The sequence below is a fragment of the Neoarius graeffei genome, chromosome 7 (assembly GCF_027579695.1).
Source record: "Neoarius graeffei isolate fNeoGra1 chromosome 7, fNeoGra1.pri, whole genome shotgun sequence".
In the NCBI taxonomy this organism is placed as follows: domain Eukaryota; kingdom Metazoa; phylum Chordata; class Actinopteri; order Siluriformes; family Ariidae; genus Neoarius; species Neoarius graeffei.
In genome coordinates this window covers 34,775,220-34,906,385 of record NC_083575.1, presented here as the reverse complement: position 1 = coordinate 34,906,385, position 131,166 = coordinate 34,775,220, and the positions used below count along the sequence as shown (strand labels likewise).

The following is a 131,166-nucleotide window of genomic DNA, read 5'->3' as shown; positions in this document are numbered from 1 at the left end:
TCTATTGCTACCTTGCTATCCTCACTATCTTTACACATACACATGCTTACGATAACCTTGCAGAACAGAACAGTGTGACACGGCAACAACATTCCTTACCTTAGATAAATATGAAACACAGTGTTTCTGTAACATGACTTCTCTAAAAATCACTACTCTGCAATTTTCCTCTACAATGGACAACCATCACCCAAGCAAGACAGAGGTGATCTACATTCCTGCTCCATCCTTTCCACCCCTGGACTTTGCCATCTCCCTGGGGGACATCTCTATGTCACTTTCACCCAGTGTGAAGAACCTAAGGCTGGTGTTCAACGACAGACTCTCCTTTTCGGTAAATATCGCTGCAGTGATCCAGACGTGCAGATTTCTCCTTTACAACATCCGAAAGATCCTCCCCTTCATCACCACCTCCTCGACTCAGCTCCTGGTCTAAGCGCTGACCCTCTCCCACTTGGACTACTGTAATTCTCTCCTTGCTGGCCTTCCATCATCTGCCACCAGACTCCTGTAGCTCATCCAGAATGCTGCAGGCTGTCTGGTTTACAACCTCCCTCGTTCCTCCCATGTTATCCCTCTGCTTGTTGCCCTTCACTGGCTACCTGTCGCAGCTCACATCAAATTTAAGATGTAGGTGTTAGCTTACCAAGCAGTCAAGGGGCATATCTCCAGAGACTGATCCGACCCTACATGCCGGCCAGATCCCTACACTCCACTGCTACTGGTTGCCTAGCCCTTCCTCCTCTCTGCTCCTGCCCAGTCTGCTCAAGACTACTGTCTGTCCCATCTCTCCACTGGTGAAATGAACTTCCCATCGAGGTCAGAACTGTCGACTACCTGATCACCTTCAAGCACAGACTGAAGACCCATCTCTTCAGGCTGCACCCCTCCCCTGGTTCCCTGCCCACTGTGTAATTGCATAGCAGTCTTAAATAACCCAGGCTGTGTACTTGCCAGCCTGGTCATGATGACTTAGTATTAGCCATTGGAGTTTTATTTCTCTCTATTTAGTTGTACTTTGCCAGCTCATTTGTATAGTTGGCTTGTTTTCCTTGGCTGTTTGCTGATTGTTGTAATTTCAACAGAATATTAGACTAGGTGTTATTCTGTCACTTGTTAAGTTGGCAGTGGAACTTTCTTGTCTAGAAGTGCAGCACTTTTTGTACCTGACTTTTGCACTTGTATGTCATTCTGGATGAAAGCCTCTGCTAAATGCCTGTAATGTAATGTAATAATAATCCACCACAATAATAATTATGTTACATTTTACTTTATTAGTTGATACCATTATAAAATGTTGCCATACAGGTGAATATCTTCTTTTTGCTGGTAGCTCCATCTTAAGGCTCTCACAAATAACATTACTTTGGTCTATTCTATCATTACAAATGGCACTAAATATTCCATCCATCCATCCATTATCTGTAGCCACTTATTCTGTTCTACAGGGTCGCAGACAAGCTGGAGCCTATCCCAGCTGACTATGGGTGAGAGGCAGGGTACACTCTGGACAAGTCACCAGGTTATCGCAGGGCTGGCACAGAGACAAGCAACCACTCACACTCACGGTCAATTTAGAGCCACCAATTAACCTACATGTCTTTGGACTGTGGGGGAAACCGGAGCACCCGGAGGAAACCCACGGGGAGTACATGCAAACTCCACACAGAAAGGCCCATGCTGGCCGCTGGGCTCGAACCCAGGATCTTCTTGCTGTGAGGCAACAGTGCTAACCACTACACCACCGTGCCGCCTGCACTATATATTTAAATGTATAAATGAGCAAGAATATCTGTGAACAACACCCATAAAACCAATAGTATGACAATACTTATGTTTTATACAAAAAAATGAGACCAAAGTGCCCTTTAAATACAGTTTTAGGGTAGTTTGCACTTCAGCAACAGTAATACCAGAAACTACTTTGTGCATGTGTGTGTGGGTTAGGGTTAGGTATTAACATAAAATAAATCATGTTGAAACTTTTTTTGTGGTTATTTTGGTGATTTGAAGCCATTTAATGCAATTTTGTGGTTTTCTCGTCCGCTCTCCTCATATATGAACAATAGAGAGCTTGTCAAAAAATATGATGGAGTACTGTCAGTAAAGTGTAGTTGTCCCCAGTTTTATTATATTTAGTCCATCTTACATCCAGTTTTATAGTTGTAAAATAAAAAATGTCAAAGTGTCAGACTGTTCTCATCATGACAAGATCCTAAGAAAGTCCTGTCTCAAAGAGCAGCCCGATGACATTGTATGGTCTTCTGAAATGATGCATTCATTCTGTTATCTTAAACAGCTTCTCACATCAGCTTCAGCACTGGGTCTGCCTGACTACAATCTGCCATTCCACCTGTACGTCTCAGAGGCCAGAGTGGCCTTAGCGGGGGTTCTGACCCAAGACCATGGTGGAAGTTTTCATCCTGGAGCTTATTCATCCAAGACGCTTGACCCTGTGGTCCAAGGTATACCCACGTATTTGCATGCTGTTGCAGGCTCTGCTAGTGAATGACATTGAAAAACTGGTATTGTCTCAAACTCTGATTTTATATGCATCGTATCAGGTACACTCGATTTTAAACAATATTCAGAACCAACATATGAGTGCTCAGCTGTGTTCTAGTTATGAGTCTATTCTGTGTGCCAGTCAAAACTTGTCTATATCACACACCTCTCTTGCCTGTCAGCTGGTACCCCAGCTCTTTTGAACACCACATGATGTCTTCCTGCAGATCCAGCCCAGATCCAGCATGGTAACTTGGAACACGACTGTCTAGATGAAATTACCTCCACCTAATTGCATATGTCTCAGACCCCCTTTGAGCATAGTGTGCACGGCTCTTGTTCAAAACCTAATAATTCAGTTTTCTGTGTGGCTATTCTATTTCTTCTACTGATTCACATTATGCATTTGGGGTAGCTCATGATTTTGGGAAAATCTGGCACTCACTCGGCTTTAAGGCCACTGATGGTAAGCCTATATCACACGCCTCTCTTGCGGCAGATCTTTTGGAAGCATGTTCCCTGCCTAAACAACTGTCTGTCATCAAAACTCAAGATCATGACTCTGGTGACTTGTCTGAGGCCTGTGGGAACCACTTAGTAGACCAAGTCTTTAAATGGGTGGCCAAAGAGGGCAAACCTTGTCCATATGTTTCTGAATGACCCGTGTATTGCGTTCTCTCATTTTTTCCACTTCCTGGTTGTTCTTGGGGGTGTTTTGGTTTCAATTTTGGCTTCAGCAGGTGAAATTCATGTCATTTTTTATATGCAAAACCCTGCAGCCTTCATGTTGTTGATATTTGTACATGCAATTTGCTTTTGGAAAAGTAAGATTTGGAAATATAAAATGTTTTTGTCCTTAATGCAGAAGTAAACATAAAATTTGTTTTAAAAAAGGGTGCCTTAAACGTTAGCATGATACTAGATAGATACATTGGTGCTTGAAAGTTTGTGAACCCTTTAGAATTTTCTATATTTCTTCATAAATATGACCTAAAACATCATCAGATTTTCACAAAAGTCCTAAAAGTAGATAAAGAGAACCCAGTTAAACAAATGAGACAAAAATATGGTACTTGGTCATTTATTTAGTGAGGAAAATGATCCAATATTACATATCTGTGAGTGGCAAAAGTATGTGAACCTCCAGGATTAGCAGTTAATTTGAAGGTGAAATTAGAGTCAGGTGTTTTCAATCAATGGGATGACAATCAGGTGTGAGTGGACACCCTGTTTTATTTAAAGAACAGGGATCTATCAAAGTCTGATCTTCACAACACATGTTTGTGGAAGTGTATCATGGCACGAACAAAGGAGATTTCTGAGGACCTCAGAAAAAGCGTTGTTGATGCTCGTCAGGCTGGAAAAGGTTACAAAACCATCTCTAAAGAGTTTGGACTCCACCAATCCACAGTCAGACAGATTGTGTACAAATGGAGGAAATTCAAGACCGTTGTTACCCTCCCCAGGAGTGGTCAACCAACAAAGATCACTTCAAGAGCAAGGCGTGTAATAGTCAGCGAGGTCACAAAGGAGCCCAGGGTAACTTCTAAGCAACTGAAGGCCTCTCTCACCTTGACTAATGTTCATGAGTCCATCATCAGGAGAACACTGAACAACAATGGTGTGCATGGTAGGGTTGCAGGGAGAAAGCCACTGCTCTCCAAAAAGAACATTGCTGCATATCTACAGTTTGCTCAAGATCACGTGGACAAGCCAGAAGGTTATTGGAAAAATGTTTTGTAGACAGATAAAACCAAAATAGAACTTTTTGTTTGAAAAGAGAAGCATTATGTTTGGAGAAAGGAAAACACTGCATTCTAGCATAAGAACCTTATCCCATCTGTGAAACATGTTGGCAGTAGTATCATGGTCTGAGTCTGTTTTGCTGCATCTGGGCCAGGATGGCTTGCCATCATTGATGGAACAATGAATTCTGAATTATACCAGCGAATTCTAAAGGAAAATGTCAGGACATCTGTCCATGAACTGAATCTCAAGAGAAGGTGGATCATGCAGCAAGACAACGATCCTAAGCACACAAGTCGTTCTACCAAAGAATGGTTAAAGAAGAATAAAGTTAATGTTTTGGAATGGCCAAGTCAAAGTCCTGACCTTAATCCAATGGAAATGTTGTGGAAGGACCTGAAGCAAGCAGGTCATGTGAGGAAACCCACCAACATCCCAGAGTTGAAGCTGTTCTGTACGGAGGAATGGGCAAAAATTCCTCCAAGTCAGTGTGCAGGACTGATCAACAGTTACCGGAAATGTTTAGTTGCAATTATTGCTGCACAAAGGGGTCACACCAGATACTGAAAGCAAAGGTTCACATACTTTTGCCACTCACAGATATGTAATATTAGATCATTTTCCTCAATAAATAAATGACCAAGTATAATATTTTTTATCTCATTTGTTTAACTGGGTTCTCTTTATCTACATTTAGGACTTGTGTGAAAATCTGATGATGTTTTAGGTCATATTTATGCAGAAATATAGAAAATTCTAAAAGGTTCACAAACTTTCAAGCACTACTGTAGATAGTGTTTTGGCGGATACAATTTGTATTCTGCTCTTATGACTTGCACATACAATTGGATATTGCACATTGCTTATACAATATTCTATTATTACCTCTACCAATTTTGTTGGAGGTTATGTTTTCACCTCCGTTTGTTTGTTTGTCTGTCTGTTTCCAATGTAACTCAACAAGTAGTGAACGGATTTTGATGAGATGTTGTGGAAGGGTGGGCCATGGGCCAAGGAACAATTGATTAGATTTTGATGCAAATCTGAACATGTGGCTTGGTGGAGGTATGGATTCTACAGAGTGCCATTCTAGTTACATATTTCAAACCAAATTTGTGCTTGTATGATGATGACGACGACAAAGTTATTCTGTGCCATCCATACCTAATATGCTGGGTAAAGCAAATACACTGTGGGGCCAAAAGTATGTGGACACCTAGCCATCACATCCATATGTGATTCTTCCTCAAATTGTTGCTACAATGTTAGTAGCACACAACTGTATAGGATGCGTTTGTATGGTGTCACAATTTCTTTTCACTGGAACTAAGGGGCCCAAACCTTTTCCAGCATGACAATGCCCCTGTTCACCAAGCAAGGTCCATGAACACATGGTTTGCCAAAGTTGGTGTGGAAGAACACTAGTGGCCTGCACAGAGTCATGAATTCCCACTGAACACTTTTGGGATGCACTGGAACACTGAATCCCAGGCCTCCTCACCTCAGCACCTGACATCACTAATGGCTAAATGAGCATTTCACCACAGCCACACTCCAATATCTGGTGGAAAGCCTTCCCAGAAGAATAAAGTTTATTTTAACAACAAAGGGGGACTAAATTTGGAATGGGATGTTCAAAAAGCTTGAGATGTTCAGGTGTCCAAAAACTTTAGGACATATGTTTAAATTTGATGTTGCACCAGAGCAAAAAGAGAAAATCATCACTAGGGGGTGTATACATTCTATATGTGCCTGATAGGCAAGCTGTAGAGGGGATAGACTGGTACCAAAATTCAAAAAAGTGCTTATTTAAGGAGTTAAAGGCATTTTTGAGACAAAGTCGGCAAACAGTCTTATTTTGTCAATTTGGGTGTGCCGAATTCAAATCTGCAATATGCCGAGCTCTATCTGACCTCTGTTGACCTCTAGAGGTCATTGAACTTTGGGCCTGTAAACGTCTCAGCTGAACCCAGTTTCTCAGCTTTCTAAGGAATGAAATGTACTAAAATGATTAATGAAGTTAGCAAACGGCCTTGTTTGTTAAATGTTTGGGTGCTGAATTCATTTTTCATTTGTAAAATGACATATGACCTCTGATAACCTCAAGGTCATTAAACTTGGCCTATGCATTTAACGGCATTTTTAAACTGACTTTACTCCCCCAAAAAGAATATGAACAGACAAAAAACAAATAGAAAGGAACAAATACAACATTAAATGCCAGTCCATGTACATGTGACTTACTTTTCACAATGAGAATGCCTAGGCGATCACCTTACATAACATTGCATTACATTTAGCGGTTATTGTTTATACAAAGCTACTGAAAAAAGGACAGATTCAGCAGCATACAAAATGTGGGGGCATACAGGGTATACAGGTTAATCAGGGTTAGTATATATGAGTTTTTTTCTTTGTTGTTTGTTTTTTGTTTTGTTTTAAACGGGGTAAAGCCTTTACAAAAAACAAACAACAAAGAAAAAACCTCTCATATATATATACTAACCCTGATTAACCTGTATACCCTGTATGCCCCCACATTTTGTATGCTGCTGAATCTGTCCTTTTTTCAGTAGCTTTGTATAAACAATAACCGCTAAATGTAATGCAATGTTATGTAAGGTGATCGCCTAGGCATTCTCATTGTGAAAAGGAAGTCACATGTACATGGACTGGCATTTAATGTTGTATTTGTTCCTTTCTATTTGTTTTTTGTCTGTTCATATTCTTTTTGGGGGAGTAAAGTCAGTTTAAAAATGCCGTTAAATGCATAGGCCTATAGGCCAAGTTTAATGACCTTGAGGTTATCAGAGGTCATATGTCGTTTTACAAATGAAAAATGAATTCAGCAGCCAAACATTTAACAAACAAGGCCATTTGCTAACTTCATTAATCATTTTAGTACATTTCATTCCTTAGAAAGCTGAGAAACTGGGTTCAGCTGAGACGTTTACAGGCCCAAAGTTCAATGACCTCTAGAGGTCAACAGAGGTCAGATAGAGCTCAGCATATTGCAGATTTGAATTCGGCACACCCAAATTGACAAAATACGACTGTTTGCCGACTTTGTCTCAAAAATGCCTTTGGGTGTCACAATTCTGGATTTTGGTACCAGTCTAGTACTGATCAGCAGTGGCTTGTGACCATAGATTTTGGTGGTGCAGGACAACATTATTAATAACATATCCTGAAGCAAAATTAAGTCATAAGGCTACAACGTTTAATTTGTTCGAGAGGCTACTATCCAGTGAAATTTTAGAGTAACCCTGTAATAGGCAGTGTTTCAAGAACAAACAGTCATTCAGCATGGAGTCTAGCAACTTGTTTTGAGTGGAGCGCATCTAGATGTACCTTTGTTTAACTGTGTTCAGGGTAATATCATTAACCAGGGTTTACATGTTTCAGCAAAACTTCTCGCCCAACTACACGTTAGAAACCACACAAAATACTTGAAACTAGCCCCCAAAAATTGCCCATTGGAAAATGGAAACATATTTCACATATATTTATGATATATCTAGTACAGTTATTATCCATTCCATAATACCTCTTTCCCTCACCCAGGCTTTGCAATATACACTGCCTGGCCAAAACAAAAGTCACCAATTAGATTTAAATATTTAAGAGCCGTTGATTGGATAATTAATGCAGTGATATGTTTCAGCTGGCAACAATTCTTTTAACCCTAACTGATGCAGCGAGCATCTTCTCATTTATTAAACAACTATGTCAGAAAACATATCCAGTGGTCATGGAAAAGATGTTACCATGTTAAAGAAGGGTCAAATTATTAACCTGCATCAAGTAAGAAAACAACGAAGGAGATTACTGAAATTACTACAACTGGGTTCAGAACTGTCCAACACATTATTAAAACTTGGAAGGACAGTGGTGAACTGTCAATTTCACAGAAGAAATGTGGTTGGAAAAAAATCTTGACTGACCATGATCAGAGATCACTTGCACACTTGAAGTGGAATCATAAAAAAATCACCAGTACAACTCATGGCTATCGGCAGCATGGTGGTGTAGTGGTGAGCACTGTCACCTCACAGCAAGAAGATCCTGGGTTCGAACCCAGCGGCCGGTGAGGGCCTTTCTGTGTGGAGTTTGCATGTTCTCCCCGTGTCTGTGTGGGTTTCCTCCGGGTGCTCTGGTTTCCCCCACAGTCCAAAGACATGCAGGTTAGGCTAATTGGTGGCTCTAAATTGACCGTAGATGTGAATGGTTATTTGTCTCCATGTGGCTGACCTGGTGACTTGTCCAGGGTATACCCCGCCTCTTACCCATTTTCAGCTGGGATAGGCTCCAGCTTGCCTGCGACCCTGAAGAACAGGATAAGCAGCTACAAATAATGGATGGATGGCACTCATGGCTATGTTTAATACTGAAAGTAAGAGCATTTCCACATGCATAACGTGATGAGAACTCCAAGGACTGGGACTAAACAATTGTTTGTCCATAAGAAAACCACTTGTTAGTGAGGCTATTGAAAAGAAAATACTTCAGTTTGCTAGAGAGCATAAAGAAAGCATAAAGATTGGACTTTGGAATCATGGAAAAATGTTATGTGGTCAGATGAATCCAGATTTACCCTATTCCAGAGCAATGAGTTCATCAGAATAAGAAGGGAAGTGCATGAAGCAATGCACCAGTCATACATAGTGGCCACTCTCTAAGCCTTTGGAGGCAGTGTTATGATGTCGAGTTTCTTCAACTGGTCAGGTCTAGACTCAGCAACATTATGTGGCAACAAAATATAATCAGCTTTCTACCTGAATGTACTGGATGGCCAAGTTATCCCTATAAATTAGGGCTCATTTACAGGTGAAGAAAAAACTGTCAGATCCCAAACTTGCGAAAATAATATGGTCGTGGAGTTTCTTCATTTCCTCATTTTAATTATGTTTCAGCTCAATCAAAGCCAGGCACCAGTGATGTTCAGCCTTTGGCTAGACAACCTGGCCTGGAGCCTCACAGAGCCAGGAAACTGCTAACTGTGAAAGAGCATGTGCCTTCTGTCCCCCATGCTGGCACACCACCACTCTGGATGCCTTGGGAGACAAAAGTGACTTGATAGCCACTAGTTACTCTGCATTAAAAATAAATAAATCCCTGCACTTATGAAAAACCCTCTCGTGTAGAGGTCTTCAAACCAAGCCAGTTGTTCCAGTGCTGAGATTTGATGACTAGCAAAGCTCTTGTTTAAATAGGTGACTGAATAAGCATCTAACCAACCACATTGCAAATCAGTTAGCCTACCCATTTCTTAATTTTATTTGTAATTATGTCAGCAGTAGCCTAGCCTAACAAACAGGCCTTCTTAAAATTAAAGAATAATTAATCTTAAGCAAAAAAAAGTTAATTGCGAACAATGTTAGAGACTATGTCAGAGAACTATGTTAGAGAGCATGGTGGTGTACTTGAGACCAGTCTCTAGACCATTTTTTTTTGAAGGTCTCAATCTTGTTTCAGAGCCCACCTCATTTTTACTCGGTCTTTGTCTTGGTCTCAGATATAGAGAAGTCGGGATTTTAATTTCAAGACCGGTCAAGACTACAACTGTGGGGATTTCACCAAATTGCCTGTGCACTGTCTGATTTATTTGTTAACATTATTACTGTGCTTGGATATAAAATTTCCTGCTTCAAATACAGCCATTAACATTGCTAATTTGAAAATGTTCTTCCTGTTAATGGCTGTCAACCCGTCCCGACCCCCTTCACACAGACTCAGCTGGCTCTGGTCTTTACTTAGTTTTGCCCCACCTTGGTCTTGACTTGATCTCGACCCCTCAAACTCTTGATTTTGATAGACTTTGGGCTTGACAATAACACTAGTTAGAGATATGACATCTTAGATGTAGGTCTTTACAAGATGCATTTTGCCATACATGACATATTTTTAAGTGATGAATATGTGACTGTATAGTGGTGCTTGAAAGTTTGTGAACCCTTTAGAATTTTCTATATTTCTGCATAAATGACCTAAAACATCAGATTTTCACACAAGTCCTAAAAGTAGATAAAGAGAACCCAGTTGAATAAATGAGACAAAAATATTATACTTGGTCATTTATTTATTGAGGAAAATGATCCAATATTACATATCTGTGAGTGGCAAAAGTATGTGAATATTTGCTTTCAGTATCTGGGGTGACCCCCTTGTGCAGCAATAACTGCAACTAAACGTTTCCGGTAACTGTTGATCAGTCCTGCACACCGGCTTGGAGGAATTTTAGCCCATTCCTCCGTACAGAACAGCTTCAACTCTGGGATGTTGGTGGGTTTCCTCACATCAACTGCTCACGTCAGGTCCTTCCACAACATTTCGATTGGATTAAGGTCAGGACTTTGACTTGGCCATTCCAAAACATTAACTTTGTTCTTTACCCATTCTTTGGTAGAACGACTTGTGTGCTTAGGGTCGTTGTCTTGCTGCATGACCCACCTTCTCTTGAATTTCACTTCATGGACAGATGTCCTGACATTTTCCTTTAGAATTTGCTCATATAATTCAGAATTCATTGTTCCACCAATGATGGCAAGCTGTCCTGGGCCAGATGCAGCAAAATAGGCCCAAACCATGATACTACCACCACCATGTTTCACAGATGAGAAGGTTTTTATAGTGGAATGCACTGTTTTCCTTTCTCCAAACACAACACTTCTCGTTCAAACCAAAAAGTTCTATTTTGGTCTCATCCATCCACAAAACATTTTTCCAATAGCCTTCTGGCTTGTCCACGTGATCTTTAGCAAACTGCAGATGAGCAGCAATGTTCTTTTTGGAGAGCAATGGCTTTCTCCTTGCAACCCTGCCATGCACACCATTGTTGTTCAGTGATCTCCTGATGGTGGACTCATGAACATTAAAATTAGCCAATGTGAGAGAGGCCTTCAGTTGCTTAGAAATTACCCTGGGGTCCTTTGTGACCTCGCCAACTATGACATGCCTTGCTCTTGAAGTGATCTTTGTTGGTCGACCACTCCTGGGGAGGGTAACAATGGTCTTGAATTTCCTCCATTTGTACAAAATCTGTCTGACTGGAGACCAAAGAAGGAGAGAAAGACCTGTACAGACTAGCTAGGCAGAGAAACAGGGAAGCGAGGGATGTACAGCAGGTAAGAGTGATGAAAGATGTAAATGGAAATGTGCTGACAAACAAAGAGTGTGGATTAAGAAGGTGGAAAGAGTACTTTGAGGATTTATTAAATGAGGAGAATCCAAGAGAGAAAAGGTCAGATTCGTTGGAGACAGCAAATCAGGAAGTAGAGTTGGTTAGTAAGGATGAGGTGAGGACAGCCATGAAAAGAATGAAGACTGGGAAAGCAGTCGGACCAGATGGTATCCCGATTGAGGCTTGGAGATGTTTGGGTGAGACAGCTGTGGAGTTCCTAACGAGATTGTTTAATAAGATCCTAGAGAATGAGAAAATGCCAAATGAATGGAGAAAAAAAAAGTGTGCGCTAGTCCCAATATATAAAAATAAGGGAGATGTACAGAGCTGCAGTAATTACAGAGGAATAAAATTGATGAGCCACACCATGAAGCTATGGGAAAGGGTATTAGAGGCGAGATTGAGAAGAGAGGTAGCAATCTGTGAACAGCAGTACGGGTTTATGCCAAGGAAGAGCACATCAGATGCAATTTTTGCTCTAAGAATGTTAATGGAGAAGTACAGGGAAGGCCAGAGAAAGCTACATTGTGTGTTTGTAGACCTGGAGAAGGCATACGATAGAGTGCTGAGAGATGAGTTTCATTTTTCTTTCTTTTGTATGTACAAATAGTTACATACATTTTTATACATGTTCGAAAATAAATAAATTCATTCATTCATTCATGAGTTATGGTATTGCATGAGAAAGAGTGGAATGAATGAAAAGTATATCAGAGTGGTGCAAGACATGTATGAGACCAGTGAAACAGCAGTGAAGTGTGCAGTTGGAACAACTGAATGGTTCAAGGTGAAGGTGGGACTCCATCAAGGATCTGCTTTGAGTCCTTTCTTGTTTGCCATAGTGATGGATAGTTTGATGGACGAAGCGAGGCAAGAGTCACCATGGAACATGATGTTTGCGGGTGATATTGTGATGTGTGGTGAAAGTAGAAAGGAGGTTGAGTTGGGTTTGGAGAGATGGAGGTATACACTGGAACGAAGAGGAATGAAGGTGAGCAGGAGCAAAACAGAATACATGTGCATCGATGAGAATGGGGATGAGAGTGGAGTGAAGATGCGAGGAGCAGACGTAAAGAAAGTTGGTGAATTCAAGTACCTGGGGTCAACTGTGCAGGAAAATGGGGGCTGCGATGGTGAGGTGAGAAAAAGAGAGTGCAGGCAGGGTGGAGCAGTTGGAGAAGGATTTCGGGAGTCGTTTGTGATAGGAAAGTCCCAGCAAAAGTGAAAGGTAAGATGTATAAGAGAGTAGTGAGACCAGCTGTGATGTATAGATTGGAGACCGTACCCTTAACGAAGAGACAGGAGGCAAAGTTGGAGGTGGCGGAGTTGAGGATGTTAAGGTTTGCGATGGGAGTGATGAGGTTAGACATGATAAGGAACGAAAACATCAGAGGGACAGCACATGTGGAGAGCTTGGGAATGAAGCTAAGAGAGATGAGACTGAGATGGTATGGGCACATCCTGAGAAGAGATGCAGAGCATGTTGGAAGGAGAATGTTGAGGATGGAGCTGCCAGGCACACGAAAATGAGGAAGGCCAAAGAGGAGATACATGGATGTGGTGAGAGAGGACATGAAAGTGGCAGGTGTGGTAGAGAAGGATGCAGAAGACAGGGAGCAATGGAGACGAAAGATTCGCTGTGGTGACCCCGAATCGGGAGCAGCCAAAAGAAGAAGCAGCAGTACACAATCTGTCTGACTGTGGATTGGTGGAGTCCAAACTCATTAGAGATGGTTTTGTAACCTTTTCCAGCCTGATGAGCATCAACAATGCTTTTTCTGAGGTCCTCAGAAATCTCCTTTGTTCGTGCCATGATACACTTCCACAAACATGTGTTGTGAAGATCAGACTTTGATAGATCCCTGTTCTTTAAATAAAACAGGGTGCCCACTCACACCTGATTGTCATCCCATTGATTGAAAACACCTGACTCTAATTTCACCTTCAAATTAACTGCTAATCCTAGAGGTTCGCATACTTTTGCCACTCACAGATATGTAATATTGGATCATTTTCCTCAATAAATAAATGACCAAGTAGAATATTTTTGTCTTATTTGTTTAACTGGGTTCTCTTTATCTACTTGTAGGACTTGTGTGAAAACCTGTTGTTGTTTTAGGTCATATTTATGCAGCAATATAGAAAATTCTAAAGGGTTCACAAACTTTCAAGCACCACTGTATATGCTTAGATGCCAGTCAGAATATTTGGTTTAATAACAATTCTCCACTCAGCCAGATTTACTGTGCTGCACCACACATCCACGCTGACTCAAACTTGGGTACATGAGGCGAGACTTGATATGAGATTTGATCGTAGCCTATGCTATACCGATCTTTGCAGGGAAATGTCTGCACACCCATTTTTCTGTTGTACCCTAGTTTCATAAATGAAGGCAACTGCCTGCACGTTATCAGATTTCGTTCTGATGATTTGCTATAAAACAAGATCTTAGCATCCATGAAGGTGTCCCCCCCATGAGCTCACTCACACATTCACTTTCACACATTCTAGTCAACTGTCCGTCCAAATGCCCCCCCCAAGCATGTAGCAGCATGGTTCTACATATTGTTTGGCATCCTTTTGGTGTTTGTTGCGATATAAAACCTTTCAGCTTTGATTAATTTTAGTGCATGAAGATTAATTTAAAAAAAAAAAGCACAGTAAAACAGCTCTCTCCAAGCTCATGTGCACGCATGTGTACAAAGAAATGAATCCTAATAAAATGGCTTAATGATCCCATAATAAACCTCACTGTGATGACATGGATGAAAATGAAATGCAACGCAACAGGGAATTCCATTCATTTCACACAAATTCAGCATTTAATTCCTCAAGATCCACTGCTGATACCGTTTATGTATTTTCCATCAATTGCTTATCAATTGTAGCACAGAATGTTCTCGATAGAGAACACAGAAATAGAAAGCTAGAGATTCAGAGAGAAGAATCAGGTATGGGTCACATGTCCAGGCATGATGTGATCATTTTACATTTCCTAACAGTGCATTTGTGGTCCTCATTTGTACAAACCCAATTCCAAAAAAGTTGGGACAAAGTACAAATTGTAAATAAAAACGGAATGCAATGATGTGGAAGTTTCAAAATTCCATATTTTATTCAGAATAGAACATAGATGACATATCAAATGTTTAAACTGAGAAAATGTATCATTTAAAGAGAAAAATTAGGTGATTTTAAATTTCATGACAACAACACATCTCAAAAAAGTTGGGACAAGGCCATGTTTACCACTGTGAGACATCCCCTTTTCTCTTTACAACAGTCTGTAAACGTCTGGGGACTGAGGAGACAAGTTGCTCAAGTTTAGGGATAGGAATGTTAACCCATTCTTGTCTAATGTAGGATTCTAGTTGCTCAACTGTCTTAGGTCTTTTTTGTCGTATCTTCTGTTTTATGATGCGCCAAATGTTTTCTATGGGTGAAAGATCTGGACTGCAGGCTGGCCAGTTCAGTACCCGGACCCTTCTTCTACGCAGCCATGATGCTGTAATTGATGCAGTATGTGGTTTGGCATTGTCATGTTGAAAAATGCAAGGTCTTCCCTGAAAGAGACGTCGTCTGGATGGGAGCATATGTTGCTCTAGAACCTGGATATACCTTTCAGCATCGATGGTGTCTTTCCAGATGTGTAAGCTGCCCATGCCACACGCACTAATGCAACCCCATACCATCAGAGATGCAGGCTTCTGAACTGAGCGCTGCTGATAACTTGGGTCGTCCTTCTCCTCTTTAGTCCGAATGACACGGCGTCCCTGATTTCCATAAAGAACTTCAAATTTTGATTCGTCTGACCACAGAACAGTTTTCCACTTTGCCACAGTCCATTTTAAATGAGCCTTGGCCCAGAGAAGACGTCTGCGCTTCTGGATCATGTTTAGATACGGCTTCTTCTTTGAACTACAGAGTTTTAGCTGGCGACGGCGGATGGCACGGTGAATTGTGTTCACAGATAATGTTCTCTGGAAATATTCCTGAGCCCATTTTGTGATTTCCAATACAGAAGCATGCTTGTATGTGATGCAGTGGCGTCTAAGGGCCCGAAGATCACGGGCACCCAGTATGGTTTTCCGGCCTTGACCCTTACGCACAGAGATTCTTCCAGATTCTCTGAATCTTTTGATGATATTATGCACTGTAGATGATGATATGTTCAAACTCTTTGCAATTTTACACTGTCGAACTCCTTTCTGATATTGCTCCACTATTTGTCGGCGCAGAATTAGGGGGATTGGTGATCCTCTTCCCATCTTTACTTCTGAGAGCCACTGCCACTCCAAGATGCTCTTTTTATACCCAGTCATGTTAATGACCTATTGCCAATTGACCTACTGAGTTGCAATTTGGTCCTCCAGCTGTTCCTTTTTTGTACCTTTAACTTTTCCAGCCTCTTATTGCCCCTGTCCCAACTTTTTTTGAGATGTGTTGCTGTCATGAAATTTCAAATGAGCCAATATTTGGCATGAAATTTCAAAATGTTTCACTTTCAACATTTGATATGTTGTCCATGTTGTATTGTGAATACAATATCAGTTTTTGAGATTTGTAAATTATTGCATTCCATTTTTATTTACAATTTGTACTTTGTCCCAACTTTTTTGGAATCGGGGTTGTACATGCCCTCAATGCAACCTTTGGCAAAGACGACATTAAAAGTATAATTAATAGCAAGAATAATTTGACAACCAGAACAAGCAATCGAAGAAAAAGTATTTTATTTACTTAGCAGAAGTTGCACAAGTCTAAGAGAGAACATTAAATGAGCAGAATACTACTGTATAAAGAAAGCCGCCTACAACAGATTGTGTGTCACTGCAAGATATTTATCTCTGTATTTTTAATACAACATAAACATTCTTAAAAGGTCAGTTCTCTTATTCTGAGGGAGGAAAAAAACCCCAGCAAAATAAAGTTTGCTCAGCAAATAATATGACCATTCGTAATGATACGTTCAGTTATTTATTGCCATAACAGATTCTTCAACCAGGCTATCTAATGTTTGTACGTAAAGAAACCATATTGTAGACCGATATTCAGATACCTTTTCAAACACCGACTTTCTTTTTGAACGTTTCGACTTAAACTTTCTTCAAATAATACTGGACTCGACAAAGATCTTCCATATTTACCCAGCATTGCGATGGTGAACTGAGAACAGTTTAGAAATACAGTATATTAAAGCATTCAAACGCATTCATAAAATAAATCAAGGCAAACATTGTGTATTTAAAGATCATTAATACATACTGCTTTTTGATACTTGGAGATATTATATCAAATAGGACTTCCGTCCAGCAATGTGTGTATTTGCCTATGCTTTGGCATATCCTGTTGGTAACCTTATCTGTTTTTAAGATGTCAGGAAAAGAAAACAATTAGCATAAACACAAGCTCTTGAATTTTTTTTTCCTACATAATAATGAGCCAACATAAGTACAACAAAAGAGCTTGATACAGAGGCCTAGCTAGCTAAGAAGCCAGAAAGAAAAAAAGATTAAATAAAAAAAAAATGTTGTATTTTAAGTGCTTTTTTCATCCACCAACATATGATGTTGCTAGTGATTGCTTATTATTTTTAGACCAGTGTTTTTAGTCGTAAGGTTCCTGCTGCACTGTACACTTTCCTGCTTTCTCCACTGTTGCACATCTCTGTTGAATTACTGAATATGTATGTTACATGAGGAAAAACACCAATCTCTACAGCACAGGGAGACCTCCAAAACCGAAGCGGATGCATCAATCCACGCACTTTATCACTTTCTCCCTTCCTAGGCACAGTGACTGGTCATTACGTTTTAATTCAGTCATAAGGAACAAAGTCCCTCTCTAGGTTCTCGGATTCATCATCATCATCAGAGAAAAAATCGTCCTCGTCGATTTCCTCCTCATCGTAGTCTTCGTGCCATTCCGGGACGTACTCCTCGTCATACTCATCATCCTCCTCAGCCTCATCACCCCCATCTTCATTGTAGTTATTGTTGTTGTCAGAGTCTCCAGTCTCAGAGCCTCTATCTGATTTGGTCCTGAAAACAGGTCAACTGTTTTACTCTTTAAAATTTCTTACTGATTAGCTAAGCGCATTTCATCTCACCGAAAGTCATATTCTGCACAGAATATTCAAGGTTATTTACTCTACCATTAAATATAGCGTACACTCTGGCCCAGATTTACTCAAGGTTTGTGTGTGTAAGAAATGTGCAAACTTTGTAGCACCTAATACAAAAAAAACAAAAAAACCCAAAACAAAAACCCCAAAAAACAAACAAAAAAACCCCACTACAACTTGCAAATTGATTTACTAACAGGGTCCACATTTGGCTGAATCATTATCGTCATCAACAGTAACCGCTTTATTCCAGTCAGGCATTTGGTTTAATTAATATGCAGTCTGGGGAATTTTTCCGAAATGCAAGGCAGTGTTTTTGCAATTAATAATCCCATAAATCCCTCTGAAAACAGCGATTGCATGCTCAAATTAATGCACTGGGAGAACATACATTTTCATACATGTACATTTGCGTTACTAATGTTTCCACAATTTGAACACGAAATTCCGCAATTTATCAAATTTTAATAACGAGAAGGTTGATCTAAATTATGCCTTCAGATTACAGGAAAATGAGAAACAAAAATAGGTGGTAAACTTCTGTTCATATCTGATATCCATCATCAATTTGCATCTCTGATGCCATCGGCACTGTTGCCAACAGACATTTTTCTTTGTTAAGCAACATGTTTGTTATCCTGACAGTGTTTCTTCTGAGTTTACTGGCTCGGTGTGCGCGTGTTGCTCGATGAGGATGGGTCACCTGCAGGACCCCTCCCCGCAGCTCCTATTACAGAGCATTTGGACCTGAACGAACAAAGTTCAAGAAGTCGTATTTAAGTCTTCACATTTATTTTCGAACAATAATTAGAACAATTTTTACAACAGAACTCTTTTTTTTTTTTTCAATCCAAGTTGGATCAAAGCCACTGATCCTGTGGTGAGGGGACGCAGTTTGAGCAGGAACGCTGGTAGTGTTCTGTTTCGGCACAATTTTGATTTCAAAGGTGGTGGGGAAAAAAGTCGAGGCACAAATACTCAAAAGGGCTCAAGTTTTTCAGATCCCCCTACCTGAGGTCTATCTACTGTACTCCGGTCTCTCTAACAAAATAAATCTTCATCTCAATTAAATTACCTGATTAAATAAAGGTTGTACATAAATGAGGGAACATCTTGGAGGAAAGTTCGTCCCTCCAATACAGTTCCACAGACTTGGCAAGTAGCACTGAAGATATTCTGGAGACTCATGGTGGCCTCATGACTAAGACGCTTCATTTTGGTTTTAATTGGTCATCCATCTGTACCACAGCCTCTTATACCTTATTGTTTGATTTTACAATTTGTAACTGGCTCATCTCTCCACTTTCTACATGCTGTTCCTGCTCCCTGTCTATCCATCACCTGGGCTAGCTGTCCCTGTTAAGTTACAGACAAGAAATTACTTCCAAATAAAAATAGTTTCACGAATGAACGTGTTATACCGTAGTGATTTAGAGATGAAAATGGCATATTTATAGCTTGAACTGATTTATAATTCTAATTAGAAAGTCAGATAGCTCATTTCTTCTTTCTGCTATTTGTTTTCACTCACCTCTCCATTGCCCATCACTACTTGGATTTGTGTTGAGTGAAGTACAGTAGTAGACTGTGCTCATTTGAAATAACGTGTAAAAAAAAAAAAAAAGTCGTTTTCTATGGCTAGCTAACTTGATGTTTACAAAGTGATACCAGATTCCAACATGATTCCAACTATTCCAACATGATCTTACTATGAATATTCGTAACATACAGTGGTGCTTGAAAGTTTGTGAACTCTCTAGAATTTTCTATATTTCTGCATAAATATGACCTAAAACATCAGATTTTCACACAAGTCCTAAAAGTAGACAAATGCCGCTTTTCCACTACAAACGCGGCTGAGTCGGGCTGAGCCGTGCCGTGCTGAGTCGGGCTGAGTCGAGCTGAGCGGGGCTGTTGGAGTTGCATTTCGACTACAACCGCGCTGAACCGTGCTGGCTGGAAGTGGGTGGACACATTGGGTGGAGTTAGCGAAAGTGGGTGGACGTCAGGTGATGTCGTTAAGCAGCGCAAACAGTGACATCAGTGAGCTTTTAAGCGGTAGTCTCACGATCCGAATAGTAAACAATAAACATGGAGTCGTTAGTGTTGCTGGTCTTGGTGCTGTGGCTTGTTGTCACCGACAACGCGGACAGATACTGGCAAGAGCGTATAGATGAGGTGAGGCGCATAAGGCTTCAGAAATTCTCGTAATTCTTCTCCTTCCGGGTTTGCGGTGTTTACAGATCCCAGCGGGCTCGCGGAGCGTGTGTGGGCATGTGAGGACACTCCTCCTCACCAATCAGTGCACAGGGGAGTGTCTGCTCACGCCCCCAGCCTCACTCGGCTCGGTTTGGCTCGCTTCAGCCCCACTCCAAAACGGTGCGAGTTTTAGGGGCTAAGCAGGGCTGAAGCGAGCTGAGTCGTGCTGGTTTTTGGTAGTCGAAACGCGAGCTGTGTCGGGCTGAAGTGAGCTGAAGTGAGCTGAAAAAGGGTAGTGGAAAAGGGCCAAAAGAGAACCCAGTTACACAAACGAGACAAAAATATTATACTTGGTCATTTATTTATTGAGGAAAATGATCCAATATTACATATCTATGAGTGGCAAAAGTACGTGAACCTCTAGGATTAGCAGTTAATTTGAAGGTGAAATTAGAGTCAGGTGTTTTCGGTCAATGGGATGACAATCAGGTGTGAGTGGGCACCGTTTTATTTAAAGCACAGGGATCTATCAAAGTCTGATTTTCACAACACATGTTTGTGGAAGTGTATCATGGCACGAACAAAGGAGATTTCTGAGGACCTCAGAAAAAGCATTGTTGATGCTCATCAGGCTGGAAAAGGTTACAAAACCATCTCTAAAGAGTTTGGACTCCACCAATCCACAGTCAGACAGATTGTGTACAAATGGAGGAAATCCAAGACCATTGTTACCCTCCCCAGGAGTGGTCGACCAACAAAGATCACTCCAAGAACAAGGCGTGTAATAGTCAGCAAGGTCACAAAGAACCCCAGGGTAACTTCTAAGCAACTGAAGGCCTCTCTCACACTGGCTAATGTTCATGAGTCCACCATCAGAACACTGAACAACTATGGTGTGCATGGCAGGGTTGCAGGGAGAAAGCCACTGCTCTACAAAAAGAACATTGCTGTTCGTCTGCAGTTTGCTCAAGATCACGTGGACAAGCCAGAAGGCTATTGGAAAAATATGTTTTGTGGACGGATGAGACCAAAATAGAACTTTTTGGTTTAAATGAGAAAAGTTATGTTTGGAGAAAGGAAAACACTGCATAAGAACCTTATCCCATCTGTGAAACATGGTGGCGGTAGTATCACAGTTTGGGCCTGTTTTGCTGCATCTGGGCCAGGACAGCTTGCCATCATTGATGGAACAATTAATTCTGAATTATAGCAGTGAATCCTAAAGGAAAATAATCAGGACATCTGTCCATGAAATGAATCTCAAGAGAAGGTGGGTCATGCAGCAAGACAATGACCCTAAACACACAAGTTGTTCTCCCAAAGAATGGTTAAAGAAGAATAAAGTTAATGTTTTGGAATGGCCAAGTCAAAGTCCTGACCTTAATCCAATCGAAATGTTGTGGAAGGACCTGAAGCGAGCAGTTGATGTGAGGAAACCCACCAACATCCCAGAGTTGAAGCTGTTCTGTACGGAGGAACGGGCTAAAATTCCTCCAAGCCGGTGTGCAGGACTGATCAACAGTTCCCGGAAACGTTTAGTTGCAGTTATTGCTGCACAAGGGGGTCACACCAGATACTGAAAGCAAAGGTTCACATACTTTTGACACTCACAGATATGTAACACTGGATCATTTTCCTCGATAAATAAATGACCAAGTATAATATTTTTTGTCTCATTTGTTTAATTGGGTTCTATTTATCTACTTTTAGGACTTGTGTGAAAATTTGATGATGTTTTAGGTCATGTTTATGCAGAAATACAGAATGTTCTAAAGGGTTCACAAACTTTCAAACACCACTGTAATGTGAGATAACTTAATATAGAGTGTGTCTGAAGACACCATTCACATTCCCCCCCCCTCCAAAAAAAGTCATATGTTCTCTGTCTTTTGCTGCTTGCAATGTCTTACATTGCAAACTATAGTTTGAATAAAATAATTTTTGAACACACGAGAGGAGGGCGAAACAGATGGAAAACTGACAGCTTGAGCAGAAGATGTTTCTGCATGGTCCTACCGCCTGCACACTTTCCTGTTTTCGAGCAGGTACTCTTTCCGTGTGGTCCTCGCGCCTACACCCATTTTTTTCGGACCTTAAAACGTTCGCATGCGTGTGTGTGTGGGATAGGACACCCCCACAATTATAATGGTAGGGGAAACACTGCCTTAGATTATATAAAGCATTAGAATTGATTTGAATTTGAGTTACTGATGGCACTATGATCACAGCTGTGCTTTACTAGAAAATTAAATCAATCAATCAAATCAATACCTTCTGAATAGCACGTGCAAAAACAATTTAAATATTGTCCCTGCAGTGCCGATTATTTTGGACCTTAGTAAATCAGAGCCTGCAAGTTTGTGACAATTGAGATTACTTTTTTTTGTGCAACTCACTCTTTGCTCTTTTCTGTGTTGTTAGCAACATTTAAGGCTTGTGCAGCCTCGTGATCTGGCCCAGTCTTGGACTGGTATCCTACACGGAAGTCCTACAAAAAAAAAAAAATTTAAACAAGTTTGTCAACATAAAACTGGATATATATTCCAACAGGTGACGCCTACAAACAAAATAGGGCTAGAAAGGGATTAAAAAAAAAAAAGCTGCAAATTGTAGCCCCTTGGTCATATTCTAACAGGTTATATGCAGATGCACTATCAGCTGCACAATCTGATTTGTGGTTTATTTTGCTTACGGCTGTTTCTAATTTATTTTGTTGGTGGTGTATTTGTCTGCTTTATGAAAGCATTTGAATGAGCGCATACCTGGGTAGAGTGCTGCAGGATTGCCACCAGACGCTCCTGGATGCGTCGAATAAGCTCCAACCCAGTGTTAATGTGCTCTGGCTTCAACAGTCGCACACAAGATGCCAAATCTGTGCACTGTAACAGCGTCTCCTCTGCAGAGTGCAAGAACATGACTCAGTTTAAATATTACACTATGGACAAATCAAATATTTGCAATGCTTAGACTGACTAAATTGAAACTTTTTTTTTTTAAATTATAATAAAACACAAACCAAGCAAGATCTGCAGGGCATTCGTGTGAAGGTCCAGGGCTTCAGTCTGTTGCTCCATGACATCCATTTTCTCTGTGTCTTGATTGTAATAGCTGTACACACATGAGTAGGCCAACACCTGCGCAGCAAAAAGTATGAATCACTAACAGAGAATAAAGAACTGCTTTTAAAGCCCGAGACTCCAGCTTGTTCATGCATACAAAATTCAGCGCACTCCTCCATGTGATTTCAGTTAACTTTTGACCCTTTTCAGACCGAGCTACTATAGGTCACATTCGTCTCAGGGGACTGGATCATGAATGGACAGAAGAGAACAAAATCAAAAACACATTGTGATACATCACTCAGACCAGTTGGGAAGGTGGTCTGGAAGGTGATTGTATTGCACTGGTGGTGTGAATGGCAGTGTGTCCTTGACAGCATCAAAGACTGAGAAGCTAGGTTTGTAGTTTTCACACTGAATCAAGACACCTTTGTTTTTTTTTTTTTTTTTATTGCTGTACATGCATTTCGCACGAATCTCTCAATATCAAGCACAATATATTTTCAGAGCTTTATGCAAAAAAATACATAAGGATGTTAATTACTACTTGCTATGGTAGCATTACTGTAGACTCTGGCTATCAAGCCTTGTCCACTGTGATCAGGTTTGTCACAGCCGTGTTTCTGACAACGTGCTCCTGTGCGCTCACTATAGGCAGCAATTGTGTGTCTGCAACTCATTTGACTGCAGCCTTTACTTCCCTCTTTATAATGCGGGGGGTATAGCTATCGCTCCGTCCGTCCGTCTGTAAACATTTTAGCTTCCGGAGCATAACTAACTATAAGGAATTTTTTTCATGAACCTGACAGTTATGTTAAGTGACTAGAGGAGTTGTGCCTTTTGACATTTTGGGATTTCTGTGACTTATTTTTTCCGTATTTCCTTGGCCGGGGGGGGGTTAGGGAACAACACATCTCCTGATGACTCTTGTTCAATTCTGCGGTTGAGGAAAATACAAGAATGTTTAGCTTAGAACAAGATGCATACAATATTGCACTGCCATCGACAGTGGGAGTAATATGGAAAGGCACCAAGCAGCGAAATACAAACATTTTGTTCAAGTTTTGTCAGATTACACATAAGCAGTTCTCTTTCTTGTCTATTGATAGAGATATCTGTTTGGCATGGCTTACAACTGGTTTTGGTCAGTTGGCTAGTTCTTGCGAAATCCTTGAAAAACTTATATTTGCATGCACGTCTGCTCTCCGTTTTCAGAAGGTTATCCTGATGAGCGATGTAATGGTTCATCACCCACATTGACATTACCCTGTCTCATACATATAACTGTTTCTTAAATCACATCTTCCAATCATATAGCTACAACATGCTCTTGAATGTGGATATACAGTGGTGTGAAAAAGTGTTAGCCCCCTTCCTGATTTCTTTTTTTTTGCATGTTTGTCACACTTAAATGTTTCAGATCATCAAACAAATTTAAATATTAGACAAAGATAAACACAAAATGCAGTTTTTAAAGGAAGGTTTTTATTATTAAGGGGAAAAAATCCAAACCTACATGACCCTGTGTGAAAAAGTAATTGCCCCCCCGTTAAAACATAAATTAACTGTGGTTTATCACATCTTTGGAAAGCTGAGTTCAATTTCTCTAGCCACACCCAGGCCTGATTACTGCCACACCTGTTCTCAATCAAGAAATCACTTAAATAGGACCTGCCTGACAAAGTGAAGTAGGCCAAAAGATCCTCGAAAGCTAGACGTAATTGAGATCTATCAGTCTGGGAAAGATTATAAAGCCATTTCTAAAGCTTTGGGACTCCAGCGAACCACAGTGAGAGCCATTATCCACAAATGGTGACAACATGGAACAGTGGTGAACCTTCCCAGGAGTGGCTGGCCAACCAAAATTACCCCAAGAGCGCAGCGACGACTCATCCAAGGGGTCACAAAAGACCCCACAACAACATCCAAAGAACTGCAGGCCTCACTTAAGGTCAGTGTTCATGACTCCACCATAAGAAAGAGACTGGGCAAAAATGGCCTGCATGGCAGAGTTCCAAGACGAAAACCACTGCTGAGCAGGGCCGCGTTAACCCTTGCCGAGGCCCTGGGCAGACACACCCCCGAGGCCCTGGGCAGACACACCCCCGAGGCCCCACCCCCGCCTGTTGTCAACCGCGCTCAGCAAATTCACCCCCTCAGACGTGCCTGTCTAACCAGACACAGAAACTTAATGACAGTGGCACAATTAGAAATACTATTGAACGATAAAACTTTATATCCATCAACACCTATTTAATCGAGAAAAAGCAATGGTGAAATAGGCAATTGCATGGTGAAGAAAATCCATCAGACATCACGGTTAACAAGTCTGGTTAACTAAAGTTTAGCCTCAAGAAGCCTTTGAATGAGTGAGTCAATGAACAACATGTCAAGAACATAACCGAGGCCTACAACAGTTTCTTTAGTATTCAGAACAAGAACATTCATTTGGTATATAACCGTTCATTTTCATTTTGGAATCCAGGCGACTTAACTTGTGAAAACAGAGCGATAACAAAGAAAGAAAAATATCTTGCTTCTCAGAAATAAATATCAAAATGTTAGGCTATGTGAAACATTTCATCCTTTCACACACGTACTGTCCCAAACAGCAGTGGCACACAGCTTTGCGCATTCAGTTTGACAGCCATGGGTCAACTTACAAGGGCACTTTCCTACTTTTCTGGAAAGCAAAGTCATTAATTAAATCATTGAACTCAAGCTGGCGTAGCATGTGAAGACATGGTGGACAGTGATCATATTGACAATGACGGGTGATTTATGCGACGGGACAAGGTGGGCTTCCTTACAGGTAGCGAAATGCATCAAAAAATGTTATCAATATGATCAAAACTTCTGAAAATATCGTTTCATATTTTCCGATCTCACCTCCGAGGCCCCCTAGTGGCCGAGGCCCTGGGCAGCTGCCCATGAAGCCCATTAGGATAACGCGTCCTTGCTGCTGAGCAAAAAGAACATAAAGGCTTGTCTCAGTTTTGCCAGAAAACATCTTGATGATCCCCAGGACTTTTGGGAAAAAACTCTGTGGACTGACGAGACAAAAGTTGAACTTTTTGGAAGGTATATGTCCCATTACATCTGGCGTAAAAGTAACACAGCATTTCAGAAAAGAATCATCATACTGTACCAACAGTAAAATATGGTGGTGGTAGTGTGATTGTCTGAGGCTGTTTTGCTGATTCAGGACCTGGAAGACTTGCTGTGGTAAACAGAACCATGAATTCTGCTGTCTACCAAAAAATCCTGAAGGAGAATGTCTGGCCATCTGTTCGTGACCTCAAGCTGAAGCACACTTGGGTTCTGCAGCAGGACAATGATCCAAAACACACCAGCAAGTCCACCTCTGAATGGCTTAAGAAAAACAAAATGAAGACTTTGGAGCGGCTTCGTCAAAGTCCTGACCTGAATCTGATTGAGATGCCGTGGCATGACCTTAAAAAGGCAGTTCATGCTCGAAAACCCTCCAATGTGGCTGAATTACAACAATTCTGCAAAGATGAGTGGGCCAAAATTCTTCCACAGCGCTGTAAAAGACTCATTGCCAGTTATCGCAAATGCTTGATTGCAGTTATTGCTGCTAAGGGTGGCCCAACCAGTTATTAGGTTTAAGGGGCAATCAGTTTTTCACACAGGGTCATGTAGGGTTGGATTTTTTCCCCCTTAATAATAAAAACCTTCATTTAAAAACTGCATTTTGTGTTTGTGTTATCTTTGTCTTATATTTAAATCTGTTTGATGATCTGAAACATTTAAGTGTGACAAACATGCAAAAAAAAAAAAAAAGAAAATCAGGAAGGGGGCAAACACTTTCACACCACTGTATTTGTCTTTCAGTAAACTGACAAACGTCTCTGATCAGCTGTGTCTGCATCAGTGAATGTTGCTCCCAGATGAATCCATGAGGTCGAATCACTTTGGCAGCAGAGGTCTACATTCCTAGATTATACTGTGTCAATTCAACTTTCTTCAGGACAGACAGCTCAAAGCCCATCAGCGGTCCACTTGTGACAGATCAAAGTCTGAACAAGGCCTGTGATGTTAAACGAAGTTGTCATCTTTATTTAAAAAAAAAAAAAAAGTCCCCAAGCTATGTGATTTGTGTTTTGGAGAAACTAAGTGTTGTGCAATGGGAGAATGGATTTATAGTACCAGTCAGAAGTTTGGACACAATTACTCATTCGTATCAATGAGCGAGTGTGTCCAAACTTTTGACTGGTACTGTCGATACACACACGTGTGCGTGCATATTATACACACACACACACACACACACACACACACACACACACACACACACACCCGTTCAAAAGTTTGGGGTCACTTTGAAATGTCCTTATTTGTGAAAGAAAAGCACTGTTCTTTTCAATGAAGATCACTTTAAACTAATCAGAAACACACTCTATACATTGCTAATGTGGTAAATGACTATTCTAGCTGCAAATGTCTGGTTTTTGGTGCAATATCTCCATAGGTGTATGGAGCACTTGCATGTGACGTCACAGCCGATCCAGATTGTGACAGACACCATCTTGTCGGTCAAACGCCATATTCCGCCTTCTACTTCTGGTTCTACTTCTGCTTTTACTTCTACCTTTTCTTCTGGAAAACCCTACTATATACAATTCTACTACAATGGCTGCGGCTACAAGCTCTCCCTACCTGTGCACGTTTATGTTTTTTGTGTGTATTTTTGCGTGTTGTTCGTCTGTACCGGACTTCAATATCCACTACAACCGTATGGACTTACTGGACATTGGTTTCCAGCAGAAAATGACGGTTTGTAGCGATTTCCATTGCATGCACAGCATTCCGGATGAGAAAAAAAAAAAAACATTCCGGACAAGATAGCGAGACCAGCGGGGTCTCCATGGATTGTTATCGGAAGCAAAGCGGAGGAGGCGGTGCCGGGAGTGGAAGCAAAAGCGAGGCTGCAGGCAGAGCCGGCCTGTTGACTAAGCTCAGAAAACAGCCACTCAAATCTCCACTGCTAAGCCTCTACCTCTCCAACGCCAGATCCATGTAAACAAGACGGACGATTTGGAATTACCTTATTCTATTCTATAATCAGCTGGTCAGCGCTATACTCAATACTTAAGTGACTTACCCATCCAATGAGGATTCTTGTTTACAAGATGCCACATCTGAGTCGCTGACAAATCCTGAATTTCTATAGAGATAACTGTCCAGAGATTTATAGGCACGCAGTGCTTCACCACTGAACAGCGAGGGAAAGTTAATGAGGTAATTATACACGTCCGGGTATTCTGCTGGCAGTTCAAAATCCGGTCGTGAAAACTCCGTCCGGTAAGCCATAAGGGTCACAAATCTGTAGATCGTTTATTTTAGACATATATCTAGTTATCTGTTCATTAGAAAAATGAGCCGTGTAGTCCATCGGTTGAAATTGATCCATTCTGTACACGAGTGCAGCAGTATTCAGCGGTGTTTTTTACTGACAAGATGGCGGTTGTGTACTTTCCGGTCACGTGACTGCAAGATCTCTATAGAGGCCCATTTCCAGCAACTCTCACTCCAGTGTTCTAATGGTACAATGTGTTTGCTCATTGCCTCAGAAGGCTAATGGATGATTAGAAAACCCTTGTACAATCATGTTAGCACAGCTGAAAACAGTTGAGCTCTTTAGAGAAGCTATAAAACTGACCTTCCTTTGAGCAGATTGAGTTTCTGGAGCATCACATTTGTGGGGTCGATTAAATGCTCAAAATGGCCAGAAAAATGTCTTGACTATATTTTCTATTCATTTTACAACTTATGGTGGGAAATAAAAGTGTGACTTTTCATGGAAAACACAAAATTGTCTGGGTGACCCCAAACTTTTGAACGGTAGTGTATATATATTTTAAAAGAGCTCACCTTTCGACCTTGGGCGAGAATCTTGCAAGCATCAATAACAAACGTCAAAGATTTCATCTGCAGGGCTTCATTGATGGAAGACACCTTGTTTTCCAAATTGATCGCAAACTCCTAAACAGGGTCATTAATGCAGCAAAATTCAGCCACTATTAGTATTTAAAGCAGATTACAAAACAAGACATTCTTGTGATCCACAAATCCCAACCTTGGCCTGGTTATGGAAAGTACACCTCTCATTATAGTCCTGGAACTTTTTCTCTTGCCTTGCAGCTTTGCTCACCTGTAATGACAGATTATGATCATTATTAATAATATTTAACAATTATTCGCTGAAGGCGAGGTGAATATCTGAAGAATAAGCAAGATGAAGTCGAGGTTATTATTCGCCGATATTCACAGACCCTGAGGCGGATAATTTTAGTATAAATATACAGGTGATTATTTAAAAAAATTTCAAACTTCAAAAGCAGTATGCAAATGTAATAATGGCGTGACGCAGACTTGTCACTTATCTACGCCGACTCACATAAAATACTTTTTGAAACAGATAAAATAAATCACAATTCCACCTTCCCTTTGAATAGTTTATCAAACTTTGTAGCATCTTTAGTGCTTTTAGAAACAGCATTTTCTTTCCTAATTTGTAATTCTTTCCTCACTTACGGTGACAAAGTGCCATTTGGCCGAGTCGCTCGAGGTGATTATTGAGAAATAGTCCGAATTTCTTGACCAATGAGCGTGCGCGATTTTTTATTTAAAAAAAAAAAAAAATCACCTGCATATTTATACTAAAACTTAATACTAAACAATCAAACAAGCAATGATTAAGCACACAACCAAGCCAGATGTGTAGAGTTTATCTTGAGTGCAATGTGAAAAATCATGACAGGTTTAGTACTCACCATAGCTGAACAGTTGTAATAATCTTTATGAGTAGGTTTCCAAGGCTTAAGACACCTCCAGCAAAATCCATGGTTACATTTGGCACAAGTCATACTAACAAAACAAAATCAGACGTGTCTTGTTTTACGTACATACATAGTCCACTTTAATAGAAACATCTGCACCCCTGCTCATTCACGATTCAGGAGACACGTCAATAATGTGGCAAGAGCGCAACACTCAAAACCATGCAGATACAGGTCAAGAGCTTCAGTTAATGTTCACATCAAACTAGGGCTGGGAGATTGATCAAATTTTATTTTTCAATTATAATTTTGGCTTTCAACAATTATGAAAACAACATAATCGAGATAAAATGATTACTGTACCGCGTTCTGCTTCACGATGATGCTCCCAAAAGCCCACCACCACCCCAGAAAGCCCAAACTGACTCTTAGCTTGACTGGTGTTATTTTTGAGCCTCGTTCAATTATCGGTACTGTCGCAAGCACAAATTATATTTTGATAGAAAGTATTAATTTTGTATTCTCACTCAATGTCTGCTACCGTGAAAACAGCGTGCTTCAGAGAAAGCATGTCCTGCACTTTCCTGAATCAAGATAAAGAGGAAGCTACATATTCAGAATATGAGGCAGAATATGGCCTTAAGTTTAAAACGCTATTTTATTACAAAGTTGTTTATGTTTAGTAGTTTTCAGTAGGCTGTGGAAGTGCACCAACATCACAACATAGTTGATATTATTTTGCTGTAATTCATTACTTTAATATTATTTACTTAAATATAGATACTTTTACATATTTTTATTCAACTGAATTATACTTACAGTTCAAGAAAATACACTGTTAAAAAGACAAGTTTTTTTTTTTTTTAATTTCAATAAAATACATGAGGTTTCCAAAGGCAATGAGTAATTGTGTTAAATAATCATGATCTAGGGTGGCACAGTGGTGTAGTGGTTAGCGCTGTCGCCTCACAGCAAGAAGGTCCGGGTTCGAGCCCCGTGGCCGGCGAGGGCCTTTCTGCGCGGAGTTTGCATGTTCTCCCCGTGTCCGCGTGGGTTTCCTCCGGGTGCTCCGGTTTCCCCCACAGTCCAAAGACATGCAGGTTAGGTTAACTGGTGACTCTAAATTGAGCGTAGGTGTGAATGCGAGTGTGAATGGTTGTCTGTGTCTATGTGTCAGCCCTGTGATGACCTGGCGACTTGTCCAGGGTGTACCCCGCCTTTCGCCCGTAGTCAGCTGGGATAGGCTCCAGCTTGCCTGCGACCCTGTAGAACAGGATAAAAGCGGCTAGAGATAATGAGATGAGAATCATGATCTAAACATTAACCAAAATAACCATGAGATTTTTGCCATAATCGAGCAGGCCTACATCAAACATCAGAATTTACACAGAATAAGCAGAAACACCTTTACAGCAGTGGTGAGTAGAAAAGCATTTCAGAAAGTACAATATATTGAGATTTTTATAGGATGGGCCACAACAGCAGACCACTACTTCAGCTTCTACTTTTGTGAGCCCAAAACAGGAATCTCAGGCTACAGTGGGCACAGGTTCACTAAAACTAGGCAGTATTGCCTGGTCTTTTGTTCAGTCTTTAGCTGTCCAGTTTCTGAGAGACCGTTCCCACTGTAGCCTCCATTTCCTGTTCTTGGCTGACAGGAGTGGAGCCTGATGTAGTCTCCTGCCGTTGTAACCGATCTTACTCAAAGCGTGACGTGCATTTTGAGATGCTTTTCTGCTCGCCCCAGTTGTAAAGAGTAGTTATTTCAGTTACGATAGCCTTCCTGTCAGCTCAAACCAGTCTGGCCATTCGGCTCTGACTAAGCAGTAACTATAGGTAATTATAATACATACAGGACACACTTTTTATGGAATAAAAACACGCATCCTATCCCCTTCTAGCAGGTTCCATTCATTTGGTTTGATAGCATGCAATATTATCCTGTGTATTACGTCAGCCTACCCAATGGACAACGAGCGTTGAATACGGTTTACGATATTGCATAGTTGTCAAGACAACATGACGTCACACGTCGGAGATGTAAAACTTCTGCTCTAGCGAGTGACTGACAATTTGTAAACAAACATGGCTGCCAGGTTTGCTTCGTAAAGAGAAAAACGCATTAAACACCTGAAAGGAATGTATTATAATAATAGCTTTTTTTTGTGGAATATCAGATATATTCCATTCAGCTAACATAACACCAGCCAATATTATTTAAATGTTACATTTCTTTTACGTTGTGTGGTCATTATTTATATTTATGCGTGTGCGCATGGGTATACTCACTGCAGGCAGCCTTCATTTTTCTCAATCTGTGCCTGGCAGCTTGGGCAGCGCTTGGAGATGAGTTTGGCCAAATGCTTACTTTGGGCCTCCATGCTCATTCCCTCATAGTAGCCACCATCATCCATCCACTGGGACATATGACTGCAGCTGGCTGGATAGTGAGCCTTGCAAAAGAAGACTGGTGATTATACTCAAGACAATGTAATTAGATTCAGTCCTTGACAGGGCTTGTAAGTCAACTTAAAATAATGAGACTGGCATAATGAGTGGGCTGGTGACATGAAAACTTCAGCTTACACAAAGAACAAAGAATTATCCTAGCCACATTCACTGGATATGAGCAATCACGTGCTCTGATTGGCTACTCTACTACGAGGCTATCAGCTCATATACTGTGAGTAGAGAAAACAAAATTGCGGCGCACGTTGCTGAACCAACCGAGGATAAAATAAAAACTCTACTCGAAATCAACACCCCAAAAAATACAAAAAGCAACAAAATCTCCCCCCCCCTCCAAGAACTATTATAGCATTTTTCACAAATTGCTACCATCACTTCACTGGTTTGTTTACACTCTAAATGGAAATGATTTTGTTGGATGTTTTGTACATAGTTTTTATTTATCAAATTTGCAATAGAAATACTCTCAAAATCCAGTGAATGTGGATAGAACAGTTATTCCAGTCAGTCAATCTCATCGTACATGGCTTATAGCCTACTTGGCGCTACGTGCCTCGTCGGCCATCAGCTCACGTACGACTTGATCAGGGATGAGAGTGGGTGGGCACCAAAAAAGCAGAAAACAAGATGGCGCCCGAAGCCGGGGGTCTGGGAGGGATACCCCCCCCCAGGAAAATTTTGAAAAATAAGGCCTTACAAACCACTTTTCCTGCAATCTGAGCTGTAGTAGATAAAAAAAAACTGTCGTCTTTATATATTTACATGAAAATGTGTTTCAAATCAATAGGAGTATTGTTTGAATTCAAAATAAAATCACATTCTACATTCAGGGGTATAGTTATAATTTATGATCAATAAAAATGACAAACTAAATTCACATTAAACCTAAGTTTTATTAATTATCAAAATGTTCATATATTAAATAAAATTTCTTAGGGAGAAAAGGTCAGTCACCCTATGTCCTCATTAGTTGCATATGATTTCAAAGTCTTTTGAAATATTTAAGTTTTCAAAACTGTCAGCATTAATTCAGATTTACTGACTATCATATACATGTTCAATGTTTTAAATCAAACGAATGCTAAGTTTATGGGATAATGTTTATGTACACTTTATACAATTATTTATAGTTCACAGTCACTTCTCATTTTCATTTAATAATTTCGACGACTTCTTCAGCCTTTTGGCCAAAGACAAAAGCTTGTCAGTCCTCTCTCTGTTTTTTATACCAGCATCGATTTCATGTGCCTTCGCTTCGTCTCGCTTGTCAATTGTATTCGGCATTTTGAGTAAAAAAGCCGATACGAAAGAGAAACGTATTTTTGAAGCGCAGCGACGATGAACATGTGCAAGTTTCGATAAAATAGAACGATGCGGGTACTTTTGTAAGAACTGTTATGATTGGCTTTTGTTCTCTCCCACACTCTTGTAAGAACTGTTATGATTGGCCATCATGCTCTCGCCAGAGATGTTTTGGCCAATTACATTGTAGATAACACGTATTCTACTGCGAGACTTAAAGTGCCATTCCACCATTGGATGTATTCTTTGGCATAAAATACAATACATTTTATGACAACATGACTAGACAGAGAAATCTTTTAGCTTCAAAATGATATATCAAACGGCCTTTCTCCAAGAAACACATTTACGTCAATGTGATCATAGTAAACTAAGAGGCACCTGGATAGGTCAACTCTATCATTCCAATTTCAACAGTAAGTCAAGAGGCACAGCTATTTTGATAAATAAGAATGTTCCATTTGTAATGTCAAAAGTGGAGGCAGATAACTATGGAAGGTATGTTATAGTTACAGGAAGATTATATGAAACCCCAGTTGTCCTAGCTAATATATACGCCCCCAACTGGGATGACGAGTCATTTTTTTCATCCTTTTTTTCTCGCTTGCCAGATATAAACTCTCACTACCTTATTTTGGCAGGTGATCTGAACTGTGCCTTCTCCCATTTAGACCGTAGCTCAACTAGAATGGTCCCTCAAACTAGAGCAAGCCAAACCATTGATTTATTTCTTCAGACTTATGGGATTACAGATGTATGGCGCTTTCAGAATCCTAACTCTAGATGTTACTCTTTTTTCTCCCATGTTCATAAAACCTTTTCCCGCATAGATTATTTCCTAATGGACAACCGCCTTCTCCCCATAGTGAGTAAGTGTGAATATCAAGCAATTATTATATCTGATCATGCCCCATTATTGATGACATTGGATATACCAACCTCACAAGATGTTTATAGACCATGGCGATTAAATAATTTATGGCTCAGTGATCAATGCTTTGTTGACTTTATCTCATCTGAAATATCATCATTTATGGAAAATAATAAAACACCAGGTATGTCATCATCAACAATATGGGAGTCTATGAAGGCATATCTAAGGGGACAAATTATATCTTATTGTGCCCAAAAGAAAAAGGGTGAAACAGCATATCTTAAGAAATTAACTGAGGATATTTTGCATGTCGATAGGTTACTTGCTCAGGCGCCATCCCCAGACTTATATAAACACAGGCTCATGTTACAGACAGAATTCAATCTTTTATCATCTAAATATATTACCAACCTTCTCAATAAATCACATCATAAAATTTATGAACACGGTGAAAAAATAGGTACAATTCTTGCACACCAGCTGCGCCAAAGGTCTGCAGCCCAAAGTATAACTGAAATAAGTGATGAGACAGGCAATAAGCATATCAACCACCTTGAAATTAACCAGACTTTCCATAGGTTCTATTCTAGGCTGTACAGTTCTGAATCACATCAGGATAAAAATCTGTTTCAATCCTTTTTTCACAATTTAGATATTCCTTCAGTACAGAAGCAAGTTGCCTCTGAACTTGATGAGCCATTCACTGAAGAAGAATTTTGCTTTGCTGTGAAAACTATGCAAAATAGCAAATGCCCGGGGCCAGATGGATTTCCTAGTGAATTTTTTAAAAAGTTTTCTAAAGAGCTAGCACCTCTTCTACTCTCTGTGTTTGAAGAGTCATTCACAGCTGGGTCACTGCCCCCAACAATGCGTCAAGCTGTTATATCACTTATTCCTAAGAAGGACAAAGATCCCTTAATATGTGGCTCTTACCGCCCAATTTCTCTTTTAAATGTTGACAATAAAATACTTGCCAAAATGTTAGCCTTGCGATTGGAAAGAATACTTCCATCACTGATATCAGAGGATCAGACAGGATTCATTAAAAATAGACAATTATCATCTAATGTACGTAGATTGCTTAATATTCTTTACAACTCCTCACCATCCAAAAGCAAAGAAGTTTTGATATCACTAGACGCCGAAAAGGCCTTTGATCGAGTAGAGATGGACTATCTTTTCTTTATTTTAGAACGTTTCGGGTTTGGACCACAATTTATACAGTGGATTAAGGTATTGTATTTCCTACCTATGGCAGCTGTTCGAACTAATAATAACCTCTCACCTTTCTTCAATTTACAACGTGGCACTAGACAAGGCTGCCCCTTGTCGCCCCTACTATTTGCTTTAACTATTGAGCCACTGGCAATTGCACTGCGTAGCAATACTGACATCAAAGGAGTGTTGAGAGGCGGATTAGAGCACAAGGTTTCACTATATGCCGATGATATGCTCATATATATGTCAGATCCTGAGGAAAGTCTACCTAAGATGCTGGAGGTGCTACATTCATTTGGTAGGATTTCAGGATACAAGGTTAACATGCAAAAAAGTGAACTTATGCCTATTGACCCCTCCTATCAGCTTACTACAAACCAATCATTTTCTATCAAGATATGCACACACAAATTTAGGTATTTAGGAATTTGGATAACACGTAGGTTTAAAGATTTATATGAAGCTAATTTTGCCCCACTTTTAAAAAGTCTAAAGACAGACTTAAGCCGCTGGAACCTCCTCCCGCTATCCCTAGGGGGAAGAATCAACGTTGTCAAAATGAATATCATGCCTCGTTTTTTGTTTGTCTTCCAATGCCTCCCCATTTTCTTAACTAAATCTTTTTTTGGAAATATAAACAAACTTATATCTGGCTTTATTTGGAATGGGAAAAATCCACGTATACGTAAAGAAGTACTGCAACGACACAAACAACATGGTGGGTTCTCCTTGCCCAACTTTCAATATTACTATTGGGCAACTAATATTAAAAACATACTTTTTTGGATCCACTCTGCTACTTATGAAAACTGCCCCAGCTGGTTGCAGCTAGAAATAGCATCTTGCAAACAGGTCTCATTACATGCAATAGCCTGCTCCAAAATTCCCCTTGCAGAGCCCATGTCCAAATTCTGCAGCAATCCCATTGTGAAACACTCTTTTAAAATATGGGCACAATTTAGACGGGCCTTCTCTTTATTTGACATGTCTAAGAATGCCCCTTTGGTTGGAAACAATATGTTTACCCCATCTATAAATGATAATGCCTTTAAGGTCTGGTCTGAGAGGGGACTGAAGACAATCAAAGATCTCTATGTTGGTGGGGTGTTTGGATCCTTTGAATATTTCCAAACACAAAACCGCATTCCTAGCACACACTTCTACAGGTATCTGCAGCTCCGTAGCTTTGTTTCTACACACTTTCCATCTTTCCCATCACCACAGACAGATTCTCTTTTAGATACATTAATCAAAATCCTTCCTCAATTTAAAGAAACAATAGGAATAGTTTATGGTGTACTTAATACAAGCAACTTAGGACAATTAACAGTGTTAAAAAGCAAATGGGAGGAGGAACTGGATACAAATATATCTGACACACAATGGCAATCCGCTCTCAAAAATATACATTCATCGTCAATTTGCCTCAAGCATGCTGTTATTCAATTTAAAGTCTTCCACCGGTTACATTGGTCCAAGACAAGGTTGGCTAGGATTATGCCTAATATTGATCCAACATGTGACAGATGTAAAGTTGAACCTGCTACACTCGTACACTGGAGTTGTCCAAAATTATTTGAGTTTTGGAATTCAATCTTTGTGTTTTTGTCTAAAGCTCTGAATGTGGATATTGAACCCTCTCCATTGGTTAGTATTTTTGGAGTAGCACCTGAAGAACTAAGCGGCATAGGCGACTATGGTAAAATTGTTATAGCATTTACAACACTAATTGCCAGACGTATTATATTAATGAAGTGGAAAGACAAATCGCCCCCTACATTTAAGCATTGGATTAATGATGTAATGCAATATCTGACACTTGAAGATATCCGATTTCATATCCAGGGTAACAGTCTCAAATTCTGCTATATTTGGCAGCCTGTCCTCACTTTAGTGGGAAAGCTTGATTCTAATGACATTGTTATGTAGTAAATTCTATGGAAGTCCTCCTCCTCCTTCCTTCTTTATTTGTGTATTTTATTCATTTATTTATTTATTTATTTATTTTTCATTATTGTTTTTTTTTTTTTTTAATTTTATCTATTATTATTATTTATGTCATATTGTTTTTTCTTCTTGTTGTTGTTAATTACTTTGAATTGGGGTGCGACGGGGTTGGGAGGGTTGAATGTTAATGTTTGTTCTGTACTTAACACAAAAATAAAAAAGACTTGAGATTAAAAAAAAAAATGATATATCAAACAATTTTTTGACAACGACAAGTATATTAATTTTGCGACCAAAGTCACCTACCCTTTTAATTTCCGCGCGGTAATGAAACGTGATGTCATCGGCAGGTTCCCCTTCTTGTGTACCACGTCACGTGTGACGTGGCACAGATTATCAGCAATGGCGGATAGAACGCGATTGTCAGCTTCGGAAAAGAAGCGAAGGAAAATAGCGAGTGATGCCCAAAGGAGACGGTCGATGGTGAATATCGGCACAGCAATCAACAAGTGGAAATCGCGTTCTATCCGCCATTGCTGATAATCTGTGCCACGTCACACGTGACGTGGTACACAAGAAGGGGAACCTGCCGATGACATCACGTTTCACTACCGCGCGGAAATTAAAAGGGTAGGTGACTTTGGTCACAAAATTAATATACTTGTCGTTGTCAAAAAATTATGTTTGATATATCATTTTGAAGCTAAAAGATTTCTCTGTCTAGTCATGCTGTCATAAAATATATTGTATTTTATGCCAAAGAATACATCCAATGGTGGAATGGCACTTTAAGATGGCGAAAATGTAAACATCATCGTACGCTTGAGTATCACGAAGGAACATACCCCAACCCCCCTCAATGAAAAAAAAAAAAAATCTCAACGGATTTGGCATAAATATCGATTTTTGCTCAGAAAAAGCGGAAATCCGACGAAAAGCAGAAAACTCTCATCCCTGCTTGATTTCGTGGAACAACTGCTGTCATGAAATCATTTGCATTAGTACCTCAGGAAAGTTACAGCTGAAGCAGGAAGACCAGCAGCACTTGGAACAGGTGCCCATGCTGCCAATGTTCTCCTTGCACAGGATCTGGTCACAGCCCTGAGGGTTGGTGCACCAGGTCAGGTTGGAGCAGCACTCCACATAGCCCCGCAGGAGTGCATTCTCATACTACAAGAAATAGATACAACAAATATTTCAGATTCCTTAACACTGGAACTGAAATAAAATCATTAAAAAGTAAGAAAACAATATCCCCTTTAAGGCTAGACAATATTCCAGTGAACCGGGGGGGGATTTTAGACCTTTGCAATGGTATCCTTGTCAGTCAGAATGCTGTAGAAAAACTTCGAAGTCGGCTGAGCACGACAGTCTGTGATAGGACAGTTGCAGTTCATCACTAGGTTCTGTTCAATCCGAGCAGTCAGGTACTCCTGCCAGCAAGACTGAGTGGGACACGGACATCCATTACAATGTGCTAATTGAGAACTCGATATGTTACTTCAACTAAAAGTCAGTTACGTATTTATAAACACACAATTATTTGCCATTTCAGCACAGAGAGCAGCATAAACACAAACAAACCAACATACATCCTGAAAAGATGCCCTACGGACCAAGTGATGACTTCATAGTTGGTTGGTTATTTGTTACCTCAACTGTCCTCCTTCGTTTTCAAATTATCAAACTTGAAATAGAAATGTTAATATTCTGGACCGAGTATTTATTAGACCCATGTTTCTACTCTAAACAGAGATCAGTTTACACCCACAGATATGATAATTACCCTGCAGCAGTAGTGCATGCAGCTGAGCATCATGGGGTCAGAGTCACTGTCTACACGGGACACAAGACATACAGGGCAGACGCTCATGGGACTAGGGGGCGGTTGAGGGTTGCGGATCTTGAGGCCAGCAGCCAGCACCAGTGCCTCTGGATCATCCGTGTAACGCTGGATCAACATGTCGATGTTCCATTTGCAGTGCATGAGCAGATGCTCAGCTGGTTCCTCTTCCAAGCTGAGCGTGTCAGCCAGCTGCTGGACAGTACGCCGCATCAGATACTTCACCTCCTCCTGAGTCATAGTGCGACCCATGGAGAAGAGCACATTCTCCAACGCCCCATCCTCCGCCCGCTGAGGAGCCATAATAGGGCCTCCCAGGCTGCAGGGGGAGACATACACAAAGCAAGTCACAATGTGTGTTAAGGGGTTCAAATTGACTTGGTACGATTCTGCCATGAAAAGGCAAACTGCAGTATCTGAAGAATCACTGAATTCTCAATAAACTGCAGTTTGCCTTGGTTTGACATGGCAAATTTGCAGTTAGTGCAAATTTTAGACACTCGGAACTCAAAGCTGGAGCAAGGTAGAACCACAGAACCTTCACATAGAATAGAACACTGCCGTATCTGTATGATACGTCACCCACTCGCTATTGGACCGTCTTTTGCCACCGATACAATATGCAGATACTGCAGTTTGCCTTGGCACATATTTTTACTTAAAAGTACCCCATATCAAAAGTCAACGTTTCTTATCAGAACTCTACATCATGTGGCATTAATAATTGTGTAAGTTATAATGCATTTTTCTTTTATATGAGCCAACTGCAAAGTGATTAAAACAAACAAACAAAAAAAACCCTTTCTGGATACGTTTACCCTGGCCATCACACCAATGATCATTATTTAAGGGATCTATGGAAATGATTAAATTTAAGTGTTAAAAGAATTAAAAAAAAAAAAAAAAAAAAGTGCAAACAAACATGGAGAGAGTATGAATTTTATTTTCTTTTTTAATTAATAAAAACAGACTCGTAGGTTTGTCAGCTTCCAAACATCTCCATTTATAAATCTGGTGGTTGGTTTAAGCACCAGACACAAAAGATTCATTGCATAACTTTAATTACAGTAGTCCAGAAAGGCCATACATTTTTTTTTTTAAACTTGTGATCTCAAGATAACAAAAGTTGTTTTCAGATATATCTTGTGTATCAAAATGCATTATTTGACATACATGCCACTCATCAGGGAGCACCTTAACAGAAACTGGTTGGTATAGTGGTAGAATTACAGCCCAAAGGTTAAACCCTACTTTATTCATCCCAAGTCGGAAATTTGGCCGAAGTGCCATCAAACGCCACACGGTCAACATGGATTCAGATTTGAACCCACGACCTTAAAGGAACAGTCCACTGTACTTCCATAATGAAATATGCTCTTATCTGAATTGAGACGAGCTGCTCCGTACCTCTCCGAGCTTTGCGCGACCTCCCAGTCAGTCAGACGCGCGGTCACTCCTGTTAGCAATGTAGCTAGGCTCAGTATGGCCAATGGTATTTTTTGGGGCTGTAGTTAGATGCGACCAAACTCTTCCACGTTTTTCCTGTTTACATAGGTTTATATGACCAGTGACATGAAACAAGTTCAGTTACACAAATTGAAACGTAGCGATTTTCTATGCTATGGAAAGTCCGCACTATAATGACAGGCGTACTAACACCTTCTGCGCGCTTCGACAGCGCGTTGATACGGAGCTCAGATATCAATGCGCTGCCGAAGCGCGCAGAAGGTGTTAGTACGCCTGTCATTATAGTGCGGACTTTCCATAGCATAGAAAATCGCTACGTTTCAATTTGTGTAACTGAACTTGTTTCATGTCACTGGTCATATAAACCTATGTAAACAGGAAAAACGCGGAAGAGTTTGGTCGCATCTAACTCCAGCCCCAAAAAATACCATTGGCCATACTGAGCCTAGCTACATTGCTAACAGGAGTGACAGCGCGTCTGACTGACTGGGAGGTCGCGCAAAGCTCGGACAGGTACGGAGCAGCTCGTCTCAATTCAGATAAGAGCATATTTCATTATGGAAGTACGGTGGACTGTTCCTTTAAGGCTGCAATTCTACTACTATTCCCTGCTTAGATGCCCCCAAAAGGTACTGTATATACAACCAATAACACATTTCAATGTGTGAAAAATAAATTGGCTTTTGTTTTTTTGTATTTAACTGTAATATGCTACAGAGCTATAAAGCATTCATAGTTCCACCAACCACAACTTCCTCAGTAAAATTTGAAGAAACAAAAGTTATTAGATTGACAACACTGCAACAGCAAATAAATATACCTGACTGTCAGCATGTCCGTGTTCAACACATTTTCATCGAGTTCCCTCTATTTATAACAGATCCTATGAAATAAATCTAAGGCACACTTGGCTTTATTCTGGTAAAATGAAATAAGGACATTCCTATATTTCTCAAACTGTTATCCAAGTTTGGTCACTTCAACAAAAGCATTCTGACTAACATGGAGTTGACTCCATTTCAGTGGCACTGAGCAAATCACCAGGAATTAAGTCTACATCTACAAAACTGTTGAGCATTAAAAACACTCAGCCATCATTCAGATAAAGATCAAGCTTTCTTTAATCACGAAATGCAATAAGTCTCTCACATTCAGAAAGTGCCAGTCAAAAGTTTGGACACACCTTGTAATTCAATGTTTTGTCTTTATTTTTATGATTTAAAAGGCACTTCACGTCTTAAAGTACATGATGGATGTCGTTTCTCTTTACTTTAGTTGAGTGATTCCTGACATAATATTACTAGAGTTGTGGAATAGGGCTATTGACTATTATTTACTGTTCGATCTCAAACGCATTAAGGCGGTGCAAAAAAAAAAAAGAGCCTAATTAACTTTTGACAAAATCACACCTGTTAATTGAAAATCATTCCAGGCGACTGACACATACATAAATAAGTTACAGGCATTTAGCAGACACTTCTCCAGAGTGATGTACAACATACCCGGAGCAGCCTGGGGAGCAGTTGTAGGTTAGATGCCTTGCTCAAGGGCACCTCAGCCATTCCTGCCGGTCCAGGGAATCAAACCGTTGACCTTTTAGTCTCAAAGCTGCTTCTCTAACCATTAGGCCATGGCTTCCCCTACCTCATGAAGCTGGGTAAGATAATGCCAAGTGTGCAAAGCATCATTAAGGTAAAAGGTGTCTACTCTGAAGAAAAACAAAATATGAAATGTTTTGGTTTTTAACACTTTTTTTTTTTTTTTTTTGTTTACCACATAACACATGGAACATGTATGGAATTATTTTATAGTTATGATGTCTTCAGTATTGTTCTACAATGTAGAAAATAATTAAATTACAAAAAAACCTATGTACGGTATAAGCAGGTGTGTCCAAACTTTTGATTGGTACTGTGCAACCCCAATTCCATAGTAGTTGGGATGCCATGTAAAACAAAAACATAGAATGCCATAATTTGCAAAAATCATGGAAACCCTATATTTCACTGAAAAAAAAAAAACAGTACAAAGACAACATATCAAATGTAGAAACAAAATTTTATTTTTATTTATGAAAATTTTTGAATTTACTACCAGCAACACATTTCAGAAAAGTTGGGACAGGGTCATGTTTACCACTGAATTGCATCACCTCTACTTTTCACACTAAACGTTTGGGAACCGAGGAGACCAATTACTGTACTTTTGAAACATAAACGTTGTCCCATTCTTGCCTGACATACAATTTCAGTTGCTCAACAGTTCAGGGTCTTCTTCGTCCCTTTATAATGCACAAAATGTTTTTCAATGGGAGACAGGTCTGGACTGCAGGCAGGCCAGTTTAGCACCTGGACTCTTACTACAGAGCCATGCAGTTATATTACATGCAGAAAGCGGTTTGGCATCGTCTTGCCGAAAGGAGGAAGGCCTTTCCTGAAAAAGACGTCATCTGGATGGCAGCATGTTGCTCCGAAACCTGTAGATCATTCAGGACTAATGATGCCTTCTTAGATATGCCAGCTATCCATGTCATGTGCACTAATGCCCCCTCATACCATCACGGATGCTGGCTTTTGAACTGTGCGCTGATAAGCTGGATGATCCCTCTCCTCTTTAGCCTGGAGGACGTGGTGTCTCGGATTTCTAAAAAGAATTTCTACTTTTGATTCGTCAGACCTCAGGACAATTTTCCACTTCGGCTCAGGCTCAGAGAATGCAGTGGTGTTTCTAGATATTGTTTATGGTTTTAACTTGCATTTGTGTATGTAGTAATGAACTGTGTTCACAGAGGATGGTTTTCAGAAGTGTTCCTGAGCCCATACAGTGAATGCAGTGTCACATGAGGGCCTGAACATCACAGGCATCCAATGTTGGTTTTCAGCCTTAACCCTTGTATAAAAAGATTTCATTTTAAATGATCTATACTGGACATGATGTGATCGCCAAATTATTTGCAATTTTACATTGAAGAATGTTAAATTGTTGCACTGTTTACAGAGCGGTGAACCCCTCCCATCTTTACTCAGAAACTCAGCCTCTCTGGGATGCTCTTTTTATACCCAATCATGTTATTGACCTGTTAATTAATTAATTAAAAAAACAAACTAACAAAAAAAAACCACATTACACAAGTTTTCCTGTCTGTTATTGCCCCGTCCCAACTTCTTTTGAAAGATGTTGCTGGCACCAAGTTCAAAATGTGCATATATTAAAAACAAAACAAACCAAAACAAAAACCACCCGTTTCAACATTTGATATGTTGTCTTCGTGCCATTTTCCATAAAATATAGGATTCCCATGATTTTTAAAATCACCACATTCTGCTTTTATTTACGTTTTACACAGCATCCCAAATTTTCTGGAATTAGGGTTTGGTGTGTGCATAAATATGACGAAACAAATTATGTCATCCTTCAGAGAAACAAACAGAAAACACAAGGTGAAGCCAGCTTGCCCTGGAAGGACCACCCATTGGGAAGAATCGTTCCTCTGTTAAGACTGAGAAATGACAAACTAGCCCTGAAACACAACGAATATGCTTCCAATGGGCAGAGCAATAACACCCCAGTCATTGCGTGTCTTCACCCTCCCCATGCTCAAGAGGTCAAGGGTCATCAGCACACCTGGTGTCAGCCTTGCTGCTGCCCATGCTGTTGTTCAGGTCCAGCTTGCTGAAGAAGTGCGCCTGGCTCTTCTGGGGAGTGGACGGGTCTTCTACCAGAAATTCCACAATATGCGGGTTGTCCTCATTGCGGCGGATGTAACCCTTGTTAATGATGTGCATGATGCACGATAGTACGTCTGTAGTGCTGCAGCTAAAGCGCACAGTGCTGGGAGAGCGAGCAGCCTCCTGCTTTTGACAAGCGTCCAACACCTGTAGCGTTAACAGACACAGAATTAGAACACATCAACAAGTACCTGCTGTGAGCAATTTGTTCTGCCAACGGTTTCAGTAGGGCTGGAACGATGCATCGGCGTAATCAATTACATAAATATATTTATCATATGATCTGTACGCACTCTTAATAAAACTATTGGGAAAGTCACATGACCGGGCAGATACAGGTTTTTGAATCTGGTCCGGAAAAAGCCGTACGCGGCCCCAGGCTCGCTTCCCTCGCTTCCGCTGTTTTCATTTTGCTCCGAATTATTTTGAAAAATGAGCGACACAACTGAGCACAGTGAAAGTGAATTTTAATATCCAGATGATTTATCAGACACAGACCTAACTGAACAAGCTGAAACTGTCGAAGAAAATAAAAGGGACCGTCGAGCGAAGAAATTCACTTGTTTATACAAGGACAGCAACAAGAAAACACTATTTATATAAAAAAAAAAAAGAAAAAAAGGAGCTAGACAGCTTGCTATGTAGTTTCCATATACAAGCAAAGATAAAGGGAAATTAGACTACAAATCTGACACCTGTCTTCCTTTTCGCGAAGTATTGAACGAAGTCTTCACTGTTTTTCACTGTGTATGTTAGTTTTTTTTTTTTTTAAAGGGGCCTTAGGATAAAATATTTACTGAATGAGTCAGGTCGGGCCGGACAGGAAAATATTTGGCTCTTGGGCATTTGTGGCAAGACCTTGAGCCAAATATTTTCCCGTCCGGCCTTCCCACTCAGTCAACAAGTACACAGTATCTGCAGAGAATGTGTCAATGTGTCGCACTGTATACGTTCATTCCCAATTATGGTGGCTCCCCACTCCTGGGCATAATGAGAATGAGACCATCATCCAAAGTATGGGAATTCTTTAACCAAAGACCTAATAAAATCGTGCTCTGCTTGCTTTGTAAAACCAAAACGACCTTACACGTCAGCACAACTGCTATGCACGGCCATTTCAGTTTCGCGACGCAATCCGTACAAACAGATGCATTTATGCAATCGATGTAATCGATTATGTCGACGTGTCGTTCCAGGTTCAGAGGAGCAGATTAGCAAGCACACTGTACAGTTATGACTCTGAAAGCTTCACAACTAATAGTCCTAATGAAATCAGACTTGACCTTGAACACCAAGTTGTCTATATGCATCTCCTTCTCGTTCTTCATGATCTGTACAATAAGGCAGTACATATTGTTCCGTTTCCTCTCCAGAGCAAGGGCTGCATCTTCATCCACATTTAGGTAGGTCTGTTTTGGCAGTAGATAGCAATACCTTTGCTTCTCTGAGCTTTGTGCCAAGGACATCTTATTCAACCTGAGAACCCCTAAAGAATTATGGGCAAATTAGTTAACACATCCATCTTTAAAAAGGACCACTACTGGAAACAAGTTCCCCATTTGATAGAGACTTTAATATGCAGTTGCGGTTAGAAGTTTACATACACAGACATGAATGTCATCATTGACACTGTCATGGCATTATTGGACTTTCACTCATTTCATTCTGTTCTTTTTTTGGAGCAGAATGTTTACACAATCATCTAGCTTAAATAATAATGATGATCAGCAGCAGCAGCACAGATTTTAATTTATTCTGGGGTTTCTGAAATCAACAGGTTCAAAATTATACATACAGCACACCTAATATTTGGTTCAACATGCCTCAGCAAGTTTCACCTTGACTAGATACTTCTGGTAGCAGTCAACAAGCTCCTGCCAGAATTCTGGTTGGCTATTTGATATCTTTTCTTCACAGAATGGGCAGAGTTCAATTAAATGTGCGTGTCCTGGCACAGACCACACATTTTAAGCACAGTCCACATATTTCCAATAGGGTTGAGGTCAGGACTTGTTTTAAGCTGAAATGTTTGTCAGCTTTATCCATTCCACAACCAGCTTTGATGTGTATTTGCGGTCACTATCCTGTTGGAACACCCAATTATGTCCAAGTTTCTGATGGTTTGAAGTTATGCTGAAGAATTCTGAGGTAGTCCTTCATCTTCATTATTCCATCCACTTTGTGCTATGCACCCAGTTCCACTGGTAGCAAAAAAGCTACCCACCACCAGGCTTAACAGTTGGCACAGTGTTACTCTGTACCTCTGGTCATTGTGATCAAACAACCATCTTTGTCTCATCTGACCATAAAACTTTCCTCCAGAAGGCTCTCTTTTTTTTTTTTTGTCCATGTGATCAGCTGCAAACTTTAGGTCAAGCTTGAAGGTGTCAATTCTGGAGCAGAGGCTTCTTTCTTGGATGGCAGCCTCTCAGTCCATGGTGACGTAAAACTTGTTTGATTGTAGATAGTGTTCCAGCATCTTCATAGCAGGCCTGTGCCTTGGTGGTTCCTGACCATCCAAACCCGTTTCCACTCAGCTGAGGGTGACGGTTTGGGTTTTCTTTCAGCAAAGTGGCTACACCTTCCAATAACTTGTATACAATTCTTTACACTGATCTTTGAATTTGCAGTTGTTGAGAAATGGCTCCAAGAGACAATCCTGAGTTATGCAAATCTATGATCCTTTTTCTCAGACTTGCACTGAGCTCCTTGGACTTTCCCATTGTACTGTGTCTTGGTCAGTCCAATGAGTGCTGTCAAACAAACCCTTTTTATGTTGGCACAGAGTAGTTCCCAGCTGTAGTCATTCCTGGTCACTAACAGGATTTTAAGAGGCCTTAGCAAGTTAAGACATTTTGGAACTTTCAGCACCACTGAATTAATAATCCAAGTGGGTGTATGTATATTTTTTTACCTTGACCATACAATTTTGAGCCTGTGCTGATTTCAGAAAATCCTCAATAAAGTAAAACATGGGCACCAAATTCTGGGTCTGTTTTCTATTAAAAATGCATGTTGTACAATCATTCTGCCACAGAAAAAGAACAGTTCAACGAAATCCCAATATTGCCGTGACATCCATGTCTGTATATGTAAACATCTGAATGCAATTGCGGTTTATTTCAAACTCCTAAAGAGTCACAATAAAACACTGAATAGTAATCCTTATTAAAACATTTTAAAACACACAAAACAGAGACTAAACAAATAAAAGTACTGGAAACACAGCGGTAAGCTCACCCTTCTGAAGGTCCTGATTCAAGCCTTCATGAGTCAGAATGCCCTTCTCGGAGATCAAAGGTGTGAGAGCCTGGACCAGTACAGGTGGGCACAGGCCAGTGGCCTGCTGCAGAGCCTCCACACTTACTTCCTGAGGAAGAAAAGATCACCAGGAAGGATGCAAAAGATAGTGAGACAGAAATCATATACGGGAATAAGTCAGGTTTTATAGTTGAAATACCAGGTCATAAAACACCACAACATTATGTGTCTTAAAAACTGGGGCTGGCCAGTTACTCTAAATTAGTACCTCTTGGTTATTGAACTGAAGAAGGATGTACATCTGCAGCGTGGAGACGTATAGTGTGCAGGAGCCATAACACAGTTCCGCATGGCCAAGCCAAGTCCACTGCAATCGTCGTGGCTTACTGTTGCTAAGTTGGTACATGCACTGACCTGTAGAGAGACACCAAAAAAAAAAAAAATCAAAAATATTCTATAAACTACTACAAAAAAGCAATACAAAGAATATTAGGGCTGCAACAACTGATGGACAAAACCGAATTTTGGCAATAAAATCTTATTAACTGAACTGCTATTCGTAATGAAGCATGCTGCAGCATGACATGACTTCACTTGGACTAAAAACACATTTGATGGAAATGGTGGACCATGTTACAACAAACAAAATCCAAAATATGGGAAATTTTACTTTACACTGTTGACCTCATGACGCGTTTTCATGCGAGTAATATTTCAATTCACAGTGGGAATGTGAGAAAAGAGGAAGCCTGGTACAGCTCAATGAATAATGCTTATTCATCACTATATATCGAGTTGTCCTAAAATCATCCGGTTTTCTAGCTTTAAAGCACATTCCTTTTCGTATTTACCCATCTTTCCTGCCTTACCAGAAAACGTTACCTAGTAACATGGTCTAAAATTGAATAATCAGTCTAAGAAATGAACATTTTTGTGTAAATGACAAACAATTCACTTGGCATGTGCATATGGCAAGCAAAAATTAATTTAGTATCGGTGTGTTCCAATCATCATCGCTTAATGACGATAAGACATACAACTTTAAAAAGTGTGCAGAACTAGTAACACAGAATTTAGAGTTCTGCAGTAGTTTTAGCTGATTGGAATGCTGCAAAGAAATATTTTTTGGGAAAAAAAACCCCCTCTTAATTAATAAATAAATCATTAGTTACTTAAAAAAAAAAAAAAAAAGGGGGGTGCTGAACTGACTATAAAATAATTGCTACTGGCCAAAACAATAACACCACTCAATAAGTTTGGAGAACACAGCATGTATGTGTCAACTAACTCCTGGAATAGAAGTCCGTGAACTCATCCAGGTAGTTGCAGAGTTTCTGGGGGAAATGTTTGATGGGTTTCTCCAGGTAGCAAGGAGCAGAGACAGCCCAACAACGTGGAGATAAAACCAGCACCTTCACCTCGCACTCGTCTTCCGGCTCCGACATCTGCTCATCCATCATCTGATCAACACAGTCCACAATTACTCACGAACCAATCAGTATTCACTGAGACAAACCTCGTCTCAAATTACAAAGAAAAGCCAAGAGCATACAAATCTACCCAAAATCGAATGAATTTATAAGCTTCGTTCCTTCTGTACTAATATCAGAATAGGAGAGTGGTACAGTGTGATCTCATGTTTCCATTTCCCACCTCCTCATCCATATCCTGCAGACTCTTGTCCAGCTGCTGCAGCCGATACAGGTGAAATTCCTGCTGCAGTTCATCCGATTCACTCAGGTTGCTCAGCATCTGCTGGGGGAAACGTTCAGGAAAACAGGTACCAATCTGCTCAATCACCGCACTCTCTAGCCAGACCTTCCCCTGGCTCAACAGACGATCCCCCAGGTAGTACCTATTTAAAAAAAAAAAAAAATGCATGCAGTTAAAGACATGCGGTTAGGTTAATATGGGGCGGCCTTGGGCTGACGTGCCCTTGAGCAAGGTACCTAACCCCTAACTGCTTCCCAGGCGCTGTAGTATGGCTGCCCACTGCTCTGTGTGCGCACGCATGCATACGTTCACTGCTTCAGATGGGTTAAATGCAGAGGATGAATTTCACTGTGCATGTGACAAAGGCTTCTTCTTAAAGGAAGTAAATAGAAAGCTTTACCATTTTCCTCAACTTATAAAAAATTAAAAGATTTGACTAGCATATTATCTTACATTAAAGATTACATAGAAATCAACATTTAGGAAACCTTAAGCTGGCATGTAAATGTTCGCGGAAGATAAAGGTTTACAAAAAAACCTAGACTAAAGACATTTAAACTCACATTTTCACAACACCACACATTTAAGGTGCTGCATCAAGCAGGGTCTCATTTATTTTAATAAGAGGTCATTTCAAAAGGATTGTGAAGAGAAAAATTTATTTCAGCTTTTATTTACTACATCAGATTTTCACTGGGTTTACATACACTGTTAGTATTTGGTGGCATTGTCCTTTATTTGCTTAACAAGACTCAAACGCTTCGGCTTACCTTCCCCAAGCTTCTCGCAATAACTTGTACAATTTCTGCTCATTTCTCCCGTCAGGACTGGCACAACTCTACCAGATTTGTAAGCCTTCATGCTCAGGACACACTTTTTCGGTTCCGTCCACAAGTTTCCTTTGGGATTTGCGGTGGCTATTCCAATCCTTTTATTTTCATGTCTTTCAGCCATTTAGATGCAACTTCGGAGGGAGATGCAACTTTGGATCCACGTCCTTCTGGAAAACCCAGTTGTGGCCCAAGTTTTAACTTCCTGTCTTCACCATTTCCAGATAATCCTCCTTTCTCTGGCTATCATTTATTTTCTGAAAGGAACCAGCCCCTTTTACAGTAAAACACCACCACATCACAATGCTGCCAGGCCCATGCTTCACAGCTGGAGCAGTGCTCTTCGGATTAAAAGCCTCTCCCTTTTCCCCCTTCCATACACAGCACTGATTATTATGGTCAAACAGTTAAATTTCTATTCCACCTGAACAGAGAACACTGCACCATAAGGCTGGGTCTTTATCCTGCTCAATTAGATTCAGGTCAGGTGATTGACTCAATCGTGCTGTATTTGCGTCATTAACAGGAATAGAGAACCAGTTCTATTGCCAGCCAGATATTCCCATGCCATAATATGAAGTGGTATGCTTCGGATCATGAGCAGTTCCTTCCTTTCCCATAATTCTTGTACAACATTTGTCTCACCTGCCCATAGGATGTTATTTCAGAACAGTAGTGTCAAGTTTTCTCTTGAGTGATGTCTGTAAGACACAGATACGCCTACCTCCCTGGAAGGTGTTCTTCATCTGGCCAACTTTTGTGAAAGGGCTTTTCCTTTAAAGGAACAGTCCACCGTACTTCCATAATGAAATATGCTCTTATCTGAATTGAGACGAGCTGATCCGTACCTCTCCGAGCTTTGCGCGACCTCCCAGTCAGTCAGACGCGCTGTCACTCCTGTTAGCAATGTAGCTAGGCTCAGTATGGCCAATGGTATTTTTTGGGGCTGTAGTTAGATGCGACCAAACTCTTCCGCGTTTTTCCTGTTTACATAGGTTTATATGACCAGTGATGTGAAACAAGTTCAGTTACATAAATTGAAACGTAGCGATTTTCTATGCTATGGAAAGTCCGCACTATAATGACAGACGTACTAACACCTTCTGCGCGCTTCGGCAGCGCATTGATATCTGAGCTCCGTATCAATGCGCTGCCGAAGCGTGCAGAAGGTGTTAGTACGCCTGTCATTATAGTGCGGACTTTCCATAGCATAGAAAATCGCTACGTTTCAATTTGTGTAACTGAACTTGTTTCATGTCACTGGTCATATAAACCTATGTAAACAGGAAAAACGCGGAAGAGTTTGGTCGCATCTAACTACAGCCCCAAAAAATACCATTGGCCATACTGAGCCTAGCTACATTGCTAACAGGAGTGACAGCGCGTCTGACTGACTGGGAGGTCGCGCAAAGCTCGGAGAGGTACGGAGCAGCTCGTCTCAATTCAGATAAGAGCATATTTCATTATGGAAGTACGGTGGACTGTTCCTTTAACAGAGAAAGAATTCTTCGGTCATAGTTGTTTTCTGGTGGTCTTCTGGGCCTTTTGGTGTTCCTGAGCTCACTAATACATTCTTTCTTTTTAAGAATGTACCAAATAGCTGATTTGGCCACACTTGGTGTTTTTTTTTTTCTCCCCCTCTCTGATGGGCTCGTTTTGATTTCTCAGCCTAATGATGGCTTGCTTCACTCAGTGCGTTTACATGCACATAGAGAAAATCGAATTTCTGCCGTAGCTCGACTGAAATCGAAGTTCTAAATGCCAGGGAAACACCTTAGCTCGGCTGAAATCGAACCGAACTGGATTTCTCGTAATCGAGCTACGCGACCTAGATTATGCGATTGTAGCCGAGCTACTTAGTGCATGTAAACCCTATCAAGCTACTTACTTCAGCACTGCCCCTTCCGGAAGTGACAAGACCACAAGCGGGAAACACAACAGCCTCGGTCGGCATGACAACAGTAGTAGAAACGTGCACTTCTGGAGCAATGAAGAGATACAGTTCATGCTCATTCAGCTTAAGGAGTTGAAAAAAAAAAATGTATATGTATATATATATATCTATCTATCTATCTCGATGTTGCTGTCCTCGTCGTCGTTCTTCTTGTGAACACGGAACTGATAACTTTGTTTATACTCTTGAATAGCTCTTCTTCATGACGACAACCGGAAGTGTACCAACACGATGGGGCGTGTAGCGCCACCTGTGGCTTGGGTGCACAGTGTACCTCACATAATAGCTCGATTTCCTTGTGTGCATGTAGGATTGGATTTCTCTGGCACCCCTGCTGGGACCCTTAGCTCCATTACCGACAGTAGCTCGATTTGGATGTGCATGTAAACGCACTGACTGACAGTGACTGCTTTCTGGACTTCATATATAGACTCAACGACCGATTCAAAATGCAAATGCCACACTTAAAAAAAAAAAAAAAAAAAATCAGTTCCAGACCTTTAACTGCTTGCCTGTGAAATAATAAGGAAATTTCACACAGCTAGCCATGGAACAGCAGAGCAGCCAACTGTTCAATTACTTTTGGTCCCTTAAAACTTTTGACCTACTTTTTGATATTTAACTTGATTAATTAATGTAAACGTTATATGGAAAAGGAAATGCAAAGTGTCAAAATACAGAAGTTAAACTTAACCAATAGCCAATCCATGCTTTGCATTCACTATCCTGTAAGATAGAGACCAAGATCCTAAGACTTGCACCCATAATGAGTGGTTTACAAGTAGTTATTAGCTACAAGATGATTCAGTTCAGCCCTCTAACGTAACCCTACATGTCTATGTATGGGTGAATGTTTTTTGTATTTATATGTATTAAAATGTGTTTTTTGATTTTATATGTATTCATGTCAGACTCTCGTTTGCCCAAGATGAATTTCTCCACTTTGGAGACAAAGGCTTATCTTAGCTTACAAAGGTTCTCTGTTAAACCCTAAAACACACCTGTAAAAGTGCTCAAAAGTGTTGGCCAACTCCAGTCCTGAGAGGAACAGCATGGGCTCCAGGAACTGTTGCAGCTTGTTTAAGGTCTCCACATTCCCGGTATCCACTCCGCTCTCCTGGATCATGTGGTCTATGTATTGAGCAAACCGTTCGCTCACCTAGTAAGCAGGTACATATGAGAACCGCAGCTTAGATTAAGAGATTACTGTTGTGGAACACTGCTAAAACAAGCTAATTCCAGTTATGTGATAGCAGTTATAAATAGTTGTCACCGGCATCTCTTTTTACATCTCTCAATGTTAAAGTGCATATCACGGGTAAATTCAGGAGCAAGATCAATGTGATTCTCCTATTTTATATTCAACTTTGGTCATGTGTGTCACATTTTGCGCAATTTTTTTTATCTTGCGCAATAGACCCCTTTCACTGACGTCACCCGAAACCGGAAGTAAACAGACCCTGTGCCATTTTGGAAGACCAACAAACTCATGATAACGGCAGCGGTATGTGAACCCACGAGAATAAAGTGGAGTGGCAAACGACTTAAACAAACAAATCTGAGCTGTTTTATTTATGATTTATTGGCCCAACAGTAGACTTGAAAGAAACCTGTGTGAGACTTGGCAAAAAACTGTGGATATAATGGATAAGTCTGTGCATGATCTGCGGACACTTTGAGGTAAGCAAACGCAAGAAATTCAGATTTAAAACATGCTAAAGTGGCCTCAAGTTGATAACTGTATGAGGAGCAAGCCTCCCAGACTTGTACAATTTAATAATAATAACTATGTGTAGGTTATTCTTAATAACAGCTGTAATATCACGAACCAAGCCACTAACAACATAATTGTAAGCCTGTAGCCCTTTGTAGGCTTTCAAGTCATCAGCAGTGTAGGCACTGGGTGTAAACAACAAATAGTTTACAATGTCTGGGTAGCAAACAGATGGCAGAATTGGTGTCCGGTCCTCCTTATGTATCTGACACGGAGAAATAATATAAATCGTGCTGCCTACCAGATTACAGTGGTCTGTTTTATTGTATCAGTACTAGTATCACTTACTATACTCATCAGTCATAGATTAGTCTAGTACAACATGACCAGCTTGCTTTTTTTCCATTTGACTGTCGCAAGTTTTTTCAGGCTGGTACAGTCAAAAATTGAAAAAAAGTTTTGGCCTCCAAAACTAGTCATCGATTCTACTAGTGTATTAATTGGAGTCGACATGAAAACGTTAGGTAAAAACTTTAAACCAGTATAATCTCTTCTTCAAAGTTTCACCAAATGGTTTTATTTATGCAATTTAAAGCTCATAATACTGTATAACTTTGGTCGAGTAAAAGCACGGAGCAAAAACATGGCTGAATCCTGAATGACTCCTATTTGTTTAAATAGGGGACTACATAGGCGGCAAAATGTAGTTTCTTTTTCCCTGCCATGGAAGCGCACTTGTATACCGAGGAGGAAAGCAATTTGCATTATAGCTGTGAGGCGGCTCGGCTCGGTTTTCCCTTTTGGGCGCTCTCGTTTTCTGTTAGAATTTGGTAAAGAAAAAAAATATATATATTATTTACCAGCTTACCGGGTCCATTAACATAAATCTGACAGCTGACAAGGTCGGGATATAAACGAACTTTTGCGTTAAACTGTGTGCTTGGATTCACATAATTTTTTCTGAGTCTTATCATACGGGTCAAACCCATCAATCACAGCCAGTTTCTCCACATACCGTGCCCTTTCTGCAACTGGTAATGTACTCACATAACCCGAATTATCATCCATCGTGTCACTTTACTCTCGCTCGTACTTTGTTTTATATTGTGAGTGCATGTACTTGGTCTTCCAATATGGCGCCTAACAAAATCTCGCGGCGCGGTGACGTCATGTGAAAGGGGTCTATACCAGAAAAATTCAGTTGAAATCAAGCCATTTGAGGCGAATTGGTCCACCTCTGAAAAAACTTGGCATTTGGATTTCCCAGGAAACATTGATTTTCGTGACGTCGCGTGCAGGACGCCTCCCTCTGAATCCTACGTCAGCGCTGGTTTGTTTATGAGAAAACGACCTGGTGGTTTTCTGCAAATTTCTTCAACGTTATCACGTAATTATTAAAATGGTGAACAGATGTATCGTAGGAGGGTGTAGCAACACCAATCTTGATGGGATTAGTACTCATCGTTTCCCAAAAGACCGGACAATGAGAGAGAAATGGGAGCGCTTGGTCTACACAGGCTGTGCACTGAAACCGTGCAAAGCTCTCGCAGCCTGCTGGCGCTTCCGCAGGTGACGTCACGAATCTGGCTCCAGACTCCCTTGGGATTTTTCCAGATGCATTTTGTTATTTTATTTTTTTCTGCTGTCGACAGATGGCCTTGTGCAAAATTACCCTTCTGGATGAGTGTGTAAAGGGACATACTTTCATATAAAAACAAAATTGGTCCAGAATATGCACTTTAAGACAAAAAGCTGTTACAAAACACCGACCACGAAAATTCTAAAACCGTTAAAATAAATGTGTCCTCTCAGAAAAGTTCACCATATCAATGATTACACATTGTTTTAATCAGTTTTGTAGAGCATCCTTCACACAAGTCCTTGTGTTAGTTATTACTACTGAAATTCTAATACTTTCGAACAAGGGCGTTAATGTAAACCTGACAGCCAAATCCACTGCCAGAGCTGCTATTATGAAAAAATAGTAAATACGGAGGTGATTATAGGAAATCATGCGCGCAGACTGGTCAAGGGATTCGGACTGTTTCTCAATAATCACCTCGAGCGATTCGACAAAAATGGCGGCCAGTCGCTTTGTCACCGTAAGTGAGGAAGAATTACAAGTTATGAAAGAAAATACTGTTCTTAAAAGCACCAAGTTTGGTCTAAAACTATTCAAAGTTAAGCTGGAATTGCGATTTATTTTATCCATTTCAAAACATTTTAGGTGACTCAACGTAGATAAGTGACAAGTCTGCGTACATTACATTTGTATGCCGCGTTTGAAGATTGTAATAAATTTAAAAAAAAAAATGACTCATTTATTTGAAATAATCTGTATTTATACTAAAACAATTATCTGCTTCAGACATGGTGAATAAAAACCTCGACGACTTCTTGCTCATTATTCACCGATATTCACCTCGCCTTTGGTGAATAAATCAACACCTTCTGACCAATCAGAACTGAGGTCAAGATGTTTAAGAAGAATGTTTGCTATAAACATTTACTCATCGTCATACCAAATGGGCACTTTCAGGAAAAATCACAAATTTGCAACCAAATGTGAGAGAAATTCCTGTAGCGCAGTGGGACTCACATGCATGGCAATAAGGATGGAGAGTTGCAGCAGTGCTGCAGAAAACCCCTGGCGCAGTGCCAGCACAAAGGCTGTTTGCTGGCCAAAAAGCTCCTCCATGGCATTCTTCAGACGCAAGTACATATTCTTGTAGCGCTCTACAAAGTCTGGGAGATTGTATGTTAAATCCAAAAACTTCTTCACCTATAAAGCACACAAAGCAAAGTGAATACAAACTCTCTCATCACTTTGAAAAAAACAAACAATTGAATTAAACATTTATTTAAAGTTTACATTATTTGTCGGCAAAACACACAAATTAGGCATTAATACTTTATAAACTTGATCATCAGTCAACATGTAAATAGGTTGGCGCATTACCTGTTGTTGGACGACACCCTGCCAGCAAAGTGCAATGCCAGCAATGCTGCTAGTGTTCTTTACTTTAGGCTTAGCAGCAGATGATGAGGAGGAAGAGGCCACTCCAGATGCTTCCTTGTTCTTTCCTTCTTTGCCATCTGAATTCCAAGAATAACAAAAAAAAAAGTAGTCATCAGAATTCACAAGAAGTGCTCAGACTGGCTGATATGGAAGCAAAAAAAGGAAGATGGAAATCAAAAGCTCAGCTGACAATAATGAAATCTTTCAGACCTGGAAAAGCTGTGCAATTTTAAATAATCTTTATTTAAAAAAAAAAAATAATAATAAAAAAGTATGAAGGTTTCTGTGCTTTATCATCATGGAATAAATGGGTGCATGGAAATACTGCGTTGATGAAAAACCCAATTACAAACAAACAGTGCAACAAAATGCACAAAAGAAAAAGAAATTGCTGATTATTCTCCAAGCTGTTACTTACTCTTTACATCTTTGCTTCTGTTGATACCTTCTGGAAACAAAAGAAAAGTTTGAAATACAGACGCCTGACTGCTTTGAAACAGTGTCTGAAAAACCTGTCTGAGATTATAGTATCTGCTGACCAAAAAAAACCAAACAAAAACCTACAAAATTGTCAGATCAGGCACCAATATATTTGCTCTTTACTATACAAATAGTATTGTTAATCCTGTGCTATTACACAGTACCAGTAAAAAGTTTGGATACACCTTCAAATTCAATTTCTTTATTTTTTATTAATTAAAGACCCTTCACGTCTTAAAGTAATGATGAACTGTCATTTGTCTTCACTTGACTGAGTGGCTCTTGATAACATGGATTACTACAGTTATGGAATTGGGCTATTTACTGTATTATTTATTGTTTTTGTCTTAAAAGATCATCGACAACGGTTTTCAATTTATGCACATTTGAAACTTGTGTTAAAAAAAAACCCTCTGTAATTTTCTTCTAGTCCCAAGAAGTATTGTTAATAAGTAATAATTAAAATAGAGTGCGGATGGCGGCAAATTTCTGTTAGGCAATTTTCGTGACCACTTGGCGCGTGACGTCATTCAAGACAAACAAATCGCTTGAGTTGAGTCCACTTCCGTTTACTTGCATTGCTGTTTGGCTCGAGTGCAGACGTGTGTTCAGGAATTTCCAAAGAAAAACCATGCCTTATTGTTGTGCAGTGACTGTAACAGGACCGGTTCAGGAAGAAGTTTTTACCTTTTTCCGAGAGAGGAGAAGAGGCGGAGCGAGTGGGTTGGCTTTTTCTGAAAGAGGCGGAGAGAGTGGATTGTGCGTGGGAAACAAAATCAAGCAGTCAAAGAAGAAACGGAGCAGCAACGCTCAAGCAAAAAGGAGAAGACGGTCACTGGAGGTAAAACATTTTTACCTTTGCTTGCAATTGACAAGTCAAGAATCCTGTACAATCATTGTGGAAATGAGACAGAGGGATATTTCCTCGCTTAGAGTCGGCTATAAATAGTATAATGCTGGGATGGCAGGCTAATGTGGCCTACTGGCGTGCTGTCCAGTAATCGTTACCCATATCCACTAGGGAGGGCGGTTTAATTATTCTTCAAAAGGGCTCTTATTTAGTATTATGACGAAAGTAGGAATTTATCATAACTACCAAGATAAATCGTTTGGGCGCGAGTCTTGTTGAGGTCCGGGGTCACCGCGATCAGAGTCGGCCGAGTCGCTGTTCGATTCCGAGGCCGCACGGTCAAACCAGTGAGCCGCATTCACCGATTGCTTCACAATGGCCATATATGGTTCCACCTCTCGATATTCGATTTGGAGGAGTTCTCATTCTCATCTCATTATCTCTAGCCGCTTTATCCTTCTACAGGGTCGCAGGCAAGCTGGAGCCTATCCCAGCTGACTACGGGCGAAAGGCGGGGTACACCCTGGACAAGTCGCCAGGTCATCACAGGGCTGACACATAGACACAGACAACCATTCACACGCACATTCACACCTACGGTCAATTTAGAGTCACCAGTTAACCTAACCTGCATGTCTTTGGACTGTGGGGGAAACCGGAGCACCCGGAGGAAACCCACGCGGACACGGGGAGAACATGCAAACTCCGCACAGAAAGGCCCTCGCCGGCCACGGGGCTCGAACCCAGACCTTCTTGCTGTGAGGCGACAGCGCTAACCACTACACCACCGTGCTGCCGATTTGGAGGAGTTCCAACTTCAAAATCGCTATCGCTTTCAGACATTTTACACAACCTCTTGCAACCAAAGTCCATACACGTGTGCTCGGTTCGCAGGTAAACACAGAGCTGCTCCCAGTCTGTTTGGCTTGAATGACGTCATGACGACGCCCCCTGGCGGTGAAAGTGCGCATAAGTGAGATGTAAACAAACCTTCGGAAATTGAGCAAAACAGTATATTTTAACCGTTTTATTCAATTTTAGGGTGCAAATTAGACACTAAGATGATTGAATTTGCTTTTTGGGTCGTTCTTCGAGACAAAGTCGATAGTCTACGTTTCACCTCCGACCATTGCCTAGGACCTTTGAACACATTAAGGCGGAAAGAAATTGCACTAATTAACTTTTAACGACACACCTGTTAATTGAAAAGCATTCCAGGTGACTACCTCATGAAGCTGGTTAAGATAATGCCAAGAGTGTGTAAAGTGTCAAGGTAAACACTGGCTACTTTGAAGAAACTAAAATATGAAACATTTAACACTTTTGTTTACCACGTAATTCCATACACGTTATTCCACAGTTCTGATTTCTTCAGTATTTGTTAAACGATGTAGAAAATAGTCACAATACTGAAAAACCTATAATCAGTAGGTGTGTCCAAACTTTTGATTGGTATTGTACATCACCATTTTTCTTTTTTGTTGCTGTAGAATACCCAGTAATTTATTACTAGGTGATAAACAGTGACTAGCCAATCATGTGCACTTTCACTTCAGAACATAGTTGTATGTTGTCAGGAACTCAAAGGAAATGGTAAAATTTACTAGACAGTCATCTGGATTTGATTTACCATTTCATGACTACATTTAACTGAAAGGAGAGAAAAAAAAATCAATCAATCAGGATTTTTTTGGTATGTTGTCCTCCCACCAGTCTAATGGCTTTAAGTAACACACTACCAAATTAAAAACAGCTGCCTCACATGCTGATGTGCGCTTGTATGAACATAGGATTAGAAGATACTCACTCCCATTTAAAAAATAAATAAATAAATAAAATTTATTAATTTCCTCCCCCCCAAAAGTGTTGCTAAAGTAAAAGCTAATCGACAGGCTTTTTTGTATAAAGACAGAGGATGAGAGAGATTTTTCAGAATTGGGTGTTGCTTCACTCACTGGATTTGACAGGAGGTTTGAGTTCTTCTATATCCACTCGGCTGGTGTCCACATGAACCAATAAGTGGGTGAGGCGACGCACACGGGAGTTAAAGATAGCAGCTCTGCTCTTATAGCATTTTGAAGAGTCTGAATTCTCCAAGTACTCACTGAGCAACCAGGCCAATGGGCTCAGAACTTGGCTGTCTATTTAAAAAAAAAAAACCCACAAGGAGAACATTTGAGTACATGGAAAAATACCACAGATGGAGAAAACATACAAAAAACACACTCACAAAATGAGTAACAAGAAGACGACCACCACTGATGGGGGTGCTCCGCCTACCAACAAGTCTAGTCTTTGTTAGTAAATTTGTACGCCCCAAACACAAAGCTTCATTTCATCTGCAGGTTACAATGGAGATACCAGAAAGATCCTACAAACATTCAACCACTCACTCCTGAGATATCGTATTAACCAGGCTTGTACTACTGGAGTACAGGACTCGGACTCAAGTCTGACTCATGCCCTAAATTTTAAGGCCTCATGACTTGACTTGGACTTGAGCACTGATGACTGGGGAAAAAAAAAAAAAAAAAAGCCTTCACTACATAGTAACACGTATAAAAATGCATTATTCTACATTATGGTTAAGGCAAGCTGACAAATATTACTTTTTGCACTGAGGGATTGTCACAAGACAGCTCACATTTAACCATGATTAATTAAGCCAGAAATTACAAACCATGGGGACCTGAGTATCTACTTTAGTTCTATTTTTGAAAACATTGCGTCAGTCTCATTTTCACTGGGGGGGGGGGGGGGGGGGGGGGGGAGCCCTTAAATCTAGACTGCGAGAGCATTTTGAATGTACAAAAAAAAGGCCAAGTTGACTCTGCTTTAGTATCACATTGATTATCACATTCATTATTCCAAATAAATTAAGATAATTAAGAAAAAAATTACTTGCATTATTAAGTATACAACCCCAATTCAAAAAAAAAAGGAAAAAACTGGAACAGAGACCCCCAAACTGTTTAGCAAATAAAGTCGTATACAAAGCAAGAATAGTAAAGAATTAAATTTTCAAAACTTCAGCGATTATTGTCCTCAGTTCCCAAAACAATGTTGTTAAAAGAAAAGGTGATGGAAAACAGTGGTAAACATACCCCGTCCCAACATTTTTGGAACATGTTGCAGGCATCAAATTCGGAATGAATGTATATTTACAAAAACAAAATGTATATCATTCTGAACATAAAATTTCGTGTCTTTGTATTCAATTGAATATAGGTCAAAAAGGATTCGCAAATAACTGCAGTCTGTTTTTATTTACACTTTATACAGCATCCCAACTTTTTTGAAATTGGGGCTGTTGAATATTAGGGTTTTAAAAAATTATTAGCTTTTAATTTTTTTCAAAATCAATCAGTGTAGCGCTTCCTGAGGGCCTCTTTATTCTCACATATTTTGAGTACCAGGGAGAGAACAGAACGTGGCTGGCTAAGGGTTGCTAGGCAGTTTATCTATAGGTTGACCTTGGGGTACCCGGCACAAAGGGTTTTAAGGAAGATGGTGAAAAGTTAAAGGCAAGATGGACCCGAACACTGAAGGAATGACCTCTGTCTGTACACTGCCTGGTTTAAAAAAAAAAAAAAGTTTGGATTTAAAAAACAAATACATAATCACTGCAGTGATGCATACGTTTTAGCTGGCAACAGTGTTGTAGGGGTTGTTTTACAATCAGGGTACGCAAGCTAAAAATCACATTTAACACTTATCTTCAATATCAAAAGGCTTGACTAAATAAACTTGGTTGTTTATTGTAGCCCTGTGATCGCTCTATTTACCATGCAAAACAAAAAATTTGGTGATAACGTTATTTTTGGTGAATGTATGGCAATGTGTGTCATATTTAGCAAAATTACTCGTGTCATTTAGAAAAAGTGCTTTTTTGACCACAGGTAGCTCCAAAAGGGATGCACTTAAATCATTCTTTATACCATAAAACAAATATTTGGTTCCATATCATTGGAAACATAGTTAAGTTTTAATGTTGAATGCCAGTAAGTTTTCAGACTATTTTGATCAAATTAGTATGTGATTGTGTCAAAAAAAAAAAGTCCTCTCCGAGACAGCTAATTTTTCAATATAAAATAACATATCTAAAATGATTATTTTCATCCTAAAATGTGGTCAAGATATTGGGACATAAATATTAGAGACAACTAACACAAAGCTTACAGCCTTATATTTAACCTCCTAGGGCTTAGCGGTCACATGCGTGAACAGCACTTTATGGAAATTCGGAACAAGAATCCACATATGTGGACATGTACTTTTTCTCTAAAAGTACATCTTATCAAAAGATGATGCTTAGTTTTTATTCTAATCAGGTTCTAATAAGCCCAAATAGCAAAGAGAAATAAAAAAATGCATGTAAAAAAACAGCTTGGGCCTTAGGAGATTAAAAGCACTATGGAAGTAGTGGACTCTTAATTGTCAAAAAAAAAAAATGTTGTCTCCGAGAATCACTTCATTTGTTTCTCCCAGCCCTGCTTAAAGCTACACTTAATCTTCTTTATCTTATAGCAGATTACACAAAACTACCATACACATGTCAAAAAATTACCTGAAATCTGCTCTTTAACTTGTCCTTCACTTAAAAACTGGTACAAGAACCAGTTTGAATCCATTTGAATTTTGGACCCCTGTGACACAAACTTTGGCCCCTGATTGTAAAACAACCCGTAGTCGAGTCACTAGACCTCTGGGCAGTTTATTTAGAGAGGGTTTTTTTTTTTTTGCAGGCTACAATGACCCTATTCCAGAGCAATGGTTGCATCAGGGTAAAAAGGGAAGAGCATGAAGCGATGCACCCATCATGCAAAGTGGCCACTGTACAAACCTCAGTCTGGATAATCTGGAGTCGCTTCAATCGGTCAGGTCGAGGCTCAGCAGCATTACGTGACAATAAAATGAAGTCAGCTGATGACCTGAATGTACTACAAATCCAGGTTATCACATCAATGGATTTTTTCTTCCCTGATGGCACGGGCATATTCCAGGACAACAATGTCAGGATTCAAGGGGCTCAAATAGTGAAAGAGTAGTTCAGGAAGCATCTTCACACATGAATTGGCCACCACAGAGTTCTGACATTAACCCCATTTGAAAGTCTTTGAGATGTGCTGGAGGAGACTTCACAGAGTGGTTTAACTCTCCCATCAAGACAAGATCTTGGCAAAAAATTAATGCAGGAGAAGTGCTGCGACTTTGCATAAGCTTGTCAAAATAAATACCATGATGAACATGCGCCATAATGAAAATTAAAGGCTGTCCAATGAAATAGTGTGCGCAACTTTTTTTGGCCAGGTAGTGCATATTCAAGATTCAATTAAACCCCCGCCAACACCATCTCCAACTCCAGATTTCTGCCTGTCTGAACCTTTTCCAAGAAGATTAAAAGGAAAGGAGTCTAACTGGTTATTGGAGAGTTCAAATTTTGTCTCAGAATAAATTACATGGGGAGGGAGCGAGAAAAGCAACACACCGATTACTCCTCACAATATAATCGTACCATCAAAAAAAAACATTACCTCTCCACTTCTTACTGAGTATGTTGTCTGGAAGGATTTAAATATTCATACTAGACTATACACAGAGATGGTTTACCAGAAAGAGTGATGCTCTGTACAATAGGAGTGATCAGAGCCTCCCAGCAAGTTCGGCCAAGAGCCTCTGCAGCCTCAGCATCAGGCAGGAAACGGTCAGCAAACATTTGTTCATGACGCAGAGCACTGTTCAACCTTTCAAGAAAAGGAGGAGAAAAAAAAAAAGCCCACAGCAAAATCAATGAATCGGTATATAAAAACAGCACAGAAAAATACTTGCATAGGACTGCAAGATAAAGCTTGGATCACAAATTCAAACACTTAAAAAAAAAAAAATGCTCTGAATTAAATCGCAACCTGCAGCATGCGTTTATTCTCAGCTTTTCCTGCTCCTACTACACTCAGTCTGAAACAAAAGTAAACTTCAGGCACTAAACCTGTCCTGGCTGAATGACTCCACTTGGCGTAGGGGAAATTGTGTAAATTTTATTTTTTGTCCAAGAAACCCTTTTACTCTCCTCCTTATGCGTTTTTCAAGGTGTCTCGACCATAGGACCAAAACAGACAGATTAATAAATGCAAGGAATTTTCCCTGCTGTTTTGTAAAACTGACTGAAGAATCTTAAATGAGTGTTCAAAATACACAAATTACAAGTTATCCTGACTTATTTTCTCTCAGCAAGTTACTTGAATGACTAAAACCAAACATTCACAGACAATGATCTGGTTTTACCAGTAATTTAACACTTCCAATAGTTAGCTGTATAAATCAAATCACTTTTTTTTTTAAACAGTTTTAGCTGCATACTTGTGTTTTATGGAATCAATTTTGTGCCAAAGTGTTCATACAATACTTTCGAAATATCAAACAAACAACAAATCAAAATACAAAAAAAAAAAAAAAAAAAGTCAATTTTTTTAGACTGGCAAACAAATTATTCTTGTAATCGTGCAAAATAGTCTATTACTCTTCAGAAACCTTTTATTTTTGTTCCGGGTCTTTCTCAGTTTTGTTTGACGTAATTTATTTTGGTTGCGATTCCAGCTTTCTCGTTTGCGCTCCCTGACTTTTTGCTTGCAGTTTTGGCACAAACCTCACGTGTGGGCGGGCTGTCCAGGAATGCATTCCCATTGGCTAACTTGTGTTTGACTGACAGCTACGCTCAGCCATTCCCTACTCGGATTCTGGCGGACTGTTTGACGAGCGACCGATCCATTGGCGGTAAACAAGGATCGAGTGGACTTCAGTGGCGACTATGATATTGAATTAATTCAACAAAGTGTAAATTCAATATCATAGTCGCCACTGAAGTCCACTCGATCCTTGTTTACCATCAATGGATCGGTCACTCGTCAAACAGTCCGCCAGAATCCGAGGAGGGAATGGCTGAGCGTAGCTGTCAGTCAAACACAAGTTAGCCAATGGGAATGCATTCCTGGACAGCCCACCCACACGTGAGGTTTGTGCCAAAACTGCAAGCAAAAAGTCAGGGAGCGCAAACGAGAAAGCTGGAATCGCAACCAAAATAAATTACGTCAAACAAAACTGAGAAAGACGCGGAACAAAAATAAAAGGTTTCTGAAGAGTAATAGACTGATATTTTGCACGATTACACGAATAATTTGTTTGCCAGTCTAAAAAAATTGACTTTTTTTTTGTATTTTGATTTGTCGTTTTTGTTTGACATTTCAAAAGTATTGTTTGAACATTTTGGCACAAAATTGATTCCATAGTGTTTTGGTTTATGAAAAAATACATTTTTAAAACGATCCGTTTATACTGTTCTCAGACCCTTCTCACAGTTTGACAAGAAAGCATTCAGCCTTCTTTGTTGATTAAAAAGCTTGAAACTGCGTGGTAATTAACAATTATTCACTAAAGACCAAATAAATATCGGTTAATAATAAGCGAGACGAAGATGAGGTTATTATTCAATGATATTCACTGAACCGGAGGTGGATAATTGTTTTAGTATAAATCCACAGGTGAAGATTTTCAAAATTGTATTTTTAATTATTATTTTTTTAATTTCAGTCTTCAAGAGCAGCATGCAAATGTAATAGGTGCACTTGTCACTTATCCATGCGAGTCACAAAAAATACTTTGTTTTGAAAATCACAGTTCCCCCTTCCCTTTGAATAGTTCTAGACCAAACTTCGAACAGTCTTGCTGCTTTTAGGAACGGCATTTCCTTTCATAACTTGTAATTCTTCCTCACTTATGATGACGAGGTGATCGGCAACCATTTTGTCGAGTGGCTCAAGGTGATTATCCAGAAATGGTCAGAATTTCTCAACCAATCAGCGTGCGCAATTTTCTATAATCACTTGTGTATTTATACTAATCTTGGCGTGTACATTTTGTGTCTTCATTCTTTGTTGCTGTTTTGGTTAGTGCTGCCATGCAAATTAGATTTTTAAAGCTAGACGGCCTTTCGATTTCATAAAATCAGCTAAATTTAGTTCCCTCTGAAATTGGGTCATTGTGATACATTTATTTCAGTAATATCTCAAAAAAAACAAAAAAACAAAAAAAACCAGGCCGTTCTGTGGGAAGCGATTAAATGTGAGGGAACTCCTGAGCAAATGTGCATGAAAATTGCCCGCTTTGCGCAGTCAAGCAGACAGAAGAAGTCCATCTGCACATGCACATGTTTTACCTGCTGCTGCTTCTTCAGGGTTTTATGGCAGCTGGCATCCAACGTTGCATTACTGCCATCTACAGGTTTACCTTTACTGTGCACTGACCGTTACAGTGGTGCTTGAAAGTTTGTGAAACCTTCAAAATTTTCTATATTTCTGCATAAATATGACCTAAAACATCAGATTTTCGCACAAGTCCTAAAAGTAGATAAAGAGAACTCAGTTAAGCAAATGAGACAAAAATATTATACTTGGCCATTTATTTATTGAGGAAAATGATCCAATATTACATATCTGAGAGTGGCAAAAGTATGGGAACCTTTGCTTTCAGTATCTGGTGTGACCCCCCTTGTGCAGCAATAACTGCAACTAAACATTTGCGGTAACTGTTAATCAGTCCTGCACACCAGCTTGGAGGAATTTTAGCCCGTTCCTCCGTACAGAACAGCTTCAACTCTGGGATGTTGGTGGGTTTCCTCACATGAACTGCTCGCTTCAGGTCCTTCCACAACATTTCCATTGGATTAAGGTCAGGACTTTGACTTGGCCATTCCAAAACATTAACTTTATTCTTCTTTAACCATTCTTTGGTAGAACGACTTGTGTGCTTAGGGTTGTTGTCTTGCTGCATGACCCACCTTCTCTTGAGATTCAGTTCATGGACAGATGTCCTGACATTTTCCTTTAGAATTCACTGGTATAATTCAGAATTCATTGTTCCATCAATGATGGCAAGCCGTCCTGGCCCAGATGCAGCAAAACAGGCCCAAACCATGATACTACCACCACCATGTTTCACAGATGGGATAAGGTTCTTATGCTGGAATGCAGGGTTTTCCTTTCTCCAAACACAACGCTGCTCATTTAAACCAAAAAAGTTCTATTTTGGTCTCATCCGTCCACAAAACATGTTTCCAATAGCCTTCTAGCTTGTCCACGTGATCTTTAGCAAACTGCAGACGTGCAGCAATGTTCTTTTTGGAGAGCAGTGGCTTTCTCCTTGCAACCCTACCATGCACACCATTGTTGTTCAGTGTTCTCCTGATGGTGGACTCATGAACATTAGCCAATGTGAGAGAGGCCTTCAGTTGCTTAGAAGTTACCCTGGGGTCCTTTGTGACCTCACCGACTATTACACGCCTTGCTCTTGCAGTGATCTTTGTTGGTCGATCACTCCTGGGGAGGGTAACAATGGTCTTGAATTTCCTCCATTTGTACACAATCTGTCTGACTGTGGATTGGTGGAGTCCAAACTCTTTAGAGATGGTTTTGTAACCTTTTCCAGCCTGATGAGCATCAACAACGCTTTTTCTGAGGTCATCAGAAATCTCCTTTGTTCGTGCCATGATACACTTCCACAAACATGTGTTGTGAAAATCAGACTTTGATAGATCCCTGTTCTTTAAATAAAACAGGGTGCCCACTCACACCTGATTGTCATCCCATTGACTGAAAACACCTGACTAATTTCACCTTCAAATTAACTGCTAATCCGAGAGGTTCACATACTTTTGTCACTCACAGATATGTAATATTGGATCATTTTCATCAATAAATAAATGACCAAGTATAATTTTTGTCTCTCATTTGTTTAACTGGGTTCTCTTTATCTACTTTTAGGACTTGTGTGAAAATCTGATGTTTTAAGTCACATTTATGCAGAAAAATAGAAAATTCTTAAAGGTTTACAAACTTTCAAGTACCGCTGTACATCATTCTGTCACTAAATGAACAGCTGATCACACCGAGGTGCTCGCTGACCGCCGATATTTATTAGTGTGGTCCTGCGTTTCCTTTCCTTCGCAACATAACGTCTTTTCTTCTCGCATTCCGTTACTGTAGTTGGTCTTTCACATTGCATTCTCACGCTCATGTCCGCCATCGTTCTCTCCGGTTTCAAATTTGCATCCCGCAGCAATGCCTTGCATGAACGGGGAAAGCCCACCATGTGATGCATGACACAGTATCTTGAGTTGAGCATGGTGAAGCAAGAAAAAATAAAGATAAAATGGCAGCGGAGAATTTACAGCCACATGGCCTTAAAAATTCATTAATTATTCTATTTAAAAAGACACCCTAATAAATTGGAAGTCTGGGATTCGAATTCATTTCGGTCCACTAAACAAAAATAACTGGGTGTCAGGGAAAATTCTTTTTATGATTTTAAAATTATTTTTTTGACAAACCTGAAAGGCAGTATAGCTTTCATCTCAGTCGGACTCACCTGTATAAATAAAAAGCCCTTCCATGCAGTGTATGCTTACCTATTGAAAAGCTGCAGCAGTTGGTTCCTGTCCCCTAGGATCTCCTGGCACCACGTGTGAGCCTTGGTTGTGTAAAAGAGATAAGTACGGCAGCACAGCTGCTCCTTGAACACTGGCCAGAATGTTGGCTTTGGCCCCAGAATTTCAAAGCCATGCACTCGAGTATCAATACCACCCTGATGGGAAAATGAACATGTGGATTAATCCAGCATGATCCCTTTTCAGTGTATTTATAAAACATTAAAAGTATGGGGATTTAGATTTGTTACTAAACATGATACAAGAAGTACAAAAATGTTCCGGCCTGACCTGCTGACACCTCTTTATCCTGATCTGAATTATGGACCAGAAGCGGGTCATGTTCTCCAGCAGAACAACACGGCTAGCAGATGGTGGCACATTTACCTGTTGAACATCATATACAGCTTTCAGAGTGAATGAGACACTGCATTAACACCGTTACTGTAGCAAGGGAGAGTATGCTTTCTTACAGTATTGAGCTCAGTATTGATGTTTGTTGGATCATCTCCTCCCAGTACTACTATACGTGCTGGCATATAACTTGAGTCTTCACTGGCTACCAAGACTGCCAGCTGCCTGCAGGAGGAAAAAAAAACCCCAAACATATAGAAACATGCATTTGTTTAGAAGATTACTTGGCCTTTCTTTATTTCTGTCAACCGAAGGAAAAAAAAATTAAGGTTTTGATGAATTCAACTGGTGAATCAAACAGGCTAATAACTATAAGAATAAATGATAAATATAAATTCTATCTTGTGATTTTTACCACTATAACATAAGTAAAAATAAATAAAATCAATCAATTATCCAAAAAAAAAAATCCAATCATGGATGCCTGGCTATGCATCACCTAACCATCCATCCAGTCTCTGAGAATCACTGCTCTACACACATTGACCATTTTCATGCATAAAAATGTCTCATCTCATTATCTGTAGCCGCTTTATCCTGTTCTACAGGGTCGCAGGCAAGCTGGAGCCTATCCCAACTGACTATGGGCGAAAGGCGGGGTACACCCTGGACAAGTCGCCAGGTCATCACAGGGCTGACACATAGACACAGACAACCATTCACACTCACATTCACACCTACGCTCAATTTAGAGTCACCAGTTAACCTAACCTGCATGTCTTTGGACTGTGGGGGAAACCGGAGCACCCGGAGGAAACCCACGCGGACACGGGGAGAACATGCAAACTCCACACAGAAAGGCCCTCACCGGCCACGGGGCTCGAACCCGGACCTTCTTGCTGTGAGGCGACAGCGCTAACCACTACACCAACGTGCCGCCCCATACATACACACACATACACACACTAATATACATATATATACACATACACACACATATATAAAATAAATAAACACAAACACACACCTAATGACCACTCCCTTGTGCATGAAAATATTGATAAAATGAGAGCCCGTGCATCCATTGGATTCCCAAAACGTCTTGGGATTCTTGTCGGTTAGCTTGTTAGCTCTGTGATGGTTAGAGGAGACTTCTACCTTCTCCCAGCATTTATCTTCCTTCAGCTCCACACTGGAACCTAGGAAACACAAATTAACTCAACTGAACCAAGAATCAAAACACATGTACGACATTGACATTTCATTCCATTCCAAATTGGGAACTTGAAAATAATGTGATACAGATATGCACACAAACATTTTGTTGTTGCTTCAGGTCCCTGAACACAGCCCAGTCTGTCTTAGGTTCAATACTTAACTCAACAGCATACATCTTTACTGTACAATTAAAGCAATTATCACTTCAAAAACATCATCTCTATTGTAAACAAATTCAAAAAGAAACTGCACTTAGCATAATGCAATATATAATCTGTCATGTTCAAGTCAGTATGGTATATTGTGTTGTCAAAAACCTTGGCACAAGTTGCGCAAGAAAACATCAAAGAAAGGGATGTTAATGGGTTGATGGTTGCGTCGATGCTCCTCAATCTGGCCCAAGACCATCTAATGGAAAACAAAAATTATATTAGATTTTGCTTTTTTGGCAAATATTTCTGATCATTATGATGAATTTTGCTTACTCAACCTCCATCGGTATATATTAGGGCTGTCACAATTAATGTGATAATGCACACAATTTTAAAATCATAATGGGTTAAACACTTATTTTTCCGTTTTAAAATCAGTCTACTGTGACTGCACTCAGGTTGTTAAGCCCCTGTCTACTTTTTTACAGTTAAATATGTGGAGAAGAAACTTAACAGCATTCTTTTCATTTTAAAACACTGCCAGATAGTTAAATGGACAACTATGTAGTTTGCAGCCTTTGTCTTGGTGAATTTGAGCATCACAGAAGCATGACATCTTTAACCTACCTTTAATATATTTAAAAAAACAAAAACCCACACCAGTGCACCAGACTACTGAACTTTGTAATACCGACGTAGATTTGGGAGCTAAACAAACAGTGGACAGTTACGTTCATGCATTATTTGAACATAAATTTTTATTTGAATCAAATAGCACAAGTCGTGACCCAAGTATTATACAAGTTCTATGTCAGTTCAGATTGAATGACAGCTACCACCTTAGAATACTACGGTCATGAAGTGTGAACCTGTATAACTGTAGATGGGTATTCCATCTGTCGAAACACGTGTATTTAATTCCTTCATGTTATTTATTGCACTAATGAACACTCAGCACGTCAGGCTGAATTGCAGAACAATGGTCTGCTAGTGTAGTTATAGATTATGTTCTACCAGTGGAAATACATGTGTAGAGTACATGTTATTGCACTGAAAATATATAGTATTTATGCATTTTATCTCCATCACGATTATGTAAGTTGACAGCCTTAGTATATATCAAAAATTTACTTAATTATTTCCAGTACTCTTAAAGTGCCATTCCACCATTGGATGTATTTTTTTGGCATAAAATACAATATATTTTATGACAACATGACTAGACAGAGAAATCTTTTAGCTTCAAAATGATATATCAAACATTAATTTTTTGACAACGACAAGTATATTAATTTTGCGACCAAAGTCACCTACCCTTTTAATTTCCACGCGGTAGTGAAACGTGACGTCATCGGTCGGCAGGTTCCCCTTCTTGTGTACCACGTCACGTGTGACGTGGCACAGATTATCAGCAATGGCGGATAGAACGCGATTGTCAGCTTCGGAAAAGAAGCGAAGGAAAATAGCGAGTGATGCCCAAAGGAGACGGTCGATGGTGAATATCGGCACAGCAATCGACAAGTGGAAATCGCGTTCTATCCGCCATTGCTGATAACCTGTGCCACGTCACACGTGACGTGGTACACAAGAAGGGGAACCTGCCGATGACATCACGTTTCACTACCGCGCGGAAATTAAAAGGGTCGGTGACTTTGGTCACAAAATTAATATACTTGTCGTTGTCAAAAAATTATGTTTGATATATCATTTTGAAGCAAAAAGATTTCTCTGTCTAGTCATGTTGTCATAAAATATATTATATTTTATGCCAAAGAATACATCCAATGGTGGAATGGCACTTTAATAATGACGGCCCCGGTAGGCCTCAAACTCAAAAAAAAAAAAATTGAATAACCTGTATGCATCCAGCCAACACACTGGTGGTCATCTTCTTATAAAGGCTGGCATATTTTTCACAATCGGTAATGAGGTCACGTAGCTCTGTGACCAGTAACAGGTTGGTGCTATGCTTGTCCAAAGCTTTGACAAGTGCTTCCCTAGTGCCCAGACGACACATAACTACAGCATAGTCTTTGTTCAGAGAAGCCAGTCGATATAGGAAACGGATGAACTGCTGCACAGCCTAGACATTGAAAGAAAGATGTAAAAACATTAAAAAAGGAAACACCAAGCTGGCTTAAGAGAGAACCTTTAGCACACATGTACACTACTGTTCAAAAGTTTGGGGTCACCCAGACAATTTTGTGTTTTCCATGAAAAGTCACACTTTTATTTACCACCATAAGTTGTAAAATGAATAGAAAATATAGTCAAGACATTTTTCTGGCCATTTTGAGCATTTAATCGACCCCACAAATGTGATGCTCCAGAAACTCAATCTGCTCAAAGGAAGGTCAGTTTTATAGCTTCTCTAAAGAGCTCAACTGTTTTCAGCTGTGCTAACATGATTGTACAAGGGTTTTCTAATCCTCCATTAGCCTTCTGAGGCAATGAGCAAACACATTGTACCATTAGAACACTGGAGTGAGAGTTGCTGGAAATGGGCCTCTATACACCTATGGAGATATTGCACCAAAAACCAGACATTTGCAGCTAGAATTGACCCATCCCACGTGACGTCACGACAAATGCGCCTGCCATTTTGGACATGAACTACCACTAGTCTACCACAGCTAACAACGAGGAACGACGGCGAAGCATCGAAAGGAATGTAGCCATCAAAGAAAGTTTTTACTTTCAGCAAGACTTCCATCATGCCATTATATTGTTGTGCACCTGGATGTAGTAACCATCAACACACAAGGCAAGATTTATCATTTTATCGGATCCCGACAGATGCTGACCGACGGAGAAGATGGATGGTCTCTAAAATATTGGAAAAATGATTATTGACATAGCAATCGTGTGTAACGGGAAGCATTTGCATATCCGAAGTGTTGTGTTTACATCAAAGATAAAATAAACCGATATGACAACGACTGCTGCTGCCAGGTTGGGGGGACAAACTAGTAGAAAGGAAGTGTGCCAACAGACTTCCTTTGTGGTCGATTCTGCTTTAAGGTAAGATGCATTTAATTATTCGTCTGCTGTGGGTTTGGAATCGGTAGCCTGACCGATTCGTTCATGTTTGTGGTGCCATTTGTTTGTTGACGCGTGTTGAAATGGAAGATTGGTTGTTGACATGATTTCCAGTGATGCTTTGGCGCTGCTGTGGATCAGATGTGTTGAGTAGCCTGACTGCTTTTTTTTTTTTTTTTCTTGCGTGTGGTATCATTGTTGACGCGAGGTTGTTTTTTGAACATGCCAATGCGGACACGATTTCCCCGATGAGTTATGACTTCAGACGCGATGCGTGTGTGGAGTCCACGTGATATGTGCGCAAGATAGGCTTCTCATGTGTTTGGAGATCCACGCTCTGAGACAAGCGCAAGCACCACCACCCCCCAGGGAAAAAAAGGGACCCCCCAAAAATATCGGCATAGTTCGAACACTGGGTTGGAGAAGGTAAAGGCAAATAGTGAGTGCACAAACCATAGAAGGTAAACTGTACACAGTGCCAGGGCACCGTGATGGTATGTCTACTTTTAGATTGTGTTAGCTTATCAATGAACACACTCGTCACTCAACGAGTTTCACGTCTTTACGACGGATACTTAAATGTGTGTTAGGTATTATTGTTGCAGTCTAAGCAGTCATTGTAGCAGCTAGATGAGCGAGAACCGAAAGGGTCTGTGCCATAAACCGTCATTTCTTCATGTCCAAAATGGCGGTCGCGTTTACGAAGGTCACGTGAGTGGGAAGGGTCAATAGTCATTTACCAATGTATAGAGTGGATTTCTGATTAGTTTAAAGTGATCTTCATTGAAAAGAACAGTGCTTTTCTTTCAAAAATAAGGACATTTCAAAGTGACCCCAAACTTCTGAACGGTAGTGTATGTATGTGACGACAAATAGCTACCTCTCGGTCACTAATACAGGCGGTCATAGAGGAGAGGGAAGGTTCGATGCTCTCATGCCAAGGTAGCAAATCTTCCTGATAATGATCCAAGAACTTGTTCAGGATTCTGTTACAAACGCATCAATAAAAAGTGTGTCAGTTCCATTATGCTCCTTTTACCTTCTGAAAACAATCTTGGTGCAAGTGAAGCCATGCCAAAGACTTTTTTGTGCTTTCACATTGCTGACAACCATCTTCCTGTCACGCTGCATTGTCGGATTGAGCAAGTCTATTTAAATACTGAATGCAAACAGTGTGATTTGGCTCGGTTAGAGAAATGCTGCACAACATGAAAATCTGCATATTCATGAGGAACAGTAAATATTTACACCAAGTACAACTCCTTGCCTGAGAATGGACAGCTGCACTGTGCGCTCCACTCTGTGCTGGTCCATGAGGCGCACCAGGTCCTGAAAAGTGTCTCTGCTATGCATCACCTCATTCCTCTCATCCTCCAACTGAGAAGTTTCATCACACAGCAGTTGCTCCAGGGTCTGGATCACTTCCTTGGTGGTGGTCACCTCCTTTAGGCCTACAACCAACATCTTCAGCTCCGTGTCCTTGAAGTTAAGTTCCTCAGAGTCTACAGGGAACCAAACCAATAAATTACTCAACAGATTTTGTTCAAAAGTAAAATATATAACTGCACTTTCAAAGTCACTGAACAAGCACAAGTCCTTCTTTCTCTATACTACCTTTCTTTTCCAGTTTGTGAATGTTGGAGATGTGAGTGAGGGCAATTATAGCCAGCATGCTTTCAGAGCTGTGACCAGAAAGACACCTTCTGAGTACAGGAGTGAGGTCACAGGCCACCAGTTGCTCTGCAAGGCTCTTGTGACTGGAGATCAGCATGATTACCACCAACAGGCCATTTCGTACAGACAGACCACCACTGAATCAAGCAGAGAAAGAAACATCATTAGAAGATCAATACTAAGAAGTACGTCATGTCTCCATTTTCAGTGGGTTATTTGGCAGCTTGATTAAGAAAAGTGTAAAAGCTAAGTGATCTAAAACAATGGCAGAATAAATGGAAAATCATATTATCCCATTCATTTTGGAAGCATATGCACCTTTCTGAACAGCATTCTCAAGTTTCACACCAACATACTGTGGTGGACATCTAAAATAACTTTCAATGTCAAAATATTTAATGGATCTGACTAGAGCGATTTCTAGGGGGGCAAGGATAATGCCACATTACTGTGTTCTGAAATATTTGAGAGTAAAATTATGAATTGCATCATGAATTTATATCAGTGCTGTCAAAAATGTCGCATTATTATCGCGTTAACTTGACTCAATTTTAACGGCGATCATTTTTTTATCGCGAGATTAACGCTCTGTGACATGATGTAGGTTTTTCATAAGCTTTTGAAACTGCCAGGAACTTGGAACATAACAGAGACTTTGCTTAGAAAAACGATAGCAGCTAGACTGTAATGCCACGCCCCGCACAGCCAGAGTCCTCTGCCCTCCCCCCAAAGAACCAGAGCGGGCAGCTCACGCTGCCGCGCCTCGGGACAAAGAGCCACGGTGCTCAGCTTAGGTTTCGTTTTCCCATCGGCGACTCCAGCCCGACTTTGCAGTGGCTGTGACAAGACGTGTTATACGGAGCCGTAGTAACTCGTCCCCTCACTTTTAATTACCCAAGTGCACGCCTTAACGCAAAGCGTGCGTACGGGTTATAACTCGTGCGTGCGCATTAATATCTCGTGCACACGCCTTATAAGTCGTTCCCACCCTTTATTTTTTTTATTCACCATGTCCCCTCTACGGCTCCGTAGTGTTATGCTCTGCAATAAAAAAAAACAAAAAAAGAAACCTTGGTACAAAGCAAGCCCATTCACTTTTTTATGCTGATAAGAGAATTACAATGGTTTTTCATGTGACAAAAATGTGCGATTAAATTGCGATTAATCGCGAGTTAACCATGACAGTCGCGACATTAATCGCGATTAAATATTTGAATCGCTTGACAGCACTAATTTATATATTTTAGAGGCTTGTAGGATAAGACTAGTCATGGCAATGTCAAAGCAATCAAATCTAGTGGCTGTGCACTTTACGAAGAATCTCCAAGGCGATCCATGTTACACACTACCTTTTCAATCATATTAAGTCAGCTAAAGACAATTTCAGGCAGAAATAGGATTTGGTTTACTTTGCTTTTGAAGGATAGAACCAAGTTTGCTTATAGTTGTCCATCACCTACCCAGGGGTGTTGAGCATGAGATCAATAGCAGATGGAATTGCTCCAAGAAGCCCCTTTGATCCTTCAGGTGTTGCTGAGCCAATGCTTGCAAAGATCTCCAACATCATCTGAGTACCAGATTCAGAGAGGGGCAGGCAGCTTCCCACACTGCGCAGGTCATGCTTACTGGCACCAGTGATTACCTTTAAGGTCTGGAGGGAGAAAAACAGATATTTGTGTTCATCCTGTTCTCTTAGCTGCAGACCTCCCGTTGACAAACACACCAACTTCAGGCTGGAAAATTCTTTAAATCAGTAGAAATGAGATTAGGTGAGTAGTTTAGCTGGACTGTGAAGACATTGATGACTAAAATCAGTGAGATGTAGGGCAACATTCAGACTTTGGAAATAGCCCATGTATTGATAGTAAATGTACAATAAAAGAAGCATTGTTTGGACTGCTCTACACATATACAGTGTCTTGCAGAAGTATTCCTCCCCCTTGGCGTTTGTCCCGTTTTGTCGCATTACAAGCTAGAATTAAAATGGATTTTTGGAGGGTTAGCACCATTTGATTTACACAACATGCCTACCACTCTAAAGGTGCAAATTGTTTTGAGACGAACAATAAGATTAAAAAAAACCAGAAATCCAGAGTGTACATAGGTATTCACCCGCTTTCGTATAAAACCCCTAAATAAGAGCTGGTCCAACCAATTCACTTCATAAGTCACAATTATTGGATTAAAATCCACTTGTGTGCAATCAAAGTGTCACGTGATCTGTCACAAGATGTCTGTATAAATCAACCTGTTCTGGAAGGACCCTGACTCTGCAACACTAAGCAAGCAACATGAAAACCAAGGAGCCTCCAAACAAGCCAGAGAAAAAAAAAAGTTGTGAAGTATGGATCAGGGTTATAAAAAAAAAAATCCCAAACTTTGAATATCCCACAGAGCAAATCCATTCCAGTAAAATGCAAAGAATATGGCACCACTACAAACCTGACGAGAAGGCCGCCCACCAAAATTCACAGACCAGGCAAGGAGAGCGTTAATCAAAGATGCAACAAAGACACCAAAGATAACACTGAAGGAGCTGCGAGTATCTGTCCATAGGACCACTTTAAGCCATACACTCCACAGAGTAGAGCTTTATGGAAGAGTGGCCAGGAGAGGGGGAAGAGAGAGAAAAAAAGTAATTGCTTTAGAAAACACGTTTGGAGTTGGCCTACCAGCATGTGGCAGACTCCCCAAACACATGGAAGATGATTCTCTGGACAAATGAAACTAAAATTGATCTTTTTGGCCATCATGGGAAACACCATGTGTGGTGCAAACCCAACACCTGTAGAACACCATCCCTACGGTGAAGCATGGTGGTGGCAGCATCATGCCGTGGGGCTGCTTTTCATCTGCAGGGACAGGAAAGTTGGTCAAGACTGAAGGAAAGATGGATGGCACTAAATACAGGGCAATTCTAGAGGAAAACCTGTTTGAGTCAGCCAGTGGTTTGAGACCAGGACGAAGGTTTACGTTCCAGCAGGACAATGACCCTAAACTGCTAAACATACTGCCAGACCTCAATCCAATTGAGAATCTGTGGATAACTTGAAGATTGCTGTACACCAACGCAACCCATCTAACTTGAAGGAAACGGAGCAGTTTTGCCTTGAGGAATGGGCAAAAATCCCAGTGGCTAGATGTACTAAGCTAATAGAAACATACCCCAAGAGACTTGCAGTTGTAATTGCAGCAAAAGGTGGCTCTACAAAAGTACTGACTTTGAGGGGTGAATACCTATGCACACTCCAGATTTCTGTTTTTTCATCTTATTGTTTGTCACAATAAAACAATTTTCACCTTTAACGTGGTAGGCATGTTGAGTAAATCAAATGGTGCCAACTCCTCCCAAAATCCATTTTAATTCCAGCTTGTAATGCAACAAAACAGGACAAACACAAAGGGTAGGCTTGGCACGGTTATGGGAAAAAACCGAACCGTACGATACGCCTGTTGCGGTGCAATACGCGTATAAACCGCGGTACCCCTATTTAAGACGTTCGCCAAAAAAAAAAAAGCCGAATGCCCGTATGAAACCACGTGGTTCTCTTTCGCGCGAACAGGGGTGATAGCATTCCGGCGCCGCGCCGGATTTCCGGCGTACCGCGGCGCCGGAAAAAAAAAATCTAGTTCGCCCATTATCCTGTGTCATTCTGAGATGCGCAGATAGACAGTAAAGGGAATTCGGAATTCCCTTTACTGTCTATCTGCGCATCTCAGAATGACACAGGATAATGGGCGAACTAGATTTTTTTTTTTTTTCCGGCGAGGGGAGGGGAGGTTTGTTTTAAACAGTGCAGTGATTGGTTTTATTGCAATATTTTATATTGGCTGTGTGTGTATTTTGTTATAAATCGTTCTAAGAATACAGTGGCACTTTAAGATTAGATAAGAAATCCAGCCATACGTTTCAAAACACTGCACTTTAATTTCAAGTGAAAAAATACATCCTCACTCTCAGGGATTAGAAGAGTTTTTGATTCGGTTTTTGTATATAGGTGGTTGGTTGGTCGCCACATAAAAGTTTAAGTTTTAACACACACATCTGTTCAAAAGTAAGCTTTAAGAACTCATTTTTATTTCTTCCAATTATGAAAACTCTGTATGTGACAAAAGACACCTGGTTCCTCTAGATGCCACAACATGGCAGCAAACACTCCTGACACTTTGTATAAATACTGTAGTAAATAAAAAAGCTGTTGAAATCATCCATGTCTTCCCTCTTGCTGTTTCAAAATACTACCTGGCTTTTCATCAGAGATTGTTCATAAAATGTGCTTATGTCAACTCAAACTCAGTTTGTGCATGATTATTTCATTGTAACTATAATTTTAACCTCTCTTAAATGCTGTATCCTAAACTATGTTTACTTAAGGTAAATAGTAGGCTATATGCCCAAATACAGAGTACTTAAGATTTAAAAACAAAAAAAACAAAACAAAAAAAAACGCAATACGTACCGAACCGCAGACCTCAAACCGCAATACGTACCGAACCGCGACTTTTGTGAACCGTGCCACCCCTAACAAAGGGGGATGAATACTTCTGCAAGACACTGGAGTAAATTCCATGCAGTCCATTTCATTTTCTAAACACCTTTGAAGTTACTGTCTACACTGTTATATTGCTTATACATGACAATGGCGTTTGGCTCTATGTGTCACCATGGAATCAGTGCGTCAGGCACATGGACTAGCTGGCAAATGCAGAAGTGACAGGACGAGTGTATGTGACTGTCGATAAGGAACTCACTGCTAATGCAATCTGTTGCACTCGTGTGCAGGTGGGATACTCCTGCATGCAGGACAAAATGGCTTTCACTCCACCCTCTGTAGCAAAGGAAACTCGCCACTCATATTTCAGCATTAGGCTGCGGGTTAGAAGCAAGGCCATGATGGCATTTTGTTTTGGTTGGCTACCAACCATCTCGACCAGTAACTTTAAGACTTTGTCCCTAAAGAAATAAAGGATTGTGTCAGTGGTTAGCATGCAGTTCAGCATTAATTACAAATTTTAGCATCTTACAGAGATTTCAGTTGATTTGTCATATGTAAAACTAAGCAATTTAGTCATGTATAGACAAAATTTTCCTATTTTCAGTGGTGAGATAACGTACTTCAAATATTTCCACAAGCAACTCCAGTACTGGATTCCCAAGGAAAATATTTGAACACCAAAAAAAAAAAAAGTTTGTGATACTAACAATCAACTTGCATTTTTTTTAAACCTGGTCTATTGACAAAAATACATAATTTTATACATTTTACTTATTGACTTATCACAAGTTTTAGTCTAAATTTACAGCAAATTTAAAATCAAAAATCAACCAAATCCAAACTGTTTATACCTAATAATTTCATGCATTTTGTATCTGTTAAGAACTTGAACGTGTATTCTGCATCAAATGTGACTTGGAGAGACATGCAGCTAAATACAGATCAGATATCCTGAAGTGGATTTGAGTGATCAGATTTAAATCCATTTTATTTGGATACATTTACACTTTCAGGTTCATGTGGAAAAGCTCTAACCAGATATAAATCCTGATATTCAAGGCATATTAAATGTGCAAGTGAAAGCCGGGTTCATGAGCCTCACCGGATGCTCTGTGCTGAGTCTGATCTAAGAGTGCTGCGCTCTTGAGGCCCCTCTTCGTCCAGGATTTTACAGATGAACTTCATGCCAGCCAGCAGCTGTCCAGAGTCAGAGCTATTCTTTTTCATGATGTCCACAACCTCGCCGATTTTCTCCAAGGCTGTCTTCTTACCTTGCACTTTTGGGTTATTAAATACTATAAACACAGACACAAGGAAAGGAAAATTGAGTTTTTTGGGGTTTTTTTTTAAAGCGATGGCATAACCACAATAATTAGCTGGTTTGTTGAATTTACACATGAAATTTTTGGATTTGTTCTTGCATGGATAAATACACGATATGGTAAAAGGTTTGTGGACACCGGACCATACAGTGATCAGCCACAACATTAAAAATACTGACAGGTGAAGTGAAGAACATTGATTCTTTCATTACAATGGTACACGTCAAGGGATGGGATATAGGATGCAGCAAGTAAACAGTCAGTTCTTGAAGTTGATGTGTTGGAAGCAGGAAAAATTAGCAAGCATAAGAATCTGACCGGGCGGCACGATGGTGTAGTGGTGAGCACTGTTGCCTCACAGCAAGAAGGTCCTGGGATCAAGCCCAGCGGCTGACGAGGGCCTTTCTATGTGGAGTTTGCATGTTCTCCCCGTGTCCGCGTGGGTTTCCTCCGGGTGCTCCGGTTTCCCCCACAGTCCAAAGACATGCAGGTCAGGCTAACTGGTGGCTCTAAATTGACCGTAGGTGTGAATGTGTGCGCGAATGGTCGTTTGTCTCTGTGTCAGCCCTGTGATGACCTGGCGACTTGTCCAGGGTGTACCCCGCCTCTCACCCATAGTCAGCTGGGATAGGCTCCAGCTTGTCTGCAGCCCTGTAGGACAGGATAAGCGGCTGGAGATAATGGATGGAAGAATCTGACCAGCTTTGACAAAGGCCACACTGTGACTGCTAGACGACTGGGTCGGAGCATCTTCAAAATGGCAGGTCTTGTGGGGTGTTCCCAATATGCATTAGTTACTACCTACCAAAAGGAAGGTGGTCTGGTCTGATGAATCATGTTTTCTTTTACATCATGTACACAGCCAAGTGTGTGCGCGTTGCTTAGCTGGAGAAGACACAGTGCCAGGATGCACTATCGAAAGAAGGCAAGCCAGCAGTGTGATGCTCTGGGCATGGTCTTGCTGGGAAACCTCGGGCCCTGGCATTCATATGGATGTTACTTTGAGACGCATCACACTGCTGCAGACCGAGTACAGCCTTTCATGGCAAATGGTATTCCCTAATGGCAGTGGCCTCTTTCAACAGGATAATGCGCCCTGCCACACTGCAAAAATTATTCAGGAATGGTTTGAGGGACATGATGGAGTTTGAAGTGTTGACTTGGCCTCCAAATTCCCCACAACTCAATCCAATCAAGCATCTCTGGGATGTGCTGGACAAAGAAGTCCAGCCCCACCTCAAAACTTACAAGACTTAAAGCCTAGGTCACAACCGGCCGTACGTGCTCCTACGGCCGGTCTATGTGCAAAAAACGCAAGAAACGCACGGAGGGCGTGCGTGTGACGTGCTGATTTTCGAGCCGTAGACTGGCCGCAGAGGTTCTTTGTCATGTCAAACAAACTCTACGGGCGCTTATGTTTTTTTCAGGTTGCAAGACAAACTTACGGCCAACGTGCGTCTTTCTCCACGAACAACAACAACAAAAAAACGCAGCGATTTGGGAAATGCCAAAAAAATCGTACGTCCGGTTGTGACCTAGGCTTAAAGGATCTGCTGCTGACACCTTGGTGTCAGATACCACAGAACACCTTCAGAGGTCTTGTGGCATCCATGCCTTGATGAGCAAGAGTTGTTTTGGTGGCATAAGGGGGGGGGGGGGGGGATCTATACAATATTATGCAGGTGGTTTTAAAGTTAAGGCTGATGGGTGTGTATGTGTTTTTTTTTTTTTTAAACATTCCATTCCAGATTTAGTCTCTCTTTGCTATTAAAATAACCTCCACTCTTCTGGGACGGCTTTCCACTAGATTTGGGAGCGTGGCTGTGGGGATTTGCTCATTCAGCCATAAGAGCATTACTGAGGTCAGGTGGTGATATGTCAAGCGTGGAGGCCTGGGGTGCAGTCAGCACAAAGGTGTTCAGTGGGGTTGAGATTATGGCTCTTGTGCAGGCCACAGAAATTCTTCCATTCCAACCTTGGCAAACCATCCCTGTGTCCAAAATCACTCAGTCGTTCACTACTCCCTACTCACTATATAGGGAATTACTACAGTATATAGAGGACTATATAGCGAGCTCATTGATCAAATGAAAAAATGCTTTCGGACACTAGCCCGTCACGCTGGTATTTACGCCATTATTGTCGCACAATTAAAACGTGCCAGATCAGTCGGCTGGTGGGTTTCCAAAATAATAAATACATGCCTGTATTTTTGTGATAAATACATATTATACTGAGCGCATTTCCCCACATTAATCAATACAAAGTACTGTGTGTCTGCTGCATCTTTCAGCTCTTTTAAATCAAGGCTGAATGCTTCTTTGTTGCTGCCTTTTATTAAAACAAATTTGAGGCTTTTGATTTGATTTCTTTCAGCGTGACTGCAATGCATGATGGGATATATTGCTTGGTTAGTGACCATTGGTTGTACACTACTTTTCATGATGTATTGTGGGATAGTTTGAGTGCACTATATAGAGTAATAACTCACTATACATTCAGATAACACTACAAAATAGCAAGCTCACTATATAGTCCACTATATCGTGAGTAGGGAGTGATTTCAGACAGAGGCCATGTCCTCATGGGCCTCACTTTTGCCCCTTTTCCACCAAAGCAGTTCCAAGGCTGGTTCGGGGCCAGTGCTTAGTTTGGAACCGGGTTTTCTGTTTCCACTGACAAAGAACTGGCTCTGGGGCCAGAAAAACCGGTTCCAGGCTAGCACCAACTCTCTGCTGGGCCAGAGGAAAGAACCGCTTCCGTCAGCAGGGGGCGGAGTTGTTAAGACCAACAACAATAACAAGACCGCGAAAGATCGCCATTTTTAAGCGACGAGAAGCAGCAGCTGTACAAACGCCAAGTCATCCATTATTATTATTATTGTTGTTGCTGCTGCTGCTGTTGCTTCTTCAGTGTTGTTTTTGCTTCGATATTCACGCCAATGCAAACGTAGCGACGTAATTGACGTATACAGCGACGTAACTGACGTGGCTTCCCTTAGCACCGCGAGCTATGGAAAAGCAAACTGATTCTCAGCTGGCTCGCAAGTTGAACAAGTTGTGAACCAGCACCGGCCCCGAACCAGCCCTGGAACTGATTTGGTGGAAAGGGGGTATTTGTGCACAGGGGCACGATCATGCTGGAATAGGTTTGGGCCTTTTTGTTGCAGGGAAGGGAAAGTGTAATGTTACAGCATACAAAGACATCCTACATGTCAAGCGTGGAGGCCTGGGGTGCAGTCAGCACAAAGGTGTTCAGTGGGATTGAGATTATGGCTCTTGTGCAAGCCATGTGTGTGCTTCCAGCTTTGTGAAAATTTTGGAAAGGCCCACGTATGGGTGTGATGGTCAGGTCTCTAAACTTTCAGCCATATAGTGTAGTTTCAGTGCAAAAATTTTAAACAACTTAAACCATCAACTACATCTACAAATGTAACTCACTTTTCATCTTTTCTTCCAGATCTTCAGGATACTTGGTCTCATCTTCTGCTGGTAACTCACTCTCTGCGTCACTGCTACAGCTGCCATTATCGACAGGAATCTCTTTTTTGGGTTTCTTAGAAACATTCATGGAGAAGGATGAAGCAGAGTGAGAAGCTTTAGGTGCCACTGATGACGATGACGAGGCTCCTTGTCCACCATAGCCGGAGGAGTTGAGGGAGCTGTCGGAGAACATTTCTTCGTCCTCCAGACTGGCTCCACCACGGCGCAAGTAGTGCTTAGCAAAGGTATGTGAACAGAGCAGGTCACCCAGGCACGAGGCCTGCAGGGTCTGTTTCAGGTAGTGCAGGATCTTGCGGGCAACCTCGCTTGACACAGACAACTGAATTAAAGTGGCCTCATCCAGCTCCACCATCTAAAATAACAGATTTGGGGGGGAAAAAAAAAAAAGTTCTAAACAAAGAGACACAATTGAAAAGATCATCTTGTTGGCCATTGAACACACTATAATCTGAAATTCACTCTGATTTCACACACAGGAATCGGGGGGGAAAAAATATATATATATTGCCTGTTCATCAAGATTCTGTCGAAGGATGTTGTTGATCTCTTGTTGCTGCTTTTGCTCCAGCTTCTTAATGAAGAAAAGCACTTCCCACCACTCGGCACGGGTAAGGGTGTCTGCATCGTCCTGCAGGCTGTCCGTTAGATAAGGTAATGAGTACAACCCACCAGGTGGCTTCAAGAAGAACATCTGATTCACTGTCAAACAGTGAAAGGGAGATCGGTTACATGTCAAAATACACCAAAGATCAGCAAGTACATCAATTAGGGAACTCTTTTTACATTCCAGTCAGGTTACTGCTCCTTTACATCCCTCAAATACATTAAAGGCCTCGAGAAATGCATTTTTTTTGCGCTAAAACAGAATAGCAGTTAAATTCGGCGAGGTTTATTGAGTCCCTGGACAGAGGCAAATATCCTCTAAACTGCACGGTAGCAGATATATTTGCAGATAAAAGCAGAGTAAATTTAGCCCTTTTAGAACCGCCCGGAAGTTGCAGACGAGAGCCGCGTGACGTCACTCACTGGTGTGTGTCGGCCACGAACAACGTGATGAGCGAGCAGGAATTTAGTGAGGGAGAAAGTAAGTTTTAGTAGTTTTGTCAGTTCAAGTTGATGACGTACTGACAGAGGAAGAAGTGGCCAGCGATAGGGAAGAAGAGAGGGGTACCGAAGCGTACCAATTCGAGCCAGAACTGTCCGATGACAGCGGGGACAGTGATATGATGAACCCGAGGACGATCATGAAGACCGACTTGCAAATATGGAATGGTAAGCTTTTCAACACGTTCTTAGAATTAGAACAGGTTTTTAAAATAAAATGCTAGCCTAGTACAGCTACAGCCGACAGTCTTCAGGTCAACATTTCCGTGGCCGTACATAGTCTATTGCCGGCAGTACACCGCTCAGTAAACGTGTGGGGCGGGAGTTTGGATGACTGGAAGTTGAAGATGCATTCCTCAAGGTAGTAGTATTACAGTATGTTGGAAACAAAATGCTTTGCAGTTCATTGTAGCAAAGTTTTGACTAATTAGCGATTACCTTTATATTTCGGGAAAAGGAACAGGGCCACTCCCTCCACGGCATTGGTGTTGCGTCGCCTTCCGGGCTCGTTCCCTTTTTTCCCCTCTTCCCCTTCTTCTCCACAACAGTCATAGATTGCAACTTAATGATTTGTCTCTTTTTCTACGTCGTGTTGTCACAAGTTTCCATCAAAACGATAGTAAATCTAGCAGAGAGTCGGATAAAAGCTACACTGTGTGGATGCAAGTAGAAAAACCGCCAGTAAACCCACCCACACTCCTGAGGTCACACGAAAGCCAGCTAATAATGGCGACATTGGTACCGGGATTCCCTTGGCAGGAAATTTAAACTCGACAAATTCTCAATGTTCCTGACATTTACGACGTGGGTTTCAATTCTAAGTTTTCATTGTCGGGACTTGTACTATTCAGGCTTTCGTCTAAACGGGGGAACAGGGGCGCTGCGCCCTCTTACTCTCGGCGTGCGCCCCCTTACCGACTCCGTGAAAACATCCCAGCAACACTACGTGACAATGTGTCTGATCATTAAATACGTTATAATTGCTCCAAAAATATTCCAATCATAGCAGATACACCGCCAGACGGTGCAAAAACAATCCGAATTGGCGTTTTCCAGACTGAGGCGCCATGTTGTTTAGTTGTCGCGGCTGCTCTCGCGAGATTTGACATGGGTTACATACGAGGTCAGCTGACTTGTAGAGCGAGATTTCTCAAGACTGAATGACCTTTCACCCACCGGCGCGGGAGCTTTTGACAGAAGTAGTTCGCGAGCTGTTTTTGTTGACACTTGGGCATTTAAAGATGTCATCCCGCAGCACGAAACGGAAGAAAGCCAAAGACTGTCTGGGGCAGAAGATGATTACTTCTTTCTTTTTCAATGTTGACAGACAATTTGTTACAATTTCCCTCTCAGATAGCCTCAGAATGTCCCATTGGAGCATTTTTCAAAGGCTTTGCACGGCGGGGGGGGGAAGGACGACAACCGGCACCATCTCCCCCCCCCGCTTCGCTCCCTCGCCATGGTGAGCGCCCTCATACTAAATTTTTCTAGAAAAAACCCTGCTATTATTATCCAAGGAGGAATGGGGTACATTTCTCTCCGCCTTAATAAATAAATAAATAAATAAATAAATAAACAAACATTTTAGTTACTTCAATCCTACCTGCAGTAAGTTTAAGTGTCTCAGTTAGAGAGAAAGCCTTTTCCTGAGTTTCCTTCTCAGCTTCTCCACTGCTCCCATTACCCATGATCTCAATCATGTGCCAGTGCACCCAGTATGTTCTGGAGATTGAGTTCCAGTACACCTACAACAATAGCACAAAGTCTGTTAGATATATGACAGCGTTTAAGGAACACACAGGGACAAAAGACCAAATACTGTGTCTACCTGAACAGGCGGTGAACCGTCATTACTGTAGCGAAACTCTCCCTCATCACCAGCACTAACTTCCTCATAATCCTCCAGCATGCGCACCTGCATGCCGCTCTTCAGAGTATCCTGCACATACTCTACATAGGCTGAACGTGTCGAGAAGTCTGTGCGAGTCCTGAAGCCATTTGCCTTCTTCTTTGGTGGGGTAGGTGCTGCTGCTGCTGCTGTTGTTGTTGACAGCGTCATAACGGGAGAAGCAGAAAAACGGGGCTGGAAGATGGAACGTAGGGTGCGCCTGTTCGCCTCTGTCTCGGTCTCTTCTAGTCCCCCATCTGTTGTGGGGGAGGCAACAGGTGGCTGGCGGTTACGGTCCCAGCCCATCACTCGCACCAGCTCGGAGATGAGGTTTGCCATTGCCATGGTGAACTCAAACTCCCGCTGCAGTCGCGATTGCTCCGATTGCTGAGCTGCTGTGGAAGAGGAGGGGCCAGTCTCCTGACGCTCTGAGCTCAACTCCCCCCCTGTGGTGTTGAGCTTGTCCATTAGTGACGTCACACACAAGTAACGCTTCACCAGAGAAAAGAGCAGCTTGCCTGGGATCTATATAGAAATCACAGGCAACGTCAAAAGTGCATGTTAAACATTAAATAAAAGCAGACCATGTCGGTCACACTTGTACTTTTTGTAAACAAAACATGTTTTACCTAACCCACGGAAGCTTTTGGAACGTGATTAATGATTCGCCTCTAACAAATGTGCAGTAATTAAATTCATCATCGCTAAACCTTATTTTGCAGTCAATATTCATTTTTAACAGAAATAAAATTAAACGTGCAAAGTCAATATATCCAAGGTCACATTCGTAGTAATACATATTACAAAGTAATGAGAAATGCACAAATTTATACACTGGTAAGAAAAGAACATCCATGCTGTAAACACGAGTCTGAACAAAAGATCGACTTTCACAGTCCGAGTCGACCTATAGCTAAAGCAAAAGGAGACCACGCTATGGACAGTTTAAACATTTGTGACAGGAAAGACAACAGTTTCAAAAAAGGGTCATCCACACAGTGCCTCCAGGAAGTATTCACTCTTTAGTGATTATTCTTCTTTTTGGTGCAACATCAGTTTTAAAGTATGTTAGAACTGGACTTTTTTTTTTCCCTCCGCTGCTTTGAAGTGACACCGTTTCATTTTATTTCTGTAGAAAGGATTTCACTGTCTTCAGAATTACTTTTTTTTAAAAAATCTAAAAACTGCTTAACTGATAAGTATTCACCACCATTCTTTTGACGGTCTAAATTAGGAGCAGTATTTAAATTTTCTTGAGCACGCAGACTAACACTACGTTCAGACTGCAACCTGAAACGACCCATATCCGATTTGTTGTGAAATCCGATTTTTTTGTTAGGCTGTTCACATTACCAATTATATGAGACTTGTATGCGATCTCCAATATGAACGGAAAACGACCCAAAAGTGTCCCGCATGCACAAATTGACACGTAATAAGCACATCTACCTAATACGTTAACAGAAAAAAAAAAGTGCACTCTTCATGTTTAATGATTTCTTTTTTGTTTGTTTAATTATCTGGTTAGTGTTAAAGTGTGAGGTCTCGTGTGCATTTTTGTTTCTGAACTGAAATGAAAACGTGTAGCCTGGTAACGAGGGTTGACTCCTAAATGTCTCTCTAATTTCTATATAAGTGCACTACATGTTACTAGGAAGTAATGGATTTTTAAACTCTATATAGTGCACTCGAGCTTCAGTAGGCAGTCATTTGGGATACGGCCGCTGTATTACCAAACTCTTAATTCAGGCTTAATAATTTGCACATATTTATTTCGTCATATTAATAAACTTTTTCTACATTTTTATAAATATTTATTTAGATTGTTTATAGCCAGCTGAATTCTGCAACTTCTCTCAGCGCTGGCTCAAGGTGCAGAAACACCAGTGCAGTTTGCTATGGAGATGAGGCGAGACCTAGCGATGTGGTTTTTGTGGCGGCAGCTAATGAGACCGAAGGTGTCAAATTACTGGAAATTTCCAGAACAATCTTATAACCTTGTAATACAGGATGGTTTAAGTTATAAATCAGTTATAGAAACTGTTTTATTTAATCAGGCTAACAGATCAACATCCAGGTCCCTACCAAATCCACCATTAGCTTGATCAATTCTATAAAAGTCTATTTAAATTCTGAAAACTGTACAAATGTTGATGTTTTCCACCAAAGAGGCGGGATTAGCCAACACAGAATAGTGACGTTTGTCTGTTGATGACGTGTAGGTCGCATGAATGCGACCTGTCCGGTCAGACTGCAGTCGCATGTGAAAATATCGGATATGCATCGGATTTAGGACCACATATCCAAGCGGCCTGGGCCGCATGTGAAAAAATCGGATCTGTGTCGTTCAGATCGTCAATAACAAATCGGACACAGGTCGCATATGGGCAAAAAAAAAAAATCGGATATGGGTCGTTTCAGGGTGCAGTCTGAACGTAGTCTAAATGTGTGAAACAGAGAACACCTGTGTTCATGCTAAATCCTTCCATGCCTAATTGTACGGGTGCACAATAACCCTGTGTCCGAAATCGCTTACTCATTCACTATTCCCTACATAGGGAATTACTATATAGAGGACTACCCCCCGCTTTCAGACATTAGTCTGTCGTGCTGGTATTTATGTCATTGCTGTCGCACAATTAAAACGTGCCAGATCAGCCAGCCGGTGGATTTTCAAAATAATAAATACATGCATGTATTTTTGTGATAAATGTATTATACTGAGCATATTTCCCACATTAATAAAAAGTACCTGCATCTTTCAGTTTTTTTTTTAAATCAAGGCTGAATACACTCTTCTTTGCCGCTGCCTTTTATTAAATCAAATTTGAGACTTTTAATTTGATTTCTTTCAGCATGACTGCAATGCATGATGGGATATATTCCTTTGGTTAACGACCATTGGTTGTACACTACTTTTTGTGATGTATTGGGACATACTTTGAGTGCACTATATAGGGTGTAAACAATCCTCACTAAGGTTTCGGACAGCACTACAAAATGGCGTCCCCACTATATAGTGCCCTATATAGTGAATAGGGAGCGATTTGGGACACAGGGTAAAGGTCACTGACTTTGCAAGGTCTCGCAGCTAAAACAGAAGATCAGATCAGTCATGCTGTAATGAGGACCAAGGAGCTGCAGTTAATCTCCAAGATGAAGTTAAGAGGAAAAAGCTTATAAAAGTTTATTTAAAAAAAAAACACACATCTTTGAATCATCCTATGAGCACTGATCAATTCTAATCAAGTAAGACTATTATAATAAAATACAACAACTCAGACACTACCAAAATCAGGCCAAACTGAGCACTCAGGCAATTGTCAGAAGTGTCCAAGTGCACAGTTACACTACTTGAAGATGTTACAGAGCTCGCAGGCTTACAATGGTGTGCAGACTTCAACAATATCATCAGCGCTTCACAGAACCGTCCTCTATGGGAGCGTGACCAGAAGAAATCAACGTCTGAGAAAGGCCAACCTAAAGACATGCCTGGATTTTGCTAGAAGGCAAATTCTTGAGGAGAACCTGCTCTAAACAGCTAGAAATTTGTATCTGGGGGGGGGGGGGGGGGGGGGGGGGGATGCCAGAGTGAAAACCCAGACTCAAATTCAACTGAAAATCTGTGGCATGATCTGAAAACTGCCGTCCACCAAATGTTCTCCATCTAATTTGCTGGAGACAATTTGTGGAAGAAAATATCAAAATGTGCAAAGCTCACAGACACAGAGAAACTCAAATCTGTGTGTACATTTTCATTTGAATACTTATCAATTATGCAGTGTTTGGATTTTTTTTTTAATTTTTAAAATCTGAATAATTATTTTAAATTTTATTTTTGCAGAGTGTCACTTCAAAAGGAGCAGAAAACAAGATCCCATTCTAATAAAAACACTGCCTGGCCAAAAAAAAACATCATTTTGATTTAAATAAACAAACATTTAAGAGCCTCTGATTGGATAATTACTACAGTGATTTATACGTTTCAGCTGGCAAAGGTTATTTTAATGCCAACTGATGCAGTGAGTAGCTTCTCATTTCTTCTCATTATCTCTAGCTGCTTTATCCTGTTCTACAGGGTCGCAGGCAAGCTGGAGCCTATCCCAGCTGACTACGGGCGAAAGGCGGGGTACACCCTGGACAAGTCGCCAGGTCATCACAGGGCTGACACAGACACAGACAACCATTCACACTCACATTCACACCTACGGTCAATTTAGAGTCACCAGTTAACCTAACCTGCATGTCTTTGGACTGTGGGGGAAACCGGAGCACCCGGAGGAAACCCAAGCGGCCACGGGGAGAACATGCAAACTCCACACAGAAAGGCCCTCGCCGGCCACGGGGCTCGAACCCGGACCTTCTTGCTGTGAGGCGACCGCGCTAACCACTACACCACCGTGCCGCCCCGCTTCTCATTTCTTAAACAATGAATCATATTGGAAGATGTATCCTGTGGTCATGGAAAAGATGTTACTGTGTTTCAGAAGGATCAAATTATCAAGCAAAGTAAACAACTGAGGAGTTTGCTGAAATTACTGGAATTGGGTTAAAAACTGTCCAATGCATTATTAAAACCTGGAAAGGTAGTGGCGAAGTGAAATAGTAAAAAATCAACAGTAGAACTCATGACTATGTTTAATAGTGAAAGTAAGAGCATTTTCACATGCACAATGCAACAAGAACTCAAAGAATTGGGACTAAACAGCTGTGGGGCCATAAGAAAATCACTTGTTAATAATAAGTTCAATTTATATAGCACCTTTCTCACACCCAAGAATGATTTACAATTTGGGGGGGGGGGGGGGGGTCCACCCAAAGAGGGTCAGAAAATAATTCCAGTGGCAAAGCTGCCCACAGTCCCATCAAAGGGCGCACGAAGGTATGTCAACGGCACTCGAAACACCACGCCATGGATCCACAAAGCGAGCACAGAAGCACTGGTATGTCCCAAATAGGGATGGCGAAAACTAAAAAAAAATCTTGACCGACCACCGAGCCTCATTAGCCGGTTAACCTATGAGTTTAAACAGGGATGCAAACGGCGCGCCTTTTAGCGGATGCCGCCTTTTTCACGGCTGAATCGTGCAAAGATCCGATTTTTTTTTTTTTAGGGGGGGCGTTGGAGTGTCTGAATAATTTCATCAGAGTAAATTCTGTATGCTCAAAGGAAAGCAATCGGATCTGCACGATTCAGCCGTGAAAAAGTTGGCATCTGCGCCTTTAGTTTGTGTGGAGTAGGGTTGGGCAGTATCCAAATTTTGATACCTTTAAACTGTCTCTGTGTTTTCCCGGGGTATACGGTATTACCGAGAAAAAAATATTTTGTTACGGCCTACTGTGTACGTGCGCCTATACCGGCGGACCTTGTCCAGACCTGCGCCTATGCCTCAAATGTACTATTTAAAAGCAGCATAGCGAATTGTGTGCATTGTGGTATGGATTAAGCAGCAAAGCGAATTTTGTGCATTGATGAATGGATTAAGAGATATTTCAAAGCATCACGCAACTCTTCCTTCATCTTGAAAATAGCATTCAACTGTCGTTTACACATGTCTGCGTTGAAACGCAATTTGCAGCACTATTTCACCTACTCCATCAAAAAAAAAAAAAAGTACACGATGAGCAGGATCATACCCTTTCAAGCATGGGAAATAAAAAAAAAAAAGAAAAATAATCAACCAACACCCAAGTCCGTTTAGACTGCGCGATAAACCATATTCTTCAGCGCAAATGAGGCGAACCTAATTCAAATGCGTGATAGCTGCACAAGGCAAAATCATATGGGCCCACGTCATGCCATGGCGGGGAAATTAATAATCAAATGGCCTTACCTTGCTTAAAACGTTGTCTTGATCTAACATAACTTGTTCCCCTCTCGCGCCGTGACCGTCTTCTTACATACTTTACACACAGCTTCATCTGTGTTTGCTGGCTCTCCCTTTTCGTTTGGTTTGAACCCAAAATACTGCCACACTGCCGATGTTGTATTTTTTTTTTGCCACCAACTCGTTATCTTGACTTGCCATCTTTCAACCGCGGTCTCAGTCTCTTGCGAAGCTTTCTGTCAGACTCCAAATGTCACGCAGGGTTGCCATGGTAACGACATAAACAACCCTGCACGCGATGAGAACTTTTTTAGGAAATTGATAGAATTAGTGAAAATACGATCACACAGTTATTCGGGATGATCTTCAATTTATTATTTTATATTATGACCTCATGTACTCCATATTTATTTAGATATTATATATATTTTTTAAAAATGACGGTAATGAGACCGATACCGTTGGTACTTTTGGATACCTCGGGATACCTTCTTACCGTAATACCGCCCAACCCTAGTGTGGAGAGATATGATCTGCAATAACATGCATTGTTGGCTACAGACTGAAACATACTTTCAGAATGCACTGGCCAAGGCAGGACTAAACTCCGTGTGCCTTCTAATAATAATTAAAAAAAAAAAAACAATAGTAATTTGTAAGCTAAAAAGCCTGTCTACACTTTTTTCTTTCGCCGAGTGGCAGCTGTGTTCAACTGGGGCGGGACATGACTGAATGGGTGTTTCTGATTTGTCAGCTGTCTTTAACTGGGGCAGGAGGGCGGGACATGACTGAATGGGTGTTTCTGATTCGTCAGCTGTCGTCCTTACACTGCATGGCGTGCCCCAAGCGTTTACAACACAGAATTCCAAGTCCTCCGCTCCAAAATCGGCAGCTTCAAAACAATTGATTTTTTTTTTTTAACCAACAACCAAAAAAAAAAAATTAACCGGTTGACATTGATTCGGTCAACCACCGGTCAAAGGGTCATCGGTTAACATCCCTAGTCCCAAACTGCCTGCACAGCCACCACGATAGGGCTGCAGCTATCGAATATTTTTGGAATCGAGTATTCTGTCAATTTTTTCATCGATTAATCGGATAAATTATACTTGTGTTTTTAAACAATTATATCAATAGTGTGTTATGCAACATGAAAGGCCTCTTAAAATGAGCAAGCAATTGGCTGTTATTCCTCCCAAAAAAAGGTTTTTATTCAAACTCAACACTTATTACTGTAGATCAAAGCTTAAAACCTTTGGCTTATTGGCTCCAGAACTAAGCCCATTTAATCAACCTTTCTGTGAAACATTTATGATGTACATGAAAAAAACAAACTATGAAATACAACCTTTGTCCTTAGTTTTATCTTAATAAAAAAAGGAAAAAAGGGGTGTACTTCCTGCAATAGCCCATGAGAATAAAGTATAAAGGCACAAAATAGCAAAAAAAAAAATAATAATAATTCAAGTATTACTAATAATCCAACTTCAACAGTACAGTTCAGTTTCCAATTGTATCCAGATGAGGTAGGTAGAGTAGAATGTTTGTCTTTGTGCAAGATAGTGAGTGCTTGTCTTAGAGCAATGCATATATATATATATATATATATATATATATATATATATATATATATATATATATATATATATATGAGAGAGAGAATTTGTCTTAGTGCATGTGTGTGCAATGCATGTGCAAGGCTTTAAAAGAGCAAATGGTGGTTACAATGCAAAAAGGTCAGTATATGGACATGGTCAGGTCAGAAGGTCAGAAGTAAGGCTTGCCCTACGCTTTGAGGCAATATTCCCAGCAGCAGAGAACAAATGCTCTGAGGGCGTTGAGGTGGCTGGAATACCCAGAAAAGACTTTGCAAGCTTAGCCAGGGTTGGGTATAATGCTGTATTTGCTCTCCACCATGGCAGTGGATCCTCTTTTTTGGAGAGAGGATGTTCACCAAAATATTGTAAGACCTCCCTCTGCACCTCTTGATTTTGCTTCTCATCATCATCCTCTTCATCACTGCTATTGGAGTCTGATGATGATCCGAGAACATTGAGAGATGATCCCTGGGCTTGAGTAGCTGGGTGGCCTTCTTCTATGTTGGCGGTGGATTCATTTCCCCGCTCATTGGACTGTCTTTCTTGCCTTTTGACAGTTAGTGCCATTGTTTGAATTGTGCTTTGGACCTTAAATGATTCTTCAGAAGGCAAGAACTTAAGTTTTCTGAACCGGGGTTCCAAGGCAGCAGCAAGGAGGGCAGTGTTAGGGTCCTCAGGTTTAAATCAGGGTTCTTACACTTTTTCACCAGTTTTTTTCCATGACTTTTCCAAAACCTTCTACTGAATTTCCATGACCATCACTGGTTCATCACTGCTCATCGCATTTATAGCACAGCCCCCAACACTAGTTTACATAGCAGCCCCACTCATGCACAATCACATCATACACATACCTATTTCACGTCACCATTCACAACACTGTTGCCCCCTTTCTTCACACACACAGACAACTACAGTACTGTACCTCATGCCCCTTCACATCACATATGCAAGTACACACCCACAGTCCATCTGTCCCAAACCCATAGCCCATGCTCTCAGCAACCCACCCCCTGCCCAGGCCCAACCCCATAACTTTGTAATTTGTGCATTACAAGTCAAGTCAAGTCTATTTGTATAGCGCTTTTAACAATAAACAATGTCGCAAAGCAGCTTTACAGAATTTGAACGACTTAAAACATGAGCTAATTTTGTCCCTAATCTATCCCCAATGAGCAAGCCTGTGGCGACGGTGGCAAGGAAAAACTCCCTCAGACGACATGAGGAAGAAACCTCGAGAGGAACCAGACTCAAAAGGGAACCCATCCTCATTTGGGCAACAACAGACAGCCTGACTATAACATTAACAGTTTTAACATGAGGACAGTTTCGTTGATGTTATAAACTCTTCATTGATGGAAACTTGAGTGCAAAACTGTTCATGATAACTGCAGTCCTAAAGTTAGCAAGACAACTGTAGTCCTCAGCCATAAAAGCATTTTGGTACTTTGGCACTATGACCCCCCCACATATGCACACAGGCAGACTACTGAAATTTATAGGTGCTTTCACAATAGGCCTATATTGTAATTTAACCATTGCCTAAATGATATCGTAAATGCGGAAATGAAGAGTTACAATTTGAAGACAACATTGAATGTCTATTTATTTCTGTGTTCAATCAGTTTAAATCAACAACATTTACATCCAAATCCAGCAAGGTCCTCAGGGCCCTACACTGAATATTAAGCATCGCCTAAATGGCATCACAAAAAAAAAAGAAAATAGAGGGTGAAAATCTGAAAAAGTGGAATGTCTATTTCCATCCCTTTCCTATAAATTTAAGCAAAATCAAATCAAATCAATTGTGACATCCAAATTCAGAGAATACACAAGATTAAGAAATGGCTGGGCTAATATGGCTTCACCTATTACAAATTAAGTCTTTTTATCCTTTAAAATGCAAAACTCAAGAGTCATAAAACTGAGGATATTATCCAATCCAATATCTTATTTACCATCTGTACACGCAAAAAAAAAAAAATCAAAAAAATCAAACGAGAGCTCCAGGGCTCCAGCATCGTAATTTGCCCCGAGGCGCGCCACGGCGCTCCGCTTAGGTTTCGTTTCTATCCCGGGCTCCAGCCCGACTTTGGACGCTCGTAGCTCGGGCAGGGGAGGTCCCAGCCGCCCCACACTTGGCAGCCAGAGACCTCTGCCCTCCCCCCAAAGAACCAGCGCGGGCGCCTCGGGACATAATTCGCCGCGGCGCTCCGCTTAGGTTTCGTTTCTATCCCGGGCTCCAGCCCGACTTTGGACGCTCGTAGCTCGGGCAAGGGAGGTCCCAGCATCCCCAAACTTGACGCACCACGCCTAGCACGCTACAACTACTAGCACGTCGCACATTACGAGGAGGGTGTGGCCAGGGTTGCCAGATGTGACTGATGATTTCCAGCCCAAAAAATGCTTAAAAACCACCTGGAGGCACTAAAACCTGCCTAATTTGAAAACCGCCCAATCTGGCAACACTGCGTGTGGCAGTCAACAGGCATAGCCAGTAGGCTACGCAGACTGCGCTAGACAACATTTCCAAGACAACTTGTGGCGATTTACATTTTATTACGGCACATCAATTTTATAAAGATAATCGAAACACTAGATAGATTTCCATGACTTTTTCAAAACTTCTGAACAAAATACTTTTTTCCATAACTTTTCCAGGGCCTGGAAATTTAATTTTAAAATTCCAAAACTTTTCCAGGTTTTTCATGACCGTACGAACCCTGTTAAATACAAACAGGTCTTCCCACCGGTCAGTGATCTGTTCAGCTGCAAGACCCTGAAATGCCCTCACTGGTGCGGTTTCAAAAGCTGAACTCAGGATGGATTTCTTGAGGGTCTGTACCAGCTGAGGAAGCGCAGACAGGGTCACATATTGTTCCTCACTCAGCCCCCTCAAAAGGTTCAAGAATCTGAGTCAGCTCTTCAGTCAAGATCCACTGCTCTGGCTTCAGATCCGAATAGTGATGCTTTCCCCGTGGGTTGACTGCAGGATCGGAAAGAGCTGCAGTCACTGGCCATCTCTGTTCAAGGAGCCTGGATGGCATATGAAGTGTACTGTTCCACCGAGTACTGACATCCTGTACCAACATGTGCTGTTGCACTCCCATTTGCTGCTGCTTTTCTTCAAGTTTTGTGCAGGCCAGTTCACTCTTTTTAAAGTGCTCCACCAGGCATCTCGCAGAGGCCACACAACTTGAGATGGTTTTGTTAGTTATTTTTCAGCATATTCTGCACAACCAAATTCAGTGTGTCCAGTTGCATCAGTAGATGTGTTTCCACAGCGCAACAGTGTGTGCCCTGCACATCTAAACAGAGGCCCATCCGTGTCTCTCTTTCAGAACTCTGGCAGCTGCCACCACATTGGCCCCACTGTCATGGACAACTGCCTTCACCTTTTCAAAAGGAATGTGAAATTTAGTAGCAGCCTCCTCCAGCCAATCTGCAATGTTTGTGGCTGTATGCCTCTCCTCTAGAGGCATCGTAGTAAGGGAGAGGGACTTCATTTCCCGATCATCTCCCAAAAAAATGACGTGACCCTCAGATAAGCCTCTGTGGCCACACTCATCCAAATGTTTGTCAGTGCAACACAGTCTGTCTCCTTAAGAACACTCTTTAATGTATCTGTTATTTCTGAGTACTTTTGCTCCATCATATTTGTGAAATATGTTCTTGAGGGAATGGGGTATTTGGGATTGAAAGCTTTGATCATATTCTTAAATCTTGTGTCCTCCACCATGGACAGTGGGCGCATGTCTGTGATGAGCATATTTAAAATGCTGTTGGTAAAAACTGCAGCTTCTTCCACAGTGCATGAGGGGCCTGCCCGGACGAAGCTGTCCATGCACCGCTCTGAAGCTGTCCATGCACCACTCTGATGTACTGTGCGCGTGTGTGTGTGTGTGTGTACGCGCACGGGAGGGAGAAATGAAGAGGGATGAATTACATGAGTGAGATTTTGGGGCATTTGCTCTCGTTACTTATCATGCCTCACCACTATTGACTCATAACACAGGCTACAAATAATTACAAAAATACCGTACTAATGTTCTAACAAGCGACAGTGTTCATATCAGTTAGCAATCGTAAAAATACGTTACCTTGTAGAGGCTCCGAGTCCGCTTGGAGAAGTGCAGTTCATGTGAGGATGCTTTCGGTTCAGGTGCTGCAGCATTGACGAAGTACTATTATGGTAGGCCATAGGGCTGTGCGATATATCAAATATACTCGATATATCGCCGAAAATTCTGTGTGCGATACATAAAATTATTATATCATAACTATCGAGTATTTTATGGTCATCTTCCGACTTGTGTTTGTTGTGTTCGTTTAAAACCTTTTCTGGTGGTTTTCTCCCTGTCCCTCAGGCAGTAACGTGAGAGGCTGCCTAAGGGTTTAAAAAAAAAAAAAAAAAAAAAAAAAAAAAAAAAACTCACGCACTCACCAACCAATCCCGGGCGACATCTCAGTGCTGAAAGGAACTTGCAGGAAGATTTTCTAGTTTCGGTTGTGTTGCCATATTGGGCGGTTTCCCGCCCAATTAGGCGGTTTTAAGTGCATTTTGGCGGGTTTTGAACATATTTTGAGCTGGAAAACGTCAGCAGTATCTGGCAACACTGCCGGCGGGAAGATTTTCTAGTTTCGGTTTACAGCACTGACTCAGTTCGTGCAATCGCTGGTGTTGCATAGGCTACCGTGTAAGCTCTGTCAATTTCAGCGACAGATTAAAAATGGAAGTGGACAAATTGGTTCCTAAAAGAACTAGTAAGGGGTCAGTCATCCGGCATTTTTTGGATATTGCTAGGAGGACGTGGAACAGCAAATGCCAGTTTGTAAAGTGTGCAAAAAAAACCTGTCATCACGAAAGGCAGCAGCACGACATATGTTCCATCACCTGAAAACTCACCCGGTACAGTATGAAGAGTCTCTTAAACTCCGAATTACTTGCCCACGAGCTAAACCCCCCACAAACTAAACAAACGACCATAGTGGCCTCATTCTCCAAAGCCACCCCATATGAGAAAACGAGTCAGAGAGGGAGCGCTATAACAGATGCAATCACTAACGTCATTGCCGAAGACATGATCCCAGTTAGTATAGTGGAAAAACCAGGCTTCCAAAAATTACTAAACACACTCGATCCCAAACATGAGTTGCCTGGTCGCAGACATTTTACAGAGAAGGCAATACCGGAATTATACACATCTGAGAGGCAGAGCCAGAAAACATTCAGTTCAAAAGTGTGCCAAGAGAAAAATGATGTTTTGCAGATCTCTCTTCTCTCCCTCGATCTCTCTCTCTCTCTCTATTGTGAATGTTCCAGTGGTTCTCAGTAGTCAGGTTAATAGCTTGGAGATCTATTTTTTTTTAAGTAATTTAATGAAAGAGCACTTTTCTTATTTAGGCTAAATGTCTCTCAGTGTTGAGCTTGCACTTTATTGATTTGAGCAGCTCTGTATTGTGTTGCCCCTTTGTTGCAACTTTCAAGATTGTTTTTGCAGTTTGTGCCACATCTTTGTTGAATAAAAATAGTCTCATTTCAATTCAATCCCACACTTTAGACATTTTCTGCCTTTTATGCACACCGGTATCTTCGTTTTCCGCCACTGCCAGAGAGCAAATTAAATTGCGCTGCCTTAAATCTTTGAAATGTGCGTCTATTACAGTCCGTGTGAAACAATGATACCGGAGCTGCGCAGTCGTCTACAAAGCAGGAGTGATACGATAACAGACATTTAAAAGTAGACGGACTTTGGTGACATGAGTTACTCGGATAATCGTTTCGGCCCTACACCACGATACTACTGGGTAACATCGCTCGGAACACAGTGCCAAGCACAGAGCGCTGGACAACCCCGATGTTAAAAAGAGCAACAAGCTCACTGCAGTCCATAGCAAGGAGCACAGGCATCACACCCACAGCAGACCAAGGCCCAAAGGGAACCAATGCCAAAACTGGGTCCAGAGCTACAGTACACCACAACCGGCGAACAAAACACCCAAACAAAAACCATTTAAACAAAGAACAAACAACTCCTACAGATCACAAAAAGAAAAACAAAAGGGGGGGGGGGAAGAAAAATAAAAAGCTCTGGTGAGAAGTGGCGGTCAAAAATGTGCACAGTGTACTCGCAACCGGGTCATTCCACATCAATTCAACTGGGGCCCGCACACTTGGGTCTCAAAAAATTGAGGGGAAAAAAAAAAAAAAAAAAAAAAATCACCAGATGTACCCATGTTACCTAGGAGAAACACTGTAAATTTATTTGAATGCAAGATGTATACTTTCCATGTTACAGCCAGTTTTATTGGGAGAGGGGGGTGTCAATTTTGTTCAGACTGTTTTTTGGTCAAAGTTCACAAGCCCACAGCTCAAGAACTAAACCATGTAGGAGGCTCAAATTTTGCATGCTGGTACATAAATAGGAATAGTATGTAGCAAAACTGTCATTTTGGGTCTGGATGATCCTGCATGATCATAGCACTCCCTCAAAGATGATCAAAATTTTATTGGAGTTTTTGGCTGTGCTCTGTTTAGGCCTTCAGAAGACATGTTTTTACCCAACATAGGCTCTTGATTTTTTTTTTCCCTTATTGAGATAAGTAGAAACACTCAAAAAAAAAAAAAAAAAAAAGCAATAAACAGAAAGAAAACTATCAGTGTTTGAACAGAAGACCTCAAGTCTGAAATCATTTTGGATGTCATTTTCAGAGCACCGTAACACCTTGTGGGAATGTGTACAGATTTTTTAAATATATATAAATATATTTCAATGAGGCGGCATGGTGGTGTAGTGGTTAGCGCTGTCGCCTCACAGCAAGAAGGTCCTGGGTTCGAGCCCCGGGGCCGGCGAGGGCCTTTCTGTGTGGAGTTTGCATGTTCTCCCCGTGTCCGCGTGGGTTTCCTCCGGGTGCTCCGGTTTCCCCCACAGTCCAAAGACATGCAGGTTAGGTTAACTGGTGACTCTAAATTGACCGTAGGTGTGAATGTGAGTGTGAATGGTTGTCTGTGTCCATGTGTCAGCCCTGTGATGACCTGGCGACTTGTCCAGGGTGTACCCCGCCTTTCGCCCGTAGTCAGCTGGGATAGGCTCCAGCTTGCCTGCGACCCTGTAGAAGGATAAAGCGGCTAGAGATCATGAGATGAGATGAGATATTTCAATGATTCAGTGATTTTAGGGGCACCTGTGGTTACTCTCAATATTGAGCGTAACCACAGGTGCCCCTAAAATCACTGAATCATTGAAACTGAAAAGGATCCCTCCACCCCTGCACAGGCACTCTCATACCCCTTTTCCACCAAATCAGTTCCAGGGCTGGTGCTGGTTCACAACTCGTTCAACTTGCGAGCCAGCTGAGAACCAGCTTGCTTTTCCATCGCTCACGGTGCTAAGAGAAGACACGTCATTACATCACTGTATACGTCAGTTACGTCGTTGTATACGTCAGTTACGTCGCTACGTTTGCATCAACCTTGGCGCGAATATCGAAGCAAAAGCAACATGGAAGAAGCAGCAGCAGGAGCAACAATAATAATGGATGACTTCGCATTTGTACAGCTGCTGCTTTTCGTCGCTTAAAAATGGCGATCTTTCACGGTCTTGTTATTGTTGTCGGTCTTAACAACTCCGCCCCCCCCCGCTGACGTAAGCGGTTCTTTCCTCTGGCCCAGCAGAGAGTTGGTGCTAGCCTGGAACCGGTTTTTCTGGCCCCAGAGCCAGTTCTTTGTCAGTGGAAACAGAAAACCCGGTTCCAAACTAAGCACTGGCCCCGAACCAGCCCTGGAACTGCTTTGGTGGAAAAGGGGCATCAGGTGATCATGTCAGGGCAAAATTGGCCTTTGGTTATTTACTCTTTACATTAATGTTATAGAAAACATATTGCGTATGAACGTAGCGTATGTTCCCTAGCAAACTGAAGCCTTTTCTGAACCCGGACCTTCTTGCTGTGAGGCGACAGCGCTAACCACTACACCACCGTGCCGCCTCATTGAAATATATTTATATATATTTAAAAAATCTGTACACATTCCCACAAGGTGTTACGGTGCTCTGAAAATGACATCCAAAATGGTGCATTTTGCCCATGTTCAGGGTGGAAAATAAAAAAGAAAGATTCGAGTAAGACAAGCCAAATTGGTGTTTTTAAAAAGAAGGGATCATGGAGAATAAAAAAAAAAAATTTTTTTTAAATCTGCGCACATTCCCACAAGGTGTTACGGTGCTCTGAAAATAACATCCAAAATGATTTGTCAGACTTGTGAGGTCTTCTGTTCAAACACTGATAGAGTTTCCTTTCTGTTTATTGCTTTTTTTTTTTTTTTGAGTGTTTCTACTTCTCAATAAGGGAAAAAAAAAAAATCAAGAGACTATGTTGGGTAAAAACATGTCTTCTGAAGGCCTAAACAGAGCACAGCCAAAAACTCCAATAAAATTTTGATCATCTTTGAGGGAGTGCTATGACCATGCAGGATCATCCAGACCCAAAATGACAGTTTTGCTACGTACTATTCCTATTTATGTACCAGCATGCAAAATTTGAGCCTCCTACATGGTTTAGTTCTTGAGCTATGGGCTTGTGAACTTTGACCAAAAAAAAAAAAAAAGTCTGAACAAAATTGACACCCCCCTCTCTCAGTAAAATTGGCTGTAACATGGAAAGTATACATCTTGCATTCAAATAAATGTACAGTGTTTCTCCTAGGTAACATGGGGGTACATCTGGTGATTTTTTCAGAATTTTTTGAGACCCAAGTGCGCGGGCCCCGGTTGAATTGACGTGGAATGACCCAACCGGAAACAGAAAAAGCATCCAAGTTAGTAAGGCTAATCAGAAGAAAAGGCTTCAGTTTGCTAGGGAACATACGCTACGTTCACACTGCAAGGCTTAATGCTCAATTCCGATTTTTTTGTGAAATCCGATTTTTTTGTGAGGTCGTTCACATTAACAAATATATGCGACTTGTATGTGATCCTCAGTATGAACGAAAAGCGACCTAAAAGTGTTCCGCATGCGCATTGCAGGATACGACAACGTCACACGCAGTGAGCATGGCCAGTGTTTACGGAAGTAAAACCGCCCGGTTGCGGTATGACCCATCCAATCTAGCTTGAATAGCTGCATCCCCCCAAATGGAAATCAGCTCCCTAACCTCTGCGTCCTTCCATTGAGAAGATTCAGAACCTTCACAGCCCGAAGCGTCCCTCGCATTGATGTCATGCGCAGGGGCGCAGATACGGTTTTTGAACTGGGGGGGGGGGGGGGGGGGGGGGGGGGACAAAAAACTGGGGGGGGGGGGGGACAAAGCTGCCAGCAAACCAACCCCAACATGCCTGTCAAACTTGTTGTTAGTAACCATAGCAACCAAGCTCGAGCTCGCAACCTGTGCAGTCTGCGCAGCTCAACCAACCGAATATCAGTCTTTGTTTTGTTTTATGTGAGTTGTTGCAACTATATGTATACACTGCTGTGCACCTCAATAAACCGAATGGTAATTAGTCTTTTGATTTTTCCGTGAGGTTTGCCTTATGCAAAGAAAGACAGCATAGACGTTTTTTCCTCCCTATAAGTAGGGGGGACCGAACGAGGTGAATTTAAATATGACTCGTCCCACCCTCTATCTGCGCCCGTGATTATGCGCCATGTTGTTGTAACTTTTTTGAGAGACCCGCCGCCTACTTCAGTGCAGAATAGTGATGTTTGTGGCTTGTTGATGACGTGCAAGTCGGATGAATGCGACCTGGCGGTTCAGACTGAAGTCGCATATGAAAAGATCGGATAGGAATCGGAATTAGGACCACATATCCAAACGGCCTGGGTCGGATTTGAAAAAAATCGGATCTGTGTCGTTCATATTGTCAATAAAAGATCGGATACAGGTCACATATGGGCGAAAAGATCGGATTTGAGTCACTTCAGCCTGCAGTGTGAACGTAGCCATAAAGACTGGATGCTGGCGCAATGGTCATGTGGTCTGATGAGTCCAGATTTATGCAATTTCACAGCATTGGGTGTGTCAGAGTAATAAAGGAAGGCAAAAGCACCCATCATGCATAGTGGGCATTGTGCAAACCTCTGGAGGCAGTGTTGCTTTAGTTGGTCAGGTCGAGGCTCAGCAACCTTACGTGGCAATAAAATGAAAATCAGCTGAACTAACCTAAAATGTACTAAATGACCAGGTTATCATATCAGTGGATCCATTTTTCCCCCCCTGATGGCACAGGCATAATATTAGGACTCAAACTGTGAAAGAGTGGTTCAGGAAGGAGAATAAATCATTTTCACACATGAATTGGCCACCACAAAGACCTGACCTTAACCCCTTACCTATGAAAGTCTTTGGGATGTGTTGAGTGTTCTCCATGGGCATTTTTAAAGTGGCGCACCGCCACGTTATAATTCTGGCCCACCACCCTTCCCTTGGCGCAAAAACAAAACTTCATCAGTATACACCAAATAAATCGTAAAGTATTTGCTTTATTATTATATAATTTTGTAACTGCATGTTAAATAGAAGGCCATTAAACGAATGCATACGGGGCTACCTGAAGTGGTCATGCGATTGCAATAGAAAAACATCCGGCCAGCTGCATACAGACTGAGACACAGAGCTCTGCAGATTGAGGTCTATCCCTGCGTTACACGACACCGCACCACATTACACTATACTGACACATAGTAACACTGGAAGCTACAAGCTGCAGCTAAATAACCTTGCGGTGCACACACTTGTAGCGTTATTGTGCAACGGTTACGCTTATCTATCGTCTTTTCTGACCATACACAGTTACAGTAATCATAGAACAGCGCACACAAGTTAAGTTCAGGTCTTTTATTTTACGTATCTGTGATTGTGTAGGCGAGGGCTGCATTTTCCCGTTGCTTCACTGTTTATTTACTGCAGGACTTCCAGGTTCCTGGGTCAAAGGACCCGAACTAATGAGGCTGGGGTGGCTTTGTTGTGCCAGTCTCGGGCACCAGCTTGTGCATGGATTGGAGTGGTTTCACCCAATTAACATTGTATTGCTTTATATTTAAAAAAAAAAATGTATTTATTGTAAATGGGTATTTTGTTTATGAATGGAAGTTTTTATTTTTCCTCACACACAAAAAAATTTAATTCAGGAATGCGTAACAGGGGCGGCACGGTGGTGTAGTGGTTAACGCTGTCGCCTCACAGCAAGAAGGTCCGGGTTCGAGCCCCGTGGCCGGCGAGGGCCTTTCTGTGTGGAGTTTGCATGTTCTCCCCGTGTCCGCGTGGGTTTCCTCTGGGTGCTCCGGTTTCCCCCACAGTCCAAAGACATGCAGGTTAGGTTAACTGGTGACTCTAAATTGACCGTAGGTGTGAATGTGAGTGTGAATGGTTGTCTGTGTCTATGTGTCAGCCCTGTGATGACCTGGCGACTTGTCCAGGGTGTACCCCGCCTTTCGCCCGTAGTCAGCTGGGATAGGCTCCAGCTTGCCTGCGACCCTGTAGAACAGGATAAGCGGCTAGAGATAATGAGATGAGATGCGCAACAGGCGCATCAGTCTCAGCTGAAATGTCAAATGAGTCTCTCATTGACAATAAAGATGATATATACAGTAAGAATGCGTTAATTTTTTTGTAAAATTATTTTAACAGTGATTTAGCATTTCCTATCCATTTATTGGCCAGTTTCAGAGTCAAAAAAGCCCAAAGTCCGTCAGCTTCAGGGGGACGAAGTCCCCCTGTGCCCCCACCGGGGCTCTGTCCCGGACCCCGGTGGGGGCCTAGGCGGCCCCCAAACCCCTGCCACGACCTTTTATTTATTTTTTTTTTTGGGGGGGGAGGGAGGAGGAAAAAAAAAAAAAGTTGTTGAACCCTGGTGTTGGAGAAGACTTTACGGATTGGTTCAACTGTCCAGTCATTAAGACAAAAAATTACTGCAATTCTGGCTGGAAATAAATGTTGTAATGTAGCACAGGGTTACTGAAACAACGTCATTGCAAATGCACACCATACTCAAAGCTAAAAGGTGGTCTCATTAAATATCAGCGTGCGCGGCTTTTTTTTTTGGCCGGGCAGTATATTTAAATTTGCTGTTGGTATACAGCGAAAAGAGAAAAAAAATCATGAGGGTGTGAATACTTTCTAGAGGCACTGTGCATGAAGCTACATCAACCATCAGAACAGGATGTCTGCGAGGTTACTCATCACCACATTACAATACCATCCTGACATTCCTGGTGGTTTCAGATTACTTCCCTTCTGGGTAACTGACCTCTCAGTTAATTTTGCAGTTAGAAAGCATGAATTAAAAGGTCTTTAAATTGCTTAACTTATTATGACTAAACAACTGAAAACCAGATTCATGTAAAACAGCAAACCAGGCATTAAATGAGATGTGGGATTTTTACTTGTGGAAGGTGGATGCCCTCAAAAGAAATCCCATGCTCCTCTGAAGATGTGGTCTCTGCAAACAGCTCCAGTAGGGTGTAGCGGTTGTCAAAGTCCATGTGCTGCTCAATGCCATCCTGCTGGCTCAGGGACAGCAGCACGTAGGCACGGCTTCCTGCAAGAGCAACGGGAACAAAAACTGAACACACAGGAAACGCACTGAACGTCTCAGACTTTAGAAATAACATTACTCCCACAGTCAGTCAGAACAAAAGCACAAGTTATTATGCTGCTAGTTCTGTTCAAGCACACGGACATTCAACATTCTCTGAACAGTGTGAGACTACGAGTGAACGAGCAAAATCTCTCCATTAACAAAAGCCTGCCTTTTAGCTAGCATGCATTAGGCGATTAGCTTGCTGTAATTGGTCATTTTGTGCTTCATTAGCCCCTTTCACATGGCCTGTTAAAAAGGTTGTGCCTTTATTTCACCTCAGTGTTCTGTGTAAACGGTCCAAATATGGATTTTTTTTGGGTGTGTGCGGGTGGGTGCATGTCGTTCCGCCTCTGAGCTAGAGTGATTGGTCGTAACAGAGCCGGAGTCGACGTCTGTGTAAAAAGGGGACACGCAGGCATTGTGGAATGGGGCGTGACATTTTTGCCATTGACATTCTTCTTTCTGATACCAGCGCAAATTCAAATGTCTCTCCCTACGGCGCCTAAGATCCATGCACTTTTCTACCTCAAATCGCTTCCGACTTATCTTCAATTTCTCATCGCACAAACACAAGGCACGGTGTATACTTTGTGTCGGTCCCAAGTCCGGATAGATTGGGGAGGGTTGCGTCAGGAAGGGTATCCGGTGTAAAAACTATGCCAAATCAAATATGCGGAACAGATCCGCAGTGGCGACCCCAAACGTACAGGAACTAGAGATGAAAGTGGAGCAAAGAAAACCCCCCTGAACTTTTGAAAGTCAAACTAAGATTTGGGGGAGGGCGCATCCCCCCAAAATATTTTAATAACATAACACGCAAAACCCTGCATTCTTGTGCATTTTAGTCCTTATTTTCACTAAAACAAGTTATAACTTTTAAGCCTTTTTCTTTCATGTACATTAATGATTAACATGTCAAAAATATCAAATTTAATTAGTTAATGAGTAATTTTCAGGAGTGCATTTAGAAAACGCGGTGATTTTCCTGCTACACAGTTCATTACTTTGAAAAAATTAGACAGTTGAAGGTAAACTCAGCAAAATCCCAAAACAGTCCTGTTAAAAAGTAAAGGTCTCTTAGAGTTTCTAAAGCTTTCAGGTTTCAATGTTGGGGACGTTGAGCCTCGTTTATCAATCTTTTAGTAGAGTTGTGCGTTTGCGTAAGCTAAAGTGAACTAAACATTTCCAATTCATATTTGTGCGAGTTGAAGCCAATTGTTTACATTAGTTCGTATTGTCTGTAAATTTAAACACACCAATGAATAGTAAATCAGGGGCATAGCTAGGATTTTTCGGGGGGGGGGTGGTGTCGTCACACATTGACTGGCAGCCTGAGTACATTATGTAACAAAAAATAATTACCATTGCTAGTTTTAGGCAGCTTAGAAACCGGCTCTTCCATTATTGCTGTTTCTTCCACATTTTCTTGATGTGTTCTAGAAACGGCACTAAAACTTAGCTTCGAAGCCACAAAGTGCAACTTTGATGGGAGAAAAAAAAAAATATATATATATATATATATATAAAATAAATTGCTTACCTCTCTTCACGTCGAAAGAAGGAGGAAAGTTTAGCTTGTTTTGACATGGCGAATTATTAACACAAGAGGAAATGCTTGTAATTTGCAACTAAAAAAAGACTGCAGCTACACTGGCAGCTTTAACCTGCTTTCTAGTGCGATTGTGTTGCGCTTGCGCAGAACGGTGTCAGTCCTGCACGCCTTAGCTCGTGCACCTGAAGGCGCGCACGCCTAACGAGCTCCGGCACACGCGCCGTTAACAAAGAACACCTGTCTTTAATCAATGAACTATGTTTGGGCTATTTAAGGACCGCGCCCATGCAAGGATGATGCGAAGTATTATGCCGCGTCTAGGAACGTGAAAAATCCGAAAAATAAATTTCTCCATTCGGAAAACTGGAGATTTTCAAGAGTTTTGTCAAATATCCGGATTTCCGGGTAAATCCGGAAGACTTTCATCCCTGAGGAACAGCCGAAAGAAGAAATTTAACAAAAATAATATTTTGTACAGGGGCAGCACGGTGGTGTAGTGGTTAGCGCTGTCGCCTCACAGCAAGAAGGTCCTGGGTTCGAACCCCGGGTCCGGCGAGGGCCCTTCTGTGCGGAGTTTGCATGTTCTCCCCGTGTCCGCGTGGGTTTCCTCCGGGTGCTCCGGTTTCCCCCACAGTCCAAAGACATGCAGGTTAGGTTAACTGGTGACTCTAAATTGACCGTAGGTGTGAGTGAGTGTGTGAATGGTTGTCTGTGTCTATGTGTCAGCCCTGTGATGACCTGGCGACTTGTCCAGGGTGTACCCCGCCTTTCGCCCGTAGTCAGCTGGGATAGGCTCCAGCTTGCCTGCGACCCTGTAGAACAGGATAAAGCGGCTAGAGATAATGAGATGAGATATTTTGTACATTAAATAAGGATGAGAGTGGGTGGTCATCAAAAAAAGCAGAAAACAAGATAAAAAGGTATGCGGGTACTTTTATAAGAACTGTTATGACTGGCTATCATGCTCTCGCCATCGATGTTTTGGCCAGTTACATTGTAGATAACACGTATTCTACCACGAGACTTAGCGAGACTAAAGATGGCGAAAATGTAAACATGTAACATCGTCGTAGGAATGAATTACGCTTGGCGTATCACGAAGGAACATACCCTAACCCCCCTCAATTAAAAAAAAAAAAACGGATTTGGCATAATATAAAAAGGTTGATTTTTACTCAGAAAAAGCGGAAATCCACCAAAAAGCGGAAAACTCTCATCCCTGAAACAAACAAACAAACAAACAAACAAACAAACAAACAAACATTCTCATAGACCCCCTATAATTATGCCACAGAGCCCTGATTGAGAAACACTGGTTTAAGCTATAAATGCATCCCTTTACATTTCTATAATTCTGCAAACTTCTATATTTTAGGATTTAAAAATCATTACACTTTTTTTGTAAAAGCATGTCCCCCCCCCCATACATTTCCACAGCTACTGAAAACCAGTACTATATAAACTTACTGAATGTTATTTCAACAGTTTCAATAAAACTTAGCTTTCCTTAATGTTCTTATTAAAATAAAAACTTTCAGAGCTAATTATGGGGCACAGGACAGAAGGTATCAAAAGAAATCAAGGTCAACATTCTCAAAGCATATTTAACAAAAGTTAAATGAATATTTAAAAAAAATTAATCACTGATCAGGTTTTAAAGGGGAACTGAAGTAATTTTTAAACTTGCTTTATTTCTTAATTTGTTATTCAATTACGTTTTCAGTTTTATTAACCTTATATCGTGACTCATATTGGCCTATTATATTACACTTATCAGCCCTTTTGGTTTTTAGCCATATTGAATGTACAGTGGTGCTTGAAAGTTTGTGAACCCTTTAGAATTTTCTATATTTCTGCATAAATATGACCTAAAACGTCATCAGATTTTCACACAAGTCCTAAAAGTAGATAAAGAGAACCCAGTTAAACAAATGAGGCAAAAATATTATACTTGGTCATTTATTTATTGAGGAAAATGATCCAATATTACATATCTGTGAGTGGCAAAAGTATGTGAACCTTTGCTTTCAGTATCTACTGTGATCCCCTTGTGCAGCAATAACTGCAACTAAACGTTTCCAGTAACTGTTGATCAGTCCTGCACACCGGCTTGGAGGAATTTTAGCCCATTCCTCCATGCAGAACAGCTTCAACTCCGGGATGTTGGTGGGTTTTCTCACATGAACTGCTCGCTTCAGGTCCTTCCACAACATTTCCATTGGATTAAGGTCAGGACTTTGACTTGGCCATTCCAAAACATTTACTTGATTCTTCTTTAACCATTCTTTGGTAGAACGACCTGTGTGCTTAGGATTGTTGTCTTGCTGCATGACCCGGCTTATCTTGAGACTCAGTTCGTGGACAGATGTCCTGACATTTTGCTTGAGAATTCGCTGGTAAAATTCAGAATTCATTGTTCCATCAATGATGGCAAGCCGTCCTGGCCCAGATGCAGCAAAACAGGCCCAAACCATGATACTACCACCACCATGTTTCACAAATGGGATAAGGTTCTTATGCTGGAATGCAGTGTTTTCCTTTCTCCAAACATAACGCTTCTCATTTAAACCAAAAATTCTATTTTGGTCTCATCCGTCCACAAAACATTTTCCAATACCCTTCTGGCTTGTCCACGTGATCTTTAGCAAACTGCAAACGTGCAGCAATGTTCTTTTTGGAGAGCAGTGGCTTTCTCCTTGCAACCCTGCCATGCACACCATTGTTGTTCAGTGTTCTCCTCATGGTGGACTCATGAACATTAACCAATGTGAGAGAGGCCTTCAGTTGCTTAGAAGTTACCCTGGGGTCCTTTGTGACCTTGCCGATGATTACACACCTTGCTCTTGGAGTGATCTTTGTTGGTCGGCCACTCCTGGGGAGGGTAACAATGGGCTTGAATTTTCTCCATTTGTACACAATCTGTCTGACTGTGGATTGGTGGAGTCCAAACTCTTTAGAGATGGTTTTATAACCTTTTCCAGCCTGATGAGCATCAACAACATTTTTTCTGAGGTCCTCAGAAATCTCCTTTGTTCGTGCCATGATACACTTCCACAAACATGTGTTGTGAAGATCAGACTTTGATAGATCCCTGTTCCTTACATAAAAGAGGGTGCCCACTCACACCTGATTGTCATCCCATTGATTGAAAACACCTGACTCTAATTTCACCTTCAAATTAACTGCTAATCCTAGAGGTTCACATACTTTTGCCACTCACAAAGATGTAATATTGGATCATTTTCCTCAATAAATAAATGACCAAGTATAATATTTTTGTCTCATTTGTTTAACTGGGTTCTCTTTATCTACTTTTAGGACTTGTGTGAAAATCTGATGACGTTTTAGGTCATATTTATGCAGAAATATAGAAAATTCTAAAGGGTTCACAAACTTTCAAGCACCACTGTAGTTCATTTGGTCCACGGCAGGCGTTGCTTATCCACGCAATCTTCACGAGATTTGTGCGAGACTTCAAACGTGAAGTGACAGCGCCGCCATTTTGAAAACTGTTTACACAGCGGCCAGATCACCATATCATTCCAATTTAGATTAATTTCGAGATTTGCCAGCTTCATCAGCGATGGAGATTATTCCATACAACTTCGAACCAACATGGAGTAGAGAAGAGTTGGAAAGACAACAGGATAAGGACTAGTCTGTCACACTGGTATTTACGTTATTACTGTCACACAATTAAAACGTACCAGGCTGGTGGGTTTTCAAAATAATAAAAAACACATGCATGTATTTTTGTGATAGATATTATACTGAGTGCATTTCCCACATAATCCTAAGGTTTCGGACAGCACTACAAAATGGCATCCCCGTTATATAGTGCCCTATATAGTGAATAGGGAGCGATTTCAGACACAGGGAAAACTTCCAACTTGATTACGTCAGCATTCGAAAGAGGGCGCGCGCGTCTTTTGACAACGTTGGCAGATGTTGGTCACTTTGATTTCCGCTGTATGTTTTACTTCCGTCCTACGATGTCTCGCACAGGTCTCAACGAATCTCGCTTACGGCCATTGCTTTGACATATGGACTGATATCACATAGCATATTTCAAAACACTCAACTTGCTATAGCAGTGACAAAATAGCTGTCAAAAATGCATTCCTATATATTATAAAATGAGATAGAATTTTGATTAAAAAAAAATTTGCCTTCAGTTCCCCTTTAAAATTATTTTTACATAAAAGTTGTGATAGATCAGCATACCATCAAATAAGGCAGTGTTTCCCAACCAATGGGCCATGAAGCACCATCTAGCGAGCTGCGATTCCCCCCAAAGCTAATTTTTAGTTGGGTACAATTGCTGGGTTGCAGCTCACATCATATCCACCTCATCAGATACGCAAGACATGAAGTGGTCAGCTAAGCTAACTGTTCACAAAGCGTTACCATCACTGGGGCACCTTGCTAGTTGTTAAAATGCCCTGCGCTTGCATTGTTTTGGGTTGCTCGAAACAAACTGTGAAACTGATAATTTCTTCCGTTTTCCCTGTGATGTGATAAAGGGTGAAAGGATTTTACCAAAAGGTGATAAGAAAGGTGGCTCTTCAGGATTCTCTAGAAAATCTGAAGCTGCTGGCTTAAAAAAGTAGTAGGTGGCTCTGGAATTTGCAGTGGCAAAGTGAAGGTGCATTAATACTAGGGGGATCTGGGGACATGCTCCCCCCGGAAAATTTTGAAATTTACCTGCCTTCTGGTGTATTCTCAGGTAATAAATTACTAACCATTTTCCCATAAAATACTTGCAAAATATGTATGAAATTTCCCTCCAGAAATGTGTGCTTGGCTTTCTCAATCACCCTCCGGCATATGCTGCCTGGCTCTGTAACATAACTATATGGTGTAACATCACTACATACACTACAGTGTGGTCATGTCGTCCAGCTCAGCCAATCACAGCACAAGAGTCAGTCAATCAACAAATATAGCGCTGCTTCCGGTCATGCCGGAATCCGAATCGAAGACAATTTTGTGGTGAAGTAATTGGATTTTCAGAAAATTATGGGCAGTGAAGATGATACAAGATCGCTTGAACATCGAAAGACAAGTCATTATTTTTTTTTCTGGGATTGAGTAGCTGGCACAGACCCGTCTGTGTAGGCGGAGAAAACCACCAGTCGCCAGCGCTTGTGGATATCCTACTCCTGAACCTTTCGCTGCAATGGAAGGGAGCCGGGTCAAAGAACGCTCGAGTTTGCAGCAATCACTCAGCGAAAGGTTTGTAAATTACTCCGATTTATTTCGTTCGGATTCGCAAATCACTTTTCTCGACATTGTCCGTTATTTTGTGATGTTTTGAAGTTCAGGAGATGCTCAAGTCCTCAGATGTGTTTTTGTTTACCGTTTGACCGTGGTCACCATATTGTAAACTAACATGTATAATACCTGTAATACCCAGGTCTTTAAAGGGGTTTCTGTGGATCTTTATGAATGATTTAGCTGGAATTAAAGAGCAGGGAGGATCGGGAATTGAGCAGCTGTGGTCTGATTACATCCGATACTAAAACCTGTAGCATCCTAGCAACCATCGCAAAGACGCGTTCAAAGCCCAGAAATGCTACTTACCCGGGCAAAAACGATACACGATTTATCTTATAGTGTCCTGATCACCAGATCTTTAACCTAGCCACATATATTAAAAAATTTTTTTTTTTTTTAAAGTTGTACTCCTCCATGCTCTCCCAGGTTTTCATCCGTTTGTCCGTGTAGAACGATGTCTGCAGCACCAGGTAGTTTGAGATGTCGGGGAACTCAACAGATGTATAATTTTCGAACTCATACGAAAAATCCTTCTTTGTTAGCGTGTAAGGATCGAATCCCATTGAGTGGTTTCTATAGCCACTTCTTGGTTTTTATAATTTGCTTGTTTGCTGGACACAAACATGGTAATAAAGTTCTTGTGTTAATGGACCACATTAGATAGAACTTTATTGATCCCTTTGGGAGGGTTCCCTCAGGGAAATTAAAATTCCAACAGCATCATTACAGGATAAACAGAGAATAGAAAATAGAGAAAACTTCAATAAATTAAGTATTTACATATAAAAAATAAGATATGAAAAAAGTCCAGACTCCACTTTTGGATCATTAATCCCTTCTGACTGAGAATGCCCTGCATGCAGGGTTTTATGTTGGCTTCTGGCACATCCAGACAGTTTAAATACAATACCTACAATTAAAAACAGTTTTTATTGCATTTATTTAATTTCTGGGCTCCCATCTGTAAACAGGGAGTGATGTTGCATGCCGTTAATAAACTTTACAACAGATTATTAGATTCTAATAGAACAGATGAGCCAAAATAACTGGGGATCTTTAATAGGCCCCGGCTCGTTACATATATGAATAGGTGGGCCTTAAAGTACATATTCTGGACCAATTTCGTGCTTTTTTTTTTATATTAAAGTATGTCCCTTTACACACTCATCCAGAAGGGTAATTTTGCACAAGGCCATCTGTCTACAGCAGAAAAAAATAAAACAACAAAACACGTCTGGAAAAATCCCAAGGGAGTCTGGAGCCAGATTCGTGACGTCACCTGCGGAAGCGCCAGCCGGCTGCGAGAGCTTTGCACGGTTTCAGTGCACAGCCTGTGTAGACCAAGCACTCCCATTTCTCTCTCATTGTCCAGTCTTCGGGAAACTGAGTACTAATCCCATCAAGACTGGTATTGCTACACCCTCCTACGATGCATCTGTTAACCATTTTAATAATTATGTGATAACGAAGAAATTTGCAGAAAACCACCAGGTCGTTTTCTCAAACAAACCAGCGCTGACGTAGGATTCAGAGGGAGGCGTCCCGCAGATGACGCAACGAAAATCAACGTTTCCCGGGAAATCCAAATGCCAAGTTTTTTCAGAGGCGGACCAATTCACCTCAAATGGCTTGATTTTAACTGAATTTTTCTGGTATTGCGCAAGGTAAAAAAAAAATTGCAGAGAATGCAGAACGTTTCAGATATTTGACCCAAGTTTAATATAAAATAGGAGAATTACATTGATCTTGCTCCTGAATTTACCCATGATATGCATTTTAAAGTAGAAAAGCTTGAGAACCCCTGAAATAAGGGACAAAAGCCTTAAACAGTATATATGCAGTGTACTGGAATGTTTTTTTTTCCTCCATTACTCTACATCCTGCTCAAACCTTACACCGTTTCTGCTCCTTGTGGCTAAACTGTTGCTAAGTAACTCCTGAGTAAACAGAATACTGTTTAATCAGCTCCACAGAGCACCAGGTTTTACTCGAGCTTATGAACATAAAACTGCAGATAAAATTCTACTGAAGCGTCCTCGTAAATCCCTCCCTTCCTGCTCCCACTGAATGAGCCTGCTCCGTGAAAGAATCTTTGTGAATGAAACACGCAGCAAGACGGATTCATTTTTATAAACCTGCATTATGCCACGTTTGATTTGAGAACCGTTTCAACCTCGGATTCGAATTCAAAATGCAAGCATTCCTTTGAGCTTTGCATTCAGTCCAAACCAAAAACAGGAAAACAAAATGATCGTACAAGACAAGTCACAGGGTCACAAGTATGCTGAGACTTTGAAGGCTATCATTACTTACAACTGACCTTCAGCCTTGACACATCCCCATCATTACCGCTCTCTGGGTTCTCAGTAACAAGAGATGGACAACTCTCAGCGATTTCTCTTGTGCCAAAATACATTTTTTGGAACATTTTAGTGCTAGAGTATTTCAAGACGTATCAGAACACTGCTAATTCTTAATACATTCCTTAGGGTCTAATGATACCATGTACTGCGAGTTTCATTCAGCTCCCTGGTAACTTACCATAGCTGACAACTAAGGAGTAGCAGAGTAAAATATTATAGCGTGCCAAATACTGCAAATTTGTGTGCAACACGCCAGCACTAATACCACAAACAGCGACAGAGTGAACTGCATTTCCTCACTGATTCTATCTGGGTTCAACAAATTACCGCCGATAACTGCAGAGAGAAAAAAAAAAAAAAACCCACTCAGACACACTCCCTTCATAAGTCATACAAATTAACAGGCAATTCCAGCATTACTCATGTTACATTTAAAGCACGGGACTCTTGAATATATTAAAAAAAAAAAGTCTCCCTATTTTGTGAATGGACTAAACATCCTTATTTTTTCACCATGATAACCATAGGCCACTCTCAAGGTCCACATATGACATTAGAAAAAAATTTTGCTTAATGGTTCTTCCAGGCTGACTTGTCAGCATTACTGACATTACGCAAAACTCTCATGCTGTTTTTTACGCCAAATTTCAGGGCTCCAGACTAACTTTTTGACCTAGGAGCACTGTGCTCCCAACCCCTAAAAATTGGGCGCACCAGCAAAAATCTAGGCGCACCACTATAAAAGGTTGGGAGCACAAGCAAACGTCTTTGCCATACCAAGTATTAATCAATGTTAACCTTCCATTAAGTATTTGTATAGATTATAAAAGAAAAAGCCCACATTGATGGGTCCAAAAGAATTGGCAATGTGTGGTATTTTAGGTGGTTCTTGGGGAAGAAGGACAAATCACACCATTTGTTACAACCAACTGCTTTATTCCAGACTTGAACCTGCAGTCATGTCCAGGCATAACACTGATGATGTCAAGTCAAATACACAGCCAGGCATACTGACCCGACAGAACATCCTATATAGAGTGGTACACAGGCATACTGACCCGACAGAACATCCTATATAGAGTGGTACACAGGCATACTGACCCGACAGAACATCCTATATAGAGTGGTACACAGGCATACTGACCCGACAGAACATCCTATATAGAGTGGTACACAGGCATACTGACCTGACAGAACATCCTACAGAACACAGGCATACTGACCTGACAGAACATCCTACAGAACACAGGCATACTGACCTGATAGAACATCCTATAGAGTGGTACACAGGCAATACTGACCCGACAGAACATCCTACAGAACACAGGCATACTGACCCGACAGAATATCCTACAGAACACAGGCATACTGACCTGACAGAACATCCTAGAGAACACAAGTCAACTGTTGAAAAAAATAGATAAACAAAAAATGATAATAGCAGGCAGAGTCATGTGGAACTCTGCAATGGAGCGCTTCATCTTGTCTGAACAGAGACCACAGGGCCGTAGAAACTTCTGACCAATCATACACCCGCTTACTAACAGTGTTTATCCTTATCAATCTGCTCCTTGATTCGCTGATTACGGTCAGCTGATCGTTTAGCAAGTTGATTCGCCAATCATGATCAGCTGACTCGCAGGATGCATTACATTAAGCTTGGTTTTTTTTTTTTTCAGACGGCGGCTTTGTTCTGCAGCCATTATCTAGGCGCAGGCCTTAATTTTTGCTCTTTTTTTTTTTAAATTGGTGCACCGTGCGACCGTGATTTCAAATATAGTCGCACCCTCAAAATTCTAGTCACAAGTGCGACTAAACCAGTTGCACTCACGAGCCCTGAATTTGCTTTCAATATCTCGTTAAACTACAGCAAAATGATTGATAATATTTTGAACTTTTATTACTAAACTTAAGAGAACAAAGCAACGGGCATAGGTTAATGAACTATTATCTCTACACACAGTTAAAGAAAAAAAGTCACGTTACAGGTACAATGGAAAAACACATGTGCATTGAAACCATTCCCTAGGCCAGCGTTTCTCAACCTTTTTTCAGTCACGGGACCCTTCAGAAGTATGCAAATTCTCAAGGCACCCGCATATAAAATATACGCAGTCATGCGGACCCCGGCAGTGATGTTGTGATATGGGAAAGGGGGCCGTGAGACAAATTTTGATGATGCATGAGGCGGCGATGATCTGCATTAGTGTAACTATTGGTTTTTTGGAATTTTAATTCATTTTATTTATTTCAACGTTAAATTTTGACGGCACCCCTAACGAAGCCAGACGGCACCCCAGGGTGTCGCGGCACCCCGGTTGAAAAAGGCTGCCCTAGGACATCAATTCTAAAGAGTGTTATAAATTATTAAATTTATAGTACTACAAGTAGAGTGATGATACTCAGAGTTGACCCCCCCCCCGATCACGCATTCATCCTTCACCCATGGCAATGACAACTTCAGAATACTGTTGTCATCACTGGCGGTGACTAATAAAGGTCCAATATTCTTTCTAGGTTCCTGGTACTTCTGCTGGATATTTTTCACAGTAGACTGCTCCCTCCCCCTTGATTATTCAAACATTAGTCCTTCACCCATGGCACTAGAAACTATAGAACACTGTTGTCATCACCTGTAACTTATCAGAATCACTTTATTAATCCCCGGAGGGAAATTCAAATTTGCTACCAAATCTCCTGAATCAGAGAAGTAGTAAACATGTCTAAAAATAGAAGATAAAATCATCCGAAAAAAAAAATTTAATAAAAGTTCAATAACTTAAGTAAAAGCAAAATGAAGTGATTTTATATACACAATGATTCCTATATACATATATTGCACCCGAGTTAAGGATACGATAAGTTATACATTAGCGTCCAATATCAGGGTTCTCGCCAGCGCTTTATATGGTTGCGGCCCGCTACGCTAAAATTTCAGACCGCAACGGTAATTTCCCCCCGCTACGCTAAATTTTTAATATAGCGTAACGGTTGTTTTCAGTTGTTCATCACCATCGCCAAAAGTTTTTTTTTTCCTGCGCACTTGAGCAGTTTTCAAGGTGTCAAAATCAGCCTACGTTTGTTAGGAAACCCATGCCTGGAAATCAGTTCCGAGAGAGAGAGAGAGATCCTGGCGATAACTTTCTCTTGAGCTGGACTTCGGTGAATGACAATGGATGACGGACCCCCTCGCAAAAAAAGAGACATTCGCTCTTTCTTCACAGTTAGAAATGTAAGTGCACCACTTCTACAGGTTTTCCATCACGCTTGAAAACTTAACCCAAAGCCCTTTGATGAATGAAAACGTCTACTTTGTAAGCAGGTTTAGCAATATGACAGGGCGCACGTATCGGATGATTAGCGCTAATTTACTGGATCCCACTGTGGCTAACATTAACACACTGGTAATCTGCCTGCATGCCATCCATCGTTATATTTCTATAAGGAGACAGGCACAAGAGAGGTTGGAGGAGATGAAGGAAAGGACATAGGAGGCATTTAATAGTTTTAGATTATATATTAATTATTTATTAAGGGGGCTGGGTGTATGTTATGCCTGAATGAAAATGCAATTTGTTTTTTTTTTTTATTTTTATGTGCTCAGGCATTTCTTAATTTCTTAATACAATAAAACATTCATTATCTCTTTGGTTGTGTCTGAGTTTACATATCTTTTGACAACACCCTTTGTAGTTCAGTGAAATACAACAGTAGGTAACACATTGCCAAGATCCAAAGATGTAACAATTTTCCATCAAGGATATACAACATAAAAAATGCAATTTATCCCCTCCAGGAACGTCAAATATGGCCAATTTTGGGCATGATTTTTCAAAATCTCCGCACCATCCCCCCGCTCGGTCGCTACGCTCCCTCGCCATAACCCATTACGCTAAAAAAAAATCCTGGTGAGAACCCTGAATATAATATGCTTAGTGCAGTTTCTTTCCGAGTTCCTGGTATTTCTGTCATATTTCTTTCAGCACTCTTTCATCCATGGAGAAGGGATCATGTCCTACCAGACAGGCAGGACCACGGAAGATCCTTTCCAACTCTGGTATTGTTTCCTGTTCTCGATCAGACCTTGATTTCTTTGGCCATCGAAACTGGACTGCAAGAATTTGAAGTGTATCCCATTGTCTCGTTTTTCCACTGCCTTACCAATGTAGAATGCACTGCTGAAATAAACAGGATAGTATGCCTGGAGTTCGATCTGTTCTTCCTTGTTGTTTTGAGTTGCTTCTAAGCCGTGAGTAGTTTCTTCCAGTGGAGTTTCTGTGTCATCAACTTGACAATCTTGGGAATCCATGGACTCGTGTGAAGTTTCACCCTGTTGATCATCATCTGAGACCAAGACTGGTGTTGGACTGCCTCTTTCGGTGATATTTTGCAACCTTTTCTCTTCAGCAACTGGGATATCCTTTTGCTTGGTTTGAACGTCCTCAGTGTCCAGGGAAGGTACAGCTTGTGGGTCATCTTCCAATAGTGGCAAGGGATCTTGTGTTCTCTCTTTGGTTAGGGTGAAGAGCTCAACTTCACCATTCACAGTGACACAGTGGGCATCGGCAGCACCAGGAAGTGGTTTGCAATTATTGAAGATGTCTTCCAGGCAAACGTCTTGGTTGGTCTTCCCAACTGACTCAGGACTCATTTCAATGACCTCCACATTCGACAGTGACTGGGCTGCTCTGGTGAATGATGCGGCGTTACTGACTTGATGTTTGCGTGTCTTCACCATCTGCCAAACATGACGTTTCACCACTCCTCCTATTCCATCAACTGGGCCTTTACCGTGGGACGTTGCAAAACAATTCCATGTTATTTTTATACCATGCTTCTTTTCGAGGGTGGCGACTGCTCCAAGAGTGTCTTTGTTCTTAAACTGCAAACATGCCCCATCAGACCAAATTGAGAGTTCTTTCAGGTTGTCTGGTTTGCTTTCAAGAATACGATCAAGGTAGGCAATAACTGTATCCTTCGAATGGGTGAGGTTGTCAGATGTGATAACCATCGAGTGGAGCCTCTCCGAATGCCAAAATGCCGCTGTAAAAAGGCTGACCTGACTCTGTTACCAATGGGCACTTTGTATTTCATCCTGTGCTTGGCAGGTGTAGTTCTTGGAGAAATCCACTTGTAGTAGCCCACCAGATGAAGAACGATGGTCAGCAGTTTCGTGCTGCTTTTGTTAAGATGTTGCCTGTTTCCTCTTCTTCTGGCTGGTCACTTCAGGTCCATGAGGTCTGCTTCTTCCATGCAGGAAATGGGCTGCAACTCCTGTTGCATTGTGGGTGAACATGCTGCCACCTTTGTCTCAGAACAATAACCAATTGCTCCCACTCACTGACAAACAGGAAAGTAAACTTCAGTCTTTAGATCTCAGTGATAAAGTGTGTTACTCGCGTTACAGACACTGTTGCGTTACATGTTACAGAATTTGATCTAGTTCCACTCAGAGCTTATGAGGGGTTTGCCTTATTTTGTTTCATAAATGTAACTAGTGGAGGTAGAAGAGATGAATACAGGAATCTGACAGTCCTATCTAACAGCAGTGTGAAACGAGGGAAAGTTCATTTTTTGTTACTCACGTTACGGAAAGAGACTGCACCATTTCTGTCATCCAGCCCAAGAAAAATCATACTTACTTCCGAAATTTAGATGATGCTCCTAACACTCATTCAATCAAACAATAATCCTGTGGTAAGCTAGAGGCTAGAGTGAGGGTGTAAGGAAGAAAAGAGGTGGTTTTGGGTTGAAAAATTCTATTTTTCAGTGGCTGAAATTGGATGTATAGTACAAATCCTAAGTTCAGTCAAGCTGCTTGAAATCCTTATTTTCCTTACAGTTAGGTAGCCAAAGTACATGACCAATCTGAAGCGATATTTCTAGTTTGAAATTTCAGTTGCCATGAGACCGTTTTGCTGGAATTGCCCTAATGATTTTTTTTTTTAAAACAGCCCAAAAAAAGGACAGTATAATTCAGTCATTTTTCGTGATTGAGTATGAAATCTTGACATTACTCATCTCATCTCATCATCTCTAGCCGCTTTATCCTTCTACAGGGTCGCAGGCAAGCTGGAGCCTATCCCAGCTGACTACGGGCGAAAGGCGGGGTACACCCTGGACAAGTCGCCAGGTCATCACAGGGCTGACACAGACACAGACAACCATTCACACTCACATTCACACCTACGGTCAATTTAGAGTCACCAGTTAACCTAACCTGCATGTCTTTGGACTGTGGGGGAAACCGGAGCACCCGGAGGAAACCCACGCGGACACGGGGAGAACATGCAAACTCCACACAGAAAGGCCCTCGCCGGCCACGGGGCTCGAACCCGGACCTTCCTGCTGTGAGGCGACAGCGCTAACCACTACACCACCGTGCCGCCCGACATTATTCACTGAATATGAAAATTGATTGTTAAAAGCAACAGTTATTTTATCTCTCCCTCCCTCGCTCGCTCCTTGCCCTGTTGCACAACATGCATATTCCATCCAAAATAACCTGAATGGCTGCAAATTGAAAAGTTGAACTGAACAGAATTTTCATGAAAAAAAGAAACATTACTTTTACAGACTCACATGCCTAAATCTAGACATTGTTTTAGTGAACAGTTTAGCCTTGACAACGACCACAAATTAAACAAATGAGGAAACCAATTTTAACGAATCTCTGAACCCAACTTCTCTTGGAAAAACTCACATTGAATATACAGATTATTAAAGGATGCTGTGGAGCCCAGAAACCTCTTGCCATGGAATCTGCATGCTAAGTTAGCCTGCTAGTTAACTAAGCTAATGGCTGATGGTTGTTATTGAATATTTTGCTCTGACTGGCTACAAAATACCGAAAAATATGTGGGTCTTCTCCAAACTGTTGCCACACAGGTTGGAAACACACAACTGTCCAGAACGTGTCTGTAACCATTACAATTTCCCTTCACTGGAACTAAGGGGCCCCAAATGTGTTCCAGCACGACAATGCCCCTGTGCACAAAGCAAGTTCCATAAAGACAGTTTGCCAAGAATGGAGTAGAAGAAATCAACTGACCTGCACAAAGCCCTGACCTCAACCCTACTGAACACCTTCTGCACAAATTTGGGAGCGGACAGCGCACCAGGCCTCCTCACCCAACCTCACTAATGCTCTTACAGCTGAGTGAGCAAATTCCCACAGCAAAGCTCTAAAATCTAGAGGCAACCTTCACTCTTTTGGGAAGACTTCTTACAACAGCAAAAGGCGGACCAACATTTAATGCCCATGCTTCTGGAATGGAAACATATGGTAGGGACTTTAGCTTAAAATTTCAAATGGGTTCAGTTCACCTTAAAACCTGCCCTCTGTTAAAGGACACCCTAAGAAGAACATAGCTTTTGGAATAGCGAAAAAAAGATTTTACAGTTGCAGAGATACGATGATTTTATTAAAAATCAATAGTGCGCTGGACCACCACCAAACGTTATGGACTGTTTCTATTTTGTGCTGCATCAGTGTTTCTCAAACTTTTTCAGACCAAGAACCACTTTATCCATTAAAAAAATAAATAAATAATTTGCAGACCATCTAACCCCCCCTAAATATCCTGGACAAAAAATAATGAGCCTACTTCAACAGTACATTACAAATTACACACTAATGAAATGACAGTTTTACAAATAGTATAGCCAACTCACTCATTGTTTTCCTTCTCTTAATGGGAAGAATCGTGCTGCTTATTCTGATACATCAGTGAAACAATGATTGGCTCCAAACTGGACGGTTTTAATCTCGTATTGAGGGCCACATTGATCTGGTTGCACTGCTTTGTTTTCTCAAAACAATCAATCATCATGTCTTTGCACTTTGTCCTTGCTCGTGTCGAATGTTTCTTGTGCTTTTCTTCTGACTAACCAGGTCTTCAGCCACCGATCCATTACCTTTTTGACAGTTTGATGCCAAGTCTAATTTGGTTTCTCGTAGGTTTCTCCACATTCAGAGGTGACATTGATATGAAAGCATAACCTAAACTGACGTAGCTATAGGCGGTGTCGCAAAACTGTTGGCTTGCTTAATGTCAGACAAATTCAAACAATAGGTTACGATTTGAATTTACATAGGACTTTATTCAACATAGAAAACTTATCTGTGCTACTCAGAACTTTGCTTTTGGAGTCACATAGGCGATTTGAGAAACACTGATAAAACGTGATTTTTACATCAACTCGTGGACCACCAAGGGTCGCTCGCAGACCACACTTTGAGAAACAGTGGTCCTAAATGGTACTGTTAGAACCAGAAAAGGTTGTAGTTTTATGAGCAGCTTAGTTTTGGAGATTAACCCTAACAAATTCCTGTCTACTGCGTGCTCGCTGCACACAATGCATACAGTGCAATGCGTCACCCACTTCTTCTGGCTCCAGCGCCGAACGTGAAGTGCGGTAGGTAGGTGTGACGGCCAGGTGTCCGCATATTTTTGGCCATACTGTGTAGTTTGCTACAAATTAAAATGCAGATCAGCTTCATGGGATGACAAAAGGAAATGTACGCATTTCCACTTAGCATATTCATAGATTCTGGCATCTTGGTGATGGCCAGACCGTAGAGATTTTAGATGCTTTGGCATTTAGCAGTACTATAAAGAATTTTATTACATATTATTTATAACAGTTTATAATATGACACTTAGTAGTACACTGGGATATACAAACAGTACATTCATAGCAGTTGTTACATACCCGCATCATGAGAGGCCAAAGCACGCAACATCTTGCCAGCACTGCGGCGGGTCTGTCGCTCTTTGTTCCCCAGCAGCTCCATGAGCAGGTCTAGTGCCCCAGTCTCCTTGAAGACTCCCACCAGTGAGCCAATGCTTGCATAAGCACTCAGCACATGAATGGTATGTGTGAGGCTAATGGCAAAATCACTGTTCTTGGCCATCTGCTTCCGTGCTCGCTCAACAAGGTTTTTGACATCTTCCTTCATGTCACAGAGGTCTACCTCATCGAAGGTGACGTCGGAGGGGAACTGGCCACTGGGTCTCGCCTTCTCCTCCTGCAGCGGTCGCTTTCCCAGTAGCGTCGGGCAGTTGGCATACACATCCTCAGTAGACATCCACATCAGGATATTCTCCGTCTTACTCTCTCCTGAAGTGCAGCCTGAAGAGCTTCCCACTCTGGAGTTACTGCTGCTGCTGCCTCCTTCATTGCCGCCGCTGCCGGAGCCGGAGCCATCATCCACGGCTTGCAGGCTCCAGCGGATCAGGTACTCCGTCTGGCCATCATGGGTGCGTCTCTGACGGATCAGCTCCTCTGGATAAGCCTGCTGTTTTGGACCAAGCGGAACCAGCAGGTTCCCATTGCGCCGCTCGCCCACCATGACACCTAAAAGAATAAAGACATTAAAGGGCATATCCTGGACCAATTTCATTTTTTTTTTTATGAAAATATGTCCCTTTACACACTCATCCAGAAGGGTAATTTTGCACAAGGCCATCTGTCTACAGCAGAAAAAAATAAAATAAAACGCATCTGGAAAAATCCCAAGGGAGTCTGGAGCCAGATTCGTGACGTCACCTGTGGAAGCGCCAGCAGGCTGCGAGAGCTTGCACGGTTTCAGTGCACAGACTGTGTAGACCAAGTTTAGCAGCTAGCGATTTTGCATTGAAATATGGAATTGTCACCTGAGCGCAATGTGGGGAAACGATGAGTACTAATCCCATCAAGATTGGTGTTGCTACACCCTCCTACGATACATCTGTTAACCATTTTAATAATTACGTGATAACGTTGAAGAAATTTGCAGAAAACCACCAGGTCGTTTTCTCATAAACAAACTAGGACTGAACGATATATCGTTATCGTATCTATATCTAGATATGAAAATTCAAGATATTAATATCGAAAAAGCAACGATATAGATTTCCCCTCCCCGCGCTCGCCCTGCATGTACAGCTCTGGCAGTCACAACAAACATCATTTTTACGATTGCCCTTGAATGCACCGCTAAGGCCAGCCAACCACAACCCTTATTTCATGCTCGCTGTGGATCGACAGCTGAAGCCAACCAATGACAAACATATGAGGGCGGGAGTGAGGGAGACGGAGGCCGACGCGCGCACACTACAGACACAGCAGGGAAATTAAAAAGAAAGAAAGAAAATGAGTGAGGAAGATAATGCGGCCGGTGGCGGTGCAGAATCTGACTTGGTGCCAAAACATAAAATCATCCTCCATTATTTGGAAGTATTTTGGATTCAAAAAGGACGATGTTAACCAGAGTGAGGTGTTGTGCAGGTCGTGCTTAGCAAAAATTGTGATGAAGCAAAGTAGCACAACAAACATGTTTCATCACCTGAAACACCACCATCACGTGCTGCACGAAGAGTGCATGACAATGAGAGAAACACCGGGGACTTCTCAGTCATCCCAAAATAAGCCAAAGCAAAGTTTGATTGCTGATGCGTTCAGTAGCGTTACACCGTACGAGTCGACGTCCACCAGAGAAAGAAATTACAGACGCTATAACATACCACATTGCAAAAGACATGGTACCTGTGTACACAGTCTCGAAAGAGAGCTTTAAAAAAATGGTTCGGACGCTGGACAAGCGTTATAAATAATTTATGTAATTATAATTTACGTTAATGTTGATGACTGGCAGTGAGTTCTTAAAAATAAGACTGCACTTTCCACATTTTTTTGTATTATGATCTTTTTATTTTTCTGAAAAATGCTTGGTTTTCACCGAACCCGTAGTTATATCGTATCGATATCGAGGTATCTGGCATGAATATCGAGATATGAAATTTTGTCCATATCGTTCAGCCCTGAAACAAACCAGCGCTGACATAGGATTCAGAAGGAGGCGGCCCGCACGCGACGTCACGAAAATCAATGTTTCCTGGGAAATCCAAATGCCAAGTTTTTTCACAGGCGGATCAATTCGCCTCAAATGGCTTGATTTCAATTGAATTTTTCTGGTATTGCACAAGGTAAAAAAATTGCACAAAATGCAACAGATATTTGACCAAAGTTTAATATAAAATAGGAGATTTACATTGATCTTTCTCCTGAATTTACCCATGATATACACTACTGTTCAAAAGTTTGGGGTCACTTTGAAATTTCCTTATTTTTGAAAGAAAAGCACTGTTCTTTTCAATGAAGATCACTTTAAACTAATCAGAAATCCACTCTATCCATTGCTAATATGGTAAATGACTATTCTAGCTGCAAATGTGTGGTTTTTGGTGCAATATCTCCATAGGTGTATAGCGGCCCATTTCCAGCAACTCTCACTCCAGTGTTCTAATGGTACAATGTGTTTGCTCATTGCCTCAGAAGGCTAATGGATGATTAGAAAACCCTTGTACAATCATGTTAGCACAGCTGAAAACAGTTTAGCTCTTTAGAGAAGCTATAAAACTGACCTTCCTTTGAGCAGATTGAGTTTCTGGAGCATCACATTTGTGGGGTCGATTTAAATGCTCAAAATGGCCAGAAAAATGTCTTGACTATATTTTCTATTCATTTTACAACTTATGGTGGGAAATAAAAGTGTGACTTTTCATGGAAAACACAAAATTGTCTGGGTGACCACAAACTTTTGAAAAGTAGTATACACTTGAAACGTGCGATTCAAATTATTCAAAACATGCCAGCATGTTCCGGCCTGGTCCAGAGGCCAACTAAATGATGAAATCATCCTTTTCAAGCAAGTATAAATGAGACAAAGGAATCAGGGATGAATGAGCAACAACAAAATGACAGATTCAACTCATGTTATATGAAAGGAAAAGGGAAAAAAAACCTTAGACAGGTTGGGGAATCTTTCAATATCTAGCAAACTTTAGCTTTAATTTAAAAAGAGTGCTCTTAATGACGAGATCTCAGCAACAGACTGAAGCCTGATGTAATGCTAACTGTAATGTTAGATGATTAATTTCTTCCAGTGTGGCTCCAGTGGCGAGCCATTGGGCGTTAACATTAGCTGGGGTACAGTAGGCGAATGAAACAGCACATTCTTTACCCGTTAGTTCATGTCAAACACAGTGGCTCTTGGCCTTGGATCAAATCCTGCTCGACCCACTTCCACTAGGCGTCAATCGGTGCCAAGTTTCAACTCCAGCACAAGCAACTTGGCTTCAGTTAAGACATAAACTCTCACACACGTTTATTAGACTATTAAAACAAAAAGAACATTCATCACAATCATGAACTCTTTTTCTCAGACTGACTTTCGATGCTGACTCACATCTAACCAATTCCTCTTCTGAGCCACCACTCCTCCTCCTCCTCCTCCTCCACAATGCTAACAAACCACCGCAGCCGCCTTTAAGGCTGTCAGAAAACCTTTTTACTTAATAATACACGTTTTCAAATTAACTCTAAATCTAAACCCTCTATCATGGAAGTTTGGAGACACTGTTTAAGAGAAAACGTGTTAACACGCCTGCTAAGTAGCTAGTTAGCTAGCTAGCTAGCGGCCCGACAAGTAGCTTAGCTAGAATACTACATCAAATAAAACCAATAATTATCATTTACCTTCAGTCTTACACGACTTCACTACTTTCTCCCTCACTCGATGAGATTTTCTTTTCCGTGATAATGTATCGTTGCCCAGCCTGAACACCTTTTTTTCCCCCCAACTTAGCTATTTGCTTTACCAATAGAAATCTTATTCACAATATTTCCAGCTACGCTTCTTCGTCAAGACTTATGGGTTCGTCTTCCGCTCTAAAAGCGGAAGTGGAAGGTATTTTTGAGTAGCGACGTCAGTGTGCGCCTCCTAGTGGCTGAACAAGATCCAGACGTTGTTGAACTTGTAAACGTAAACTTTACCGTTATAAAATATTTTAACATATTTTATATTACCATTCGCATGCCAGGTTTTTTTTGGTTAACTTGTGTGCAAAGTATTATCCACATAATATTGCAGCTCTGCTCAGTTAATAGGTTTAATTCTGATTAATTATTGCATCAAGTCTTTAAAGGGGTGGCATGGTTGTGTAGTGGTTCGCCTCACAGTAAGAAGGTTCTGGGTTTGAGCCCAGTGGCCGATGAGGGCCTTTCTGTGTGGAGTTTGCATGTTCTCCTCGTGTCTGTATGGGTTTCCTCTGGTTTCCCCCACGGCACAGTGGTGTAGTGGTTAGCACAGTCGCCTCACAGCAAGAAGGTTCTAGGTTCAAACCCAGCAGCCGGCGAGGGCCTTTCTGTGTGGAGTTTGCATGTTCTCCCCGTGTCTGTGTGGGTTTCCTCCACAGTTTAAAGACATGCGGTTAGGTTAGGTTAATATGGGACGGGGTGGTGTAGTGGTTAGCGCTGTCGCCTCACCGCAAGAAGGTCCGGGTTTGAGCCCCGTGGCCGGCGAGGGCCTTTCTGTGCGGAGTTTGCATGTTCTCCCTGTGTCCGCGTGGGTTTCCTCCGGGTGCTCCGGTTTCCCCCACAGTCTAAAGACATGCAGGTTAGGTTAACTGGTGACTCTAAGGTGGGGTTTACATTAGACCGTATCAGCGGATCATCAGATTAATGTTTTTAAAAACGATTAGCGTGCACACAGCAACGCCAATACACGATTTGCGTGCACACAGCAACGCCAATACACGGATACGCTAATCACATGACTAATTAGACGGCACATAAGTTGAAATGTGTAATGTGTAAATTTCTCCTCAGCGGCTCGGCTCCGCAGGCATCCTGCGCTCCAAATCACTCCGCCCTGAACAGCGAGTGCCCTCTGGAGGGTGCGCACTCCGGCCCTGCGCAGCTCACAGAGCGCGCGAGTGAAGCGCACGAGCAGTGATTCGGGACTGAGACGCTGTGTGTGTGATCCCAGTGCATATCGGGCATGCGCAAGTCACTCACCACTTGCAAGTGGAAGGATGGCAAGCCTAAAGACAATCATAACTACACAATGGGCAGTATTTGCATCAGTATTTGCAGTATTTTCATACTTTTATACTCTTTAATGAAAGGTGATACAAGGCGGAAGTCCGCGCCGTTTTTCAGCAGTCACGTCACATGACCAACGCCAGCGAATCAGGAAGGTGGATGTCACAGTGACGTTGTCCAATGACGACGTCAGCTAGAGCTCAGCACAGCGTATCCGCGTATCCTCAATGTTTACACAGCACCGGACCAGACACGAACTGGGTTGAATACGTGGGCCCTGGCGGATTCCCGTTTCCCGGCGTTTCCCGGCGTTTTAATGTGAACGGACAGTGCATCCGCGAAGAAAATGAGACAGATACGGTCTAATGTAAACTTGGCCTAAATTGACCGTAGGTGTGAATGTGAGTGTGAATGGTTGTCTGTGTCTATGTGTCAGCCCTGTGATGACCTGGCGACTTGTCCAGGGTGTACCCCGCCTCTCGCCCATAGTCAGCTGGGATAGGCTCCAGCTTGCCTGCGACCCTATAGAACAGGATAAGCGGCTAGAGATAATGAGATGAGATGAGAATATGGGACGGCCTTGAGCGAGGCA

General features: G+C 41.2%; 1 protein-coding gene across 4 annotated transcripts; it reads right to left on the bottom strand.

Moving 5' to 3' along the window:
- Positions 1-16,150: 16,150 nt before the first annotated feature.
- Positions 16,151-129,408, bottom strand: LOC132889244 (cullin-9). Of its 4 annotated transcripts, none has more exons than XM_060925540.1 (42): positions 129,228-129,408; positions 125,421-126,065; positions 107,317-107,471; positions 87,453-88,037; positions 87,228-87,369; positions 85,029-85,219; positions 84,458-84,872; positions 80,798-80,990; positions 79,952-80,153; positions 76,660-76,850; positions 75,140-75,336; positions 74,793-75,027; positions 74,406-74,511; positions 72,342-72,569; positions 70,652-70,742; positions 70,144-70,315; positions 69,236-69,341; positions 69,054-69,149; positions 68,745-68,920; positions 63,899-64,032; positions 60,244-60,429; positions 57,377-57,406; positions 56,899-57,035; positions 56,539-56,721; positions 53,227-53,384; positions 49,382-49,583; positions 49,017-49,188; positions 47,997-48,142; positions 47,708-47,837; positions 45,751-45,953; positions 44,364-44,614; positions 39,216-39,591; positions 38,734-38,874; positions 38,435-38,599; positions 31,909-32,072; positions 29,614-29,707; positions 28,917-28,991; positions 28,712-28,822; positions 22,774-22,891; positions 22,520-22,653; positions 22,154-22,245; positions 16,151-17,475 (listed from the first exon to the last, which is right to left on the bottom strand). In XM_060925540.1, the coding sequence occupies exons 2-42, from the start codon at positions 126,058-126,060 to the stop codon at positions 17,253-17,255; spliced, it is 7,746 nt and encodes a 2,581-aa protein (XP_060781523.1). In that variant the 5' UTR covers positions 126,061-126,065; positions 129,228-129,408; the 3' UTR covers positions 16,151-17,252. The 4 variants fall into 4 exon arrangements, with proteins under 4 accessions (XP_060781523.1, XP_060781524.1, XP_060781525.1 ...); XM_060925541.1 differs by having other exon boundaries at positions 57,377-57,403; XM_060925542.1 differs by lacking the exon at positions 57,377-57,406.
- Between the last annotated feature and the right edge of the window lie 1,758 nt (positions 129,409-131,166).

Excerpts from the sequence above, each read along its gene's own strand:
- LOC132889244 (XM_060925540.1), bottom strand. The coding sequence starts at position 126,060 with ATGGTGGGCGAGCGGCGCAATGGGAACCTGCTGGTTCCGCTTGGTCCA. Across the intron at positions 60,430-63,898 it reads ACAGAGCATCACTCTTTCTG|ACAGCCAAGTTCTGAGCCCA; the intron begins GTAAACCATCTC and ends TTTTTTAAATAG. Across the intron at positions 28,992-29,613 it reads ATTACAACTGTTCAGCTATG|GTGAGCAAAGCTGCAAGGCA; the intron begins GTGAGTACTAAA and ends CTGTCATTACAG.